Source organism: Episyrphus balteatus, chromosome 1, assembly GCF_945859705.1.
Source record: "Episyrphus balteatus chromosome 1, idEpiBalt1.1, whole genome shotgun sequence".
NCBI classification, from domain to species: Eukaryota; Metazoa; Arthropoda; class Insecta; order Diptera; family Syrphidae; genus Episyrphus; species Episyrphus balteatus.
The window spans coordinates 161,727,558-161,859,058 of NC_079134.1; the positions used below are offsets into that span (position 1 = coordinate 161,727,558).

Genomic DNA, 131,501 nt, shown 5'->3' on the forward strand with positions numbered 1-131,501 from the left:
CGACGATTTATGACTTGATAATAGCTGTGCTTTATTTTCCTCGTGATCCAGATCAGATCATTGTTTTTATTAGCTTTACAACAAAAGCAAGATTTTGTTTTGTTATTGTTTCGCAAATAAATTAATGATCTGATCCGGATCACGAGGAAAATAAAACACAGCTAATGATAAAAACTGAAATCTAATAACTCAAATCACTATTTGAAATTTCTTCCATCGAGAACTCATCAATGCATAATAAAATAAGTTTATGTACCTATCACTAGCATTGGTGAAAAAATAAGATATTGTACATATGTAGATATCATAAAATACGGTAAATAGGAAATCTTCAAGTGATTTATCCATCCAAATACATGCGCCTATAATAGTTTCATTCATCAGAACAATTGCATACTGTCCGCCTAGTTAAACTACATTTTTTGCTTTCGTTTGTAAGTCTTTCTAACTAACACCATGTTAACTTTATAAAAAATATGTTCACTTTATAAAAAAAAAAGAAATGAAATTAAAATTATAAACAATTCTTTTTTTTTTCAGTATTATTTTCAAATGAGAGAAGTTGTTGAAACTACATAGTGTTGATGTGAAATTATATAACAACAAAGTAAATTTTTAATTTCGTTTACTAAACATTATTATGGAGGTGTCCTGTTATTAGAGTAAATGTGCGCAACCACTTGGGGCGTTATCCTAGATACTATTTAAACTGCTGTTAAAAAATATGATTCATCCTTTGAATTAAATAATGGTAAAACGTCTGGCTAGTTTAATTAGAGTTTAAAATATAAGTACACTCCACTTAAAGAATCGTGTAACAAAGATAATAACTGCGCACCAGTAAGTATGCATCTTTAAAAAAAACATAAACCATAGTATTAAATGAGACATTATAGTATTTGAAAGTGATAAAAGTTCACGTAAAAAAAACCATTAAGTTAACTTTTAAACTAAGCGCAACCAAATAGAACGCTTTTCTAAACAACGTATTGCAACCAATGGATGTGTTAGTTACTCAGTTTTAGTATTTAAACAAGAAAATTCGTTAGAATTGTGTTTTTGATTGAAAAAATTGATATTCCACCCTAGCGAGGTATTTTTCGGAGCGGAAAATTTTCCGATTTTTTTACGAATCATGCTTGGAGGTGTGCTTCCGACAGGTAAAAACCCTCCGATTCGAATAAAATCGGACATCCGCTCCGACGAATACCTCGCTAGGGCCAATTATGTGAAAAGAATACAAAATGTGACTTATACCACTTTCAAATATAAGACTCAAATTATGACTGACCGTTAACTTTGACAATAAATTGATTTTCAATTTCTAGTATTTTAGACCAAAGGTTTAAATAAAGGAAGCTATCGGTTGCAAATATATCCCTAGGAATGTTTCCTTCTTTAAAATCCCTTAAACTTTTATGCATCTATTTTGATCATAGACATGGAATCAGAAAAAGCCGTTTGGATAAATAGAACACACCAAGTTGTATGACTCCCTTTAAAACAGTGTCCTGTTAGAACACATGTTTTATGGTAAAGTTTTTGATTTTCAAACATTCTTGCTCTTAACGAATTTTAAAATAAAATGTACATTTTATTGTGATTTTCAAGAATTTGAAAATGCAAGTTAAACTGAAATCTTAAAAAAAAAAATGTGTTGGTTTTCAATGTAATAAAAATCTTGATTTTGATAATTAGCTTATTCCATATCACTTCACATTAGTTTACCCGTATGTTGTAAAGAATACCCGTTCGTTCAACTATCCTAGGCGCATTCCTGAATCTTCAAAACGATAATGATTTGTTTCTTCTCCAAATAAATGTAAGTTCTGGTTCTCTTTTAAAAAATAGATAAAAACCAAACTTCTATAGCTTAAGAGATTTTTATTTTAATGTCTTTACGGTACATCATTTAAATAAAAAATAATTATTATTTTGTTTATCCATTTCTAATAGCTAAACGGTTAATATATAAGTTTTTTTTATTTGTTTACTTTATTTTTTAGCAACTACGATTAATATTATTCTTTTTTATATTCCTAAATTTAAATTTTGTTGGTAATTTTTGTATTTCCAATAAAATATATTATATATCCTGTCTGTATTTATAGGAAAACGATTCTTTTTTTCATGCGTTTTTGCATTTTATTCAATTTAACGAACAAAAAAATAATAAACTATCAATAAACAAATCGATTTGGAAAATAAAAAAAAGTATGGATGATAATCGAATAAATCAAATCTATGCCAAAATTTCGTTAATTTTTATTTTTCTTATAAAATAATACATTTTTATATACGTAGGCTCTATATATATTTTTTGTGTGTGTTGAAGGGAGACAAAAGACAATTATTATTATTCTTCATAAGGACGAATGTTTTGCGAGAGCTAATCTTCAACATCATCATTAATCGTTGTAGTTGTATAATGACCACCCTGCGGCGACGAATAATGTGTCTGATGAGACGAACTTGTTGCATGAATTTCTGTCGGTGCTCCATGACAATCTACCGACGATATAACAAAAGTTTGTGGCTGTTGTTGATGCTGCTGCTGACTACTTGTCGCAACTATTGTTGCCGCTTGACTACCACTATGTCTTATTGGATACATAGTTGAACGAGATACAACTGGCATTGAAGCCGCCGAACCATACGTCGCCGTCGGATAAGGATATTTGAGTTGTTTCATTTGGCCTTCAAAGAGAATGTCATAGATAATCTTTTCGGCGAACATCGCCTGCTGTGGATCCATATTACGCACTTTATGCGCCACAATCTTCCCAAACATCGAAAAGTTATCTTCTGGTTGAGTTTCTGGAGCATTCATTTTACTACACGCCAGCGTGAGCAACTTCTCAAAATCACTCGACGTGCAATCGATTTTAACCTTTTTCGCCGCCGGCGGTGGAGATGGATCTTGAGCGACTTCATAGTTTTCAGTGGCGGTGGTACTTAATTGCGATTGAGATTTGTTGGAACAAATCGAGATCGTTCTTCGTCGAATGGCAGAGTGTTGTTGTCCACCACCACTATTTCCACCCCCTCCCTCCGAAGTATCGCTACTTCCTTGCTTCGGAACAGGTTGAATTGTAATCGACGATGGCAAAGCAATCTGAGTTGCCGCCGACGAGTTGGAATTGTGAACTGAATTTGAGAGATCATGATGAATTATTGTCGTTGTCATCGGTGCCGATTGACCTGAACTACTAACAGACGTAATAATTGGTGTAGTCGTTGGCGGCGTCGATGGTGTCGACGACGAATGTGGAGGAGCCATACGAATATAATTCGTTTGAATCGTCTCTATTGGCTTGGACGATTGATTAACCGGCCAAATGATTTTGAATTGCTCCTCTTCTTCGTCACTGTGTTGGACATCAGTGTGGTAAACCACTCCGCCGGAATCCTTGACTGATTCCTCAGCCACGGATATGTCTTCCGAGTGGCAATTCTGAGACTCTTCTTGTTGTTGCAATTCATCATGTTCAATTTGATGGTGTTCGGTTTCTTCTTGGTCCAGTTCAATGATTTCTTCCTCCTGTTGATGATGGTGATGATGTTGTTGTTGTTGTTCATCATCGCCATTTGATGCTTCTATAGTTTCAATGGTTATATCCATTTGCTCAGGTTTAATAACTGGCAATTTGTTTTTAAAAACAACAGCAGTCGGTGGACTTTCTTTGCGAGTGGTAATTACTTTTGTCATTTTCATTTCTTTTAATTTTTCAGCCAATTTTATGCGATTGGCAGGTTTTTCTTCTTCCATCAGAAACATTAAACTCTCGAAATAACGTCGTTTGGGGCAATAGGATTCTTCTTTGCCAGATTTATTATTATTTTTACATTCGGTGTATTTTTTTAATTGGTGTCTGAAAGCGCACCGAAGGTTGTTGATCTTTTGTTTGGTACGTTCGATGTTGTATAGTTCGCCGTGTTTTGAGGCGACTTCAATTAATTTCATATAAGCTTCTTGGCGCCGAGCTCGATTTTTATAGTTTGTAGAATTGGCTTTCCATAGACATGGTTGGTTTTTGTATTCTTCGATGAAATCATCTATAAAATCATTTGTAGACATTCTGGCGGGTGTTTGCAAAGCAGTTTGATTTGCAGATTGGAAAATTCTTTTTAGGTTTAAAAAAAAAGAAACACTTATTTTGTGTTGAGTCGCTTTTGAGTTTTTGGTTGGTTAGTGGACTTTTCACTGAAAAAATACTGTGGAACACTTGAATTGTTTTTAATTGTATTTGGGGGACATTATTTTTTACTTTATTAAATGCAATTTTATGATTTTTTTTAAAGAAAAATTAAAACAAAACAATAAACAGATATACACCGACGGTGAAGTGAAGAGGAATTTTTTTTTTGATTCGCGGCCATATATAAAATGACATTTATGACAGTTGATGGGAAAAATTGACGCTCAGTAGTTTTTTGGTGGGTGAGAAGCCGCTGTACACAAAATGGGTTGTATTTAGTGTGGATGGTAAGTTGTTTTATATTTCTTTTTTAATTCTGATTATTTTTGTTTATTTTAGGAAATATTTATCAGTTTTCTCTTATTTTTTATCATATTTTATCTAAAAGAATTCTTTTGACGAAAAAGATATTTTTGTGGTAAAATTTATTTATTTTAAATATTATCTTTTAAAAAAAAGCTTTCTACGAATTCACACTGCTCAAAAAAATTAGTATATGAAGAAAGCGATAAGACGTGTTCATTTTCTTGAAATAGAGAGATGCAAAATCTAGGTAGGTAAACATTTTTTTTGTGTTCATAATTATGTTTTCAGATGGTTTATATTTTATCTAAAAATCAATTATGTAAAAGAGTTAATTTGGCTTAACAAATATTTCTTTCGAAGAACTTCTTTATTTTAAAATAGTTTATTTTGAAAAAAAGCTCTAAGAACTCACACTGTGCAAAATATATTAGTGGATGTATTAAGAAAGCAATAAGACATGTTCATTTTCTTGAAAAAGAGAGATACACAATCTAGGTAGATAAAATTAATTTTGTGTTCATAATTATATTTAATGAGAAGGTAGGTATACTCTTATTAAAGTTTGTTGATATTGTTTTTAACGCTTTTGCTGCGTTTTACTAGAAACAAAGATTTATAGAGAGAGGCAGCCCTTTCCTTTGAGAGATGGTAAACTAGTTGAGTTTATTAGCGATTTTCAATAGAACGCACTTTCAGCGAAATCAATGGAAATCATTTACTCGTGCAGAAGAGCATTTGTAGTTCTAGTATTTTTGTTTAAAAAAAATTTCACACCCTAACGTGCACGTTTCGGTCTGGAATTTTATTTTCATACAAAAATACATGCGCCCGAAATACTTGAAATTATAATGCGTTGTTCATAAAAATATATGCTGATAAGCAGGAAAAGGACTTTTGTGACCTCAAAAACTCGAAAAAGACAAATAAAATTTATTGAAAGACAAAAACAGGCATTATTTACTATAATGCAATGAACTTCCAACAGCTTTTTAATGTTTTCAGGTAACAACCTTCTACGATTACCTCTAAGAACCGTCTTAAATGAGCTGAAATCGACCCCTATGTTCGATCAGATATGAAACTGTTGACGTTATTTACTTCATTATATTCGGGAATTACAGAATTTATATTTGTTCAACTATTTTTAGGCCCTTGAGTAAAATATTTTTTACTATTTTGTGGGTTATAGGACACAGAAAAGTAAAATTTATTTTGTCCCTGATTTAAGTTAAAAGCAGTAGTGAATTTTTTATTTTTCTTCTTCCTGGATATTAACGTCGACCAAAATTCAAAAATTTATTTTAATATATGAGAAGAAGGAGAAAAATAAGAAATTTAATTTAGTGGCAGTTTTCCGATAGGCAGATAAACCTCAGTTAGAGCTTATTCCTAGGAATATCTATTTTTTTATATTGACAATATTCGATTGATAGGACTTGGTAAAGAAAAGAACTTACTCTATCTTTCTTATTTATTTTGTTCAGAGCAAGCACACTTGTTTTCTTAAGATTAGGTATGTTATGGCGATATTTTCAAGAGAAATAATCTCATCAGAGGTGAATGATATTTCATGCTATTAGGTACATATATTGTTTATAGAAATTAACAATGCAAAATGAGGCATAGTTAGGAAAATCCGTTCTCTGATGATAAGTGTTTTGTCCTTTTCGGAGTACTTTGATTTTTTTTCTATACAATGTCATGTTTGCGCTAGACACAGACAGTTTACGACTCCAACCTGGACTTCATCGAAGGTGGGTACACGCAAGTGGAAGGGGACCTCAATCAACTTGGCGTGCGAAATTGAAAGCAGTTAGCTAATGATAGAGCCAACTGGAGAAGCAAATTGGTCACCCTAACTAAGTAGACACGGAAACGAGTATTCAGACGTTTCCTTTTGAGTTTAGGGGGAATTTTTCGGTCACAGAAGATGGTAGAGTTTTCAGAGCACTTCATCTATATTATTAGTAAGATACAATTTTCAATTCAAAAGCGGAGGCAGCCAATGCTAGATAACTTCAACTTTCAAGAACTTCCAAATACGGCATCACATGATATATCTCGGGCCATCTCTGCAAAATAAAAAGCCACCTATAAATTCTTGGACTAGAAATTAGTCGAAAATACATTTTAGAAATTTTAAATCCATATTTTTTTCAACACAGACATTCAAATTCAAAACAACAATATTTATCTATATTTACAATTATCTTTTATTATACCAAAGTATGAGTATTTTCTCTATAAAGCGTTCATTAATTTAAAATTCAATATTAAATGGAAAATACTGATGATTTCTCATACCCGAGAACGGAATCATCCTCTCATTGGTATTATATTGGTCTATGATCTTGACATCCTCCTCACTCAACTTAAAATCGAAAGCCTGAAAATTCTCTTCGATTCTTTTTTTGCTAACCGACTTTGGAATAGGCACTGTTCCAATTTGTATCAAATATCTCAAACATATTTGAGCAGGTGTTTTATTATATTTTCTCGACAATGCTTCAGCAGTAGCATCGTATATAAATGGAGGCCATTTCAATTCTGGTTTTGGCCGCGCCAAAGGACAATATGCTGTTACAACAATATCCCTCTGTCGACAAAATTCAATCAATTTCTTTTGATTGAATGCCGGATGGCATTCAACTTGATTGACCAATGGCTTAATCCGACAGTTCTTCAAAACCCTCTCAATCTGTTCACTATTAAAATTAGATAACCCAATGCCACGAACCCAACCCAACTCGACTAACTTTTCCATTTCTTTCCAAGTATCTAAATAGTCAACATTCGATAGTTGACCACTGCCATGGACATTGCCATCGCCATTGTAAACTTGACCTACTGGAAAATGTAACAGGTACAAGTCGATATAGCCTAGGTCCAGGTTAGTCAGACTTAGCTGACATGCGTGTTGCACGAGTTTGGGTTCATGATGAATGCCACCTAATTTAGTGACGACAAATACGTCTTCACGACGAATTAACCCTTCGGCGATTTTAGCTTTAACAGCACGTCCGACTTCGGATTCGTTTTCGTAGACAAAAGCTGTATCAATATGACGATAGCCACAATCGAGGGCATCTTTGCAGGCTTGTTCAGCTTCGGATTCATAGGAACGCCAAGTACCGAGACCAAGAATTGGCATTTGTTGGCCGTTGCTTAGTGAAATTGTTGGTGCCATTGTCGGAGCCATTTTTAATAGGTTTTTTCTTACTCAAATATGAATAAAACACGTCCGTAAAATTGTGAAAGTGATTAGATAGATAGGAACTTGCACTTAAGAGTTATGAGTGTCGTTTTGTAACAGGTATCTGACTAACCAACAAAAACCCAGAACAACAAAGTTATAAATGATGCAAAACAATTTAACACCTGAGCTTTATTTATGATGTCATCAAGGTCATCGCCCGTCCCTTGCAAATAACAAAAGTAAGGGTAGTAAGAGGTATTGGTGGGAGCAGGTCAGCAATAGAAAATTAGATAGCCGCATATATCTGCATGTCAAATTTGTTTTGTTTGAGCTTTTGGAGCAAAGAGCTTTTTTAAACAATGCGTTTCAGGTTATAGCAAATATTTAATTATTAAGGTCTAAACAGAATTTATTAAATGTCAAAGCCTAGTACGCAGCTGAAGCAAATCGAAATTTTCCATACAAAATAACATTTTTTTTTTGATTTAAGGCTTGGTCACACCGAAGGGTACATGCGGTAGCGGTACAGGTAACTGTATAAAAAAAATTTCAAACTGGAACAACAAGGTTTAGGTGTGGTACCGCTTCCGCATCTTCGGTGTGGCCAAGCCTTTAAGGTTTGATCACATTGGAAGGTATGCTGTATACGTAGTGGTATAGGTAGTGGTACGGGTACTTGTATGTTAAAAATTCCGCATCTAAGTATTGATGTTCCAGTTTTCGTACAATTACCCGAACCACAACCGCATATTTTTGTTTTCATTTTCGTATGTAATTTGTTCTAAAGAAAGGACAAACATATACAAAAAACAATACCAGAGAACTCTTTGTGCGAAAAAAAAACTTTAAAGGCTTGGCCACACCGGAAGGTAAATGCGGTAGCGGTACGGGTAATTGTATGAACAAAATTCCAAACTGACACATCAACGTTCAGATGTGGAATTTTGTTCATACAATTTCCCGTACCGCTACCGCATGTACGAAGGGTATATGCGGTAGCGGTACGGGTACTTGTATTAAAAAAATTCCAAACTGACACATCAACGTTCAGATGTGGAATTTTTTAGTACAAGTACCGTCACCGCTAGCCGTACCGCAACCGCATACCCTCCGGTGTGGCCAAGCCTTTCAAAAATGTTACTATGCATGCAAATAGTATTTAACCGAATACTCCACTGACAAAAAAAAAGCAAATCGGCAATAAAACGAACAAGAGTCTCAAAATGTTTTACCGGAGAATCACAGGGTAGAAAATCTTCCTTTCATCTTACACATTTACAACTGTACCACGTTTATAGGGTTCACCCATAGTTTACACCGTTTCATGAATACCCCATTTATAAATAACCAACAAATTTTCTCTTTTTTTACTTTATTTTTATATTTAGTGTAACTATGCCCTAAGGTATTTAAAAAGTAATTACAGAAATAAAAATGTATCCCGAGGATTAGGATACAAAATCCGAACGCCCAATGAATATTTTCCAAACACCTGGAACACTTTCTCATTCTGTTTTAATTTTTTCGAACTGAAACGACAAGTTAGCTCAATCGCGAACTGAGCTCAAATAAAACAAAAACACACAAAACTGGAAAAAAACAACCGAGAAAGAAGTTTGTTTAAAGAAAATTTTATTTCCACAAAAATAATCAAAAGAAAAAATTAAACACCAAAATGTCCAACATCGAAGTGCAACAATCATTAACCGATAAAACAGCAGTAATCCGATGTGAAAATCGTCGAGAAACTTTAAGCAAAATGCAACTTTTCTTCGAACAGCAAAGATTCTGTGATGTCGAATTAATAGCTGCCAAAGATAATTTTCGTATATCTGCTCATCGGATTATACTTTCAGCTGCAAGTGAATACTTTTTGGGATTATTACAAAAACCCGAAATAACCGAATTAACCATTGACGATGTCGACGGTAATATATTAAAATTATTATTAAATTTTATTTACACAGCATCAATTGAGATATCAAGTGAGACAGTTTACGATATTATGCGTACATCGAGTTTGTTTAAACTTAACACGGTTGAAGCTGAATGCTCTGAGTTTCTATCGAGATCTCTCGACAAGACAAATTGCTTGGGAGTAGCCCTCAATTGCAAAGAGAACAACTATCGTGAACTCTTTGAAAAAGCTTTCATGTTTGCCGCACAGCATTTTATTCAAATAATTGACGAGGAAGAGTTCTTGACTCTGGAATTAGAGTTGCTTGTTCAACTATTAAAACGTAATGATCTCTGTGTTAGGTCAGAGGAAGATGTTTTTCGTGGAATCATCCGTTGGATTGAACACGACAAAACAAACCGAGAAAGTCATTCCATGGAATTGTTATCCTATTTGCGATTCCCTCTTTTGACCCCAGAGTTCATTGTAAATAAAGTTGGTGACGCTTTGCCAGCTCCTGAGTTTCAGGTTCTTATTATGAAGGCATTGAAATGGCACATGTCGCCAGCAAATCGAGCCTCGCTATTCAGCGAAGAGCTTTGCCGACCAAGAAACCAGAGAGGTCAGTTGATTCTGATCAAAAGTGGCACTGAACTGGAAATGCCTCTGAATGCCGAAGTATTTGATCCGATTACTGGCGCTTGGAGTAGCGAGGAATGGCCTGCAAAGCCAGAACCTTGTTGGTACACCAATGGTATTTTAATTAATGAAAAAGTCTATCTGGCTTGCACCACAGTTGTGGGTGGTAGGGAAACCAACTGTGTCCATTGCTACGATTTAGAAACCCAAGAGTGGACTGTATTGCCACCAATGATTGGACGTCGTTTTTCATTTGGAATGGCTGAATTGAATGGTCAGCTGTATGCTGTTGGTGGTCATAATGGAACTGATAACTTGTACTCTGTTGAAAAATGGGATCCTAATTCGCCACAAAGATGGCAAGAAGTTGCTCCAATGCAAAAGGAACGCAATCAACCTGGAGTGACTGTTTGCAATGGACTAATGTATGCCATTGGAAGTACTGGTGATTTTGATCATAATTCATTTGAATTCTATGATCCACAAACTAATACATGGGCTGAATTAACTCCACCAATACAAGCTCGCACTTCGGTAGGATTGTGTGTAGTTAAAGGGCTGCTGTATGCAGTTGGTGGGCGTACTGAGACTGGCATTTGTACAATGATTGAACGTTATGACTTTCAGAGTGATACTTGGTCTGAGATTTCACCATCGGGTAAATTCCAACAATACATTCAGTGTGTTACTTGGATGAATCGTTTGTTGGTTTTGGTCGAAATGAATGAGGGTGAATTTAAGCATATTGTTGAAGAATATAATCCAGAAACTGGCAAATGGAGGGTTATTAATTCGTTTGGAAAAGATCATGGCACAGCTATTTTGGTTTCAAATAGAATTTAAAAATTTTTAAATTTAAGAATGTACTGAATAAATAATGAAATTTCAAAAATATATGTATTAAATTTGATTTGTTTTTATTTTGTCAGTTTGATTGATTGGTTGGTAATTGGAACTGCAACCTATAAAATCTATTATGTCTCCTTTTTAAGTTAGCTGAGTTGGTTCTATTCTAACTTAATTCCTTTCAAGGAATTTGGGGTATTTTCATAGAATGAAATTGTTCCTTTTCGGCCTGGTAGTAACCCCTGTGTTTAAATTTTTGGTGTTTTAGCGAATTGCAACTGCCCAGAAATTGGTCTTCTTGTTCAATGCAGAATCTAGAAGGCCCAAAAAATTTAGGTGCCTTCTTAGCTTACAGTGGCCCGGAGAAAATTGATTATCCTGAGGTAGTTCCTACTTAGACTGATACACGATTTGAAACGCTCTTGGTTGTAGTTCCGAAAAAGTCTTTTCGCCTGTCTCAGTTTTGGTAGTTTTGCTCAGTCTGGTTCTATCCTGGCTTGATTTCGTAAAACTTAAGTGCTATTAGGGCAGCTACACTTTCAGACATAATGGCAATGTTTTTGTTCTGGTGATTTAATTCGAGGTTTATTTCTTGGTACGAAAAATCTAGGCCCAAAATCACCTGCACCTGAACCTTCCGCTGTTCTCCACCTGTCTGTATATCATTTGATGGTGTTTTCTTAAAAGTGTAGATAGATTCACCTACAAAATATACAGATGTGTAATTTGTTGTGTTTCACAAAATTATAGTTTATGACCATGTCAAGGAAGGTTTCTTCAAAGGATCTGGAGAGGAAGTCTCTTTCTCTGTTCATTATGCAATTTCCAGCCCCAGTTCATTTCTTGGCAATCTCATGATAGCTCGCTTAGCAGCACTTTCAAATGGACAGTGACTATCTTAACAACTTTTGACAATTGAAGCGAAATAATTAAGTTAGGTAGTTTAGTCGTGGACGTGACGTGACTAACGTACTATCTACCTACTTACCTTAAGAAAAATTATATGACTCATAATAGTTATCGGATGAAAAAGTAGATTAACTACATTAATTTTATTCTAGAAATGAATTAACAAAAGAAATGGGACTTAAAGCTAAGTTTTCTGTTAGTTCATGTGTTCCTTTCCGTTTGGTTGGACAAAATCTTGATAACAGTTTACGGGATCTTTTGCAGTATATACAGCACATGATTTCCTGCTGCCTTTAAAGTTCTTGAAAATGAGAAATTCGTATCAATAACTTAGGAACTGGGGTAGTGAATTAATTATTTTTTACCTTGAAATCACCGATTATAAGGGTCCATAGAAAAACAAATACAAGGGGAATAACACAGAAAATTGGTGTCAGTTCGTTAGGTACATAAGTTATTTGTACCATGGTGATGGATGGAATTTTTAAGTTGATTTTTGTTAAAAGTAGAGTTTGTTGTCTTTTTTTGTATGTTTTAAGTGGTTTTAGAAATTCTTGTATGATTTTGACATATAACTGTTGTTTTGACAGATAACTGTTGATGTTTTTTTACACTTTTTATATGACACCTGCGATTCCACAAGTAATGTCGAATTCCTTTCAATTTTTAGAATCGCCTCAAAAAAATGGAATTTTTGGTGTTAAAAAGGAACATGAAAACAAACCGAATTCTTTTTGCGATTGTGTGTGTGTCATTTGACAACAATTTTTACACGAACGTCAAGCTGAAATCAAAACAATTTCTGTAAAATAAAACCAAAAGTTCCTTTGATCAATAATTTTGTTTATTTGCTTCGGTAAAATAAATTTAATTTAATCCAAATCAATAGGAAATTGCAGATATTATTAAGATCTGAGTAAAGATGAAGTAAAAGGTTAATTATTTGGCCGTATGCTGTGGTTTTACGGAGAAAAAAATTTTCTGAAGATAATCACGAAAAGAAAAGTCACACTAATTTGACTTTTTCACAAGAACTATGCCAAGAAAAATTATATTTTGATCGCACATTGTTTTATTTTTATTTATTTCATATTTTTCCGCAATAAAAACACGATATTCAATTATAATTTACTCTTTATTTGAAGTTGGTATTCTCAAATAAACAAACAACACGAAGGAATCTTTCAGCTTGACGTTTGAGAAATGTCAAATGTTCCAAGTGTGTGTGCAAATCCGTGTAAATCTCTCAAAAAAGAGGGATTAAAAAAAATTCGAATTCTGCTTCGTTTGAGGCGAATTTTTTTTCTATGGAACATGATTTTCAGAAAAAATTCGCTTCGAGATCGCCGAAAATTCGATTTTTGCATTGAAAGGAATTCGACATAACATTTTTTTATTTCCAACCAAATGTCTGACATTATGGCAAGCCAACTAATTCGAAGATAAAATTTTTTGCTTATATTCGGTCTTATCACGATTCCATTCGTATCGGAAAATTTCTACGATTCCCGAAAAAAACAATCTCAAAATCCGATCGTTGAGTAGATTTGTATGAAATTTTTAATTACGAACGTACCTATGTCGTGATTGTTTTTAGGGAAGCGTTACAAATTTTCGATACGAATTTAATTCGTGATAAGTCGGATTGAATTATATCATATCGCCGAATTAAGAACAAACGTTTCTATGATCCACAAATACATAAGTTTAAAAATGCTCATATGTACTTTATAGGCTAATATTGTTAAGGCTTTTAAAAGCCTTTTTTTTTTAATATTTTCTATATAAATAATTTGTTGAAAAAAAAGTAAAAATTAAAGAAGACAAAATCCCATTTAGGCCTAATTTATTCTCCATTATATTTAAAGTCCCTATTAAAAATTATAAATCTTTCAAATCCTTTAAATGGCAGCTTTAAATTTAATGCAGTATTCACACTACATTGAGCCTCAGTAATAAGTAAAGTTAAATATGTACCTAAATGTGAAAAAAAAAAATCAATGTCCTGTTTTTTAAAAATTGATTTTTCATAACAAAAATTTTTACCAAAAAATATTTTTATATATTTTTAAAATAGTTTATTGAAGAGGGACAAAAGATATTGGATGTAATGTATCGTTAAAATTTAATTACACATTTAGGAAACGTTTCTTTGGCACCGTTAATAAAAATTTTCGAAAAAAAATGTATTTCATGTAAAGATAGACCTTCTTTGATAAAAAGCACTTGAATTTTTACTCAAATAGTTTTCGAAATTATTTTTTTTCCTTAAAAAATTATTCGAAAAACCCTTTGGAGGGTATCCAAAAAGTGTAACCTGCCAAATTTGAAGTGAATCGACCCATCCGTTTGGGATGACACAGATAGACAGAGGGCAGATCAAGATTTTTCAACTGTTCACTCTTCGGTTTTGTGACTGACATAACTTTAATAGATGAATTCAAATTTTCAAATTTTTTATAGATGACTTAATAGCCACGACACCCATAAGTGTGCGGGGCTATTATCATCATCTCGATGTCAAAGGGATCATAACTCTGTCACGTACATGTAACTAGTGATCCGCCTGCGGGGTTCGCCAGGTTGACCTCAGTAAGTGGGAGAAAACTTCCCTGTTTTGAATCACATACAAAGCGGATTTTAAAGGGGATGAATATCTATACTCTGTCCGATAAAAATTGGCAGTACAGGCCTTATGGGAGAGCTTTTTCAAAATCAGTGGGACCTAACGACTGCCAAAAAGGAATTCACGGAAAATATACCCCTGAAACACACAAGAAAACCACAGACGCGCCATGGCATTGTTGTTGTAATTTCTTTACTAAGCGAAGTACACCCTCCTATGACCGATCTGCCACACGATCTGTGGCAGAAGGAAACTCAATGATAAAACTTTTTTATTAAAAGTATTTACAATACATAAGAGTTACCATTGGTAAACTTCCTTCATAAACTACTCCTTTTTCTATTATTTTTCTGAAAGAGCTTTCAGGATTAATGCTTTTTCAAGCTTTTAAAATGAAAAAAAAGCATTATGTGTTGTCGTGGTGTTGGTGGCTGTTTGTTTTTTATTTTGTGTATGAAGGAAAACAGTTAATGTCAACATTTTGACCTTGCTTGGGGTCGGGCTGTGTTTTAAATGAGTGAATTTTTTGTTTTGTTATTTTGGTGTTAAACGAAAAATTAATTTTTTTTTCGTTTTTGTGAAATTTTACCGATAAAATGGTAACGCTGGTACCTTTTCGAAACATTTTTTTCGGATAATACGGCATCGCTGTGTGAGCTTTTTTATGTGATAGACATATCCAGAAGGCGTGAAGCAGAGTGAGATGCAAATGCCCTATCTTCCCTGTACTGCCAATTTTTATCGGACAGAGTATAGTCTTCTGTATAATTAAAAAACTTTACGTCATTATCCAATAGATTAATGAATTAGTTATCCATTTAAGCAAAGAAAGAATATATATTTTTTGGTTAATGATTTTTGTTTTATTTTTTTTTTTGTATATTTGTTTTTACTTTCGACAATTATTAAATTAAGATGCATTTTCGATGAACGCAATATACTACACATAGTTCTTCATACTCACTGCCCTTATTTTCCCCAACTTAAACTATATTTTTACAAAATAAGATCTTGAGCTAATAATTCGATACTTTTCATTGACAGAGAAGACAAAAAATAATAGATAAATCATTTTTAATTTAAGTTAAAAAGCACAGCCTATGGTTGATAGGATGTTTTCAGTTTTTTACTCCGACGCCTGAAATCGTGATCTTCACCATCCGAACTATCAGAGTGGACCTCTGGTTTAACGTGTAATTTCGATGCACTCGAAGGTGTATAGTTACCATCTCTGGCATTTTCCAGTAAACGAACTAAAAAAGATTAATCAATGTCAAATTAAGTGAAACTATTCCTAGTCCGGTCAAATTAGATTAGAAAAGACAAATAGCCAAATTAATTAGGTAAAAGCTGAAAATTGGTGGAGACCTAAATTAAGGCATACTATTGAACATAGTAAATAGAGATCGCATTGCAAATATCAGAGATATGATGAAAAAACTGTAAATATTGCCGTTCCGGCCCTGGAGGTAGAGGTCGCTACTTTTAGTATGTTCAATAGTATGCCTTAATTTAGGTTTCCACCGATTTTCAGCTTTTATCTAATTAATTTAGCTATTTTTGCTAATTTGACTGGACTATCTCTGAAGGAAAAAAAGGCTTATGTAGAACTTACTTTGCGCTTCTAATATTGCATTTTGTTTCTTGATATCTTCGACATCTTTTTGGTGGGAGTGAATTTTCCTTCGCATTATCTGAATGCATTCTGCAGTCTTTTTCAGAATCTGTGCTCTGCTAGCCTATATTTGGGATGTACAAAACAAAACTCTGGTTATTTTACATTTGTTCTGGATTTTTTAAAATAATTGTTGTTTGTTGGCTGACTACTTTTTCGCCTTGCAATGATGGAACTGCCTCACGGAGACAAGTAAAGCTATCTTTTATGTGATCTCTTCTTTTGCGTTCAAGGGCATTATGATGAGCTCTTTTTTCTGCCTATAAAATATGGATTGTTTGCAAATCAATCAATAATTCATTGAACCTTCGACATACCTGTGTGAAATTTTGTGCACCAGCATTTCTTTGTTGCATTCGTCCGCTATCGGAATCATTATCATCCTAAAAATAATCAATTTATATGATTTTTTTTTGTTTTCTTGAAGACAAAAATGAAAATAAAGAAAAAAATGCAAGATCAAGGGGAACAATTGCGTTTCACTTACGTCACTTTCTATATCAATTTCTCTATCGTCATCACTCATATTAATAAATAAATTTGTGAATTTTATTATTAAGTGGGATTTCTTGAAGATTTTTAAATAAAATTTATATTTATTTGTTTTTAATTTCAATGTTAAAAATGCAATTGACAGAAGAAAGAAATTAAAATGCAATTTTTATGAAAATTAATTATCTATCAACAAAACAACTACCAGTGTCGAATCGACGAATGACGACATGACATGTGCTCATTTTTGTTGTAACTTCAAATAAGTAATGCCAAGTTCATTTTTTTCTTGTCCCAAATTTGTATTTTCTTTAATGGTCGAATTCACAAAGAATTAACAGGAATGACAACTTGCAAGTAGTTTTTGCCATTTTGGTGCAAATTTTGTAATTTGGATGTTTCGTGGCAAATTTAACTGCAAGTTAATTTTAGGTGCCAAACCATACAATCCGTCGTATCCGTTAAGTTGCAGGATTCAACTAACAGCTCCATAAAATATACACGTTCTTATTAGAACTGCCCCTTCAAGACGGATTCGACGATGCGGTTCGATTCTCATAAGAAAGTAGTGTGTATTTTATAGAGCTGTTAGTGGAATCCTGCTACTTAATGGATGTGACGGAATCTATGGGTTGGTACATTTTGTCCACTGATCTCTATTAAACACTGGATATATATTGGGTATAGGGATTCATATAAAAAATTGAAGCAAATTGACGGATTTACTGTTGTTGAATTTAACATAAAAACATATAGAATTCACTGTCATCCTGATTATTTTTTTTTATAAGAGAAAGGGAGAAAAAAGTCTGTTTCATGTTACACACACAGGCCACACGAGAAAGGTATGCGGTGCGGGTAATTCTATGAAAGTTAAGGCTTGGCCACACCGAAGGGTACATGCGGTAGCGGTACGGGTTCTTGTATGAAAAAAATTCCAAACTGACACATCAACGTTCAAATGTGAAATTTTTTTCATACAATTACCCGTACCGCTACCGCATGTACCCTTCGGTGTGACCAAGCCTTTAACGTTCAGAAGTGGAACTTTTTTCATACAATTACTCATACCACCACCGCATACCCTTCCGATGTCATCAAGCCCTTAAGGTAAGGTATGGGAAGGGGTCAACGTTCCGGTTTGCAATTTTTTTCTATTGTTATTACTATTGAAAACCAAAACGTAGTCGTTCAGGTGACTTGTGTACATAAGCAATAAATCAACAAGTTTCATTTTAACTAATTTGCAGTCAACATTTTATGGAAAAAGTTGTTTAAATTCGTATGACCATCATTTAAACACGTTGTGAAGTTATACTCGCCAGGTGCAATCTCCCCCTTATAAAACCACCCAAAACTTGCAACGTGTAAATTCGATTTTCAATTTGACACTTTGTCCCAAAGAAAAAATAAAACCTCGCAACTTGTGACAAAAAATGACAACTGGCCACTGACATGAAAAAATAATCATCCCTCAAATAAAAACCACGACTTGTGTGAAAAAGTAAAAAGAAAAAAAAAATTAATGAATTGAAAATTATAAATTAATATAAAAATAATGATGAAATCAACAAAAACTGCATCATTGATTATATTCATTTCATTTGCATTATTTGTAAGAAGTGAAATACAAATTGGTGGTAATAATGAAGAAGATGAAATAAGTGGTCTCTATACGATTGAAGGTAGAGTATATTCGCCAGAACTCTATGCTCCAGACTCGAATTGGCAGCGTGAAACAACACTTTCAATAAATAGTGGAGAATATAAAGGCTTCCTACGTGAAGATGGTGCATTTATAATAAGTAGTGTTCCCTCTGGAAGTTATGTTCTAGAAATTCATAATCCTGACTATTTCTATGAACCAGTAAGTAATTATATTTTTTTTACTAGGGAATCAATTGATTTTTTTTTTTGTAAGGTTCGGGTTGAAATCAATCCAAAAGGAAAATTCCGAGCGAGAAAAGTTAACTACGTGCAACCATCACAGGTTATTCAAGTGCCTTATCCATTAAAATTGAAGGCACTGACACGATTCAAATATTTCCAAACAAGAGAACAATGGAAGGTGAGTAAAAAAAGATTTTGGAGATTTTTTTACAATTTGACTTAAATACTGCTTTTTTTCTATAGATTACAGATTTCTTATTCAGTCCAATGGTATTGATGATGTTGCTTCCATTATTGTTGATGTTAATTTTGCCAAAGATGATGAGTGACCCAGAGGCTAAAAAAGAAATGGAGAATATGAATTTCCCAAAGGTTTGTATTATTATATAAAATCAACTTAAATTATTTGATTTTGCAGTTTTGGCACTCTTTTCTGTATCAACTTTAATTAAAGCGCATTTTTACCCTTTTTTAAACTTGTAAACAAAAGTTCCTATATAATTTGATTTATATCTTACCTGAAAGTAGTGTTATGACCCCCTGCACTTGTGAGAGTGAAAAGTTTTATTGGAACCATCTTTTTTCATACTCGTGTATTGACAAGAGTTCTTAAAGATCGTGACATACACAAATCCGCTGGCCCAGGTAGTTTCCCTCTTATCAGCTCCGAAAGGTTTTCTTCCACGTTGGCAGAAGCACTGCGTAAGCTTTTTCATCAGTACTCTTAAACAGCATTTGTACAGTCTGTTCCTTAAATAAGCGAATCTTTCTCAGTCTCCAAATATCGTCCGATTACACTTCTTTCCAAAGTCATGGAGATTCTGATTCATTTCCAGCTAAATAAATATCTAGACCAGCCATACTCAACCTTAACAGTTTTGTACTGATGTTCCAGGCCACAAGAAAAATGTGTTTAGGGTAAATATAAACACTCATTTAAAATGTATGTCGAAAATTTTGAACGATTGAGTAAAATGGTAAAGCCATTTTAGTCAGTTACTAATTCGATTTTTTAAATGGAGAATTGGCTTGTTGCTGCATGCCAACCTTATGACATCATTCAGATGGGAGTCCGTTTGTTTGTTTTGGTACATTTTGTTTCTTTCATTCTTGAAAACAAAGATTCGCAAACAAATGTAGATGCAAATGTTAGAAAATTTTGAAGATATTTATTACTTGCCATTTACAATTACGATATTTTAGAAATTTATTTAACTACGCCGCGGGCCAAAGTTTTTAAGCTCCTGGGCCGCAGGTTGAGTATAGCTGATCTAGACGCTTTTAATGACAGCTATTACGGCTTTTGTAGCAATAGTTCTTCCACTGATGATTTGATGGTTTATCTCATTGATCAGTGGAAAATATCTTTACATCGTTTTAAAGAGAGTAGGATTATTGCGATTGATTCTACAAAAGCATTTGATAGAGTTTGAAATCAACCTCTCCTATCGGAAATTTTCGGTGTTGATGAATCTCTTATTCGTTGGATTAGATTGAAATTATCTTCCATTTTTGTTACAAGTTGTATTGGATGGGTTCAATTTCAATATCCACAAAATAAATGTTGGTGTCCCTCAGGGTTCAATTTTGTATCCCACTCTCTTCCTCAGTTTTATCAATGATTTACTGTCTGAAACCTACTGTTTCGCCGGTGACAGTACACTCAGCTTTTCATGTCTACAGATACATCAAAAAATTTACACATCAAACTGATATTGTTGCTTAAAATTAAATTTTCTAGGCCACAGTAAAAAAAATAAGCTAAGCTAGTCGTTCACCAGGTTTGGAGACGAAGATCCGTCGTCTTTGTGTATGTTCATATGCTCCCCGTGTCCCAGCGATTTTAACGACTGTATTTTCAACTTTCAGTTGTTAGTTGAAATTGTTCCTTCACTCCACCAATGCACACTTGATTGAACTTTACTAAATGAATCTTCCTCTCAAAACAATCTACAAGGTCAATCCGCTCCGGTCAATGTCCATGCCTCTGCCTCTGTAATACTAAAAAACAGAAAAACAAGCTGAAAACATCTGTACACGTTACTACCTTTAATTTAAAACAACTTTTATTCATTCTTTATGTATGCACCTACATCCAAATTATTATATATGTATTTTTTTTTTTTGTCTTTTAGATGACAAGTGATATGCCTGAAATCAGTGAAGTGATTACGTCATTCCTGAATGGCGGCAAGCCATCAGAAAAGGAAAAGAAACCTACAACTTCAAAACAAGCAAAAAAACGAAACTAAGAAGTGTGTGTGATTTTAGTTAATTTGTATCCCCTAGCTATACAAAATTTATATGTTCGTTATACATAGATCCATTGGTTGAAGTATTCCTTATAATATAGCTGTTTATTTTATTTCTTATTATTATAACTTTTTTTTGTAAAAACCAATATCCCTTAATTATCCAATAGCCTTTTTCTTCTTCCTTGCAAATTAAACTTTGCAGTGTTTCAAAATTATAAATCCAAATTTAAATAGTAAATTGAAATAAAACATTTTGTAAAAAACATACAAAGATGGTTTGAATTTTTTGTTTAATACTAATAAAATTTTTAAGTTAGCAAACTGGACAGGCCTTCGAGGAAATAGAGTTGCTATAGCAGGAATGAGGTTCATAAGTTTTACAAGAAGGTAAAAAAAACATCTCAAAAACTAAAACTGAAGCCTGCAAAGACGAACAATGGTGATTATCACAAATCATTATCGATCTGATGTTGCTGATTTGAACGAGAAATACACAAAGAAATGGATGGAACATCAATAAGGAAATATATTAGCAGAGCCACAAGCGATTGTATATGCGATCCTTAAGAAAGGAGACCCTCTTAAAAAAATTTAAAAAGGTATTGAAAGTTGTTTTTAAATTTTCGAAAATAACTTTTTAAAGATTTTAATTTCCAAATTGAGTATGCCATTGCATTTCCTCTATAATAAAGAATTTTTGGATTTTTTTTGGAAATTTGCGGGGTGCGTAATAAATATTTTTTTGTATAAATTTTCAAAAAAAAATTTGGTAGGTATGCTGTTCTGAAGAAAATAGTAATTCTTTTCGTTTGGTACAAAAATCAATTTATTTTTTTATTTGAATCTGTCAAAAAACTGATTTTGACAATTTTTACCTTCACTTGGCCAAAATAATTGATTTATTTTTTGATTTTAGATCAATTTTCCACGTCTGGGTACCGGTGTGTTGACTGTGGTGGCAATTGCATTTGAGATGTTGATTGTTGTTGTAATTGATCTGTTTGTTGTTGAGCGTTTATGTAAGCTTGAGAGCAGACAAAACTTACGGCATCAGCTTATTCGATTATGTGATTTTTGTTTTAATCTATGTAGCAAAGGATCCCACGCACCAGACAAATTTAAACTTTGTTCACGTTTGAAATTTGTGTGCAATTTTATTTCAATCGCTCCTTGTACCTCGTATCTTGGTACATAGAATCTCTTCGTGGCAATTGATTTTGACCTTTATCAAATCTGATAAAATGATCATTATTATACGCTAAATGCTCACATATTGCAGATTTGCTAAATATGGTTGTTTTGTATGGCCTTTATGAGTTCATTCAAACGAGTTTTTATACTTCGTTTTGTTTCTCCAATATAGAATGAGCCACAACAACAGAGCCAAGAATTTACTCCTGGATTCTGTAGAAGAATTTTATCTTTCGGCGAGCGCAGATTTTGCCGAATATTAGCTGGTGGCTTAAAGACGGATTTTATGCAATGTTTGGATAAAATTCTACCAATACCTTCTGAAACACCTTTTTTTATAAGGTAAGAAAGCTCTTTTTTCGTTGATTTCAACTACATTATTTGTTGACCTTATCTGTTTAAAAACATGCCTCTAAACAAGAAAATTCAGTTTTGCTCTAAGCTAAACTGTTGATTAGCAAAAAAAAAACAATATCCCTTTTATATCATTTTATTCCAGAAAATCATTTAAATTTAAAATACAAAAAAACGAAAGACTTAATTTCCAGCCATAATTGGAGCTCCATCTTCAGTATTGAAATAAACACTCCTCTCAATACCTGATTCTGTGATGACACCAATACGGCAAACACCTCCAGAGCTTCCATCATGATAGATTGCATGTTTAACAGCTAAAAAAAAGAAATACATTAAATTTTAGTTTTTTTAAAGAAGGAAAATTTATATACCTTTCTTGACAAATTCTACACAATCGGCTTTGGACATATTGGGTCTATAGAATTCCCTTACAAAACCATAAATATAACTACTACCAGATCCACCAATAGTTACACCCTGACGAACCAACATGCCTCCCAATGGAATCGAGTACACTTGACCGCCCTTCTTTTTGTCCCAACCAGCAACAATGATGCCAGCAACAAGGGAATCACGATAGTTGTAACAATAATTACGGAATTCTGAAGCAGCTTCAGAGACAAGTGGTTCTTCTCCAGTTTGGTTTCTTTATAAAATAATTAACTTAATAAAATTTCGAGAAGTGTTGTTTAACAAACTTACTCGTGATAATTTAAAGAATATGCAACAATATCAGCAATAGCTTGTGTATCAGCAGCTGATCCACTACGGCAGCAGTAAATCTTATCGGAGATTTTGGTTAATTTGTCGGTGACTCTGTTGGCTACATACACGCCGGTACTGGTGCGTGAATCGGCTCCGATCACAACTCCGCCATCAAATTCCACCGCCATGATTGTGGTCTACCAAAAAATGGTTATAGTTATCAATAGATTCTCTTTTTTTGAAATAAAATATTTAACTTACTCCAGTGCTTTCTGGAGCATCCATCCAATCGTTACCGAAAACCATTTTTATTTATTTAATTTAATTTAACAAAGAAGAAATTTGCAAATTTGATGTCGGAGACTTGAAATGACTCGATGCTTTTAAAATGTCAAATCATTTGACAGTTGTCAGTAGGGGCAACATACAGAAAAAAAAATAGAGAAAGTTTGGAAAATATGATATTTAAGTCCTTGCGCACACTATATTTTTTTTATAACAGATAAGGGAAATTTTAACAGATACTTTTTAACAGTGGGTGTCGCTGTTGTAAGATTTTTAAACCGTAAACTTCTTAAAATCCATGAAATTGATGGTTTTGCTCTGGTTCAAGATTCATAAATGATAAACTAGCGAAGAAAAATGTATGAGTCATAGCTGGGACCACAGCTAATTTACTCAGTTATTAATTATACATACAAAATAAACACAGCTATTTTTCATTAAAAATTACTTTTGAAATTGCTTTAAATAAATTATCTATGAAAGAGACTATTAAAATACGAACTTTGTTGAACTATGCTACATATTGATTAAAATTCACTGGCTGTCTCTGAATTTGTTTTTAACTTTGGTTTGTTGAAAAATATTTTTTGTTTCAATATTTTTTTTTCGTTTGTAAAACAGTGGTTCTGCACTTAAATTTGGTTTAACCCGTTTTCAGAACCTTGGTTTAAATTCTTTTGAACCACGCAAACTTTGTAAAATGTAAAATTTTGTTCAAATTTAAAGCTGAGATTCAAAACATGAATTAAAATCTTGGAGCAATATTTAAGACATATTTAAATTCTTTATTATTTAGAAATATTTAAGCCATTTTATCTCCTGAAATCAGCGTTTTAACTGAGGTTTAGCTCTGGTTCAATGGTCATAAATACAAAATAAAACCATGTACATTGAAACAGGATTGATTCACAGTAAAACCATCAAAAAAGGTTTGGTTAAAACTTGAGCCACGGCTTAGCCACGCTTGTCCATTTGGCTGTGAAAAATTCGGACCACGGCCGAAAAATGTTTGCACAGCAATTGGACCTTTTTAGCCTGTAACGAAAAGAGCCCGAATGAATTAATAGTCGAAACAGAGTGTTAAAAAACTAATTTTCGCTTAAAAAAAATAACCTCGAAATTATTTTGCCAGTTTTTTTTTAATAAAAAATCATAAATTTCCCACTTATATGACACTATTTTATGAACACACCCCATTTGTCGTATTTAACATTTGCCTACGTTTAACGTTACGTTACGTTTTCAAATGGCAAAAATCAGCTGCTGAAAAGTGCATGTGGATGCACTTGTATTATTTTTTTTTTTGTTCTTTTTTCATTACTCAATTAATTTAATAACAAAGAACTGAAAAGAGAGTATATCGGTGTTTTTAGTAACAAAAAAGATAATAAATTGATAAGAAACTGATAAATAAGTCTATCTTTAAACAGTCACACAACGTGAAAGTTTTTCACATATTTAATTGCAAAATAATATTTTAGTTTAATAAGTCCCAAGGCCAAGTGAGGAGAGAAACATTTTTTTATAAACTTGTTAAAACAGAAAAAACAATCCAAGTGCGTTTGGTTCTATACAAGGTTGTATTATTTCTGGGAATCCCATTTTATAATTTTCTTTATTATTTGTTACAGAAATGGATGTTTTGTCGGCTTTGCTTTTCTTTTTCATACCATTCTTCTTGGTTTGTTTGTGTAGCTTCTGTTGCCGATCGAAACAGAGAGGTGTTATCTTTTCAAGTAAGTTTTTCTTTTTTTGTTTTTAATCTTATTAGTAATCACATGAATCGAGAAAGAAACAATTGTAGATAATTAATAGATCGCAATTGCACATTTTATTAATATGCAAACCGTATTGCATTATTTTTGTTTACATTTGGTAAACTAACAAGGCAAGGCTTTATGCCTAATATAAAGAGAAGTGCAAGTATAGGCTGGTTTGGGGTTTCGCAATAAAAATGAATCATAATGTATTTTGAGACAAAAAAATACCTCAAGTTGAGGAAGTGATGAAATGAAATCATTACTTTTGCAGGGTAGAAGGTACTTTTAATTATTATAAATTACAGGAAAATCCAATAGGAAAAGTGGAATTGCTAAGATTCAAAATCATAAACTTGGCTTGGCAGTTATCATGATTATATTACAAAACATTCATGATGCAGGCAGTCTTTTTTTTATCACTGAGTCATTATGATTAAGCTTGAATACAATTAGCAGAAAATCGATAAGTTTAAGTAAACAACCAATAAATAAATCAGGTGGCAGAGAGATAATAGTCAATAGTTAGCATAGTAATCAATTTGTTATTTGTATTAATTTGGATTAAATTGTTAAACATTCTTTATAAAGAGAATAGATTTTACGAAGGTAAGGTGAAAAGTTCTCGGCTTGAAATGATCGATAATGATTTTCATTTGAAAAATGGTTTAATTTTTCCACATAATCACATAAAGTCAGAGGTTTATACAACTGTAGAACTCCTTCCCGGAAGTGAGAGCCTGGTAGGCTTTCAATATATACATTTACAGCTCTTCCACGGGGCCCGAATCGCTTCTGAAACACAATTGAAGCGTTGAGAATGAGAAGGGGTTAAGTGACATTTTCGAATTTTTTAATATTTACAGCGGTGTTATTGCCATTCATTTAGTGTCCTTAGTGTAGAAGTTAGCCTCTGATCATTTTTCTAAATCTCTCCCATTTTCATACAAAAAACCATAAACCAAAAACTTAAGACGACGATTACTAAAAACTTGAAATATGTCGCTTAACCCCTTCTCATTCTCAACGCTTCTTTTTATGTTCGAGAAAAGATGAAAGTCTGATGGTAACACATTGAGAGAATAAGGAGGATGGGCGAGTACATAATACTAGCAGAATCCCTTTCGCATTCTAAAAATCTCTGAAAATAACCTTTCTGGCAGACACGATAAACTTTGCTTTTTTGGGCAGACTTTGACTGTTGTTTTCCTTTGGTGGATCTAAGTCTCGTCCATGGCTACAAATCGCCGTAAAAAATCAATGGCCCGTTTAAAAAAGAAGCAAGCTTGTTTTTGTCAGAAATAATCAAATGTAAGGAATTACAAGATGCTGTTCTTTTTAGAGCAAATAGCCTCGAAACCAAAATATTGAGTTCTTAAAGCAAGCCCTTTGTCAATGAGGTCTGTGCTTAGAGTGATGGGTAACCCAATTTAGCGTACTCGAAGTTTGAATTCACTTTTTGACTTTTTGACGAAGACCCGAAAATACCCTTAAATTTTTAAATAATGCATTGAGAGACAAATTAGAGAAGATGTTGGGGTCAGCAGGATTGAGAATCACTTGACAATTTTGAAGGCTTTATTAAAACCACAAATCGAATACCGTAAGCGCTTTAAGATTGAATTAAGTGAAATACTACCAAATTTTCGAAATATTTTTCTATATTTCACTGGTATTATTTCAAGGCAATGTTAGAAGTGATAACAAATGAAGGTTTGTGTACTAAACACCTGTTTACAGCAACAAAAAATCTATACCAAAACGGGCAGTATTGGTTAAGCCTTACTGCGGTGGTTCTTTATTTTATTAAATCCTAATTTCTTGTATGCAGATTACAGAAGTTCTATTTATACTATGTATTTGACTCTACGACTTTACTCTCTGCTCTTTAATGAAAGCAACATTTATTGCATGTAAAAAAACATTTGGACAGTAATAGTCATTAGTCTACCTGTGGTCCCATCCGAAATCATAACAAACGTCAGAAAAAAAGAAAAATAAACAAAACAAACATTCAAATCTATGCTCAAAATTATCTTTACAAAAACTAAACATAGTTTAAACAAGTACATAGAATATTTTCACAAAATGTGTATTCTCATTGATAAAGTATTATTTACTTCCTCTCTCCTAATATACGAAAAAGATCACCCAAAAAAAACCGATAACAGCCAAAATAATACCTGATTACTAACCCCTTTACGTCTGAAACGATTCTTCTTATCTTCAAGTTTCCCATCTTATCAATAAATTCATGTACTTGATATATTTTTTTGTTTCTAAACCAATTCTATTAGAAATAAAGAATTTTCGTTAGTTGTGATTTAGATTACGTGAGAGATCGTTTGAAATATTAAAAAATAAAAAAAATGCATTTTTATATTTTCGATGCTACAACGTCTTTTTTAATTATTACAAGTTGTATTTTCAATTTAATCATTATAACGGGATTACTTATTAAAAAACGAACATCAAAACTAAGAAAAATGATATTAAATAAAAGTTAGTGGTAAAAAATGAGTAGCTTTGTTTAATCATACCATAAGAAAAGTCTGACAACTGAAATTCACAATTTCTGTTCTTTCTTTCGATTTTCTTAATAATGAATAAAAATGTTTATATCAGCTCTCAAATAAATTAATACATTTCTGGCACTACACCCTATAAAAGATCAGGCCTAGTAACTTACAACTCTCAATAATTCTTCTGTGCGTGTAATTAATTAGCAATATTGGAAGGTAATTTCAATTTACCGCCGATTCCGAAGGACAAGCTGAGATAAACTTTTTCAGGACAATGATTCTCTTAAAGGATTTGGCAATTCCTCTCAAAACTCTCAAAACAATATAGTCTGTATTAATAAATATTTTTGTTATTGATTTTGTTGGTAATAAAAAAGAAATGGACTGTCTTGAAGGTAGTGAAACCTTATCTGTCCGATTACCAAATCGTTCCCTCTCTGTGAAATTTAGATAATATTATTAACAATTAATTTCGATTTCATCAGATAAAATAATTTATCATTGTTTGTGCCTGTTCATATACATATCTATGGTTGGTAAATTTGTTTTATCCATTATTGTTGGGTCTTTTGAAAAAAAAAGCATGAATAAGACTGATTGCAAGAAAAATTAGTTTAAAATTTCAAAAATCAAATATCAATTTGAATGTCTTTCTACATGAATTTTTTTGAATATAAACTGCACTAAGCAGTATAAAAAAATGAAAATAAAATCATTTCAACTTTAAAAATAAAAAAAAAATATGAGAAACCAAGTTGCTCAACGCTTAGAGCGCAAAATTTTGTTGGTGCTTTACTTCTCAAATATCTTCTTTGACGTTTTGATTTTTTAACTTTCATATCTGATGTTCTACATAAAAGTGCTACTGTTGACTGTAAAATTGACAGCAAAATTCTAATATACTGAAATGGATTTTCAAACTAATCCAGAAACAGTCGACTTTGGGTTGTTTTTGTAAATAAATATACATACTTTCAAACTCAAGGCGCAATGCTTTACGCAATGGATTGTCACCTACCTACTTTATTGTAGGTCCTCTGCACTTTTGTACCATTGGTTGTGAGGCATGTTGCGCCATAAATGCTTGTATTTATTTTCATATGTACATGCTTTAAAACCTTAATCCAATGTGAATTTTATCTAAGGAAAAATAGCGTTTAGTATCTATTAAGCTTTTCGCTTATTTGAGGAAAAGGTTATTTCATCTTTTTATTTATTTTTTTTTTTTTACTGAAAATGCCTTTATTTTCCTTTTATCAAAACTAATGCATACAAACCTATATAATCATTAGTCATATCATCACCAACTTTAAATAAAAAACCGATGAATAAATGAATAATTTGCGACCCAGTCGAGCATTTTAATTTGTTTTAGATTCTAAGCGAGATGTTCTGTAAAAGCCCTTTGAAAAAAGAAATTCTAACTCATGATAATGATGAATGAGCTTCACATAGATTTACTTCTGTACGATTGTTCATTTTCAGTTGTTCATGAGTTTCCTACCCATCGGTTCTGAGTGTTTTCTGATCCAACTCAAGTTAATCTCGATAGTATTACTTTTTGTTGATCTCAGTGGTTTTTTTTCCTGCCAAAAATATCTACAAGATTGAATTCTTCTCTTCTTTTCTGTTGTTTTTTTTTTTTTTTAATTTTGAATTCTGTTGTTGATGTTTAATATTGCGACGAATAAAATAGCAAAGAAAATCGAAAATTAGTTAGTGTTTGTATTTGAAATCGACAGCAACAAGTATAATAAAAATGTCCGGCGAAGAATTTAGTGAGTTTGATCCAAGTGATAATATAGTTTAATATCTGAATTATATCTTTTGATATCTTCTAGCCTCACATTTCCCATGGGGATTGTTTTTGTTTATACTCATTGTAATTTTGTTTAGTATGTGCACCCATTGCTGCAAAACTGAACAAGGTGCAATTTATAGAAGTGAGTATATACATGCTTAGAGCATAATTTTTTTCTTTTTATCACATCTTAACTCTAAAAGTTCTATAATGAATGCAAAAATTGAGTCATATTCGACGAATACTAACCAAACTAGAGATAAAAAAAATAATACACATGCGGTATAGCTTGAAACAAAAGAATAAAAAATCCATCTGTATTTGGGTGTGCTGTCTACTCTGCTGTGTTGTTGGTTGGATGTGATATGAAAACTTCTTTTCAGCAAAAAATAAGCTTTAAAGAGAATTCATTAAATTAACATTTTGTGACCTATGGAAGAATAATTATAAACAAAGTCGACAATACGAGAGAGAAAAAAAAAATTATAAAATATTGTTTTTATTTTGTTGTTGTTTATAATTCGCATTACTTATCATTTGTATATTTATTTCAATTTTATAATTGTTCGAGTTTGCTGTTGGTTGTAAAAAAGTGGTCAATCATACAAAATAAATTAGATTGAAAAAATCCAACAATAATATTTTAGACCGACATAAAACCTAGTAATCATACTCTTTTTAATGTAGCTGGAGCTCAGACAACCGCTGAAGTCAAAGCCGTCATAACATTCCTCACTAGCAATGTGATTCACAATTTCGTGGAACTAATTACCCGCACACAGAAATGTTTACTAATTCAAGAACTCTTCGCTCCATAGATTTATTTATTTATTTATTTTTTCGGCAATGTCAGAATTTGGATAGAATGGGCACGTTCAGGAAATATTAGGGACTAGATTTTTAGGCAACGTCATTTTCTGAACGGAAATTTGAGGAAATTGACTAAATTAGTTTGGATATGATGCTGTTGTCAAATTTCAAAATTTACTTAAGTATTTTACCGATCGCATGGGGAAGACACCAAATTTCACTTAACTTTAATGAATAAATAATATTAAATGCACTTTTTACTTGTTTTTCAAACAAATAAATTTAATTTCACTAAATTAATTCTTTAATTCAAAACAATTTGCTGTCATGTTGACAAAAAAAACTTTCTTAAATTTTTAGGGAAAATTTTCTTGCCTAACTTTCCAGTTAGTTTTCCAATAAAATTACCTAAATTGGAAAGATTTTTTTTTGACAGCTGACCAATCAGAGACCGAGAAATTACCTAAATATTTAGTGCCTAACGTTTCTGAACCTGCCCAATTACTTGAATTCATTAAACAAATTTCAAGTTAAAAATTTGAAGCTACCTCAACTTTTACATCAGTTGAAGATTGGCATTGTAGTACTAGAACATTTACATATTTCAATGTTTGTTCAATGTTCGCACTTGGAATGGGACGCATTGAGTAAACACTTAGGTGTTTTATTTACTTTAGGTTATTCCACCAAGTTACGGGCGGGAGACTAATTACAAAACAGTATGTTCCTATTGGCAATGGTCACTACACCATTGTAGACTGCGCGCCCCTTCTTAGGCAGCATTCTTTAATTTATCCCCAGCTTTAGATGGGCGCCACCCGTGGAATTATATGAGATAATAAACATCTTATTTCTCGATTCAATGTACCTACGAAAATTCTTTCCTTACATTCTATTTCCTCCAACTAGTGCCGTGCAATTTTCATTTAAAAGACCTTAGGTCTTACGGGCATAGTTAAAAATTTTATAATTGTTATAATTGTAAGAATGGGCAGTCCCAATTTTGGGTGTATTACGGAATTTTTACATCAGTGCAACAGGCCATAAAAAACTTGGTGGGGGTCCACCAGCGTATATTTTGAGTTTAACACATGGTTATAGTAAAAAAATTATAACATAAATGCAAACATTTTTTAGTATGAGTTGTGATTTCCATTGGTACGGGTATTACTTACACAAATTTCCGAAGAGAGGGCCGTGAGCCTTAGGCAATACGTAAACTTAAAGGCTTGGCCACACCGGAGGGTACGCGGTAGCGGTAAGGGTAGCGGCAACGATATTTGTATTAAAAAAATTCCACACCCGAACGTTGATGTGTCAGTTTGGAATTTTTTCCATACAAATACCCGTACCGTTACCTGTACCTCTACCGCGTACCTTCCGGTGTGGCCAAGCCTTAATTTAATTAAAATTGAACGTTGTATTGTTGTTAAAAATTATTCCGAAAATATCAATATAAAAATTAGGTCATTGGATGTTAAGAGTTGTAAAAAAAATTGTATTGCAACTTTATTATTATTGTTTTTGCTTACGTTTTTTTAATTGATTGTATTTTTTTTACAGCACCCGTGGTCGTGACTTCAGCAACGCACACAGCACCTGGTGGTTATCCGAACGCTGTTCAAACAACGACGGTCTATCCGACGTCAAGTTCAGGCTATCAACAAGCCGCATATCCTCAACAAGCCGCATATCCTCAACAAGCACCATATCCAGTTATGGGGTATGTTCGGTAAATCATATTGATTGATTTTTTTCATAAATAGTACTTTTTTATTTTTTTTGATTAATTACCTAATAACTTTTGTCAAATTTGTCAAATCTTATAAGCAAGAAAAGCTTATTTATTGTATTTTCTGCTGTCTCACAATAGCCCGTACCCGTATGCATACTGTAAAAGCGAATTAATGTATAAACTAGTTTTGATATGCAAAAAAATTTTGATGGAAAAAGTTCATACTTTGCAATTTTTCAAGTAAAACAATTTACTATTTTTTACGCATATCACCCAATGACTCAAAAATTGATAGTATTTATTTTTTAATTCAACGGGTGTGAGAGAGATTAACTATGTTAAGCAAAATTTGTAATATAATTAGAAAAATACCCTATTGTATTAATTAAACATTATTATATTTTTTTTTGTAGAGTACCAACGGCGATGCCAATGCCAATGCAAAATGCTCAAATGCATCCTCATCCAATAGGGTAAGTTATTTATCTGCACAGAGAAAGAATGAGTAATTTATCTAACTGACATTATTATTTTTTTACAGAGTAAATCCACAAGTGATGCCACCCTATCCTCCAGCGGGAGCTGCTCCTTATGCAGCACCTTATCCACCAGCTACTAACTACAGTATGAATCCACCATCATATGACAGTGCAGTTGGTCCCAATCAAAATTCTTACGAAAAACAAATGCCATATAATCCAGGCTACACGTCGCAATATTAAATATTTATTACGAGTACTTCTACACAAATCACATTTTATTACCAAATTATTTCGTAATTGCATTCCTTATTGATGCAAGAAGTACCATGAATGTGGCATATTTTTATTTATCTATCGATTATTAAGTATCATTAGTATTTTTTCACTAGCTTCACAAACAAAATGAAATTTTCTTAAAAATATAATTCGTTCTTATATAGATTATTAGAAAAAAGAAAAATTATTTTTAAGACAAAAAAATGATCAAATGAAATTTATGTGTAATAAAATTTTACACAGCTTATTCACAAATATTTTTTTTACTATTTAAATATAGGATAATGCTTTTTTTTGTAAATAAAAATTTATAATAATACAAATCGTTTTTGTAAGACTGTTAAGTGGTTACCTCTTACCTGTAAAAGAAAAAAAAACAGAATTATAATATATGATGTAAAAATGCATAAATTTGCGTTTAATGAATTAAAAAAATATAAATTTCTTATAAAAAACTATAAATGTAAAGATAAGTGTATTTTTATTTTTATTGAAAATAAACTGGCGATAAAACTAAATTTAAACGAACCAAAAATATTTGAATGTATTTGAGTTTATATTTTCTGTTGATGCTGGTTAATCGAGCTAAATTTAAGCTTCCATGTAAAATTCTCTCCAAATTTTCGATCTTAAATTGATTTAAGAATTGTGAGCAGCGTCGAAACCAATTTTGCATAGACAAAATTAAGTTGTAACACTGTTTTGCATTTTTAATTCAAGATTTCCTAGGTGTCTTGACATTTCACAATTTGAGATTAAAAGCAAAGGTCATCTGCAAAGACGCAAACGTTTTCGGTTTTGACATCACGTAAAAAGTGTTGAATTCTAAATTTTTATCAATCTGAAAGAATTCAAAAGAATTTTTAAAAAATTCAAAAGAATGTAAAAATAGTTAAAAAAAAGAATGCAATCATTTTACGAAAAATTATTGGTGATTGCATAATTTAAAATCTAAGACTCAAAGATAAGTCAATGAATGCAATATTTTAATTCAATTGTGTTACTGAATTTTAGAGACTAAATTCACAAAAGATTGCATTCCTTTAAAAGCCTGCTTGAATCTCTTATTAATTTTTTTGTTGGTTAAATATTTCTTAAAATGTCCTTTACCAATTCCGATATGAAAAACTTCTGTAAATTCATCACCTGAATTTGTTTCATTGTTTGGTCAGTCATATACTTTTTATCTTTAAAGTTTTAAATAGAAAAAAAGTTATACATACGCCATAGTGAACGATAAAGTTTAAACTGCACAAAAAAAAAACTATGAAACTGTACTCTACCATAAGATTGTTTTATCGAAACAAAAAAATAAAGGGAAATATGAACCGTATTCAGATACTTACTTTACTAATGTGCTGATTTTAATTTAAACCACTAAAGAGGATTTTTTCAAAGAGCGACAAATAAGTTTAGAGGAATAAGAGAATGCTGATATCTCTTTAATTTCTTATCAACTAGATAACAATCTCATTGATAGTAGTACCTTTCTAAATTCCATTTTTTAATTAGAAGCTAAGTACATTCAGCTTTACTTAGTTTGCTTTGTGTAGTTCGTTTTTAGTACTACTAGTGTAATAACTATGGATTTTGGCACTATTGCGTGGATAGTGTTTGGTGTCTTCTTAGTTTTAATAATAATAGGAACATGTATATCACGGAGCATGAAAAAGAGGAGACCGATTTATCAAGGTAATGAACCTATCTACGAGTACTACTGTGCGTTTAATTAAATTTGTTATTTAAAAAAAGAGCATTGTGATGTGTGATTCATGTTATGATTTGTTGTTATTTTTGAGTTGATTTGTCGCAATGAGCCAATAAAATTGAGTTTTTTGTTTATTTGCTCTCAATTTTATTGGAAGGGAGAAAATAAACTCAGAGTCAGGACTTTTGATTTGAAACGACCTATAGTAAACAAAATAAATAGTATTTTGAGTGACTCATATTAGATTGAAGTTGATTCTATCGAAACATTTTGTTTGATTAAGGGCCAATTTTTCAATAGTCAGTTAAACAGTCAGTTAGTACTTATTCCTAAGGATAGAAAAAAAATCAATTTGTCAACAGGCAGATTAGCTTATTCCTAAGAATAAAACTATCTGTTTCTTTCAGAGACGAATAAAAATTATTCTAAGGAATAATCTTAACAAATATATTGTGTGAGTTGTCAAAGCTGCTTTGAAAGAATTTTGACAAAAAATACAGAGGAACACAAAAAAACAAAAACAATTATGAATAAAAATGACGTTTAATTTTGAATATTTTTGAATTTGACAATTTTTGTTTTGTTATTCTGTAGAATAAATGATTCTTGATTGAAAAATTCAATGTTGTTATCTGATTGTTTATGAGCCTAATAACTTTATTCGTCGAACAGTTAACTGACTGTTTATTAGAAGATTGAAAAATTGGCTCTAAAAGTTAAATTAATAATCATCTGATTGATTCTATAAAGTGTATTTTTTTTTAAATTTATTGATAAAGGCATAAATATGTAGATAATTTTGATCTTCTTAGTAGAGGCATAATAATAATATGCAAAATTGTTGATCATGAACATATAATTGTTAATCAGACTAAACGATGGCTTCGAAATTAAGGGTCCGGAAGGACCTACTAGGGGTAAAATGAAAATATTTTTGCGATCTGTTGAAGATTTGTGTGATTGATAGATTTTTTGACTCTTTAGTTGGTCCAAAGACCCTCAAAAAATCCCAATATCTTTTAAAGAGTGGCTAAAGGAAGTTGCAAATGAGGCCAGGGCTAACTTTGCAGAAATGTTATAAATAGAAAAAAAGATACACATACGCCATAGTGAACGATAAAGTTTAAACTGTAAAAATGACAAACAAACAATATCCCTTCTATAAAGCTTTACAGGAGCTACATTACAACCTGTACAGCTTTATGAATTTGTAGATACTGTGCCATAAGATCATTGCATTTGCTACATTACAACCTGTACAGCTTTATGAATTTGTAGATACTGTGCCATAAGATCATTGCATTTCCGTCATTCATATTTATTCAATTAAACAGAAATATAACAGAAGTAAAGTTATTACTCTCTGTACAGGTATAATATACTTTAATTTGCTTCGAAGTAAATTTAAATGTATAAAATCTAATTTTTCATTTCCTTCGAGAAAAACACACTTTTGAATGAATCCTTTGCCAAATGCAATACTTTAACCAATTTTATGTACCATTTTATGCGCAGGATTTTCGGTTTTAAATACTCAAGACAAAAAAAAAACATTTTAGTCTTATTTCTAACGGTTTTTTCGATTCATAGATGATTAAAATCATGAAATAGAACTTATATGGCTTTTAGAAGAAAGTATAAGTACCTTGTGATTAATTTTTTTCTTGTGTTTAGAGATTATAACTAATGTAAGCCTAAAAGTGTTTAATAAATTGTTTGTTTTTTCTTTTTCAGCACCCGTTTACGTCACTTCAGCTACACACACAACACCTGGTAGTTGCTCAAATGAAATGCAAACAGTTTCGGTCTACCCCGCTTCAAATTTCAGTAATCAACAGATTATACATGGACAACAAGCTTCAGTTTCTGTTATCGGGTTAATACTAACTTATTATATTAAATTAAAACATGGAATTATAATTATAATGTTACTTCTTTTTTCTTTTCAGAATTAATTCTCAGGTGGTTGCAAGTAATCCATTAAATGCACAACCCAATTATAGCATGAATCCACCATCATATGAGAATACAGTTGGAGCAAATCAAGCTTCCTACCAACAACAACCACCATACAATCCTAGTTACATGTAAAATAAAGAATCACCAAATAATGATCAGTATTTATAATATTATGTTAATAAACAACTATCGTACAAACATGAGTTTGTAAAGATTGATTTGAGAGATATACGTTCAAATCAAATAAAAAAATTGAACATTTTCATACTCATCCAACAAAATATAGGTTTAATTAGTTTTTTTTGTAATGTTTGTAGGTACTGTTATGTATATATTTTTTAATAAAATGTTAAATATTTAAATTGCTTAAATTGCTTTAACCTATTTTAATATTCATGTTTATTTGACAAAAATTGAAATATTTCTGTTTTAGGCAGCACCAGTACCCAAACAGACCTAATATAAGGTTTTTGAGCCAACAACTTCGAGATGTTGTTGAAGAGTTTTCAAACTATTCAAACTAATAAAAAATTGAAAATCCAAAAACTCAAAATATACTCGAAAGATTATTTTAAAAAGCTTTAAAATTTATACACATTAAAGTTATAACATTGAGACACAATCATTAAAAATGTAAATGTAAAAATTCATTTTATCCGTTTGTGAAGTACGTCACATAGGATGAAACTTCTGCACGATATAGTTGGCTTAAAGCCCTTTTGAATATTTATCAGGCTTTTACATCCTAAAATGACGTTTGTCCCATACAAAAAACGTCATTTAAAATTTTTAAAGCCTGTTAAATGTTTATGAAATCAGCCATAATAGGGGGGTTCACATTGACCAACTTACCGGACAGACCCGTTGTCATTTGGCCTGATGGCCGAATTATATTTTTCGTTCACACTCATCAGACAATTTTCATCAAAACCCACTTTTCAGCTTATTTTTAATATATCTTTACCCTATTCTGCTCTCAAATTAGAGACAATGGATTATCACTGTCTGCCGGACAGACATGTCGTTTAATTGACTAACATGTTCGTCCGACCACCAAAAAATCAAAATTTTTTGAAAACCATCCGGCAAACCGGACAGGCTGTCGGATGGGTGTTCACACTATCAAAACAGCATCAGATCAGACCAAATGGCGGCTGGTCTGTCCGGTAAGTTAGTCAATGTGAACCCCCCTAATTACATACAAAAATTGAAAATTCATTACTGACCGCGTAACGTCCACACGTTCTAAGGCTTGGCCACACCGGAGGGTATGCGGTAGAGGTACGGGTAGCGGTAACGATATTTGTATGAAAAAAAATCCACATCTGAACGTTGATATGTCAGTTTGGAATTTTTTTCATACAAGTACCGTTACCTCTACCCGTACCGCTACCGCATACCCTCCGGTGTGGCCAAGCCTCTATACAAATTTACCCATTGTCCTTTCGTTCAATATTTCGTTGTGCTATGGAAAATTTCGTTTCGCTTCAAGCCTGAAGGCTTGGCCACACCGGAGGGTATGCGGTAGAGGTACGGGTAGCGGTAACGATATTTGTATGAAAAAAATTCCACATCTGAACGTTGATATGTCAGTTTGGAATTTTTTTCATACAAGTACCGTTACCTCTACCCGTACCGTTACCGCATACCCTCCGGTGTGGCCAAGCCTTGATACGAAGAAATTATAGCTCCCAGACAAAAGCCTCTCCAAAATTTAGCCGAGCATATTTATACAAGAATTTCAGTAAAGTTGTGTGCAGCGACATGCTGTTGTACATTTTTATTTGTCAAAGTGTGGCGCACGGAAAAATAAAAACAATGAAGAAAAATTTCAATTCAATTTCAATTCAATTTTTATTGGCCAAGTTCAGTAAGACAAACCCTTTTATAAAATTTTTTAATGTTGGTTAGCTTAATAAATACAATTATTTTACATTTTAAAAAACCGGAGAAAAAAGTCAGCTAAAATTTATTGCGATCTACGTACTAGGATTAAGTAACAAATATTAAAAAGTGGCATCACTTTAATCGAATTTTGATGTAATCGTACCCTTAACTTTTTGACTGTTTTTTTTTTTTTGTATTTTGGCCAAACTGTCAAACGTCAAAATCCAAACATAACCTCAAATTACTTGTTGAATTTTGATTTTGGATTCTTTTTTTAAACCAAATAAAAACATCCTCCAAATCCTCCAAAGAAATATAAATAATGGCTAATATTGCCTTAAGTGAAGCTGAAAAAACATTCATTCTACATGGTGTTGAAGTAAATACATTCCCAATGTCAATATACAAAGTATTATTAAGTCAATTTCAAAAATTTCAGGAAGATTTCCGATGTGATGGTCGTTCACGCCGTGACTATCGTCCCATGGAGCTCGAAACCGACGTGGTTAGCAATGCAAGTGGTTCGGCTCGTCTCAGATTAGCAAACACTGATATTCTAGTTGGTGTTAAGACTGAAATAGATGTTCCATCATTCCGTACTCCTGACAAAGGAAAAATTGAATTTTTTGTTGATTGGTAAGAGTTTTACTTTTGTTTGTATTATTTAAAGTAGTGGAAGTTTTTGGAACATTCTTATAGTTCCGCAAATGCAACCCCCGAATTCGAGGGACGTGGTGGAGAAGATCTAGCTCTTGAATTGGCCTATACACTTGCCAATGCCTATGAATCCTCTTTAGCTTTTGATCTGAAAGCTTTATGTATTCTCCGAGGGCAACAATGTTGGAAACTTTATGTTGATATTTTGGTAGTTTTTTCTTTTCTCGTCAATCAGACAAAACAGATTGTTGATAGTTTAATTAGATTCTAGAATGTGGCGGGAATCTATTCGATGCTGTGTCATTGGCAGCAAAAGCTGCACTCAATAATACAAAAATTCCTCGTGTTACTGCCGCTCTAATGGACGCTGGTCAAGCTGATTTGATTATATCCGATGATCCTTATGATTGCACTAGAATTGATATAGATTGTGTTCCCATTTTAGTGACGGTGTGTAAAATTGGTGATTCGTGCATTGTCGATCCATCAGCTGAAGAGGAAGAATGTAGTTCAGCGAGTGTTGTGGTGGGAGTTTCGAGACGTGATGGAAAAAGTAAATCTTTACAAATCAGTTATTATTTATATTTTACTTATCAATCAATATTCTTAGGTTATATGTCTAATATTCATACAATTGGCAATGGTTCTTTACACAAAGATACCATGTTTGATTGCATTGAATTGGGTTTGTCAGCTGCTGAATCTTTGAATGATAAACTTATGAAGGCTCTTAAGTTGGAGGAAGAGCGATGCGGTAGTGGAAGAAAAGAAGCAGTTGGATTTTTGAAGTAAAATTATTAAAGGTTATCATTATTTTAAAATTTGTTTCTTTTTTTCATTTTACAAGAAAATGGAGTATAATCATCCACGACTTCTTTTGAACCTTTTGTAGGTTATAGATTTTTGCAGCTGCTAAACTATTTCGCGTACTTTTGTTTATAGAAAAAGAAATAATTATGAAAGGCAGTAATCTTTTTATTCTGTTATTGGTAAGATTTCTGAAGTAGGTAGGTTCAATTTAGTTATGAGCTTTCGCGATGTAACTACATAGTAAGAATGCCAAAAATTAATCTCCAAAATCAAGTAAAATCAAGGCGTTCTTTAGTTCCCTCAATTTTTTCTATTGATATTAGCCTTTTGCACAACGAATAGTCGTTTGCATAATAGCGGTTCAAGATTAAAAAGTCTTTGATTGGACAAATTTTTACACTACAACAGATCTTGGGAAACTGAACTAACTAAAAAATACGAGTGTTGAACAAACCAACATCAGAAAATGAAATTATATTGCCAGACAGTCTCCTTTCTATTCTAAATCAACTTCAAAAGCTCCCAACATCACCTTCCTCGCTTCCAGCTAGAACATATAGCTGTCTACTACACATCAGGATATTAAAAAGAGTTGATCTACCATCAACAAAACGGTCAGCACGTATTCTTTATCATATCAAAACCCAACGGTTCTATCAGGTCTGGAAAATGGCAATGGCTTAAACTTCAATCCTGGGTAAACGATCTAAATATGTCGTGTACATATTTAGCAGGGCAAGTGTCAATAGGAAAGATACTTACCTCAAAGAATTAGATACTTTCAGAGAAATTAAAAAAAAACGCAAAAATTGTTGTTAAGTACATTTTATCAAGAAAATAAATAAGCATTGAACCTCGTTTAGGAACAATTTCTAGATATTTGATTTAATATAGCTTTTTACGGCTTTCCGTAAAATCCGTTCTGTTATCTGAGAGTGATTATAAGAAAGACAGATTAGTATTCTTATTCTACCAGAAAAGGGATATTGAAGTCTAAAACAAAAAAAAATATTCATCAGTGTCCGAGGAGGCCGTACAGAAATAATCTACTAAGATACAAAATTTAAAACTTGCAAATGGATAAAAACGCTCCAGTGTGAAGATGGTCTTCAAAATTGACACAAATATATATCTGCGGTGTCTCCAGGGTACAACCGGATAAAACAACGTGAAACAAATAGATTATGTCATCAAAATATTGGTGCAAGCTAAGTATCGGCTTGCGCGGAATGGCTTGATGATTAAAACCGTTGGCCTATTTGATCTAAAATCTCCATCAAATATGAAATGTAAAAGCATTGAATAATTATATAGAGAAGTGACACCGATAGTTTCTAGCGCCACACAATTTTATTTTTTTCGGCAATCAGATGTACTAAAAAATCCCCAGAGAGAATGGGGCTTGTCCTAGAAAATTATGTTTCCAAAAATTTGTTTTTAAAAAAGGAAATTTCACTAATACAAACATTAGAAAACAAATATCAAATAAAAATAAAACGTATAGACACGTCGACATCCTATAACAGAAAAAAAAATAAGGAAATTTTACTCACACATAAAACATAAAACAAATATCAAACAAAAATAAATCTTATCGACACATCTACATTCTATAAATGAAAAAAGAAAATATGGAAATTTTACTCATACATACAAAATTACACAAATATCAAACAAAAATATTGAAAAGTTATTTGACATTATAAATGTATCCATAGTAACTCGAAACTAAAAACAAAAACTTTTTATTAACGACGAGAATTTGAACAAAATTAAATAATTATTGTTATATATCCTAGGCACGTTATAGCTTATAGGGCATGAAAGTTACCCGTATTTCAATAGTTCTATTAGCGTAGGTGACAAGGTGATTGCTCTTTACTTTTGCTCTTTGAGTTCGTATCCCTACAAAGATTGCTATTTTTTTATATTATATTTTTTTTTTGGCAATATTATGAAATGCGTAACAACTAGCGCCGTTTTTGCTGAATCGAAACTTAAGCAAAAGTTTTTGTTCAAAATAAATTACTTAAGGTTCGTTTCAGCAAATGGCCCTTAATGAAAAAGAAAAGCGTTAAGAAAAACTCAACGTAATATTGTAAATCAGGTAAGAGCTCAAACCAATAAGTCGATTTGGCTCAAACTTTTTGTTAATTTTTGATTCCAAGGAGAAGAAATTGAAATTTTTTAATGGTACCAACTAGAGATGCTGCGAATAATGATTCGGCCGAATACCGAACAATCGACCACGCTTATACATTTACTTACTATTAGGCTAACCTACACCTGATAACTTTACTTCATGACAAATAAATTTGCGCCAAAGAATTCTGAATAAGAAGCTTTATTCACCAAAACTTATAATTAGCAAATTTTATTTTCTACGGGCCTTACCAATAATCAAATTTAAGGCTGACTTAAATATTTAACTGAATTTATTTCACCCTACCAATAAACAATTTAATACTCAGGTACAAGGCAAACGCTCGGCTAAATTTAATAGTTGAGTTTCATAACGAGTGCAGCTTTTAACCTGAGTTGTTTTTATACACAAGTCCAAAAAGTTAAATGAACAAAGCAGAATTCGTGATAGCTCCAACAAGTACCTATTCAATTTGATTTCTTCTAAGATAGATTTGTAGAAAAAAAATTTCAAAATCGTTGGAACCTTATAAATAATTAAAAAAAAAATTATTCAAAAGTAAAATTGGTATGCAATTTCGTAGAAATCACTAATCAACATTCAAAACTAAAATGTCAAAAAAATTTAATTTCCGGTTTTTGAAAATTTGATTTTTCAAAAAAAAGTGTTCAATTTTTTTTTATCCAAAAACTATTTTTTTCCAAATTTTCTTACTGTTTTATATTTAAACTATATAAATGCTTTTGTATAAAAAATTTCCATGACTGCCCAAAAACTATTTTATAATTTTTTTAAACAAAATTCGTACCGTTTTCGAGAAAATTAAACATTTCCGAAATTGGTATATGACAGGTATCGTTATTTTTGGTAAACAAAATTAGTTCTAAAAACCCCTCTGGAGAGTTTCCAAAAAATGCTTCATACCAACTTTGATGTTAATCGGTAGATCCGTTTAAAAAAAATCTACTGTTAGTATCCTCCAATGGAACAGGGCTATATTAATGTCATGTCTGATTGTTATCTCAACTTTTTTTTGTGAGAATGCATATAGCTTGACTATATAGTATCATGACAAAATAAAAAACATGTAAAAGCTACATTCTTCTAGTTTTAGGATATTAGAACCAAATATTTTATTTCAAATGGTGCAATAGGATCATTGGAACTATCCAAAACCACATTTTCATACATTTGCGATCAAAATAGTCCTTTTTACAGTTTTTTTTTTCAAATAAACTCAAATTCTTGTGAGTTTATTTCAACATTTTATTAATTATTATCGTAATCCAAAAATGGTACGAAAAGATTTTTTTTCAAAATTTAACATTTTGTAAAAACTTTAAATTTTCATTTACAGCTGCAAATTTGAACAAAGCCGTAAATCCAAAGTTCTTGTTCGCATACATAAATCATTTTAAGCAAATAATCGAGGTAGTTTCGTATTGTATTAAAATACTTTGAAATATGTATTAAAATACTTTAAAATAATGTGTAATATGGCCATATTGTATGAACTTGATCCTTACCTACTCTTGCATTATGCGGTTTAAGAAAATAGCAAGTATATGCCACAGTGCATGTGGACAACATTTAAATAATGTGAACTACAACTTTGGCCTAGATGTTATTACAAAAAGCACCCTAATTAAAATTAAATAAACTCTCTATAGTTGAAGAAAAATCTTCTTGTCGTTAATAAAAACAGAAAAACAAAATCCTTTCAAATATACATAGAATCAAACATTCAAAAATAAATGTTCAATTCAAAATATTACAAAAATTAAAAATAAATTCAATTTGAATATTACAGAAACAAAAATAAACAAACACACTTCTAACACAAAACAAAACTAATACAAATACACCAAATATAAATAATATAGTAGTTGTGGTTACTTAGTAACCAAAAGTCCTTTTCAGGGATTTTTCGGCCATCGAATACACAATCCTAAAACGATTGTAGCGCCACTCCTGTAACGATTGTAGCGCCACCCCTCAAACAAAGCGGATGTTTTTTCCGGTGTCACTTCTATATATAATTATTCAATGGTAAAAGTAAGTTTAATTTCTTGAGTCAATTTATTTTCTTAAAATTATGTGTTTTTTCTTTTTAAAAATATCAGTTTGTAAATATTACAAATAAAAGGATATAAACTTACAATCTATTTAAGTTAAGAATGGCTTAAAACTATTACAAAAATAAATATCACACGTAAATGTACAAAAAAGCCATACAAAAATTTGGCACTCACTCTCTCAGTTGAAAGTATACAAAAATTATTCTTATTTTTAACAAACATTTTGTTCTTTAAATCTATCTTGTTCTCCATCCTCTGCATCATTGTTACTAGACTTTCTATGATTCTTCCAAGTTTTATATAAAATTTCTGGTGTCCATAATACTATAACAACAGCTAGAACTAAATTTTGTGAATGTAAACATGTCACATAACTTCCTGTATAATCTCGAACAAAACCAAATAATTGACCAACTGTTATCACCAGCATTCCTTTGGTAATCATACTAAGACCCAATCCCCCAGCTAATTTCTCTGGTCGACAATGACTGGATACTGTCAAGTTGTTATTCACAACAGTTGATGATTTTGTCATTCCAGTGAATGCAGACATAATGATGATAGATGTTAATGAAGTTGATTCTGCTAAAGCTGGAAAAATAATGGAATTTTTAAAATTTGATCTTTGGGAAGGTTAAGTTATAGAGATCTTACCAGCACGACTTATAAGCAAACCAATTGTTCCAAATAGAAAGATATTCCTATATGGAATCTTCAGTTTGTCAGTGATAAATGGCAGAAGAAGACGACAGCAAATATCAGCTCCAGCAACCACAGACATACACATTGCCGTGTCTGAGCGATTGAGACCAATTGAATTTTGAAGGAAATAGGGGAAGAGCATGGTGAAGTTTGTAGTTGAGGTATAAACTAATCCCATGCCAATAATGATGCTCCAAAAAACTGGATCTCTAAGGAGCTCCAAATCCATTGCTTCAACAAGGCGATTGATTATTTTATCGCATAGTTTTTTAGTTTTAGAATCTTGTTTAGAGTTTTCTACAAGTGGCTCATTAGTCTTTACAATTTTTACTTGATTGAGGCTTTTCTCATTTTTGTCTAGAAGCAATTTAACATCCTTGCGGTTGTTAAACTTATTTTGTGGTGGTTTACTAAGTGGCCTAAACATTGCTGCTCCAATCAGCCCATTGAATGTGAATGCAGCTAAAGCCAGTACAGCACTTTGGAAGCCATATTTGTCAAGAAAGATTCTCACAATGTGTGGTATCATCATTTGACCCAAACCAGATCCAGCTAATGATACTCCCACAGCTCGACCACGTTTGGTAGTGAAATATGAGTTAATTGCCATAAATGTTGATGGCGCTATTAAACCTTGACCAAGTCCACACTAAAAATGATAAAACAAAACAAACCTTTAGCATTGTAACAGTGGAAAATTGCACAATATAAGATTTTAAATTATGCTTCTCGCGGAAATTTTAATTAAATTTTTACGAAAACTCATTTATATAAGAATATTAAAATTATAAGAAATATTAAAATTATTTATTTGCCCCAACGTTTGGAGGAACTTTCAATGTTTTAAATATTGTTGTTTGGTCTCGATTGAAAACGCAAGTTGTAGATGATCGTAGTTGTTGGTGCATTTTCTATTGCAGTGGGTAATGACGGGTTTGGTACTTCTTGAATTGAACTTGTATACTCTACTTGTGTGTTCGTTCTTGTTGGTTTAAGATTGTTTATCAGTGGGTTCCATGTTGTTGATAGTTTGAAGCTAGAATAGCGGTTGAAGTTTTTGTGTTTTTTTTTTATTTCTATAGCTTCTCTTACTATCCTGGGGACATAAAGCCTTTCTGCGGCAATCGATTTAGCTTTATCAAACCTAATAAAATGATCATCGTTATAAGCAATGTATTCACATATTGCTGATTTTGTGACTGCATTGTTTTGAATTGCTTTTACTTGTTTATTTAATCTTGTTTTGATCGCTCTTTTGTTTCTCCGATCTACAGCTGCAAGGAACTAAATAAAGTCCTCCAGGATTTTGCAGTTCTTAATAACTGTCGAACTTTGGCTGGTGGTTTATAAATGGTTTTATACCAAATTTGCCTAAAATTCTTGTAATTCCACCCGAAGTCTCCTTAATGTAGGGAAGAAATGCTCGCTTTTCTAATTGGAATGGTGTGTTTTGTGTTTCATTTGATTTGGGCCTTCATGCTTTTTATTTTGAGCTGTAACCAAACTTTTTTAAAGTCATTTCTACATACTCTAATTCCCCTTGTAGGTGATCAAGATCACATATTTTTTGTCCACGGTTTACTAGTGGCAATACTACACAGGTGAAAGTATACAAAAACTTTTTGCTTAACAAACATTTTGTTCTTTAATTATATCTTGTTCGGTTTACTAGTGCCAATACTACACAAGTGAAAGTAGCATGTTTGTGTGAGTGTTTTTCTGTTTACTGTGTGTCCGGTAGAACCATCATGTCTTTTTATTAATTTCACATTCCAAACAATCTTCTTTTTTTTATTGTGAATTTAACCTTTTCATGTATCGAGTTCAGATGATTTAGAAAACTTCCTCTTCCTTTTCTCGGCGCTGTTATGATCTCGATGTCGAGGGGATCATAACTATTCCACGTATCTGCTTCACACAAGTGATCCGCCTGTGGGATTTGCCAGGTTGACCTCAGAAATCAGCAGCAAGCTTCCCGGTTTTGTATTGTTCCATTTCTGAGGCCAACTTAATCCTAGTGTTTTTTCATTTGCTTTAAACAGTTAAACAGGAGTTTTTAGGTCTACCCTTCTTTTTACTTCGTTAGAAAACTACATGAATTTCATTAATAATACAAAAAGTATCATCTAAATATTTTTTCTAAATTGTTGGCTTAGTTGGTTATTTGTCTAACGTAAGTTCCTCAAAATGCTGCATCCATATATGTGCCCATGATTATGAAAGTGGACTAAGTCACTTTTTGCATTGTTTAAAGAAAAACTTTCATAATAATTTTCTTATAACGATTTTATTATGTTTCTTTTATGAAATCACTAGAGGAGCAATAAAGAAGTTTATTTACTGCAATTTCGCTTTCAAATATACTTTACCCCTTAAATAATAATTATTTTAAGGCTAGATTTGAGGCCAATTTTAGGAGTGACTTAGTCCACTTTCATAATTAAGGGCACATATAAGCTACTAACGGGGTTATAGGAGCCCACCTATCAATTTGCAGGTAGTATTTTTCATTATAAAGAAAATAACCGGATATTACACACAAATCGATCTTTTCTAGCAGTTTGGTGTCATTTTGGGAACTTGGTAGTTTTGTTTTTATTACATCTAGACACTCTTTGATCGGGGCGTTTGTAAATAAAGACGTAACATCAAAACTCACCATGATTTCATCTTCTTTAATTTCGAAATCTTTAACTATCATTCGTACAAATTCTTCTGAGTTCTTTACCGATGAGATGGAGTTCGTCAACAATGATTTGAGTTTTATAGTTAATTTTTTAGCTAAAAGGTATGTCGATGAATCTATTTGGCTGACGATAGGTCTTAATGGAATATACTTTAGGTAGGCCATATAATTTGGTGATGGTTGAGGGCACGAAATTATGATGTTGGTACTAGGTAAGGCCGATTTATTTTGGTTTACTGTCTGCCAAACTTTCCTTAATACTCTCAAAGTCGGATCATATGAAGAAATAATTTGAATATTTCTAATAAATACGCGGTGAGTTTTCGTAAAATTTAATAAAAAATTAAAATAATTGCAAAATACTTACAAATAAACTATATCCAACAATAAATTGCCAGACTTGTGTGGAAAATGCCGAAAAAACTAGCCCCGATGTTGTGAATAGACATCCAATTGTTGCCACAATCCGAGGTGAATAATTCTTTATGGCAGGACCAATAAGTAATCCTGATAGATTCAATGTCAGGCTGTGTAGATTTGTTATTAGAGATGCTGTTGATGTCTCTTGTTTCATGACCAAGAGTTGACCACCGAAAAGAAGGCCAAAAACTGATGGAATTGATTGATTTGTCATCTAGAAAAAGATGAAACAAGTTTTTGTTCTTAATTTCTGATAGTTATTTATAGTTATTCAAGGACTTACATTAATAAATGCAACCGCAGCAACCACAATCCATCCCCAGCCACCATTTGGAACCGGAGTCTTTGTTATATTTTCCATTTTTTATAATTTGAATTAAACGAAGTTGTTTTGTATAGAAATTGGCCTATTTTTTATCATTCAGAAATTCTGCAATAGAAATATAATTTATTAGCTATTTAATTTTTTTATTAATTAAATGCAAATAGGCCGAGAAGAAGAAGATAAATTGTTATTGTTTTATCTTGATTTGCTTTTTACGTTGTTCGTTTTTGTGGTTGACAATAAATTTTTTTTGGAGAAATGTAGATATGAACTCTCCAAACATGTGTAAACAACATTTTAGTGTGACCATTCTTACATATGTATGTCTGGTTTGGTTTTTTTTTTTTTACAAAAATATGAAATCTTTTAAAATTGTTTAACAAAGAGTGGAGATTGAATCTCCTCACAGAAAGAAAAATTTTGGATTGTAATCAGTTCATCTCTTTTTTTTATTTTGAGAAAAGTGAGATAGAATTGTGCTAGGGTACCTACACTTCTCTGTGCAACATCTTTTGTGTGAAGAAAAAGTACAAAAGTGAACATTTTCAAACTGATTTTGCGATAATTTTCCGAAATGCAAAATTTCTGCTAGAAAAACTGTATACTTAACTTCAGGCTTAAGATAATTTTATTTTAGTCTGTCTCTATATTTCCTATGTATGGAGCGTGATTGAATTTTGCACAGGTACAGTCAAATATCATCTTCAATTTGAGCAGCAAAATTGTAATAATTTTTAGGGAACTCCTATCCAGTTTTTTAACTAGGTTTTAACTAGAGACAAATTTCTGATGTCAAATCGTATAGGAAATTATTTAATTTAATATTTGAACTGAGCTAATTTGCTCATTTGGGCTGTAGTGAAAATAGGCTATAACAAAACTGAGGAGGAATCGGCTAATGCGATAGTCGATAATTAATTATCGAAATCGAAGATTTATGGAGCAAAATTCGCGCTTTTTGACTATCGACTATCGCGTTATATGTAGCTTTGTTATTTCGAATGTCAAATTCTATAGAAATAAATTGAATTTGAAATTTAAACTGACCTCATTTGCGAAATTATCTTATTTGGGCTCTAGTGAAAAAAGGCTATTAGCCGATTCCACCCCTGATTTACTATTATGAATGCTATTAGTCAATCTCATTGAAATTTCATTTAAAAAAGTAAATTTTCATACCCCAACGCTGCGAAAGAAGTATGTATATTGTGTAACTTAAAAAATACTTCCGCTAGGGATACAAACACAAACAATTGAAATTTATACGCTTTAGACTTCTGAAGGACAAAATTTAGAGTTCAAGTTTCAAGAAAGTACTGGTTGAATAGAAATAAGCATTTAAAAACACACAAAGACAAAATTTCCAAAAGCTATCACAAGCGAACCATCCTCCTCCCCCCAGTAGAGGGATAAAGTCCAAAAAGTTATTTTTCAAAAATCCAGCCATCTTATTATGGCAATTAAAATAAAAAAGCACTATCATCTATACCCCCAAAGACATTATTTTTTTTTTCAAAATAAAAAAAAGTCCCATATGGCTCAAGAAATCAATTTATTTTGTTTATTATTATTTTTTTAATTTAAAAATAACATTAAAAAAATCACGGTTTATGCTGATAAAAATGTTAAACCGGTCATCTAAGTAGTTTAAACTAGTATTCAGATGGACTTTTATAATTAATTGAACCCTTGTTGTTTCACACAGACAAAAGTCTGACCTTATTTGCTGATAATAAATCAGCAACACATTAGGTTCTGATTTAAAATATACAATTTTACATATGTGTACATATATTTTTAATAAGTGAGATATTTTTTTTACAACTCACGCAGCCACCAAGAAAACATGTTATAAATCGGTTTTGACCAGTTTAAGAAATTGTTGTTTTGTCTGGAAGTAGGTTAACTGAGAAGCAACTTCGGGTCAATGAGAATGTTAAATTTTATTGAATAAAGCAGATTTTTCTATTGTTTTTGAAAAGATAAAAATACAAAAATGAGGAAGCATAATTAGAGACATTAAACATAAGTAATTTTATGATAAAAAAGATATCTGATAAATTAAGATCATCTACATGATAAATTATTAAGTCCTTAGAAACACTTTAAAACTGTGTTTTTTTTAATAAAAAATAGAACAAACAAAAATAAATGAAGAGATTGTTATAAAAATAATTTAAGTTAAAAAAAAATATAGATTTATTTTCTTATCGGTCAAAAATAACTTAAAAGATTAGTTCTGATTCACGATGGGGGCCTTTTTTGTGTGTCAAATACAAAGTAAAAAGTACATGGCAACAGTTGTTTTAGTTAACTTCCGATTGGTAAACTGAATTAAGTTAAGCTTTTGATCACCATATTGAAATTCCTTTAAAATTCATCTAGCAAAAATGTAATCCCAGTGCCACAATTAACTCTAAGCTTTCGCGAACCATTCCTGTTCCGAATTTTTTTTTAACGGGGGCTTGCTGCAAAACATTTTTGCAGAAAAAACGCATAACTTTGTCTTTATAAACGTCGTCTACATACAGAAAAATGAGGGCACAGTCGACGGAAAATTTATTTGTTGACTTCGATTTTTTTTTAATATCGATAGATAAGTACTTTGAAGTTAATTAATATTTTAACGTTCATCCCAAAGTGGCTCTCGAAAGTATCAAGGCGAAAATCTTATCAATATTTTTCTCTAAATAGAAATTTTTGGCACGACTTGAAACGGATAAGCTTTTTTTTAATTATTTAAATTTTTTCCTTTGTATTAAAGCGTCATAATGGTAGATTGAATTATTTAACTTAACTACACATTTTTACATTTACATTTTAATATAATCTGAAGATAAATCTTCGAGACTAGACACAGTGGAGATTCGGAAAATAAGTCCATTTTGCTGATACAGCACAAGACATTAATACACATCGGACATGAACACAAGGATAGGTTCACGACATTCACCACACCTCGCAGCTTGTAGGCAAACGTCAGTTGACCGCCGAGTTTCCTTGGTATTTTTTGTTTATGGGTGGAACCTTTGGTTCTGAAACCTACTGTAAATAAGGTCTTTGTTATAAATTTTTGAATACAGTATACATTAGGGCGTTCGTTATTTAGGTTTTTTTTCAAGAATCAAGTTTCTAAGTGGAAAAATTGTTTCTAAATAATAAAAAAAACTAAGGGTTAAGTTAGGTAATGCACGTTTTTTTGTGTTTATTAGAGCAAGCATGTTTTATTAAAACAAGCATATGAGTAGCACGAAAAATAAAATAAAACCAAAACAAACATGCGTGTCCTCACTAAACCTAGAAGAAGTCCTAGAAGATAAGAACCTCATCAACAAAATTTACTTTAAGGCTTTATCTAAAAATGTCTTCATAAGTCAACATATACCTATTTCACATGACTACAAACTTTAACCCTCTTGGGGCGTCATCAAGCGTCAAAATAAAAATCTGAAAAATTATGCGATTTTTTTATTATTTACAAACAGTTTTTACACTCAGGAGCTTGATTCAAAAGTAACGAAAGCCCTGTATACAAATAAATCACTTTCTATTTTAAGGTTAAATATAACCCATTAAGTTTTCACACGATCAAATTTCACTTACAAAATATATATAAAAAAAATTATCCGTTTATTTCTTTTCCTTAAAAAATTCCAGATTTACCTAAATTGCCATCCAAAGTTTTTCGGACTGGCAATACTGGTACTGTGTTAGGCCTTATGTCCCATTGAATCGAGCCGGTTTTTTAGGAATTGGTCAACTATAACGCAGTGACGCCAGAGGCTTGACAAAACTATTTTACAATTATGAAAAAGAACTAGATACCTAGTTAATCCTTTTCAATCTGAACAAAAGCCGCTGCCAAAAAAGAAGTATAACTTCAAAAATTGTGAAGAATTTATGCGACGAGAGAAGTTTTCACTCATTCAAATGGAGAAATTCCCTCACGTGCAAATGCTATTATAGAAGTAACCAATAGTGTACTAATTTAAAAATTTATATTCATATCTTTATTTATGTCGCAAGGCACTTTCCACCAATTTGATTGCACGTTCAAATTTTTACATGAATACCCTTATTATTAATGTTTTTTCAAACACACAAACTAGCCGTTGAACTTGCATGACATATTTCTAGCATAAGAGTAGTCCAAGAAAATATTGCAAGAAGCTTTGGGAAGCAAATTTATAAAAGGCACAATTCTGTACTTTTCAGTATGAAAAAGATTCATTCAATATACTCAATAAGTCATTTAAAAACAAATAAACAATTTTATTCATTCATTGTTTTAACTTATCACGCTTATAGATGTGCTGTTTAACTAATGTAAGCAATTTTCTGCAGATCATTTACTGCCTATTTATTGCACTAACTATACTTGACAACAAACACAAACAAAATTTTGAATTATAAAGATAAAAATGATAAGATACAAAATATAAATAAAATAGATAAAAAAAAACTTAAAATAAACAAATGCAAACAAACAAATTATGATCTTACCTCTGATAAATCAGATTTAATTCAATAAATTATTACACCACTTTAAAAAGAAATTAATAATATTTAAGCTCTAAGTATTATTTTTATTTTTTGTATACAATACAATGTAGAAGAGTTTAAATCTGCACTTCACTTTTGTTTATTTTATTAAAACAAAATCTTTTTTTAAATAATTTTATTAAATCTACTATAACTCGCAGTATTACACGCAGTAATCACATTAAATAGCCAGACAACCAGCACACAAAAAATTGTGATCACTCACTTGCCGTAATCAAAACAATTCTGAAATAATTTTGATAAAGTCATTGAATTTTATTAAACAAAAATGTGCAAATCTGCCGCGCAACGATGAAGCTCGCTCTCCGCTTGTTTTTATAGATGACTGATGTGTATGAACAAATTTCATTTGGTATTTGTAGTCAGTCTCACCAGTCACATAGACGAGATAGATAAAGCTTATAACTTTATGGTCAACAAAGAAATATATATTTCATTTTTTGATTAAATTTTGAATTAATTCATTATGAGAATGACGATAAACCCTATAATATGATTTTGATCAACCCTTGAAAGTGATCTTCTTCTAGATTATTATCAGCTAATTTGTTTTTTAAAAGAACTCTATGCCACGAGATTTATAAGTGTTTTGTATCTATGCATTAACCTAGATACTTCAGTTAAAAAAGAGATATAATTTCGTCGGTACAAAGGTAAGAGTCACAGAGTTCTACTTTTTGAACCTACGTAGGTAGAATTTGTTTTGACTTTCATGATTAAGTTTTTGAGGTTTTTAAAGATTCATTTTCTCTTTTAAAGATACCAAAATTGATAAAGTTAATTTTTCTAGAATTCTCTATCAAAATAAAAGATAAATAAAGGGAAAAAAGGGATACTTTAGAATGGAGTAAGTTTGAAAACTTTAGATATTTTTTAGCAACGTTTTCTTTTTTTAACGATTAATTCAAATTTTCAGCTGCCATTTCCCTCTATGGAGGCAAGGGAGGTATAACCACGACCCTTACTTTTTTTTTTGGAAAGTTCTAAGGTTTTTGTCTTAAAACCTTCTTTTCAATTTTCGTTTGCTACACTAACGACCAATTTCATAAAGCCCTTTTAAATATTTCAGGCTTTTATACCCTGAAAAGACGTTTGTTGCATACAAAAATTTTCATTAAAAAGTTTAAAACACTGATAAAAATGTTTATGAAAACAGCCATTAGGCCGATATTTTTCAGGCTAATAATTTAAGAACTTTCGTAAGTTAAAATTCGGAGTTTTTCGGAGTCATAACTAAAGAGTGATCGAGACGTCTCATAAGTTTTATGAATAGTGTAGCGAATATTTTTGTGTGAGAAACAACTGGCGCCCAATTCCGCAAGAGTGAGTTTTTCTCCATGAGTTTTTCTGTGCCTTGTTCGCAAGGCAATTTACACTTTTTTTCGTTTACACAGAAGAACTCACTCTTTCAGAATTTTGGCCCTAGTTACCCATCTTTACCCTATAAAATAAACGTATAGGCCACTTAAATTTCAACTTTCAAGTGTCCGGCCTTAGTTAATTAAGATAAAGAGTTCCAAAAAATAGGTAAACAACGATTAAATTAAGTAGATTTCTATAAATATACATTTTTTCTTAGCAAATAATAATAAAAAAATTTAATAAATAACATAAATATTTTTTTGAAAGAAATGACTGACCTTCCTGATTGTCAATATATTCTTTTGAAGTATGTACCTACGTAGCATTTTATCTTTATACCTATAATAAATTAAATGTCTACTTAATTGAATAAATGTAATTTAAGCTGATTTGTTTCTTATTAAAAGCTTAAACAAACAATGCAACAACATCTGGTGACTAATTAATTGTTATCCTCCCCTGCGCCATATTTCTGAACAGTTCAACGATTTATATTAAGCATATATGGGTTACACGGTTTATCTAGATTTTCCAAATTAGACTTGCCCTCTGTTATAGAAATTTAACCATCGCCAAATCATTTGAATGTTTAATAAAAAAAAAACATATTTCCATATTAAGATGAAATACATTAAAATAAATAGCTTAGGCTATCCTAGAGACAAATTTTGTATTAGTTATGTATATGATATGTACGTGAACTTTTGATACACCTAAACACATTTTCGCAAAATTTTAAACGATTTAGTAAAACGCTAAACCAATTTAGTAATTTACTAAGTTAAAAGTCAGTCTTCTTTTGACTTAGTAATAAATTACTAAATTTTCTGCTATTAAATTCACTTTGCATTAGTTACAATACAGACCTACAAAATTCACTTGAAAGTCAAGTGAAGTTTTTTGGTAAAAAAGTCGTATATTCGTCAATATGCACCTTTTTAGGGTCAAACTTTGCAAAATTCTGACTCCCATACAAATTTTAGTAAGTTTAATAAAAATAAAACCACGGAGACATTGTTTATAATCAATTATCTTCAGTAACGGTGTTTTTTTCATTAAGTTGATCAGAAATATGGGGGAAGAATTGTTTAGGGGAAATATTGCGAAAGTCAATATGAGACTGATTGTGTTACTGATCGATTGAGATTTTTGACCTCTTTCAAAGGGATTTTTAGTATTTATATTGGGATTTTTTCACAATCACATATACATCAATGGTGTTTATTAATAAACAATAAACCATACTTAGTACCGTTGACACCGGGAAAAAATCCACCATAAATGAGAAATAGCACAGTACACATAATAAGGTAATATATTCCGAACGTTGTCAAAATTTGTTTGTCAAAAATGGGCACAAATCTGTCCGGTCGGCCTTTAATTTTTATATTTCAATCGCAGTAAACAGGAAATTTGTTTTTGTTTCAATTTATAAAATGTCATTTAAAAACATTTTAAATTGAAAAATAAGCAAATTTTCTTCGTGTTTCGCCGCGGAAAATAGTCAAAAATTGTTAAAAAATTAGTGGTGTGCGTGGTTTTTCAGTTTTTGTGCGTTTTCGTCGGTAATTTTAAACAATTAAGAATTACGGAAGCTGACATTGGACGCCAATTTGTCATGTTTTGACAATTTGGCGGCCAATGTCAGTTCGGAAGATATTACCTTTTTATGTGTACTGTGAGAAATAGTACTTTTTGGCTACTAAGGCCGTGTGTGAATTGCGTTAAATAGTTGACACCGTGTAAAATTTTTGACACTATTGGGGTGAATAAAAAAATTTCAAATTGTTTAATATTTTTCTCTGCCTCTTTTCTGCCATGAAACTCCTTATTAATAAAAAAACAAAAAACCATCTGCAAAAAAAAATTAACTCAAATTTAACCAGGTCCCAGACCCCAATAAATTTTGAACAGCTGAAAATATTTTATTCACCTCAATAGTGTCAAAAATTTTACACGGTGTTAACTATTTAACGCAATTCCCACACACAGTACACATAAAAAGGTAATATATTCCGAACTGACATTGGTCGCCAGATTGTCAAAACATGACACTTTGGCGACCAATGTCAGCTACCGAATTCTTAATTGTTTAAAATACCGACGAAAAACGCACAAAAACCGATAAACCACGCATACCACTAATTTTTAAACAATTATTTACCATTTTCCGCGATGAAACACGAAGAAAATTTGTTATTTTTCAATTTATAATATTTTTAAATGACATTTTATAAATTAAAACAAAAACAAATTTCCTGTTTACTGCGATTGAAATATAAAAATTAAAGGGCGACCTGACAGATTGGTGCCCATTTTTGACAAACAAATTTTGACAACGTTCGGAATATATTACCTTATTATGTGTACTGTGATTCACACATGGCCTAAGTAATAAAAAGTACCTTTTATATTTTGTTTGTTTTTATTGATTTTGTTTTGTGTTAAGTTTGTATTTGTTTATTTTTTGTAATTTGTATTTTCAAAATAAGTTGAATTTACGAGGATGAAGAAATATCTAAAAAATTTTGATTCTATTGAAAGATAAGATAAGAGTGTATTAGTATTTGGATCAAAGTTGTAATTCGCATTATTTGCATGTTATCCACATGCACTGTGGCGTATACTTGCTTTATTTAAGTTTTTTTTTTTTAGAGAAAAAGGTTGATTAAGCTAGAATATTTAAGTTTATTCAATCTGGGCCATATGACACATTAAATTAAAGTATTTTATAATCCAACCACATTTAAAAAAGGTTTATAATTCTTTTTTATGAAAAGATGAATATTTTTTGGGGAGGAATGAGCGAAATTAGAAAAATGAAAAAATATTCGTATTTTCCAAAATAAGCGTTCATCTCCTTCAGTTGAAAATGAGACATACTAAAAGAATGCAGTTCCTTACCTTTTTTTTTTACTGTTTGTGCTCAAACTTAGATTATTTCAAAAATGTAAAAAAAAATTTGTATGCGTTTTTAAGAAATTTGCATGATGACAAATAATGTCACACTATGCGTGACAAAACATAACTTTAAAAAGATATTTTTTTTTAGCCTAGTTCAATTTCAAAGAATTATTTCATATAAACATCGGTTGAGAATCAACTGAGAAATAATATGGGGACTTTTCACGAGTCGATTTTAGCCCTACAATATGTCGGTCGACTAGGATTTTTCTATGGGGATTGTCACTTTAGTCGCCTGCGACTTACGTTCACACGAGTCAAAAAGCTTCGCCGCACGGCAAAAATCGACTCGTGAAAAGTCCCCAATACGCACGAATGGGTCGTGCCCGACTAACAAATTTGCTTCTATAAAGCTTTACAGGTGTTAATAAAGCTCCTATAAAGCTTTATAGAAGTGATATTGTTTGTTGGGTGCTCTTGTAGTAAAAAAAAAAACTTTATATTATTTAATATGTTAAATTAGGTAGAAATTCTTTTTTTCAACCTCGAAACTTTATTTTTAATACAATCCCAATACATGCCCTATAAATCAAGTAAAAATAGGTAAAACCACTAAAATCGGTTGAAAATTGATGGTGCTAGAATTTTGCAATGACTGAAATTCGAAAAGAATAATTTTCCCCGCTATATCTAGATTTTAGTTATATAGAGAAATTTTTGTACGAACCATTTCGTAATCAGTCGGACAAGCCTTTTAGATCGTAAGTGAATTGAGTTAAGTATTAGCCGAGGATACATTTTTGACACTATTTAGGTGAAAAGATAAATGTTAAGATGGCAAAAATTTAGCCTGTTCTTTAGCTGTGCGAATTGGAATACATTTTTTGCTAAATAATTTGTTTAAGGCCACAGGAATTGCGTTTAAATGTTGGCTAAAATTTGAGGTTTGGTTAAATTTTGACACTAGCGTGGTGAATAAAATGGGTTAGTATTTATCTAGCTGCGGAGCAGTTTAAAGTTTGACACTAGTGGCTAAAATTTGATTTGAAATAGAAAATGTATTTTGTTGGCTGCTGGTGAACTATGAATTAGTGTTCGAAGACTGAATAAAATATCTCTTTTTTAGAAAATTATCGATAAAAATAAAAAAAGTATGTGAAATTGAGAATTTCATACATTTTCATACTAAAATATTTAACTTTATATTTTTTCAGCTGGGTTTAAAAAAAAATTAATTGAATATAATATCTATTTTTGAGGGTAAATTTTATCTTGAGGGAATTTAAATCAAAGTAGTGCAAAAAAAATCCCATTTAACACAATTCGCACAGCAAAAAAATAAATTTGGTACCTTTTTTAACCAAACGTCAAAACAACAATAATAACAATAGTTTTTAATGAGTAGGGGTATTCACGATCCGATGCAACTGGTCTAGTATCATTGCAAAAGTGCAAAAGTGTAAAATCTTGCAACACTACAACAACAAAATATATGGATTGAAATTTTACAATGGTCTTGCACTTTTGCTATACCCTAACCCTATTGCAAAATAAAAATACAATGGTGTAAAATTTTTTTGACAGATGGCAGCTCGCCGTCGCGTGTCGCCCATGATGAACAGTTTATCTTTTTTATTCTTATTCTTTTTTATTTTGTTTCTTTTGATGTAATTTGTGAAAATAAATTAACCCGAACACAACAAAGAATGAAATTATAAAAAAATTTAAAAAAAAGAAGAAGCATCGGTGGAAAGACAACTCCGTAAAAGAAAAGAGTGAAGCCGATATAAATCATATCATGGATTCCATTCAATATTTACTATAGATAAGAAGAGGTGCGTTCACGATCTATTGTAAAAAAATAAAATTTTACACTTTTACTAGGCCTGTTGCACCAGATCGTGAATACCCCTAGTGATTAAAACATTCTACCACTATCTAATCTGTTTTAATTTCTTTTAGCTAAAACAAATTTCTGTTTCCACTTATCCATTCGTTAGTTTTAAGAAGTAACGAGTAGCTGACCGAAATCATTCAGCGAACCATTTACTTCACACACACCCTTTATACTCACCTTTCACCACACATTTATCGATAAAAATTTTTTTGACACAATAAATTCACCATTCCAATCAGATCCAACTTCACACAATCAGAGTAGAAAGAAAACTAGAAAAATCAAAACGCGAGAAATAAACATGGCGTACGTTTGATTCGATTCGATTCGCTCTTCTCTGTTTTTGTGCGTGAAAAAAAATAGAAAATCCTTTCTCAAGAAAAAAAAAAAGTTCCACCCCAAAATTGTATTTCAATATACCCTCAAATTTCTTAATAAATATAATAAATCTATAAGTGGAACATTAAAGTGTTGAAAAAAAAGGTGTAAAAAAAGCAAAGAAAAAAGTAGAAAAAAAAATGGGCACAAAAGAGCCACCAAATGATTTGGCCAACAACAGCCGCCGCGCCGCAATGCCCACCACCGCCACCACCGACACCATTTCAACTTCAACCTCAACCATTCCCAATAACGACGACGTCAGATCCAATTCAGCCGGCGGTAGTAGTAAATTGTGTAGTAGTAAATCGGCGGCGGTGGAAAATCTGAAAATCAATGCCGTCATTGTCGACGACGTCGCGGAAGACGACGACAATTCAATCGCCCAAAATAATATTCACAAAAAAGATACAGAAACAGAAGAAACAAAAGTGTGCCAATCTCTGCCACAGTCTCAACCACAATCACAACAACAACAGAATGTTAATAAATCGCTTAGTCTAACAACGGCTGCGGGAAAAAAGATTCGTCGTGCATTTTCAATGCCTCGTAATCCGTTTCGATGGTCGCGAAAATTCAAGACCAATAATAACAACAATTTACCATCATCATCGTCATCGGGAACGACGACGGGAGCGGGCAGCGGTAGGAATAGTTTAGGTTCTAATAGTGGCGTTGCCACTGCCACCGCCATTGACGGCAACACTAACGATATCGACCGCAAGCGACTAGGAGCCAACAAGAGCAAAACGTTAGATGGACGTGGTAATGGCGGTTGTGGCAATGTTGGAGGAGTCGGAAGCGGAGCAACACTCCCTCCACCCACAACATTAACAACATCAGCCGAATCAAATCAAAACAAAAACAGCGGAAACAATTCACAGCAGCGAGTTTTTAGGCGATCTTCGTTTCGAAAGTTTTTAAATCGTATTGCTCAGCATGTTTCCTCGGTGGGAAGCATTGGGGTAAGTAAAGAGTTCTTTTTTCTTGTTGTTCTTGTTGTAGATCTTTAGACAAAACTGGGAAGATGTTTTTTTTTTGTTATGTGAGTGATTGGAGTGTCATGGTGAGGGGAATGATGTGTGTGCTCCTTCTTGAGAGATTTCTGTAAATATTATTGTCGAAGTTGAAGAAAAAGAAGAAGAGATTATGTAATTTGGGAGAGGTGATGTTTTGTGACCTATAATGTGGTAAAGAGTTTTTGTTTATTTGGAAATTGGTATAAATGAGTGCCTGTTTCCGAAGAAAAAAAGAATTTACTAAACCCCATGATGACTTGTACAATAAATCAAACACAAGAAGTGCGCAAGAGACCAAGGAACATTCAATTTTTTTTACAATTTTAGGTTCAGACTGAGCAAGTTAAGGCAACAATCTTGTATACAAAGTACCTAACACTCCAATATTTTGACGGGATAAAAATCTCCAAAAGTTGACAGTAGAATCTAAGTCCAGTTGGAGCTGGTTTATAATAGAAACTAATGCCTCAGTTAGAATAGCATCAAGAGCCCACGACTTTATGACCCACTTATGGATGGGAAGGGGCCATTTTGATACCATAAATCTAATTTTACCGCCAGCAGTAGCAAAAGAAATTATTCTTTTACTAGCGAAATCTCTAATCATCGATCACGAATCCTTTGAATTAGAGTTGGGCACTTTAGTTCATTCGAGTGATCGATCACTTTAGTTCAAATCACGCTAATGAACTAGTTCTGAACTAGTTCATTTTAGTTCAATTTATTTTAATCACTCCGGTTTTGTTAGAATTAAAAACAAAATTAGTTTGTACAAACTGTATCCAAATTTATGTAAAGTTGACGCATTCTACATAATAAAAGAAATACAACCTTAAAATAACAGATATGTTAATCTTAATTTCGTTCAAAAGTCTAGAAGAAGTACGTTTTGCTTTCATTAAATGGAAATCGCATAGCAATGCAAGGACCAAGATGCGCTACTTGTTTTTTGTTCTTGCTCAGAAATAAGAGTAAGGGGTGCTTGAAGAAGCGACCTTTTGTTTTACATCTAAATCTTGAGGTAGAGCAGAAGAACTGATTTCGCTCAACAAAGAATTTGATACAATTTCATATGCACTTTGGTTTCTGCACCCCTTCTTTAAACGTCTGTCGGGTTAAAAGGGCGCTGTCGTCGTATAAAACAAGGAGACAAGGACCAAATTTGAAAATTCCCTATACAGATGGGACTTCCTTTCACCCAAAAAATATATAAAAAAAAAAATGATAATGTAAGGTGAGTGCAAGCTATTTTGTAATGTCTATTACGACAGCTTAATTCTGTTTAGTTTGTTGAAACAAATCTTTTTCGCTATTCGCGAACTAAATTGAACTAAGTTCACTAGTTCACCAAGATGAACTAGTTCATTGAACTAGTTCGTTCGCGAACTACACAAGCCTACTTTGAATAGAAATATATTTTGTTGTTGTTTTTTAAGTTTATATTGTATTAAGTTTTCGTTTCCTAATTTTTGTCATAATTTATTATTATAAGAATGTCCCTTGAATTTAAAACATTTAATTTTTAACGAGAATAAATATTATAAATTTGGATTTGTTCTAAACTTGCACTTGGAATTCAATCTACACTAAATACTTTCCAATAGACAATCCTATTTACAAAAAAAAGGATAAATATGAGCTATAGAAACAAAAGGTTTATAAATCTAAGGATGCTAAGCTAGTGAAAATATTAAACACGTCTAGGAATTGCTTGGAGATTTTTTTTGAAAACAAAATTTATAGCCGCATTAAGCAGAGGAGATCTTCAATTATGAAAATTCATCAAAGGTTTTACTAAGAAAACGGTTTCTTGTTTTTGCAAGACCTAGGCAGGTTGTAAATAAATGTTACCTAAAAGCCTGCAAATTAATGGTAATCTGACGGTGGCCTTACCAAAATGCAGAGTCGAATAACATTAGCTTGAAAAGCTTTTGTAACATCCGAATAAAAACTGCAATATGTTGGAATATGCGCTCAGTTCTTGTTGAAGAGCTAAGCCTACCTACACCTCTATCATCCAGAGAACCTTATTAAGGGCTCCTGAGTGCCATATCCTTCCCCAAGTGATTTATTTTGACAACCATAGCAACTGGGATGTTCCCAAATACCTTTCCTCAATGTATTTTACGTGCCAACCCAAACTGGTTCCAGGACTTCACGAACCCTACTTACACTGTATAATAGATAAAAAGCTATTGATTACTACCTAATTAGTTATCTGTTATCCAAGGGCTTCTAGTCCCCATCAAATGGATTGTTACCTTGTCACCTTGCCTCTTTGCCTGGTAAGAATGATATTGTATTTGGAATTCATACCGCCAAATTCAACTCGTCAATTTAGAGAACATCATAGCCGCTTGGCTGTCACTTATAATAACTATATTTCTATGGTCTAGATCAAATTTAAAAATCTAGAGCGCTTATCTGGTAGTCAGTAACTGCCAGTGAAGATATTTGTTTCTCTTTGGACTAAATTCATAGAGAGTAGTTTAACAGTACAAACTTTAACTAAGATCAAAGTAGGTGTGCACTTGTGCAGTAGTCAGTAGGAGTGAAAAAATAGACGTTGATAAATAGACGTGACCTTTAAGTTTGATTGTTTGTTTCCTTGATGTGCTGCTCTGGGCAGGAACGAAATTCGAAACAATATACATACACATTAAGGGTCAAAAGGAAAAACGGCATATGTCCACTTTTTGTCAAAAATAAACTAATGATGAGGTCTTATTAATTTGAGCCTTGCTGAAAAAATAAATAAATTGTGTGCTTTTAGTACAAAGTAGTATGGAGAACAAAATTTTAAAATGCCTTTTTCTCGAAATGAGTTGGAATGGACTAGTGCTGTTTTTCCCCTGGACCCTTCATATATTGTTGGCAATTCAACAAAATGTATGATGTGTAGAGTCAAGTAATTTTCAATGAGTAACATTCTTAAATCTCAATCAAATCCTCTCATAGGAAAAAGTGTCCGAGTTCATTAAGGGACACTTTGCTAGATGCAGATTGAATCGCATCTTGCAAAGTGAAAATGATAGATCTCACTGCAGAGTGGTTCGTTTAGGTTTAATGTTGATACTGGTACCTTAAACGTATCCAATAACTAGCTATTAGATTTTTTTTTGGGATCTCCCCTATTATAAAATTGAAAACTTTAAAAACCACGAGTGCCGCAATAATTGGCTCACCAAATGAGGTGATTTACCTTATCTTTTCCTATCTTTAGTGAAATGTTTAAAGTGTTTGAACTGAAAAGACATGACGTCACCTAGAGCTTGTTCGACACTTATTTGTTTTTGTATTGTCTTTCAGTTTTATTTGCTTTTTGTTAAGTGGAGAATTACAACAAATAAATTCCTAATAAATTTAAGTGCACATGCACTGAAGTCACTGAATTTATGATACAAAGCCAGAAACCAAATAAGGAATCATAATTGCCACTGTGCTTTTTTTGTCTAAAAACAAAGCCTATTGGCATTAATCTGGTTTTAAATACTGATTTAAACTTTTGTTTTAAAAGAATGCTTGACTGCTCTAGATCAAAAATCGCTTATTACTTCTTCCTTCTCTGCACTGGATTTTCTTTATCATAAGATTTTCCTCAAAATTTAACAAAATTAATTTGGGCCAACACAGCCAGTCGTCTATAATATTTTAATGTTCTATTAATTATTGATTCAGGTCATTTTCAAATTATATTCAAATGAAGGGTTGGTGTAAGCGTGTCCGTCAACAGAATTAGTCAATTTTTCCGATAAAATTGGTTTTATTAACCCAATATCAAATGTTCAAAAATGCCTAAAATCTTTCAATTTTTGTTTGTGCTTTATTAAGGACTTTGCACATGAGAGCGACCAACGAATGAACGAATGGACGAACAAACGAGATTTAACACATTTCTACGACTCAATTTCAAACAAAAAATGATTCAAATTGTAAGAAACCAATTGATACTAATGTTAGAACACTAAAATTTGCATTTTGTTTACTAAAATAAGAAAAATTTGTAAAAACAATTTGGTAGTTACGAATTGCAGTTTGGTTGCTACGAATTGTCAAACTCTATTCGCGTTCCACATACCATCCACACTACAACGAATAAATTGTTCGCGCGCGACTTAACCTTAAAATCATTCTTGTTTTGGTTTTGGTGGTGAACGGTATCGAATTCAAACTTCATTCGCGACGAATTAAAAACTCTCATGTGAAAGAAATGTCAAAATCAACGAATTTTCGTTCATTCGTTGGTCGTTGGTCGTGCTCATGTGAATAGTGCTTTACTTCTCAAATGTCCTCAATGAAATCCAATTTGAAATTTTTTTTTTAAATTCACCGCCTGAATTGCGTCCTGAAGGTTTAAAGTAATGCGAAATTTGGAACGACATTACTTCCTTGACCACAAAATACGCGACTTGCCATGGAATATGTGACCATAGTCTCAATACATACATATGTTTAAATGCAGTTACATTATCAGATATCCCAATGAGGAATAGAAAAACTAGGCCATAAACGGACTTAAATATATTTTACTTACATGACACGAAATTTTTGAAGTGTTTTTCATAAGCTAGATGTTTCTAAGTTCCGGTTTCGAGGAAGAACAAAAAGTAGTATATTTACTTATTCTAATTAAGCCTAAATTTTCACAGCTGGTTGTTGGGTCACAAATCGAACCCACAAGATAAAGAAGCGGAAGATGACTCATATTTCCTTACTAAATGCAATACTGAGCTCTAAATGAATTTTAGAATGAGTACCCTAGCAGTTTTTATTTGTATTTAGCAGCATATATCTCTCTTTCTGTTATCGTTCAAACCCAATAAATCCGAAAAACGCCAGAATATTTTTGCATACAAAGTGTGAAAAATCACAAAAAAAAATCTTGTGAATTTCGCTATCCAAGATAATTTTATGAGACGACTAGTTTTCAAACATTGTTAGTTGTTTCTTATTTTTTGTCGAGAACCTGCTAAAATTTTTCTTTTGAGCTTCCATTGTGTCTATTTATCAGAGTCATGTATACTTATGAGATTTAAGTAGTAAAGTTTCGCCTCGTGGGGATCTTTATCACCCACACGCCAACATTTCAAAAGCAGTTTTAGATCACGTTTTTTGTTTATTGTCCTACTTAACAAGTCACTTGATGATCTAAGAAATAACACGTTTATATCCCGTGTTCTTAAAATTATAGTACAACATGGTGAATACATATACATAATTATATATTTATTTCTTAGTCATCAATTGGTTATTAACAAACAAAGCTAAAACATGAATAGTTTACCTCATTTTAAAAATATCTGCATGTCTACAATAATACCTAGGCATCGGTACAGTCAAAATAAAACACCTCATTCCATAAGAGTTAGGAAATGATGAGACGAATCGCGAGATGAAACCCTCACTCACTCATCTTAAAGATCAAAATTAACCGACAGACAAACTTACCTGAAAATAAAATCTGTCTGAAAAGCGAAACCTCCAAAAAAATGTAGACAACCAAAAAAAAAAAAGAGCTAAAATGAATGGTTTAATTCAAATAATGCCGTCATCGGAAGTTATTGAACTAATCCCACGCTAAACGATTCGCAAAGCTTTCCGCTGTTTATTGTTGTTGTTGTTGTTGTTTTGGCTGGCTGGTGTGTTGTAGCTTGCTGTGGTTGTTGTTCCATCACACCACCTAGCTAGCTTCTCCTGCTGCTTCACCGCTGCTGCTGCTGTCGACGACAGCTGATCTAAATTTATCTCTTTCTCAGTAGGAAATGGAAATTTGCTATATCATTAGATTAGCATAAGAGATGTGTGTTTGTTTGCGCTTCACAAATTCAAACACACAAGGCAGGCAGGCAGGCAGGCAGGCAGGCAGGCAAGAACAGCAAATAGTCAAGTCTAATATAATCTGTTTTCGGTTTATACCTACTCGTAACTCGTAAGTATTCCAAGATCAGATTTGAAGAAGATAACCGCAAGCAGAGCAGCGCGTTTTAGCAAAAATAAAACAAAAAGTAATGACCAGCTAAAACCGACAAATTTCACACTCATACACAAAATAGATAGACAGACAGAATAGAATAGAAAATTAGGAAGGGAAAGTTTTTTATTTTTCATTTTGTAGCTCAAAATGAATTGACTAATGGCGATAATGACGACATAAGCAGCTTTTTTCTGACCACTAGAGCCCATCAAAATAGCAATAAACCAATAGAACTGCCACACGTTGTGTTTGGCGGCGACTAGCGACGACGACGAGGACGGTGATGATGACAACAGGCGTTTAGTTGGGTGTGTTTTAGCTTCGAATCGGACGTGGTGCAAATTGAGAAAATTCATCTCAAGGTAAAATCAATTTAGACCAATTGAACCAAACAAAACTTGCTAAGACTATTTTTTTGTTGTTGTTGTAACAACTAACGTCGGTCGCTGTTGGTCGGTTGTTTAGCGGCACACCATCATCATCGCACGAGAGTTGATGTACTTGTTCAAGTACACTACATACATAAATTAAGTTTGAAATAAAAAAAAAAAAAAAACTAAAATTTTGTTGCCATTCATTCATCAGAATCAGAGTGCATTAGCAGCAATAAAATTCACAAACCAACACAGGATGACGCGAATACATTGGATTTATAGATGAATACTTGATTAGAACAGCTTTTTACTGGTTTATAGAACTGGCATAGAAATTTTTTTTTATTTTTAAATGAGAACAAGAGCGATGGTATTTTTTTTTTTAAATTTGTTTTTATGAAATTGAAGTTAAAAGATGAGTCGATTTTTTTTTCTAGTTAGCGGTTATTACTGGATTTTGAGATGATAGTGTTGTTTTTCTAAAAGAGTCATAGATTATTTGGTTAGTTTAGAAGCAATTTTGAATTTCTTTCGCATAGTGGTGGAAACTTTTAACTTAATGTCTGTTCTGCTCCAAATTTGAATTGGAGAAAATTTTCTTTTACACATCCAAGTGAGTTCCTTCGAGACAGATCTTTGTAGTAAATTGAGATGTGACCATAGAACGGCAAAAAACAAGTGACATCTCAAATATTTATGTCACTAGTACATGAAAGCTACGCATTTCGGTAGTATATGATCGAGGGTTTCCTTAAGTTTGTACTGAATCTTCAGGTGGCACTTTTTGAACAGCTAATGTTGTTGTCCCTTAACTTGTAGTGGCACTTAACTTATTTTCTAATATTCGTTCGAATTTGAAAACGGAAACAAAAATTGAATTCCTACAGATTGAAAACGGTTGTTTTGATTTCCATTCGACTTTTTTGTTGGAAAATATTGCTTTCCAGTAGCAAATTGCTACCCGGATTGAAAATGGCAAAAATTTGTCGGATTGTAGGTCCGTTTGTTTTTCGAAACAACTATGGATTCGCAAAATGTGTTCGAATACAGAATTTGGAGCAGCTAAATTTGTAAACTGGAGAAAATAGAATTCGAACGGAAATCAGAACAGCCTTGAATAAGAGATTATTGGTTCGATTGCGCTTTGGTTTTTGAACCTGATGGCAATTTTTGGAAAAAAATGTCAAGATGGTATGGGTGGGTCAAAAAGGTCAAATCAAAATGGCCATTAAGATCGTGAAAATTGAGCATCGCACTTTGATTAAATTTATTACGAAGCAAGGAAAAAATTTAAAAAAATATTAATGAAGAGATAATAGCTGTTTACCAAGGTTCTGCCGCTTTGTTATCAACTGTGCAAGAATGGTGAAGAGAGTTTAAAAGAGGCAAGAAGAGCATAGAAAACGATCAACGCTCAGGCGCCAGCTTCATGGTTTTTCAAGTTTTTGGGATACGGAACAGTTTTTGCTCATCGATTATAAAGAATAGGTTTACAATATAACTGAATAACACTACAGAACAATTTCTGCATAGATAAAAAATAGGCCATCAAAGAAAAAAAAAGAGAAAAGTGGACAAAAGGCGATATAGTTTTCTTCAATTCTCAATAATCCTTTTTTGGCGACTGCTTTAAGGTTCTTTATATTCAATCACTCACCTAAGAACTCAGATTTGGCCCATCTGAGTATATTTCATTTTCAAAACTGAATAAAGAACTTAAAGAAAAAAAAAAAAAAACCGGTGAAGTTCGGGAATTTGCGCTTTTTTTCGAGGAGCTTGACCCAAAATTTTTTTTTACAAGGTATTTCTAAACTTTTCTACAAATGTTTAAAATGCATTAGGATTGAGAGAGAATATCATTGTAAAGAAAAATAAAAATATGTTAAATTTCCTCACTTTCCCTGCCATTCCGCGAACTTTTTGACCTACCCTCGTAGCAACCACTTGTAATATGTGACAGCAGGATTTAATAAAATTATATCAAGACAAATATTTTTTCATCAACATACTGTACCTTCTTCAGTATCATAAAATGATTGCTATCAAATCGAATACACAAAAGTAATTATAGCGCACAATATAAAAAAAAAATACATTTTGCACCACCAAATAAACAATAACAGATTTTGCGCCGATAAAAAAAGTTTGTCTTCCTTGGTGCTTCCATGCCGTTCGTTTGGTTTTGTAAAGACATTTCCAATGAAATTCTAGACAAAACAATACCTAATCACAAGTGCAATCATATATTGACCTAACCCACTACCTACCTACCCACCATAGTTGGTTTATATTATATCCAATCGAAATTCAAGACAATTCACCTAGTTCTGAGCGTTTTATGAATGGTAAATTAGTATCATTGTAGAGGGTGTTTCTTTTTTTATTTTGTTTATGAATTGATTTCAATCATTTGGTAACATTGGCTTACTGAATCAAAAATTATATCTGTCGGTTCAGTGATTGACCTTTATTTCTTTAAATTTGACTTTTTCGTATCATGATACTAGCCAAAAAGGTACCAATTTAAATCGAATATTATTTGCCCAATGATGGACAGAAAAAGTGAGATTTTGTGGCAGTTGTGGCATTAATATTATCTCATTGATTTGAACTTTCTTAACAGTCAAGATATCAATATAGTTTTATCAGAGGCTCCGTGAAGCCAGAACTGCGACCTCAAAATTTTTGAACCAAATTTGTCTAATTCGTTTGTCCACCGTTTGTCCATGTTTGTCCACCCAAAATTTTCGTTTGTCCACCCTTCAAAAAAATTTTAGAGCAAATTCTTTTTTTTTATAGGAAGTCTGAAAAATGAAAAATCGTCTAAAACGCTCAAATTTTGAGATAGGCGTATAAAACCAACTGCAATCGTTTGTCCACCTCGAGTTCTATATACATACCAAATATTATCGTTTTTCCACCCCCCGTTTAGGAGCAATTTAAAAAACAAATTTTGCACTGAAAAATTAAAACTCCCCTAAAATCCCCAAAAATCAATTTTCATCAAAAATTCAAACTGCTGTCGTTTGTCCACCTCGAGTTCTTTACGTATACCAAAAATCATCGTTTGTCCACCCTCTGTTTAGGAGATATTCCAAAAAAAATTTTTTATAGCAACTTAAAAAAAAGTACGCATACACCACAGTGTACCTCTACTGAAAATTAAAAAGTCCTCAAAAATTATTATTTTTCAAAAATTCAAACGGCAATCGTTTGTCCACCTCGAGAAATGTATACAAACAAAAAATCATCGTTTGTCCACCCTACGTTTAGGAGATATTCAAAAAACAAAATTTGTACTGAAAAATTCAAAGTCCCAAAAAATCTCCAAAAATTGACTTTTTTCAAAATTTCAAATTTCTGTCGTTTGTCCACCTCGAGTTCTATACGTATACCAAAAATCGTCGTTTGTCCACCCTACGTTTAAAAGATATTCAAAAAACAAATTTTGTACTGAAAATTTCAAAGTCCCAAAAAATCTCCAAAAATTGACTTTTTTCAAAATTTCAAATTTCTGTCGTTTGTCCACCTCGAGTTCTACACGTATGCCAAAAATCGTCGTTTATCCACCCTACGTTTAGAAGATATTCAAAACACAAAATTTGTACTGAAAATTTCAAAGTCCCATAAAATTTCCAAAATTTGACTTTTTTCAAAATTTCAAATTTCTGTCGTTTGTCCACCTCGAGTTCTATACGTATACCAAAAATCGTCGTTTGTCCACCCTACGTTTAAAAGATATTCAAAAAACAAAATTTGTACTGAAAATTTCAAAGTCCCATAAAATCTCCAAAATTTGACTTTTTTCAAAATTTTAAATTTCTGTCGTTTGTCCACCTCGAGTTCTACACGTATGCCAAAAATCGTCGTTTGTCCACCCTACGTTTAAAAGATATTCAAAAAACAAATTTTGTACTGAAAATTTCAAAGTCCCATAAAATCTCCAAAATTTGACTTTTTTCAAAATTTAAAAATTCTGTCGTTTGTCCACCTCGAGTTCTACACGTATGCCAAAAATCGTCGTTTGTCCACCCTACGTTTAAAAGATATTCAAAAAACAAATTTTGTACTGAAAATTTCAAAGTCCCATAAAATCTCCAAAATTTGACTTTTTTCAAAATTTTAAATTTCTGTCGTTTGTCCACCTCGAGTTCTATACGTATATCAAAAATCGTCGTTTGTCCACCCTACGTTTAAAAGATATTCAAAAAACAAAATTTGTACTGAAAATTTCAAAGTCCCATAAAATCTCCAAAATTTGACTTTTTTCAAAATTTTAAATTTCTGTCGTTTGTCCACCTCGAGTTCTATACGTATATCAAAAATCGTCGTTTGTCCACCCTACGTTTAAAAGATATTCAAAAAACAAAATTTGTACTGAAAATTTCAAAGTCCCATAAAATTTCCAAAATTTGACTTTTTTCAAAATTTAAAAATTCTGTCGTTTGTCCACCTCGAGTTCTACACGTATGCCAAAAATCGTCGTTTGTCCACCCTACGTTTAAAAGATATTCAAAAAACAAATTTTGTACTGAAAATTTCAAAGTCCCATAAAATCTCCAAAATTTGACTTTTTTCAAAATTTCAAATTTCTGTCGTTTGTCCACCTCGAGTTCTATACGTATATCAAAAATCGTCGTTTGTCCACCCTACGTTTAAAAGATATTCAAAAAACAAATTTTGTACTGAAAATTTCAAAGTCCCAAAAAATCTCCAAAAATTGACTTTTTTCAAAATTTCAAATTTCTGTCGTTTGTCCACCTCGAGTTCTACACGTATGCCAAAAATCGTCGTTTGTCCACCCTACGTTTAGAAGATATTCAAAAAACAAATTTTGTACTGAGAAATCGAAACAAAATATTACGCATACACCAGAGTGAAAATTTCAAAATCCTCAAAAATTACTTTTTTTCAAAAATTCAAACGGCAATCGTTTTAGGGGATTTTAGGGGAGTTTTAATTTTTCAGTGCAAAATTTGTTTTTTAAATTGCTCCTAAACGGGAGGTGGAAAAACGATAATATTTGGTATGTATATAGAACTCGAGGTGGACAAACGATTGCAGTTGGTTTTACACGCCTATCTCAAAATTTGAGCGTTTTAGACGATTTTTCATTTTTCAGACTTCCTATAAAAAAAAAGAATTTGCTCTAAAATTTTTTTGAAGGGTGGACAAACGAAAATTTTGGGTGGACAAACATGGACGAACGGTGGACAAACGAATTAGACAAATTTGGTTCAAAAATGTTGAGGTCGCAGTTCTGGCTTCACGGAGCCTTTATCAGAACTTAACCAAATAAACACCCTGTAGTCTATGTTATTTCAAATGGCCGTTATAATTTTTTCTCTGACTTATGTGGACTGAATTTTCTTTCTTCATTTAACTTTTGTTTTGTATAGTGTAAAGAATTACGAGGAAAAAGCATTGCTGTTTTTAATGCACTTTATTGTGACTGGCACGTGGTTTGTTCTTTTTCTCTTTTCGTCTATGAACTTTCACTTGATGTTTTTCTTTCCTGAAAATGATTAATTTATCAGCTATTTGGCGGAATGGTCTTCCACATCAAATTGAAGTACGGGTAAAATAGTCTTCTGCATCAGATTGCTTTTTTCAAATTTCTCAATTTTGGAGGTTTTACCGTAGATAAAGAAAAAAAAAATGTAATTAAAAAGCAATTTTAATTTCAATCCTAAACTGTCAGTTTTTCAAAATAAATTAATGTAGAGGAATTGAAAATAGAAGAAAATAAAACAAAATCAAGATAAAATTGATTTGATAGGTAGTTAGTTATTGTGCTGAGACAGAGACTTTCTAAGTGGTTTTGATTAATGATTCTTGGATTTCTTTTTTTCTAGATTATGCATTCTAGATTACTTAAGAAAATTTACTTAAGAAAATGAAAATAAAATGCACGACTAGGTCACACGAACTTGCTATTAAGTTAAAAATTGTTTAAAATACTAAAGGTTTTTAAAAAAATTCGCAAAAGAATATTTTTAGTTTAATTAAAACTTACAAAAATAATAAATAATAAAATAATTAAATTTTGAAACATTTTTGAAAAAAAAAATTTGTATGCCAACAAAATGAAAATAATAACCAACAATATTCACTGACCCGTTTTCAAAAAATTGATTTTTCATAAAAAAATTGAAAATAGAAATAATGTGAAAGTAAGACTTTTGGGATTTCCTTTCTAGTTGTTCAAAGTTTATTTGTTCAATGTTTATTTTTTTATTTTTTTTTTTAAATGTGTTCAGGGATTCTATTTTATTTAATCTTTTAATCTTACGAATTTTTAAGTCTTGATTTTTTGTTTTTTATAAATTTCTAATATTTTGAAATTATAAACATATTGCAAATCCTTGAAATTTCAAAATATGTAGGTTACACACTTTTCTCAAAATCGGATCTAACGATTATGTTCAAAATTTTTGTGCGTAGTATGGAACTTAAGGTCGTACTTTTAAAATCAAATAAATATTTTTGAACCTCTACCTGTCATAGAACCGTTTTTTTTTCATTTCTGATATTCTCAAAAACTTGATTTTAACGAAAATATTTCTTCAATGGCGTCTATCTTAGAAACCGTAACATTTTCGAAAAAAACATTTTTTTTTAAATTTAAATTAGTTTTTGAAACCTTTTTTTATGAAATTCTATAAAAAATAAAATTATAATAACTCTCAAAAGGTTAAACATTAGATCTATGTGCATACTTTTCAATTAAATTTACGCATTTACAGATTTAATTAATCTTCGTGCAAATTAAATTAATCCATTTGCAAATATTCACCTTATATACCGCGAGACATTTTGTTTGTGTATCTTCTGTTCTAAATTGCTCATTATTTTACATATGTATTTTTCTCATAGTAAATTTATGTTATGAAAAAATACATTAAATAATATGAAAATTTATGTAAGATCAATTTGATTTGCAAAGGTTTGCTTTTCAAAAAAAAAAAATAGGTAATTAAATTTGAAAATTTGAACTCAATGTAAAAAAAAACTGCGTACCTAAGTCACTATCGTCGACTTTTCCTCAGACAGATGGCGCTATACATTTTGTATACATCATACAATACAACAAGTTACGGAACCTTTTTTTAACAGACATTTAATTAATTTAAAAAAAAAATTATGGAATCATTTTTGTCCTTTGAGTGGAATAAAAAAAAAAGATGAGTTTTTCTGTGAATCATGTTTTTGTTGTTATCAAAAATTTTGCGATCTTGCGCCATATCATGATCAAAACTAATTTCATTAATGTTCGACAAGTACCAATTACCAAATGAGAACGTACAAACAGAAATACTTAAGTCTTGTCGAAAAATAATTTATTTGAAAATTGTTTTGTTGAAAAAAGATAACAGCTACAATGGCCATAGTACAAATATTTAATTATAATCAACGACATAATACCCTCGCTGCTGATTTCGTTAAACTTTTATTAGACACCTCAGCCCTTTCTGATTGGCGCGTAATATTAAAAAGGTTTCGATATTAATAACTTTGAACTTGTAGGTAACTTTCTGTTATCACAAGTATACACCTTGCTCTTGAAATCAAACTTACAAGACATGGTTATCATTTTACCTACAATTTCAACACAAAAAAAAACAGATTGATATCTTTTCGAACCAAAAAACAAAGTGCTAGATAAACACTACATGTAATAAAAAAAATAGTCATTACACTTTACGCACACAAATACACATATCCATATGTCGAATGTAAACAAAAGATTTGTTTACAAAAATAGAATGATTCATTACTTAAATTTGTGTAAATCGAAATAAATAAAAATACAACATTCCTGAAGAATATCGAAGAACTAACTTTAATGTATAGTATTTCCATTTCCAGATATTTTGAAAAACCTTTGTGTATGGAAATTTAAGTGTGACATAGTGAGATTGAAAATAGGCATATAGCTTTGAATGAGGATGCATAACAAGTAAATAAACAAATAAACAAAAAAACTTAAATGGAACTTTGTTCCAATCGCTTTTGTCTGTTGTATGCAGTATCGATGGCGAGTAAGTGTGATTAACAAATGATTCGATTCGAATTTGAATAAAAAAACAAACAAAACGACAAAACAAACAACAATGTAGGTGGCAATTAATTTGTTGATATCAAGGAAACACAATGCACAGCCCAGGCACACACACATTGATGATTAACGCTTAAAATTAGATGCGTTGATAAAGACTTATGAATAATTCCAATGAAATAGAGTTTTACTTAGACAATGAAGCTCCACTGTCTGCAATTGATGCCAAAACAATTAATAACAAGTTTTTTTTTTTTTTTGTCTTTCAATAAAAAATTAACAAATTCATTTAGTAATGGTATTCAAGTAAAAATGAAATCTAGTATATTGAAGAGCAAATAGGAAAAGGCAAAGAACATGAACATGTAAACTCTCTAGAAAGAGTTTTGAGAATATTATACTTTTTGTGTGTTCTGTTATGAATGTGTTTGTATTTCTATGGGGTTTTCTTTTTTAACTTGTTATCATCACAGTAGGAAAAGCTTTGAACACTCAAATCTCCGTACCAAGTTTTTTAATTCACAATAGCTTTAAGAGATACTCATAAGGGTGGGTCAAAAAAATCGAAATTCTTTTTTTTTGATTTGGTAGGTACTCGAATATCTTTAGAATGGTTAGATTAATGAAATTTGCTAAAAAGTCAATTAATAAAAAAATTATTTTTTTTTTAGTAGAAGCTTAATGTAAAAATGGAAAATTGCAAAGCGGAGGACCTTCCCGTTAATATAAAGAGCTCATATTTGGTGTGTATATTCTAGAGGGGTCTAGCAATCGATTTTTCGGAGTACCAAATCAAAAAAAAGAATTTCGATTTTTTTGACCCACCCTAATACTCATATCTAATTTTTGGTTTATACACTCAGAGAAAAATTAACTATTTTAGTAGTTAAAATCGGGATAGATATTTTAAATAGTCATTATTTACTATTTAAATAGTCATATATAACTATTTTAATAGTAAAACTGACTATTTGATAGTTAATTTGGAGAATACGAGTACTTCGATTGACTATTAAAACAGTCACAAATAATTATTTTTTTTTGACTATTTTAATAGTTATCCCGCTATTAACTATTTTGTTCTTTGAGTGAGAGTTTTTGAACAAAACTTGATTTTTCACGCTGTCTACATGCAGGAAAAAGACATGCAAAAAACAAATATAATCTTTATTAAGTTAAAAAGATTTCTGCATGGTTTTTTTTGAAAAGAAGATTTCCTTAGTAAATTAAGCGGACAAAGGACACTGGGCATTTTGGCCTAATGGTGTAACACATTGTACGAAAATTAGTCCTTTTGACAAGCCCCAATAAAATAAATTTAATTTGGAACTATGTTTTTAGATTTTTACTCCAAAATTCTTTAAAATATTATAAAAAATTGTTTTGCTGTTATTTTAGAAAATAAGGAAACATTGACTAGCTGTATCAGCCGTGTCTTTCGACCGATTTTAAAATTTCTTTCGGTTTTTGAAGTTTCCAATACTAGCTAAACCAGTAAATAAAGTCGTTTTGGATTTTAAGCACACCCGAAAATCTTTCATTCAAAATACCTATTGTGTTGACAATGGATGACCTCACACATAACATCACTATCTTCCATTCAGTGATTCAAAATTACTACTAATATTAAAAAAAAAACCCTCAATTTGTCACAAAAAAAAATAACATAACACAAACATTAATAATAAACATAAATAATAGGAGCAACAATACAATAAATTTTCATAATTGATAAAAATCACATAACTTAACGTTGATGACCTGTTTTGGTTGGAATGTAGCATTGTTGTGATCCGCTCCAGCGGTTGTATGATGTACTTCCACCAAAACCAAACCAAAACAACCACCCAAACATATATTTTATAGCCGACTGCCAACATAACAATACTGTACGCACATTCTATCCAATTACCGTAATACACCAACTTTAGGTCGGCCGTTCCATTACAGATAATGTTAATCATTTCCTGGGCTTGTTGTATAGTGTGTTGTCGACACCATGAGTCCATGATACAAACTTGATTCCACTATTTTAAGATTTTTTTTTTTATTTTTTTTTCATTCCTCTCCTGTGTATCTCTTTTCGGTGTGAATTATAATTCCTCCCTCAACTATATAATATGGACGTGGACGATAGGTATCAGAGACGAGATGGGAGACGACCGACAACGTGGTGTTGGTGGAGTAGGCTATTTAGTACAAGAGTGCTCTCTGGCAAAATAACTGAAGACACTTCTTGCTGTCGGTTTGCCCCTTCCCGTCCATATCGTCAATGTCCGTAAAATTACAAAATCGCTACTGTTTCGACTTTACTACTCTCGTACACCTACCATATAGCCATATCCATACTATTCCATGTCATTCACAATTTATCAAGTCCACTTAGCATTTGGCTTTGGCTCTCGAATCTCTCTTCGTCTATAGTTTGAGTTGAGTTGAGTTGGATGACTGACAGTCTAGGGCGAATTAATTATATGTTAACACGAATTTACTGCTTATTGCCGTATACTAGTTACTGGTTCTGAAGTATTGTAATTTGTAACCAATTTTTGACTCTTTTTTTTTCCTATTTTTTTTGTTTAACTTTTTTTGCTTATCGTTGCTCAAATGAACAAGGGTACTTAGGAAGCAGCCTAGCCTAAGGAGGGGTATTTTAGGTCAAGACCATAATTGTTGCCGTGCAAATTTCATTTTTTCATGACGACTGGAGGACAAAAACCGAATGATTTAATGACTGACTCTGTGTGTGGCTGTGCAAGACTATGGTGTGGTCATTGGACTTTGATGAAGTTAAGGAGTGTCGTTTTGAACATTAATTTCATACCCAAATTCAAAATAAAAGAGGTTTTAAACATAGACTTGAATTATGTTTGTTGGGTAATCAATAATTGTGTAATACTTCAACAATGAAGGAAGAAAAAAAAAACATCATTGGATGTGTTTGAGTTGTGATTCCTTAGTAGGAAAAGTTGTTTTTTTTTTTTAAATATTCTTTCACCACGAGGCTTTTTTTTTGAACGGTATTAAGCTTACAGTCGATGTTACATAATTTATGTGCAAGAAAAGTCCGAAAAAAGATAGAGGTTCTCTCATTTTGTTGATCTGGGGTCGAATTACGGCATACGCTCGTTAACGTATGGTTGCTATGTGTCCCTATCTTTTTCTACTAATTAAATAGAGACACAAATAGTAAAAACGATAACGAATGATCGTAATCGTATGCTGTAATTCGACCCCTGATTTCATCAGGTTATGCGATTTGTTCGTCATCATTAAAAAATTTTAATTATTCTAACATTGCTTTTGAAAAACTAAAATGTAGGTACTAAAACCCATTTATTATCAAAAAGCTTATCAGAATTCATAAAACAATCATAACAGTGAATTAGAAGGACTGAACGGGACTGCGATTTTATCAAACACCCTAATTTATGTTATTATTTCAAATGACTTATAACGAACACAACACCTTTCAATATGTCTAAAAAACGGAAGATTCTCAATGGATACGAATATCTTCTAAACGGTTAATGCAATCAATTTAATGCCAAGGACTTTTCTGTAGAACGTTTAAGCCCCTACAAGAATTGCTAATTTGATAATAATGACTTTTCAGTGAATTAGAAAATTTTGAAAAAGTAAAAAAATGTGTTTAAAATTTTTCTTAACTTTGACCTCGAATATCTTTCAAATGCATAAATTAATGAAAAAAGTTTATATGTTTCCTACAAGAAATTATCTTGCCCGTTTGATTTATTATAATTTTTCAATTTGTTACAAAATTAAAAAAAGAATTTTTAGAAATTTTCTCAATTTTTGGACCTCAAATATTTGTGAAACGGTTAGATAAACAAGAAAAGTGTATAAGGCCATTTTTTTTTACCCACCCTAATGTAATTGTTTCTTGGATAAGAAAGAAATTAGGCTTTTAAAATAATAGATGAAAAATCAATGACTGAGTAATATGCGTCCCTCGACCACGTCTCTCTTTGTTTTAATGCTATTTTTACAAACAATAAAAACGATAAAATAGCTAGTTGCATTCCTCCCCTAAAAAATTCTTCCGTAATATACTCGCCAAACTTCTGACGAGATTTTTTCTTTAGCCGCACCACACAAATGTGGAATACATTACTCTGCTCTGTTTTTCCCTACCATTTTAATGTCAAAATTTCAAAACCAATCGCATCGGTTTCTACTTTTAAATCCCACCTTATTTTCCTGGAGCTTGCACTCTGTTTATTATATTAATCCTCTTAATGCGCGTATAATATAAAAAACAAATCACAAAATTCCACATAGTAAGGTTTAAGCCATGAAATAGTCGTAGAATTGATTGCTTATCGTTCTGAGCTTCAACATGGTTAAAATGTTATTCTTACTGAATGGGCTACTTTTATATCGCTTGAAAATTCAGACTCTTTTGTTTCAGAAATTCGCCTTGGATAACCTCTGATTACAAGTAAAATTGTATCTTATAACCTCCCTATTGATACATATCCTCAAAGTGATATCGTTATATCGTAATCGTTTTACATGATTAGATTGGTATGACTAGTTTAATTTTGTTGTTTACTTTCAAGTCTAAATAAAAGAGATCCAATTGAAGCTTTACACATTGCAAATTATTCAAAATGCCATGCAGAATGTTTAAATTCCAAAGCAATGTTGTACGCGAGTATGTAGGACACCAGTTGAATACCATTAACGTTAAAAAATAAAAAACCATGACGCGCAGTGTAGGCATGTGTATATTACTCGTAAACACAAATAATATTTCCTTCGTAGAAGATTGATAAAACAGTCATTAAAGGTCGTTTCATTTGATCTATTAATTAGTTATATCGTGACCAATGCCGGCGACTTTATAGATCTGTTCCCACACATCACAACACAAAAATGTATGTTAAAATGCGGATCAACTTTCTTTCAAATAAAAACTAAACCTTTCTCATAGACATCACGCACGATCTGGTGTATTTTGACTTGAGTCTAAGAATGGTCAAGATGGTTTTAAATGACTTAATGATCAATTTAAAATTTCATTCACGTTTGTTTTGTTTGTTTTTAATCAAGAAAGAGCGTCAAAAACACATATTCAGCTAAAAATAACAAAATGCTTATAATACTAGCTCATAGGTCGTAGGAGTTGCATTGAGCTGTGCTAATGCGTGTTGTCCAATCAATGTTAAAAACATAAAAATTCGCCTAATTCGAGCCAGAAAAAAGATGACATACCTTCCTATACCCTCCCCCCTGGTATTAATTAAATAATTACCTCAGAGTGTTTCTCGTTTTCATTCATTGAGTACTTTCGCCAATTAAAGGTGGCGCAATGAGAGCTATAGAAGAGGAGGGTTATTTGGAAGTGCTTGTTCAGTTGACATTGGTAAACATCAAAAAGTTTATTGCCACCGCGAGTTTCACTTTGACATCATTTTTCAATTTTGTTTTAAGTGATATTTTTTTCGTGTTGTTGTTGTTTTAACATATGAATAACAAACACAAGTAACGAATGAGAAACTTTTTAGCTACAGCGACGACGCTTTATATTTGAAGAACTTGAAGAATGAAATGGATGAAAAAAAAAAACTTTGTTATTAGAGTTAAAGTTTGGAATAAAGTCGTTTTGTGCTCCGTACTACACACGTGACACCACTTAAAGTTGTCTGAATAATTAAAAACAAAGAAAAAAAGAGTTTTATTAAGTCGGAGGGCTTTAATCGTTCTTTTACTTTGAGTAAAAACCAAAAGACTATTAAATTACATTATTTGGGGGGTTTTATGTAGAGTACCTTACCTATATTTTAAAGAAATTTATTTGAGTGGAAAAATTAAAGTCCATATTAAGTAAACAGCTTAATAACCCTTTCATATTAACATTACGTAAAAAAGAATATTAATTGCTTCGTTTTTTATTTTCTCACAATGGTGTATTGAAAAGGGTTGCGTGTATGTGTTTTTAAGTCAGTACCAACTAGTCAACTACTAGAGGAAGTCAAAATATATCAATTATACTTGCAAGGTTTTCAATTTAGGGGAAATTTTGTATTGCAAGTTTTGATATACTACTTAGGATTCATTTAATAAATAAAATCGAATGATTGTAGTTATTGGTCAATTTATGAAAAATCAATAACATTTCAATATTTAACACAGCTCTCGATTAAGTTGAGATGCTTTAAACTAACCTTAAACCCTAACAATCACTTAAGGACGTTAAAAAGTAATCGTTTAATTTGGAACAAAAAACTGAGGGAAATTGAAATAAGACCTAGCTGACAAATTAAACATTTAAGACAAACCTAAATCATGTTTAATTTATTGTATAAATATTCACGCCAGGGTCAGTAACAGTTCTCACAAATTTTGCAAATTTTGTTTTTAATAATCCTATTAAAAAAAAAAAAAATATTACAATCCCCTCTACTTAAAAATGAAATACCTATTTTATGCTTTTTATCTTTTATCATTGCTTTATTAGGTTGGTGAGTACCTTGACAAGGAGGCACTCACCAACCTGGTATTCATTTAAACTTTGCATACTTTAACTGCATAAAAGTTCAACTCTGCATTTGATTCCAAATGGTTACTTTTTAAACTTCACGTCAGGAAAGGTTTAAAAAAATACTCTTCCAAATCTCTCTTAACTTATCACCAACAACAAGAATTTATTTCATAGTTCAAAAATTCATAAGAAACACACTTACATATAAACAATGGGCTATAGCAAAAATAGATGAGGCTCTTTGCTCAATTTGAAGTAATCTTTTGCAATACCTACTTTTCATCAAATATTTTAAATTTTTTTTTCTGCCAATATTCTTGCAGTTGTTTGAGAATCAAAATTTTTGAAATTGAAAGCTTTACTTTTATTAAGATAGAAAAAAAAAAACAAATCAAATCATTTCCACTCGTTCAAAAGTTATAAATTTTGCTCTGCTGTGTAAAAATCCATGTCTTTTACCACACGAAGAACATTATCATTTGATTTTAAATGTAGAAAAATATATTACGCATACGCCATAGTGACCCGAAAATCATTCGATTTCTTAGTTGATTTTTTTTTTCCAAAATGTTTGTTGTTAACCCTTTGTTTTCCGGTGGTTACAATAAGAAACCACCTTTTAAACTTTATTTTTTTACTTTTTATCCCAATTAAATATATCAGCAAATACCTAGCTCAGAAGTTTACAAATATAATGATATTTATTAGTGCAATGGATATATTTTTTGCTGGTGCAATATTCAAGAAATATTTAAAATTTTTTCAACGTTTTTTTTTAAATTTTTTTGAGAAAAAAATTGCTCCGGGCAACAAAGGGTTAAAAGTTTAACGACATGATAAAGGAAATTTCTGTTTATTACTTCCCCAAGTTAAAATGCCGCTAAATATTTTGTTTACTTCAGTTTACAGATTTCTACAACTTGGTAGAATTAAAAAAATTTTGTATTTGGTTTTCGGTTCACTTCTAATCCTTCGACATATAATGTAACTCTTTTAAAATACACTGAACAAATACACAGAGCTAGATATTTGTTGTGTTTCAATGGATATTCAGTTGCTCTTGTTCACTAAAATCAGATATCATAACTTCATTGATCCAATGTTGAAAAAAATGGTCAAGAACAACTTTGACAAAAAAAAAACATTTAAAGAATTCATTGAGATTCAGAATGATTCAATGTATATCTTAATCTTTCATTTCATGTCCTCAAGTCTCCTTTAAATTATCCCAACGTCCTCCAAAAACGCCATAAATCCATGAAGATTCGATTACCCCCTCCAACTTAACCTAAGCTAACTTGATAAATACACTGCCGGTCACTTGAATACGTCCACATTTTAGTTCATCTTATTTTTAGCCTGGCTTGGTATTTATTGCAATGGTACATCTTTTTTACATACGTAACGAGAGAACATCTTTATGCGCTTAGCTTAGGAGAAAAAAAATTGTTTTGGGACCTACCGTTCTTCTCACACGGTAGCTAGACCAAATCTATTCATAAAAACAAGTATATTTTTTGACTCATCTGAATAGGCTCAAAAGCAAAAATGTTAATAAATGATGAGTTGCATGGGTCAGTTGGACTCAAAATTGTGTCTGTCAATAAATCTGATTGTCTATAACCTGTAAGGACGAAAACGGGTCGGAAAAAATCTTTAGGCGCGGACAAAATGGCGAAAATAAAGGAAGTCTTTGAATTAGGCCGAAATCAACGATGCATTGGGACAAAAATTAACACAAGTTAAAATTTAGTATGCAGTTATTCGCGCAATATCCAAGGGTATAGAAACAACAATTACAGTCGAAGTTGCTAAGCCACAACATTGGCCGATAGATGTGCAATGATCTGAACAGCCTGACTTCGCGCTAAAAATTAGGCTGAAAACCGGTATAAAATGCAGTTTAACGACGGCAAAACGGGTTGTTACAAGTGGTAAGCATTTGAGAAGAACAAATCTTCGCAAAAATTACCACTTTATAAACCACGAAAAGAAACTCGCCTCCAATCGTAAAAAAAAACTGAGTTAGAAATTGCAGATCGAAAGTTTTGTAGAAGGAAACAGCTTTGCACTTAATGACACTGCCTTCAGAGTTATGCAGACAACTTAAAATAATCCTTCTCTCTACGAAAGTCATAAAAATAGGAATTGAGCCCTCAGGGTCAACTTAATTCATTTTTTTCCTTTGAAAAATCACCGGTTGCAAATTTGACTTTCACGACATGTTTTTTTTTTCTTTATTGGAGGCGAGTTTCCTTTCGTGGTTTGTAAAGTGTTAATTTTTGCTTAGATTTGTTGTTCTCAAATGCTTACCACTTGTAACAACCCGTTTTGCCGTCGTTAAACTGCATTTTATACCGGTTTTCAGCCTAATTTTTAGCGCGAAGTCAGGCTGTTCAGATCATTGCACATCTATCGGCCAATGTTGTGGCTTAGCAACTTCGACTGTAATTGTTGTTTCTATACCCTTGAATATTGCGCGAATAACTGCATACTAAATTTTAACTTGTGTTAATTTTTGTCCCAATGCATCGTTGATTTCGGCCTAATTCAAAGACTTCCTTTATTTTCGCCATTTTGTCCGCGCCTAAAGATTTTTTCCGACCCGTTTTCGTCCTTTCAGGTTATAGACAATCAGATTTATTGACAGACACAATTTTGAGTCCAACTGACCCATGCAACTCATCATTTATTAACATTTTTGCTTTTGAGCCTATTCAGATGAGTCAAAAAATATACTTGTTTTTATGAATAGATTTGGTCTAGCTACCGTGTGAGAAGAACGGTAGGTCCCAAGACAATTTTTTTTCTCCTAAGCTAAGCGCATAAAGATGTTCTCTCGTTACGTATGTAAAAAAGATGTACCATTGCAATAAATACCAAGCCAGGCTAAAAATAAGATGAACTAAAATGTGGACGTATTCAGATGACCGGCAGTGTATTATCTACTCAAACTCCCAACTACTATGGTATCTTCTGCGACGGAATAATCTGCTAATGTGTCCATCATTTGTAAAAATGAATTAATTTTTTTGTTTGGGTTCGTTGTCATGTGAACATCATCTCTTTCTTTTGCCAAAACCTATACAATAACCTACATAGTCTGTCTTGTCTCGTTTTTGTTTTTGTGTTTTTGTTGAACTTCTCACACCATTTCTTTTACTTTATCTTAGTTTCAAACAACAAATTCCCTCTAAATACAATTGTTTTTCTTTTCTTCTCAATTTTATTTTCCGATCCGAAAAAAAAAAAAAATAAAAACAACTACACAGCAATTTGAAAACAAAAAGCCTTTCGGTGTTTTGCCCATGTACACTGGATGTTGGAAAAGAAACGAGGTACAAACAACAAATCACATGAATTTTTGTTTCAACTTTATAATGTATTTTTGTTCCTTCCCTTTATTTGTTTGTTCTTTAAAAAACTTCATAATAACTTTTTTTTTTGTATCCATGACCTTAAATTTTATGGTTCACTTAAAAAAAAAAATATAGAACTCAAAATTCCATATTGATTTTCGATAGATCATTGTCTTGCACACTTGCTTGTTATTTAATTCAATTAAATACAAAAAAAAAAAAACAGCACAAATGCAAAACGCGTGCAATTTTTTCAAGTTTAAACCCTTTAGGCTTTATACATTATTGGCATTCATAGTTTTCATATATCGTGGGTAGTTTTTCCTTTTTGTTTAATTTTATTTTGTTGCTATAATGGTTTCACTTGTTGCTTTCACCTCCTCAAAAAGTATCTACCCATTTAATAATCACATAGAGATGATGATTTTTTTGTTAACACACTCTCGCAAAAGCATGATGCCGACACAAGTCACAAGTTAATTATAACCTCATTGTGATATATTACGTTCAGTTTTATATACTAATTAAATTGGCATAAACCAAATAAAAGTAGTTACATGTAATTTTAGTTAGATTATGTTAAATAAAAAAAATTTCTTATCTAATATTTTTTTAAATTTTTCTTCCAAACTTTTTAATAGGCAAATAAACATCCATCAACATCGAGTTCAGTGGCGGATAGAGTACCACCAATTGGAGGCTATCAATGGCCAGCGGATCAAACGCCCGGTGTGACGGGCTTAAAAAATCATGGCAACACGTGCTTTATGAATGCTGTACTGCAGTGCCTAAGTCATACGGACATCTTAGCAGAATATTTTGTATTAGATCAGTATAAGGTGAGTTATCTATTTTTATCTATCTGAAAATATGATATATCATTAATCTTTATTTTAAACTTTTAGTTAAATAAAATTCATAAGAAGTAACATAAATGCTGTTTATAGTTACTTACTCCTCTACATCATCATTGGGGAATTGTGGTTTCGTTTTGTTGTGCATGTCGTTTTATTAAATTTGCACCTTTTTGTATTGTTTCAACATTCAATTACAATCGTTTTGCTATACTCGTAACCAGAAGCATTAAATTGACTCTTGTCACGATTTGCAATTAAGTTTTGTAGTAGTTTATAGGGTTGCGGTAATTCAGCAAGTAGATCGGAACAAATAATAAATTTTATAGGTGTGGCAATTAATTACTCCCTATTCAAACTGTTTAAAAATAAACAAATAAGAAGGAGCTGCAATGGTAACCAAAAATGGAATTTTCAGCTGGATTAAAGTATCATTGCTTCATCAGATTACTTACCTGCCACTTGTTAACAGCTTGTTAAATACAAATTTGGGTTGATGTGGCTTCTTTAATTTTATCAACACAATAAAAAAGTCCAACGGACTTACTTCGACCTTTGTTTTCTCCAACTCCACTTCTTCCGACCACAAACAATATCTATGCATCCTTCTTCACTCAAATGTATAGCAAAAATCCGTCTGCCCCTAACAACACATTTAAGCTACTTAAGTGATTGTTCGCAAACTTCTTTTATGTCTGTTAAAATAACTACGGATTTAGTTATTGAAAAATTTAATAAACTTACTGATAATTCTTTGGCTTAAGGCAATAAATTCTTAAGTAAAAAATTGTAGTTTTTAGAAAAATGAGATTGAAGTTTGAGAAATGCATGCAAATCGATAACATTTTGAGTATTAATCTGTTTATTACTATATGAAGCAGTTGCCTCAGACTTTTGTTTTTGACACGAAATAAAAGTGAATAAAGAGTTTATTTTTATCAAGAAAAAACCTAAAAGTTAATTTGTGACTTAAAACTTTATTGCCTAATGAAAAACAATTATAATCACGGTCCCGATGGCGTACCTTTCATTCTCATGTATTCTCAAACTCTACTTTATTTTATGACTCAACTATAAATTTTTGTTATCAATGGTTATTAGACTAAGAGCCATTTTCTGAATCGAAACTTAAATAATTTACATATGTTGAACATAAACTCTTAAGCTCTACTTTTTCCTCTGCGGAAACTGTCACGTAAGGATTAATGTTGCACTTAAATACTTAAGTTTCGTATCAGCAAACGGCTCTAACAGCTTTACCTGTTGTACATCTATCGAGAATACATTTTGATTCTTGGTCTATGTTAAGTTTTCTTAAGCGATGTAAAAACATCCTTTAACCTTCCAATTAACTACTTACTTAGATCCTAAGACTAATGTTGGACATAGGGCTTCAATTACTCCTGCTATCGTGAACGCTTTTCGAAAATATATTCAGCTCTCTTCAGCTATTCCCTAGTTTCGTTGCCTATGTTTGAATTTCTACTCAATCAGTTTCTCGGTCTTCTTAAGTGAGCAGGTTCAACTACATTGTAAGATTGCAATGTAATCATTGTCTTGAAAGCGTCTAACCCAGGATCAAGTTTTCCTAAGAAGTTCTTCTTTGGATCTAAAATTGCAATTTTCTTGTGGTAGTTGATGTTATTTTTCTAGGCTGCATCCGTAAAATTGCAGCGGTGTTTGGGTTTCCTTTTTTTTTTTTAACATTTTTTTTGCCCTTCCAATATGCAACATTTTATAAAGCATTAATGCAAAGCTAGAGTTCAACTCTGATATTTGGTCTAAATAAACTGATAGATGATTATTTCTCTAGAATACTGAGAGGCTTAAGGCCAATTACAGATAGAATGTCGTAGAAATATTTCTTGGCTCTCATTGTTCCACGGATATTTTTTTTTGTATGCTCTAGTGATATTTCATAATTTTCAGAAATGCCCATCAATATACCCTTAACCCAAAACTTCGGACATACCATCAAGTAGAGTTTCATTTTTGGTCGAACTAAACGAATATCGAATTCACTACTCAGGCTTATTTTTCCTTTCAAGCTGCCTTTAAAGAATACTTGTTTACACTTACTGGTATTCATTAAGGATTTTGGGATACCTTAAGAGGCCTAATTCGGATTTTAATGGATACGGTTTGCAAGCTCCGCATCGTTATATTGAGAAACAGATTTTTCTTGCCAGGAAATAAATAAATGTATAGGATATTTTCTTATCGTACGAGAAGAATCCCCTCATCCATCTCTAACATTTTTAGAATGAAAACAACAAACTTCTTTTTTATCAACATTAATTTATTTATTTGCTTTCATTTATAGGTGGACTTGAAGAAACGAAACAAAATCAATTCACGAAAATTCGGAACAAAAGGCGAACTTACCGAACAGCTAGCGAACGTTTTGAAAGCTTTATGGACGTGTAAAAATGAAAGTGATCATAGTACAAGTTTTAAGGTTTGTTCTATTCCAAATTAACTTAAATAATATAAAACTAACAAAAAAATAATGCTTTCACTTTAATCAATAGGCTGTTGTAGATCGTTATGGATCGCAGTTTCGCAGTTCAACACAGCATGATGCTCAAGAATTTCTATTTTGGCTATTAGATAAAGTGCACGAAGATCTAAATACGGCAACTAAGAGAAGATACAAAAGTGTAAAGGTATGTGTAAGAAACTAGGTTTGGTTCAAGTCAGCTTTTCAAAAACTTATTTCAGACAAACCTTAGTTGTATTTCGTAAATGTTTAGAATAAGATATGAACAATTGAGCATACAAAGCAAACCAAAGGGTAAATAGTTTTTCTTTAAATTATCGACAAACAATAATTGTCTGACAAATTTTTCTTGGAATTGTCATCATTATATTATTATATTTTTTTATTAATTTAATGCAACCTTAATAATTACACTTAAAAAGTTGCACAAGCATACGATATGATGGGTAGACAAAAGTGGGTAAACACAGTGCCCTGACGCCAACAAGATAAAAACTGATAAAATTCGTTGCGTTATTATCATCTAAGTTCAAGTTAAATAGACACGTTTCTTCTTCATTTTTTTTGATTATTATTTTGCAAATAAATAAAATTGTGCACACAGATACTATACATTGATAATAATTTGATCTACTCTACTACCACTACTACTTGAGCCTTGATAATAGCTTACTTAAATAAGAACAAGAAGCTAAAAAAAAATATACTTTATATTGACTTTCAGTAGTCTCAAGGTTATTATACTTAAGTTTGTTTAGCGGAAGAGTTTTGTTCGAGTTTTTTTTTGTTGTTGTATTAAAAATATATTTAAATCAAAAATTTCAAGATGATGATAAGTTGAACCTTGAATAGATAGTTGAGAGTGCTTGGAAAAAAAAAATCTTGTAATTTTTTAGCATAGATTTTTATGAAAAAAAAATTGATTGAATTATTTTTCAATATTCAGATTTTTAACAATTTATCTTCAATATAAGATGACCTTTTAGTATTTGAATACAGAGTACAGGGACACGTACATAGTTCATTTATTAAATTTATTCTATAGCGGTCTTACAATAGCGACAAAAAACTTCACCTTTAGTCACATACTAAAAGTACTTAGTTTGAAACTTGTCTCTATGTAATTGAGGCTATGAGAACAATAGTGGCGTAACCCACTTTTTTTCAAAAATTAGTTTTTCATAAAAATGGGTCTCTGCATATATTTATTTTAATACAAAAATTGATTTATGCAGCCAGCTACACTTAAAACTAGATGGCACTCAAAACAGTGTTGTTTTAAGAAACCCTGTTTCTTAAATCTCTCGTAGCTAAAAACTGAATTTTATGGTTTAACTATTGTTCTCATAGCCTCAATTGAAGTCCCAAAATTGTAGCGTAGCCTGTACCAGTTTGGGGGTATCTACCAAATTGATCCTTCTACATATGCACTCCTTCTTTGCTTCTCTGAAAGTAATCATTGCTGGTCAGTGATTTTCTTCTCCTTCAGGTACCATCTCTAGGGAAGTCGATACTATTTTTTTGTGGCTAATAGCTTAAAGTTCTGTTTTTTTTTAAATTCTAAAAAATTATCCCATCTGAATGAAGAAAATTGGACTTGAAAGTAGATAGAATTCCTACATTACTTATTACGTTTTTTAAAATATCCATTCATAGAATTCTGAAATTCAAATTTTTTTAAGTTCAGGAATATTCCTTAGGGCACGGGTCACACCTAACCGTTTTCGGCCAATGATTAGTTGCCATTGTCTGCTGAAAAAGAATGATTTTAACTGCTGTGCAGCTCAAATTCTGTGCCGAGCTTGGAGAAACTTTTTCAATGCAAATGTTATCGTTAAGGCCCACAGGGACATTCCTTATATCGTCTGCAAAGGACACATTTTTTTTTTACGCATACTACATCCTTTGTAGCATCTAAGTGAGGCATCTAATTACATCAAATTTTCAAACAGTTATAATTTTTCTGTACAAAAGATAGTGGAAACTGGAGATTATCATGTGTGGGGTCCAAAGGTCCTGAAGACAAAACAATTAATTTTAAGACCACTTGTTTTTTTTAAAACATCCAGCGCAGCGGTGGGAGATTGAATAATATATCAAGTGTGGCAGAATTCGCTGATACATAGGCAGGCTGAAGGTTGGACGTCTGAGAAAATAAGTAGAAGATAATTAGTAGAGAGAGGATCTAGTTGTGGAGTTTTATAGAGAGGATAAGTTCTTTTTAAAGATTCACATTTCATCCGCAATTTTTTGCCCATCATTAACCACCAGGGGCCTATTTCTCGGACCTCAGGGATAAAATTTTAGTATTTTTGAATTATTCCGTCCACAAACAATATTTCCCAATATTAAATGGAGCTTTACTATTGGTTTTTAGGGTCGTCGATGTAGTAAATGTAGCTTGTTGAGAAACAGTCCCTAGGTTTCACAAGAGTGAAACCTCCAGATCTTCTTACTGAAAATTCACCTAAAGTTGAGTTTTACAATTCTGTTATTTCAACTCAAATAACTATCTTAATTAAATTCAAAATAAATGTTCGTTGATTTTTTTATCTTGAATCCTCTATGTTTTTTCCTAAATATCCGCAAAATAAGTTCTTAAATGAGGTTTAAATAAAAAAAATCAAAGTTAAACCTTAGATTTTTAAAACAAACTTGAAATAATTTTCATTCATAAATCTTCACTGAATAGTCTCTGATAAGTTAAGTTTAATTTTTTGAGTCCGAAATTTAAGATTTAAATTTAATAGCAGTAAAAAACTTAGCATGAAATTACAATTATATTGCCAAAAAACCTCTAGAACATCAAGATTTTTCAATTTGCTTGGATAAAAATCGCACACTCGTTACACATTTATCTTTGCTAACGAAATCAATTTTCACAAAATCCTCTTTTTTCAATTTAAGGTATACAATGTCGTCCATTTCATAACTATTTAAACAAAATCGATTGTCCTCAATGCTTGAGCAGCTCAATATAACGTTTCTTAACGAAAAACCCAAATTATGGGTATAAAAACCTACAGCTAGCTACACACACCTTCTTCTCTTTGCAAATCGATTTCCTTAAAAACTAGTCGCAAGAAAAATGAAAAAGAAAAAAAAAACCAAAAAAAAAAACATTAAATGACCTCAAGCCATGCACAAGAGCAACTAACCGGTCTACTTATGGTATATTAGTCCACTATCGATGAAAAGTCATCATCATCATCGTCATCGATTTATGTTCCTAAATACGTTTTACGATGACGTTCATTGTATTGCAACATAAAGTTTGTATGTGTGTAAGCATTAAGGAAGATGTATAATAGTCTACTACCAAATTGATTCATTCATATGTGAATTTAGTAGATAGACAAACGTACAGTTTATGAAAAAGAGATTGGGAATAGGGACTGGAGCCGCCTGGGGGTGATAATGGCGAATTCCTCCTCCTCCTTTTTATTTCAATGACACTTTATGTCTACTTTCATTGAAGAGTACATTGCTGCTTTGTCAGACACTACACTGCTCATAGTTTGTGTCTCTTGTTGTACTTAAATGTCGAAGACGAACAATAGCATTGACGGAAAGATTGCCTCCTCTTAATCTGTTTTTCTTTTTTTTTTTGTATTCTCTTTTTTTTTTTTGTAAGAGATTCGATGGACTTGTCGGGTCGGTTTCGTCAATATTCGTATGATGTTCATTTTAGTTTGACTTTTTTATATTTTGACACACATAAGAGGTCAGTAAGAAGATGCAATGAGTCATCATTAGCAGATATCTTTTGCGTCATTTAAAATTGAGAACTTTCTCTATTATGCAATTTTTGTAATTTCCGAATTGACTGCCAAATAAAATAGAATGTACAATAAATTAATGAAGATTGCGTGTGTGCGGCAATATAAAATAAAGTTCAAGGATCTGTGTCGGTTCTTTAAAGGTGAAACCGATTGAATGAACTAGATTGAAATGATGTATTGTATATATAAGTTAGAAAGGGGGAAATTGTTTTTGTCCGGAAGTAGGTACATATAAACTTGTTGCAAATGGACACACCACGTGGTCACGAATTGATTGTTATATATTTAATCCCCCTTGCAATCTTGTGTTATTATTGATGTAGTTATTGAAAAAGCGAATGAGGATGAGGAGTTGACTCATTCAAGGTAGACATCATTAATGGCTTGTGGTTGAAAGGGATATCTTATGTTGAGACTGGATGTGAATAATTTAGTTTCTTACTCTTCAGATCTGTTAAGTAAAAAAGGTTCCCTACCTATAGGGACGAAGAACCTTGAAAATATATTTCATTTGTAACCAACCATTTCTAAGTAGGACATTTTTACCTTTCTGTGTGAGATTTGGGTTATGAGATTGTGTCCAATCCATTGTAATCGTCCTTAGTAGCTCAACTTCCTCAAACTCTTTGAGCGGCATAACACATTATCGCTATAGCTGTGATTTCCAAAATACAGTATTTTGATTCGTAGTTAAAAGAGTACTTGGATCTAGTAAACTTATCCACCGTATGATTTTTCCTATTCAGGTTTCTAGATAACCGCATACCAAGATAGTTGTACTCATTATTTCCAAGTTTAAGAGTAATTTCAGCTTACACTTTTTCGAAAAATCATAATTTTTGCCTTGTATAGGTTCATCTGGAGCCTCCATTTGCTGCAGTACTTAAATGCTATTGATTATTATCAATTAGAGACTTCCAGGCGACTTCGCTAGCACTGCAATATTCCAATTTATGCAGCCCATGTTCCTCATTTGTTAAAAAAAACTTGTTCATCCCGGATTTGTTTGATGTGGTTTTACCGAATCTTCAATGGGTGCGTTCACGTACCGATCTAAAAGTATCTGGATACCTTTGTGTTGTTGTAATCCCTTATAAAATCTCAGCTGATTGGACATATGTGTTCTGGATTCTCGTGTATCTTATGGGAGACTTGATGAACAGCTGATCCGTGTTCACAAACGTATCGTATACTTAGGTATCTTGGTATGCGTACGTGAACGCACCCAACGCTTTTGCACAAGATTTACGATGAGAATAAAATTTGAGGATTTTTATTTTCTAGTTGAGTTCAAAAACATAAAATAAATAGTGTCAACTTCATCCGCTTCTTGCCACACCCACTTTGGTACATGATATATAGATTCCAAATGGCTTTCACGGCTTAAATAATATTAAAAAATTTGATTTTCTAGATGAGTTCAAAACACAAGGTAGTGTCGACTCTATCCGCCACTTGCCAAATTAACTTTCGTGTACTAGATTTTAAAATAACATTTTGTAAATCGTTTGTCGTTGAATTGGAGCCTTAAAAATTCCCAACTTTTCGTTGTTTCTTCTTTCTTTTAAAAAATGGTGTTTGGATTTTTCGCCTAAAAGCGATACATTTTTCAGATAGATTGAAATGCTACCAAAAAGTAAAAACTATTGTTAAGCTAAGATTCTTGGCACTTCTTGAAGAGAGCACGTTCTTGAAGAGAGCACACTTTTGTTGATATTTAAGGAACAATTATTTTTTGTAATAATGTTCAAATATCTTTAATTAGTGATTTTTTTTTATCTAAAGCAAGTCTCTCTTTGAACACATTCTGTACGATTCTTAGAATATTTTATCTGCATCTATTAACAAGCGCTTGAGTTTTCTTGGGGCAGCGAATGTGACTTTCCAGGAGTAACTTTCCACGTAACTTGTTCAATCGAACTTTCTCCATTAAAATCAATAGATTTAACCAAATTAGATGCTGTCAACAGTCGATTGCATCGACCAGATTCGATTTTATCCAGCAAGGTGCTGAGGCCCTAGGTTATCCATTCATATCTTTGAATGCATTTGAAACGCAAAAATTTTATTTTTAAAACGACTGTCTAATTTAATTCCGCCTTCAGAAGACAATAATTGCCGTAATTTGCCCGCTTCTGTCTACGCTCTAGTCCAAAACCTGGCCTTCAATAAATCAATCTTTTGAGTGCAATTTTGGAAAAGAGTAGTTCAACACTTGATTTTCGAAAGATTGAAAAATTTGTATTTTTATAGTGTAGCGTGTATTTGTTCACGCTACACGCCAACGCAATTAGACAAAACTAGTTTCCGACTATTACCTTTAGGAGATACAATATGCATGTTTGCTATCAGTCATTATATACCAGGTTTTTACAAGGCTCTCATCTGAGTAACCAGTATGAGAACGTTTGCTAATAAATATGTATTTACCTTGATTAGGCAACATCGAGCCTTTATATAAATGATAATTTTTTTATTCAAAATTTTATATAAACTGTGTTCATTGTAAATTGCAGAACAACTATGGTCGACCAGATGAAGTGATTGCCGCTGAAACATTAGCGAATCATATCCGATGCAACAATTCGTTTGTTCAAGCTGTCTTTCAAGCACAATTTCGATCCTCGCTGACATGTCCGCGATGCAAAAAACAAAGCAATACTTTCGATCCTTTTCACTGCATTTCAGTGCAACTACCACAACTAACACAACAAGCTGTATTTGTGACTGTTTCGTATGTGAAACAGCATCCTCGCCAAGTCAAGCTTGGACTAACCGTTCCAGCTGGTTCGCCCATAGTAGCACTTCGCGAACAACTTCAAAAAGACACCGGTATTCCTAGTAATCGAATGGTTTTGGCCGATATCAGCAATCAGGGCTTCTCGAGAGTATTTTTCGATACACAGCCAGTGTCAACACTTGATGGTCTAGATTCGGTATTTTGCATAGAAATTCCTGAAGTAGCTGGTGATGAGTCTTCAACAGAATTAATGCTTCTCATTGCAAATGTGCGCAAACTGAAAGATGGAACTGTCGAGAGATTTGGTAAGAAATTAAAAATAATTGATTTATGAAGAAAAATTTACTTATTCTTGATTTGCAGGTGTACCATTCTGTGTGCAAGCACCGAGAGATTGCTCATATGTAGAGCTACAAAAGAAACTAATGAAAGAAATGTCTTCAATTTTAAAACCTGAAGTATTCGCTTACAGTACAGCGCTGAGCAATATGTTCCAAATACGATTGCAGGATCCCTCCGCAGATCCCGACACTTATCTCGAGCAAGTGGAACATCCACTATTTACCGAAATGATTGATATGGCCTTATCTGTGCTCTCCAGTGAAGCTGGTCCAGCTCATATCAAACTCCTACTTGAATGGACCGACCCAGAAGAATTCTTTGCCGATTTAACCGATCCCGTAGTTGAACATGAAAGTGTGTCACGTTTGAAAGACAATAAAACCACTGATACTGCTTTGTCGTTGGAACAGTGTCTGGAACATTACACCAAAGCAGAAACGCTGAGCGCTGAAGATGCCTGGCGTTGTCCACATTGTCAACAATATCTACCGGTCGTTAAGACTCTTGGATTGTGGTCATTGCCAGATATTCTAGTGGTGCACTTTAAACGCTTCCGACAACATCACGACAAGGGTGCCGATGCTGCCAAACTTACAACCATGGTTAAGTTTCCCTTGAACTCGTTTGATATGGCGCCCCATTTGGCTCGTGGAATGGAGTCAAGTTCAGTGGATTCACTAAATAGTGAGACTACTCATAATTCATCACTTCGCAGTCCTTGGAAGAAGACTCGTGAACAACGCAATCGAGTTGAGAAAGACAACCGTGAGACGCGATATGATTTATATGCTGTTTGTTATCATCAAGGTGACACCCTAGAAACTGGTCACTATACGGCAGCTTGTAAGAATCCCTATGACCATCAATGGTATAAATTTGACGATCAGCGAGTATCTCGTGTGCCTTCAGACTCAATTCAAGAGGAAATCATTAACAACGAAGCTTATATGTTGTTCTATCAAAGGCGCTCCAGTGACAATGTCGAATGTTCGGGATCTAGTTCGACATCGGGAGATCATTGGGTGTCGAAAATTGCTTTACCTTCGGCTACTGCAGCTGCAGCGGTAACATCGAAAATTGAAGAAAAATCCGAAGAGGCTACATCACCGGAAAAGAGTAAATCCGATGAGAATCAACAAGAAAATGGTGCAAAACTTAAAGAAGTTCAAATTCCAGAGGTGCCCCAGGTAACAACAGCAACAGTAACAACAAATACTGTGGTTGTTGTTGAGAAAACTGATGAAAATGAAGTTGTGGATATCGAGAGTATTGAATATGCCGATGAGAATGTAGAAAAACCTTTGCTTGATGAGCCAAAGATCGATGAAGAGAAGATTATAGATGAATATATACATTTGAATGGTCATTCAGAAAAAGAGATAACAGAAGAGTCAGTTTCTGCAATGATATCTGATCCTCCTCCTCCTTCAAAATCTATTGCTTCCATATCGGCAAGTGTTTTACAAAAACTTCCACAAAAAACGACGACCACCACCAAATTGGTAACAACAACAACACCACCAACAACGCCAAAGGAACGAAAACCAACAGCTTCCCAACCAATAGATGTCAAAAGGAGTCCCAAAGCTCCACAAGCTTCCGCTTCATCACCTGTATCAGCATCATCTTCGGTGTCTTCAACACAATCTCACAAATTTAATGGCATTAGTAATACGAATTTCAAAGAAGCCCTATCGAGTAGTTTGAAGAGCAATAGTAGCAGTATAATGGTCTCGTTGGGACATGAATTCAATCGTGGAATCAATGGTAGTGGCAGTAGTATATGCTTGAATGGAGGAAGTAGCCATTGTGGCAACAACTTGAGGCACTCATACTCGAATAGTTCGAATTATAAGCTTAAAGAATGTACAGCAGATACGTTGTCGTCAATGTTGCGCAATTCGACGAATACATGTAGCAAAGATACGCTTATATTTATTGATCAACAGAGTCATAGTCTAATCGAAGACGATGATTCGTTTTTAAGCAGTCCATCGTTATGGGTAAGTTAAATATCATTTTTTTCAAAAAATTCAATAGGTCTTCTGACACGCCAATGTTCGTAGTCAGGAGTCATAGCAATATCTAGTCTCTAATAATTTGTTTACTTAAATCAGAGTTATTGCTTAGTATCGGAAACTTTTTTCAGCTTGTCTGGTTTAGACCCTTGATGTTAAAAAAGAGCCTTTGTTTGTAAGACTGAATAGTCGAAATTCACCTTGGCCGTAGTGCTCACACAAATTAACTATTTAGTCTGCTTAACTTAACAATATTTTTTAGTGGAGATGCTATGTTGGATCGTGACTACTTCATTTTTAATAAAAAAAATGTCAAACAGTGTAATAGCTTTGACAGTGTTAGAAATTTTTACTAATAGCGTTTTCGATTGGCAGTCCGGAAGCGTCCGGAATCATTCTGAAAAAATTTTATTCATACAAAACTGTCAGTTTTGTGCGAATAAAACGCTTTCAGAATGATTCCGGACTGCCAATCGAAATTACTATAACATTTAAATCTCCTGTGAAAAAAAATGCTAAACTTACACCACAGTTACCCATTTCAATAAAAGTGTTTTATACACTTTTCATCATCACTAAAATGATTTAATGGTTACATGTATTTATCCAAGTTTATATGCAAGTTTTTCTTTTTTAAATAACTCTCCAAACAGAATGAACAATCAATCTAGCTGAAGTTAGAGGTGGAAGTTTTTAAACTCATTTCCTTTATAACTCCATCCAATGAGTTGTATTGGATTATAAACAAAAAACACAGAAGCCCTGCAAGACTGCCTAGGCGATGTTCTGATGCATTTTTGTAAAGGGGGTCCAAAAGAATAAATAAAGTGTTTTGAGACAAAGAGACTTATTTTTATGGCTGACAAAGAATATTCTGGAGCATTTTCTTTCAGGGGCCCAAGAAAAAAATAAATAAATAAGATGTGTTGATGCCAAACAAATATTATTTCAAGGCTGCCAAAATCTCTCTTTTGTATAATTTCTGAACAAGGTATGCATATCGACTTGAACTGATAAATTTCAAACATTTGAAAAAGGTTTCCAGTGCTAGGCTAGTTTAAAACAATCCATACAATTTCACACGTATTTGCTCTTCTGATATATTAAATTGGTTTATGGTATGGTGAAATATGTATGTAGCATTCAGATAAATATTAAGGTGACCTTTAAATTTGATTATTATTAGTAGGGCCCTTTAACTTAGTTGTCATAAATAATCTAGCTTGCTACTTTGTATTGTCTTGGCATTTGGTTAGTTGACGATTTGAAGCGAATGACAATATCAAAGAAAAGTCCTTTCAAAATTCGCTATCATAAAACCTCTTTACTACCAGGAATAGTTGAATCGCTAATAAGTTTTTTCTCAAAGATCTATTAACAAGAGAACAGCTCTAGTATTAATTAATAGCTAGACTAAAACTAAGAAACAGATTTTTCAAAAGATACGTGAAAATGTTAATGAATAAATAAAAGTAAAGTTTATCTAAAAAAAAAAATTAATTATTAAAATTTGTTTTATTAACTTTATGATTGTATATTTCTAACATCTTCATCTTATTTTCGTTTTAGATATCCCCAGTGACGCCTCACAAACTGATAACAGTTTCACCAAAAAATTAAAAATGTCAACTTTTCCTTTTTCTTATACATAAAATGTAGATTATTTTAAAAAAACTAAATTAATTAACCCAAAATATTTATGCAATAGATGCATATATGCATGTGGTAGAAATTACGTATATAATTAAATATATACAAACAAAAATATTATTTTACAGTAGATCATTATATTACATAAAAAAACAAATGTTTATGTAAACTCATACATACAAAAAAATGATTAAAATATTTTTTTTTTTTTAAACAAATAAACAACAAATAAATGTATATAAATCGAAGTACCGAAAGTTGATTCAAATAGTTTGTAAAAATATTAATTTAAAATAAAAAATACGAAATAGAGATATTAAAGAAAACAAAAAAAAAATAAAACAAGAAAGATTGATTTAAAAAAAAAAAATCATTTTTATTAAATTATTACCAGAGAATTAAGAGACAAATATATAATATATATAAACAAAAATTTAATATATATAAAGTTTAAGCAAATATGTATGCTTAAATATATATAAAAAATAGTTTAGAAACCCCTCCAAAATCCAAAAATAAAAAGTCCATATTAAAAAAATAATAAATCGTTAGAGTTTCCAACGGAGTATCAATTAAACAAAAAAAAAATTATATATATATAATTATCCAAGTTGCAATTATTATTATTATAAATATAAAAACTACATATTATAAAAATTATTATATTATAATAGAAATTATTTAGAGAAATTGTATTTATTGCAATTTTGTTGTTAGTAATAATAAAAAAAAAAAATGATTATATTATATTATATAAACATAAAAAAATCTATTAATTGTAATTTTAATGAAAGTGTCTAAACCAGAAAAAGTGTAAAAAAAAGTTTAAGCAGGGTTCAAAACACGGGTGTGAAAACAAAAACAGAAGCAGATATTATTACTATAATTCTTTGAGTGATTCATAGTAAAAGTATTATGTATAGCTTGTCTTTAACAAAGGAAGATTAAAACATTTGGTTCTATTTTTAATAATTTTGAGAAGACTAAAAAAAAGACATGAATGTGTATCATTAATTTTTGTTCTTTCTCATTTAAATCTAACATTGTGAGAGGACTAAAAGAAAATACTTAGGAGCAGGCATTGAAGGATTTGGATATTTTGTTATATTGAATCGAATACGATGATCTTGCAATACACACCAAAATGTAATTTTTGGGCGAAAATCCTCCTTCCTTGTCCTTCATATATAAATTAATTTATACTTACTAACTGAGGCTGACCAGCAGCGCCTCAAGGCGGCGCTACAATTCGTTGTGGATTCGAGTCTTTACTAACAATCTTCTCCAGCCAGATCTTTTCTTACCAAGCTGCTTCCAGTTTTGCATGCAAAGTTGGTTCAGGTCCCATTCCAATTGCGTGCTGAGTTAGAGTCGAAAGCTTTTCGGGCCGGAGCATTGCTGTCCATGCGCTCCACATGCACTTTTTTCAAGCCACAGATGAGTTGGTGCATACTTCCAGCCAAGTCCAGTCCTGCTGTTTTAAACAACTTGACTAATTTACGATCCATATTTACAAATAAAAGCTCGGGTGTGCTCTAAAATAACTAATTTTGCAATTTTCCTTATTTTAAAAGCCCAAAACTTACGTCTCCGAAAAAAGTATTTTTCATTTTGATACAATTTAAATGTACAATTTTTAATTTTGTATGACCTAGTAGAAGAGCATGTTAAACTAGAGGGTTTGTTTAATGGTGTGGAAGATAAAAAGATCGGTATTCTTTTTTTAATTCTTCTTAACATCTGTTAAAAAATTGACGTAGGAAGAGACCCCAGATTTTTTTTATTTGAATTTGATTGATATTAATATTGTTACCTGTAAAATTTCAAAATGTATAAATAAGAAAGATGGTTTAAATAGCTACATTTTTTCTTTGTATTACTTTAAGCATTAAAATAATTTTTTTTCTAAATTTTAAATTAATAATACTTGCATTGTGTTTAAATTTTTAATTCTAAATGAATGTAAAAAAACAAAAACTTTTTAATAATTTTATTCCTCAAGCTGTATACTCAAACAAAAAATTATTCGAATTCAATTTGAAACCAAGTTTCATTTAAATTTAATTAAAGAAAAAAAAAAATTAATAAAAAAAATATGTAAAAAAAATCGACACGAAACGAATGTAGTATTTCTATTTTATCAATAATAATTAATTTTGTTTTTGTTTTATTTTAATATTATTTACTTTATTTATGTATTATGTATAAAGTTAATATTATTGTGTGGTATGTTTGATTATGATCAAAAACAAAAATTTATTTAAAAAAAAAAAACAAAAATGTCTTTAAAATTATTGAAAAGATAAATAAAAGAGATTAAAGGAATACTTCAGTGTTTTTATTATTTAGAAGCTTGGTAAAAATAGAAGGTTAAAGGATCTGTATACGGATAATTTAAAATTAATGTCCAAACAAATATTATTTTATTTTATTCCTTAAGTTTCTTCATTTGGCATGGGATCGGTTGACAATTTTAGAGAAAAGTAAAGGCTTATGAAAAAATTCAGTCCCGAAAACTGAAATATCAAATCAAGTATCTATGCCAATCTGTCGCAAACCATTCAATATTAACAATGATTGCTAAAGCATGTTCGAACTAGGGCAAATGAGATGATTTTCCTGAAATTTGCCAAATGTGTTTCGAAATGAAATAATTTTCACCTCATTTTCACAAAAGTAGCCAGCATTTCCTACGAACACACCCAATGCGTGTGTTCTCTCCTGTAAAGGAGAGAAGGTAACAAACAAGAACATGGGTACAAGGAAGTGTGTGAGAAAAAAAAAAAAAAACAGTAAAACAGAGAGAAAAAAAATAATTTTTCAAACGAAATGAGATAATTTGCAATAAAAAACTTTTTGGTGAATAGCCGAAATTATCTCATTTGGGCTCTAGTAGAAATAGCCTGTTTTGACCAGGGCAAATTAAATAATTTCTCATATTGGAATTTTCTATGTTGGAATTAAAACTAATTTTTTTTTTCAAAAACAGTACGTATACGCCATAGGGTACATTATTTCTTCGTGAGTTTCTTGCTCTATGTCTGTATGAAAATACAGTTAGAGAAATTTTTTCGACTTTAGAAACCAAATTAGATTTTAATTAGGTTAGATTAGAAAATAGATTTTATTACAATCATTAGTACATTTTTGAATTCGGTTAACAAATCTTTAAAGACATGAAGATTTACTTTTCCGTATTTTTAAAGTAAAGAAAATAAAACAATTTAACTTTAATGGGTATATCTTTTTGTTTTCATTCAACATAATTTTATAACAATTATTAACAACTTTTTTTTAATTTAATATCTCTCTCAGACTGAACACTACTTAAATACACTTCTTAGCCATAAATCCTTTTAAGCAATGTAAAATATGAGTATGATACATTTAAAAGTGACTGAAATGTTTCCAAATTCATTGGATGTACATTTCCAACCATCAACTGAAAATAAAATTTAAAACAGTTTTTTTTTTTTTTTGTTTATTACAAAAATATGTATTTTAAACTTACCGAACATGGTTTCTGAGCACGTAATATCAATAACATGACAAATTTTTGTGTAGGAATTTCAAATTCAAACCAATTTGTTTCATATGCAGCTGCAGCAATATTTAAAGTCTGTTGAAGTAATGCAATGTATAAATTTTTATGTTTGATTTTTTTTATTTAAAAAATAATACTTCCTGATATAATTCGTTAGCATACCAATAAAGTGCTAAAATTTGAGCAAAAATCATCGTTATATATGCACAAACTATTACCGCTTGAGCGAGTGAATCGACCTGAAAAAAACATAAAAGGTTAACATTTTTAAAAAGGATTGTATACTTACAATAATTAAAAGAAAAAGCAATGCGCATAGTAGTATTCCAAATGCCATAAACTCAAGGAAGAATATATAGGTTGTTAAATTGTTGACCGTTTGAATGTATCTGCAAAATAAACAAACAGTTTTTAATTGGCACCCAACGTCAGTCATACTAAAGTTCATTATTTATTGTTTTTTTTTTCTCTCACCTTATAATTGTCTTTTGGAACTTAATACACCAAATCAACTTATTGGTGATCACTTCGTTTGAATCGCCAGGATTTTTCAAATTCCTCAATCGATATTGCAAAACTTTACACATTAAAATCGCAAACATGATAAAAGCCACAATTAAGCTGGTAAATGGAATATACATGCAACATCCCATCGGAGTGACAATCATTTGATAAACATAGAGGATTTCATAAACTGGGGTCTTGTATTCGTTGACTCCTGGAACAATACTACCAAATGGAAGGACTAAAAGAAAAATATTAACAAATTAAAAGAAATAAAAGGAATGAAAGTTGATTCAAACCCTTTTCATTGGCAAACAAAGGATACGATCCAAATCCAATACAAGTCAATAATCCCAAAAACAGATTCAATCTTGACATATATTTTCCCATCAGGTTGGTTTCGTCCAATAGACTTTGAATATACTTCTCTCCATCTTTCTGCAAAGAGAAAGTTTTATGTTTTTTTTTGTGACACAAAAATATATTCAAGTCCTAACTTTAATTTCATAATAAATGTATTGCAAATCTGCTAAAAAATTCTCATATTTATCTTTTTGGTGGACCAAAAGATATGCCCGAAGAATTGTATTGCTCCAAAGGACAAGCATATAAGCATTTCGAATTTTAGCATCAACACTTTCATGAGTCAAAAACATATAAGTAAATTGAGTCATATTGAGAATTGATGTTAAAGATAAACACAAGTATCTTCGCCAATTGTGATCATAAATTAGAGACCAAAATTTTAAAATTCGAACACTCATATAAACTACTTGGATTTCTTCAAGCATTTTTGGTTAAGTACAAATTTATTGGTTTTCTTTGAAAGGAAATTGCTTTTATAAAATGACTACTGTCTTAGATTGACAATCCATATTTATAAGCTAGAGTTGTATAATTTATTCAATTTGCATTTCGAAGCGCTATAATTTTTATTTCTTATATTCGAAGGTAGCAATTTGTAAATTGAATAGGCATTGAGGTTTTTTGCTTAATTGAATGTAATGCCTACCTTTACAATTACTGAAGTCAAGTAGAGTAATAAGAAAGCAATTATTTTCTTGTCGACTTTAAACTGAGAGAATATGTACATAAGTGAATTTTCAGCATATTAATTAGGATACATCACCTAGCCTAATCATAAGGGTATAGGCTAAAATTGGTAACAAATGAAAGACAAGGGGGCAATGAGAATGAAAAAATAGAATTCACACTTTTAAAATTATAAATTTTATTCGCCAACAGTAAACAGTGACAAATAATATTAATAAAAAAATTGAAGGAATGAAAGAAAAGATAAACAAAAAACACTTCAAAATGTTTTTTTTTTGAGCAAAAAATGTATGATTTTCTATACAATATAAGGCTAAACTTATGCTATTTTCTTTTATTTGAATGAAAAATGTCGGATGCCAACTCTAAAATATGAGCAAGTCCTCGTCAATGTAACACATTTAGTTATGTGACAATTTTTCCTTTAGAATAAGGTGTTTTTGTGAAAGGGTATTCTTTCTGGCATACACTTTAATAATTTTTACTTGCGATATAGGTACTATAGGGCAAGTTTAGGATTCGTAAAAAAAATCAAACTCGAGATAACAATTTTACATGACATTACGATGATGGAGAATGCCAAAAATGCGGGTCCGGCAATTCTGTCTGTCTGTCCGTCTGTCTGTCTGTCTGTCTGTCTGTCTGTCTGTCTGTCTGTCTGTCTGTCTGTCCGTCTGTATGCACCTCGAGCTACAGCCTAAACGACTAGAGCGATTCTCTTCAAACTTGGTAGTTAACAATCTTAGGCGATTCCCTAGAGGGGAAATTGAAATTTTTTTTTAGGACCAAAACTAACGGTACCTGTCATATAACGGAAATAGAAAAGTTAATTTTTTTCAAAAACGGCTCTAACGATTTTGATTAAAATTTTTGTGTGTAGTATTACATATAAGAGCAAACTTTTGAAATAAAAAAAATATTTTTTGGACCATTATTAACGGTACCTGCCATGGAACTTTTTTTTTTGGTTTCCGAATATCTCGTACAAAACTAACCTGATTTCAACGAAAATTTTTGCACAAAAGCATTTTAGTAAAGGTTAAATTAAAATTTTAGAAAATTTTCAAAAAACATATTTTTGGATTTTTAAAAAATATTTCAAAATTTTTTTTTTGAAAAATCAATTTTTTGAAAACGGGTTAGTGACAAATTTTGAAATTTCGTTTTTATGTGTAAATTAATTATTTACCAATTTTTTTTTTTTTAAATGTTGGAAAATTTTTATAAATAAAAAAACTATTTAAAAAAAAAACGGCTCTAACGATTTTTGAATTTTTTTTTTCTAAAAATTCCTTTTAATACAAGAAAGAAAATGGCATACTTGATTTTTTGTAAATGATCATTTTAAACGGTGTTTAATTAGTTTTAAAAACAGATTTTATTTCTTTTTTAATTTCTTGAAAATATAAAATTTTAATTTTTTCTCTTATTTTCTTTTATAAAAAGCTTTAACATAAGAGTTACTTTTAGCATAAGAGCAAGTACGTGCAACCCCAGTCGCAATTATTTAAACTCGGTGTAGTGCCTCATTTGTTACACTGGTCAACAAGCTTTTTGTTACAGACACCACGATATACTTTTCTATATGTTTTTTGGGTGCTGAGCTCGAATCCGAAGTCAGGACAATTCTATCACATCACGTTTTTGAGATTTTTGAGGCAAAGAACTTTTCGAGAAGAAACATGAGATATACCAAACACGTTGATTTCAACATAAGATTTCTCAAAGAAGAAAAGAGATATTTAAAAGATTTAAACTGATTTAGAAAGACAAGATTGAGTTCTTTTAGAAACCGTTACAAATTTATTTATAACAAACAACCAAACGCTGAGCGGCATTTTCGATTTTCTAACGGGATTATCTCCAATACGTGATGTGATAGAATTTTTTTTTGGCTTCGGATTCGAGCTCAGTACACCAAAAACCTATAGAAAAGTATACCTTGGTTTCTGTAACAAAAAAAAGTTTAATTTTGTTGACCAGTGTTATAAGAACAAAGAGTGTACTGTTAGATGTATCAATATACACAAAGAATCATTGAAACAGAGCTAGAAGTGGTTCTACTTGAAGAACCTAAATACTTATTTTTAAATAAACAAAAAGAGTAATTTATAACTAAAATGTTTTAAAAAATTAAAAACTTATGATTATGATCGAATTGATAAAGGACATTATGAAGATCTGCTTTTTAAATTGTTTTTTTTTTTTTTTAAATAAAATATTTTTGAAAAGATTGAATCAAAAATATATATCGACGTTTAAACTGCAAAACCTCGTAAGTCTAAAAATTCGAAAAAATATTATTAATGCAAACAATTCAGAAAATTCAGAGCTATCTTTTGGTATATTCAGCTTAACAATGTTGTTCTGAACATTTTTCCGAAATGACAAAATTCAAACACTCGTATTGATAGATCCCATACAAAAACAAGAAACACAACATTTTGTTTTTTGATTTCTGAAAAACTTGCAAAAACGACTTACGAGGTTTTGCAGTTTAACCGTCGATATGTATAAATAAACTGACTAAAACAAACCATTTTGTATTATTGTAACTCTGTTTCTTACAGAAGGTACCAACTTATCTTGAGTGAAAAGGGTGTTCTTTTTAAAGAATTAAATAAAGTCCAGAATACTAAAAAAACTGCGACTAAAGTGGTAACTTAAATACCCGACTGGGTGGCACGTACTCGCACTTGTGATAGAAGTTGCTTCGGTCGTTTTCTTTTTAAAAAAATCATAAACGATTAATTTTAGTTAATTTAATAAGCAATGTTAAAATGATGGTTTAAAAAATATTAATTTTTTGATTTGAAAAAGTACTTTTATTTTATACTTATGATTTATGATCAGTATTTCTGACATTCATAAACCGTTTTTTTTTTTTTTTTTTGTAGAAATAGATCTTAAATACCTAACGAAAAAATCATGTGTATATACACATTCGATTCCCTCTTAATCAAACACCCTCTAAGTCGAATTTCCCTCTAAGTCGAAATTGTTCACCATTTCTAAGGTACAATATTAAAGAAAAAATATTAAATAAATCCCTTCTCCTGGCACGAAATAAATCACAAAAATGAAGAAGTTTTCCATTCATTTATTTATATATTTTATTATGTTTATTTGCATTTTTGAAATTTTTATCTAACCGCCTCCAATTTTGCATCTACTAGGTTGATGTCAATTGCCGAGTTGACACCTGTGTAGAAATTCTTTGACCTCAAAGTCGTCTTCTAAAGATTTATGACAATACCAATGTTTTCAATTGGGCAATGATACTGCATTTTGTAGCTCCAATGAGTGACCCGCAGTCCAGTCTCCCATGCTAAAACTGACATCCTAAAAATTTGACCACTTGTTGGTATTAAGAAGAGAAAAAAAAACTGTTGCATTAACTTAATACGAAGCTCAACTGAATAAATCAAATATTCTAAAGTATATGTAATTTTCGTTTACGTCGTCACATTTTTTTTGTAGCTACTCATCATTGCACCTATTCGCTCTATAACAGTTTTCATTAAACATGAACAACATCATAAATATTCATCCAATAAAATTGTCCTTTAGCAAGTAGACACAATATTAAATCGTGGGAAATTTGTGCAGTCCCACTTTTATCTTGATTTAATTTTTATATAAAAGAATGAACTCAATGGAATTCAAAAACAGTCAGTTTCAATAGTTTACTATGGAGAAGTTGAAACAAAATTCAAGGGATATAATATTACAAGAAATTGTATCAATTCCAATGGTTGGCATGAGTGTTCGAGTTTTGAAATTTTGGGGTTTTCTTTATGAACGAAATTGGCGGTTGTATTTTTCACTTTCTCTTACAACATTATTGAATGTTACTCAGTTCGTTTATATGACAGTTACAAGGGAAGCAGTTGATATTATTATTCGAAATGCTTATATGTTGGTTTTGTGGTTTAACACAGCTTTGAGAGGATATCTATTGGTCTTTCAGACGGCAAAGTATGAGAAATTTTTAAGTGATTTTAATGGATTGTATAAATCGCTAAAGGTGAGTTTTGAATTCAATTTAAATTATAGAATAAACTGATTTTTCTGAGACCTTAAAAACATTTAGTGAATTCCTAAAAGGTTTGTATTATAAACTTTATTTTCTAGAACAGCAACGACAAAGTTATAACTGAGATGTTAAAGGACACAAATACTTTGGGAAAAAATACTTCTATTATAAATATGGCACTTGGACTTATGACTGTATTAGGATTTTGTACTTATCCAATTTTTGCTGATACAAGAAGTATTATATAAAAATTAACACTTTTTTTCTAAACTTAATTCATTGTTTTGTCCAATCAAGTGTTACCTTATGGAAGTCATATTCCTGGAATTGATGAACTTGTTGATCCTTCATTTTACATATTTTACGTTTTCCAAGTTATCATCACACCAATTGGATGTTTTATGTACATTTCATTTGGAAGTTTGGTAGCATCATTGATAATGTTTGCAATTCTTATGTCCAAAGCATTACAACATCGTTTGAGAGGATTAAATGAAGACATTGATAGTTCTAATAAATTTTTGTTGATGAAAATAAAATGGTGCATTATTTATCAGAAGACTATTTATGAGTAAGTTCTGTTTGGTTTAATGCACAGTTAAAGTTGTTCTTTATTTCAAAAAGTTCAGAACAATTTTCTTGGATATTGAAAGAAATTAATAAATTTTGTACTCTATCCAAAAAATTTTAAGGTATGTCAGCATCAACAATAACCTATGTTTTCTTGGTTGAATTCCTTTGTTTTGGGACACTGTTGTGTGGGCTTTTGTTTTTAATCAATATTGTGAGTAGAAAGAAACACCCTTTATTTTGATTTAGTATTTTGTATTGTTTGAATTTTCGCACAATTTTAGGCAGAAACTACTGCTCAATTGACGATAGCAGCTATACAAATATCTATGATATTTTCACAGATATTGACTTTGTACTGGTATGCTAGCCAGCTCTCTGAAGAAGTAAGCCCAATTTCTCAAACTTAATCTAATAAAAAAAATTGCATACTAATTTAAGAAAAAAAAAAAATGCACACTATAATAATTGAACTAATTTCTTTAAAAACTTTTTTCCAGAGTGGAAAAGTAGCAAATGCTGCATACGATATAAATTGGTTTTCAATTGATAAGCCTATGCAGATGAATATTTTGATGTTAATAATGAGAGCTCAAAGTCCTTGCGTCGTGAGTAATAAACATTTTTTTAAATTTAAATTTTAGTTTTTTATTTAAATTTTGACTTATTATTTTAAATGACTCAATTTTACTAAAGCATCAATTATTTTTTATTTTCTCTTTTAGATGACGGTAGGAAATGTCTATCCAATGTCCTTGGAACTGTTTCAATCATTACTTAATGCATCGTATTCATATTTTACACTTTTGCGTCGTTTCTATGATTAATTTTTTAGCATAAATCATTTAGATTATTTGTTTTAATTTGTAAGCAAAATAAAGTGAAACTATCATAATTTTTATTAAAAAAAGCTTTTGTGGCTAAGCTATTTTTAAACAACTGTCGAAAATGATTTTAATCTTAATTAAATAATTAATTTTTCTTTCTAATTAAAGTATTTTATTCTATAGGGTTGCCAGATATATTTTGACGAAATTAGTAATCGATATGAAAAATCCCGGACTTTCACGGACAAATATGGACAAAAAAGAGTACAAAACTAGGACAAAACAAATGCAAAATTTTATCAAAAAAAAAGTGGTACAATCTTTTTAAAATTTAAGTAAAAACCACATTTTTTAACCCTTGTTCCCGTAGCAAAATTGTTTTTTCTTATTTTTTCCCAAACAAAAAATGTTTCTGTATAGTAATATTATAGTAAACTATTGAGTATTACAAAAGTTGCAATGCGTATCTGCAGTTAAAAAAAAAAAACAATTTAAAAAATTCCATTAAAAACCATTTGCGCAAAATTTTAAACGATTTAGTAAAATACTAAAGTCATTTTTTTCAGTATCTAAGTTGAAAACTAGACTGATTTTTATCTAAATATAATACTAAAATGGCTTTAGCATTCTAATAAATCGTTAAAAACTTGGCGCCAGTCTTTTGACTTTGATTTAGCCACTTTTACATAAATGGCTTACGCATTTTCCTTTATCGTTTAAAATTTTGCGCTTATGTGATTTACAATAGGTAAGGGTTTATTAAATTACTAATAAAACTGGAAAAGTAAATGTTTATTATAGATTGTAGAACCATTACAATCGTTTTCTTTCAGTATTAATTTTGTAGCTTTAAACTTAAAGTTACATGAACAAATCGGAAAGCCTCCTGAAATACTGTAATTTTAAACTAAGTATTAAAAAAAAGCAGTAGCTCATATGCTAATTTTTGAGTTTTGATTATATTGGAACAGAATTTAAAAGAAAATGACCAGATAACAAACCAAAACAAATACGTCTCGCTTTTAATGAATACGAATCTTTTTTTGAAAAAGCAATGAATTAAGAGTAGCATACAAGTAGTGTAGTGAGTAAAGAGTACAATCCCGGACAATTAATAGAATTTATCCCGGAAGTCCCCCATACAGCCAAAAAATATTATATGTCCGACGTATGGCATCGCTATTAATAATAACATCAAACGTTTTTTTTTTTTTTCATTTGAAAAGTTTGGCAAAGTTGTCCAAAGGATGGGGTTATTTTGCTCCACCCGTGAAACAACGGGCTATGGTTTCTGCGTTTGACAAACTTTTTATTTGTTATACATATCTACATCTACATGAGCGAAAGATTTTATACAATTTATAGAGGCCATAACGGAACGGTACTTTTGTTATCCAAAACGCATAATTCCTGAGCATTCCTCTACTCTTCCATATGCGGTTTAATTAAAAACCAAATACAAAATAACAGATAAAAATACAGAATAACAAAATCCTTTAAAATAAGAATAACATTTTTAAAAATATTTCTTCAGCACCGTCAATTTTACTTATTTTAAAAATCGTCGGCCTCATAAGGAAACCTCGTAACTCTCAAAATCAAAATTTTACATTAGAGACAAAAGAGTAGAGAAACAACAGAGTAGTTGGGGAATAAAGTGCTTTACAAAGTCTGTGTTCGCTTGGTCTAAAGTATCTACTGCTAAGTACTTCTGGTTGTATTCAACTCCATTTCTTCTATAGAAAAAAAAGTTAAGATAACATTTTTCCATGACATTACGATGGTAGACAATGCCAAAAAAGTGGGTCCCGGAAGTCCGTCTGTCTGTCTGTCTGTCTGTATAAGGATCTACAGCCTAAACGGATGGACCGATTAATGTCAAACTTGGTATGTAGCGTTATTTGGCGACTCTCCAGAGGTGTTTTTGGAATTAATTTTTTTGGACCAAAAATAACGGTACTTGCCATATACCGATTTTAGTAAAATTGCAATATCTCGAAAACGGCTAAAACGATTTTGTTTAAAAAACTAAAATGTTAGTTTTAAGCTAAATTCTATCTTTAAATGAAAAAAATTTTGTTTGAAAATCATTATTAACGGTACCTGCCATAGAACCATTTTTTAAAAATCCGATTATCTCCGAAACGGCTTTTTCGATTCCAACGAAACTTTTTGTGGAAAAGCATTTATATAATTTAAATAAAAACCAAAAATAAAATTTCGAAAAAAATAATTTTTGGATTTTTTTTTTGAAAAATCAAATTTTCGAATTTTTTTTTTATATGTTGATTAGTTATTTCTACAAAATGGCATTCCAATTTTATTTTAAAACTTTTTTTCCAACAAAATTATTTAAAAAAAATTAGTTTTTTTAAAAAACGGCTCTAACGATTTTGAAATTTTTTTCTAAAAATGCATCTTAATATATCAATCAAAACCGCTACTTGTTTTGGAGGGCAATCTGATTTCACATTTTATTTTATTTTTTTTTTAAACGAATTTAATTTGTTTTTCATTTTTTTTTTGTACCTACATTTTCTAAATTTCTATGTAAAAAGTCTTAAAAATTTAAGCAACTTGAACTCTAAGAGCAAGTTTCTTGCGACCCAGTCGTGCATTTTATTTATTAAAGATTTGGTTACTCATTAACCAAAAAGTCCTTTTCAGGTAATTTTTGGTTTTGGAAGTGCCACCTTCCATATAGCTACTTATACTTATTCAATGTTTAATGTAACTAAAATAACAATAACAAAAGATATTGAATTTTGTCGAAATCGAAAAATGTATTGTTCTTAAATGAGCTGTATGTCGCTTCTTTGACATTTGGGGTTAATCTTATTGATAGAAAAATTAGACCCACTTCTAAACCAAAACAAACTTTGTATGCAATTTGAACGTTTTGATGATGACACAAAACGCTTCAGCTTCATTATGGATTTTTGAAAATTTGATTTCTTAAAAATGATTCGGCACTTAAAAAATATTTTCCCATATTACACCTGACGTAATCGACCATCTTAGAACACTTTGATCAATGACTTTTGCTATTTCCAATTAAATATTATTAATGTAAAAATAGATAACTTCAAATTTCTGATCTCATCTGTGAAATAGCATGTAGAGACTTTTATCTTTCCGATTTTCTGTAACGCCTATAGTTTTCATAATTGGATCACCTACGAAGCTCATCTTCTTAATCTACTTATAAGTGACAATCTTCTCAAGTGCAAAAAAGACTTTGCGAAAGAAATAGTACATAATTCATGTGATTGACACGAACAATTTCCATTAGTTAGGACAAGATTTTCTCAACGATTAGAAATGATTGATCGTGTGTAGAGCCTAATACATGATCTCTATCCTGCTCAGTTGATTATGTGACAGTCTCTATCAATTTAATCGAATGTGTCAAGGATTACTATGTGTCCAAACGAAACATAGTATGGATTTCATTCACATGGGAACATAACCTAATGGGGACACATCCGCATGCACAGTGATGGCCATTAATCATCCCAAGCAAACATGTGTAGAATTTATTACTCTTCGCGAGACGATTTTAACTCCACAGGGTCTTCATTTTTTTCTTCTTATTATTTTTTTTTTGTCTTCATTGCAACCTTCAGTACATACTTTATATATGCCTGATTAATAGCCATTGATTGGCAAAGGACCAATCTGTGACCAACTCACTGGAATAGTGCTCCAATTAAAATACCAAATAACCAGAAACTAAAGTGGCCTATTCACAGTAAGAGAGAGAACGAGAGGGATCATGGTTAATATGAATGAATGCTGCAACTAAGTTCGATGGCTTGAAAAATCGCTCCATCTATGATTTATGCAGAGCGTCATAACATTAAAGTCTGGCTGGACCTCTTGCTATATTTATGCGTATTTTGTCATTGATATTGACTCCATGTGGGCTGATCCTATTAAGCCCAATCATGGTCGAAGCATCATCGACGGCGACCAACAACGCTAACTCTACAACCGCCGCCGGCCGCCGACGACGACGGATGGTCACTTTGCATACAAGACGCAGGTTAAGTTATACGATGCGAATATTTCGTCACGCATTCCTTTGGACTCTTCCGACTCTCTTATAACCAGAATTGACAAAAAAAAACAGTATACATCACACGGCCCTACACATTTCTCTTAAATTATATGTTTCTATTAACTTATGTGATCTAAATTTGCTGCAATTCGATAGTAATAATGTAAATTATAAATTGGATTTTATGAATGCTGATTATGAAGCAATGTGTAATTTTCTTAATGATTTCGATTGGCATATATGCCTTGGTTCTTCTAATTTGGAATCGGCCTTTGCGGTTTTTAGGAACATATTAGAAACTGCAGTTTCTAGGTATGTCCCAGTAAAGCCATTAAAACGCTTTAACAATAAACCCGTATGGTTTAATAAGAGCCTATCAAGACTCAAAAATGCAATGCTCAAAACGTATAAAAACACTAAACTAAATCCATCTCTACAGTGCCAATTTCGTCAACTAAGGTCTGAATATGAATTTTTAAAAAAATTTATATTCAGACAATATATGTGTACACTTGAGTCAAATATAAAACAAAATTCAAAATGTTTTTGGTCCTTTATCAATGATAAGAGGAAGTCTTTTGGAATTCCAGGCCATATGGTTCATGATGGTGTTACTGCTGATAATTTGCAGCAAATATGCAATATGTTTGCTTCTTATTTTCAATCTAACTTTTTAAATGATTCACTCGTTTATAATTCAACATTTTCAAATGCTTCATGTGTTGATTTGGGAAATCTTTCTGTATCTGAAGAAGAAATTTGTTCAATTTTATCGTCATTAGAAGCTAGTCCGAAAATCTCTCCTGATAATTTGGCACCAATATTTTTCAAATCATGTAAAGTAAGTTTAGTCAAACCATTATGCATAATTTTTAACAAGTCTTTGGCAAGCGGTGTGTTTTTGGATTGTTGGAAAACTTCATTAATAACTCCCATACATAAAGCCGGTTGTAAAACTCACGTAGAAAACTACAGACCTATAGCTAAGCTTCAACTGTTGCCAAAAATATTCGAAGCGGTTGTAAAAAACAAATTGTTTGAAATTATAAGGAGTCATATTTCTGAGTATCAACACGGCTTTATGAATGGGAGATCCACTGCTACAAATTTGGCTATTTTTACAAATTTTTGCATAAATAATATGGAGAGGCGTCACCAAGTTGACACAATCTTTACTGATTTTGAGAAAGCTTTTGATCGGGTCCAACACACAGTTTTGGTAAAAAAGCTTGAACAGTTTGGTTTACATTCGACCATTTTGAGCTGGATCCACAGCTATTTAACAAACCGTAAACAGTATGTTAAGATTGGTTTGTATAAGTCTCAAGCTATTTATAACTTTTCAGGAGTTCCTCAGGGCAGCCATCTCGGCCCTCTTCTGTTCTTGCTATTCATTAATGACTTACCTTCTTTTGTTAAATACTCAAACTGCCTCATGTTCGCAGATGATTTAAAATTGTTTAAGTCCATAACTTCAGACTCTGATGCTAAGGAACTTCAAGAAGATATTAATAATATAACATATTGGTGTTGTATTAATGGATTAAATTTTAATATTGGTAAGTGTTCGGTCTTAACGTTTGCTAAAATAACATCTCCAATTGTATTTCAATATGAAGTTAGAAACACCATCCTAAAAAGAGTCGAAAATAATAAAGATCTGGGAGTAATCTTTGATTATCAGTTAAATTTTGCTATGCACTATGACTACATAATTTCAAAGGCAAATTCTCTATTAGGTTTCATATATAGAAATACAAAAGATTTTCAAGATCCACACACACTCAAAGCATTATATAACTCGTTAATACGATCTAGATTAGAGTACTGCTGTATTATATGGAGTCCTTACTGCCAAAAGAGTTCTGTTCGCATTGAAAAGGTCCAGAAAAGGTTTACGAAATTTGCTCTGCGCAAGATGCATTGGAATGGTGACTTGCCAAATTATGATGCCAGATGTGGTTTACTAGGCCTTAAGCCATTAAGCAAAAGGCGGACTTATTATTCTGTTTTATTTGCGCAAGACGTTTTAACAAATCACCTTGATTGTCCTTATTTGCTTTCATTGTTTAATGTTTACGCTCCGTCTCGTACTTTACGTCCTAGAGATGAATATTTTTTATATGTTCCTAAACATCGCACAAACTATGGTCTTAATGAACCCGTAACTTCTGCATGTACAAATTTTAATTTATATTCAGATAAAATTGATTTCAATATGAATAGACCTTATTATAAAAATCTTATCATGAACTTAATGTAAAAATGTTATCTGTTATTGCTATGTGAAACTTTTGTAACTTATTTTTATTATTATTATTATTTTATATATGTATGTACTTTTTTAATTATAAATCTAGTCTATGAAAGTAACTCTTGTTAGACGTTAAATTAAATAAATAAGAATTGGAAATAGATTCGATCATTGCTCCGGATTTACACGCCATAATTGGTGCTGCAGTCCCCGATGAACTTTGAATATTAAATCCGTTTCGAATGGTTGCACACTGGATGAGTGTGCGCAAATCTTTTTGCATATCTAAATAAGAAATCAGAGCAAAACTCCAGAAAGTCTATGCCTCGAGTCTTTGGGTTTCTAAAGATTGGATGTGCATCTTCTACGACTCCTTCTCTCAATATGGAGGCAGAGAAGATTTAAAATAAATTTAAAGCGTGTCGGCGTATATTCACTTAGAAGGGAACCTTTCACAGCATGAATCGGTAATCGGTTCGTAGACGTGACTTCTTAAATGGTTTCAAGCTCTTTGACCATAAAACGATTAGAAGAGGATTTGAAAAGCCTGTATTTTTGAGAGAGTGCTACTCTTTGGTCTATATTCATTTGGAGAATGGAACTGTATAGCATGGAACTATCATAGTTGCCGATAACTATGCTGAAAGATTAAATTAAATGACAGGGCGAGTGCTGTTAAAAGATTGCTTTTCAATTAGCTTCAATATAATTGAATTCTTTTGTTCCAATTTGCGATTATTAGGTAGAATCTAAGAGATTACTTCCAACTTAATCTATGGCAGAGCCTGGATAAGTATTAAAACATGGTTAATTAATCTTGAAGTGTATTTAATTTTAAAGTCAGATAAGGTTTCTTATGATATGGATCGGTGTAGACTGTAGACCATTGTTCCAGCTGGTAAAGGTAGGTACATATATTCTAAAGCGACTTTCCTTTTTTGATATTTGGATTTCATAGTTGTCAAATGTAAATGTTTATTTTTCCTTCACACAATGTTTTATTTACATTCCTGTAAGTTCTTATATTGTTTTTAACAAGAAAAAAAATAATATTTGTCTGACTAGTAAATTTTTAGTATAACTACATATCTAATACGGTAACGCTTTGTTGTATCTCACCGTGTTTCACCAACTTCACCGATATAAAAACTTACGGGATTGTAAATGGAACGTTGTGTCACGATTTCAAAGTGGTTGGTAAAGAACTTTTCGAGATTTGCTATTAAAAGCAAACGAACATGAAATATACCATAAACAGGTTGATTTCAACTTGAGATTTCTCGTAGAACAAAATACATATTAAAAAATTCAAACGGATTTAAAAAGACAAAATTTTAGAAACTGTTCCAAACTTAGTTAAAACAAATACCTAATCAAACCTCGAAAATTGGTAAAAAGGGGCATTTTTGATTTTCTAACGGAAGTATCTCAAAAACGTGATCGGATTCAAGCTTACCACACCAAGATCCTTTAGAAAAGTATAGTTTAATTTCTGTAATAAAAAAAAGGTTAATATTATTGGCCAGTGTAATTTGTGTACTATATTTCATAGTTTGCAAGGAAGCGGGATTTTCTGAAAGACTTTCACAAAGAAAGACTAGCACAATTTCGTCTGGGTAAAGTAAGAACAACAAAAACATTACTGTTAAAAAAAAGAGCCAAGTTCTCCTATGTTGAAATTATGCTAGCACAAAAAGTACTGAAATGTAAAAGTGTACAAAGTTCTAAAGCTTGGCTTTAAATTTGTATAAATAAAATTTTGGTTGTTAACTTGGCAATTTAACTTTAAATTACCGATTTTTAAAGCTATTTGAAAAATTGCCAAGTAAACAATCAAAATTTTATTTATACAAATTTAAAGCCAAGCTTTAGAACTTTGTACACTTTTACATTTCAGTACTTTTTGTGCTAGCATAATTTCAACATAGGAGAACTTGGCTCTTTTTTTAACAGTAATGTTTTTGTTGTGATTTCACTTCTTTTTGCAAGGTTTTGCTGTAGAAATTAAAATCTCTATAATTGATGAAAATTCAGATAAAATGGGCGGTTACCACGCCCCTTGTCTAAAATTCTCAAATTTTAATTTTTTTCTTTTGTAATAACTACCAGATCTACCATTTTGCCAAGTTTCAAGAGTCTACAATAATCAGAAGTGCTCTAAAATATTTGATGTAAATTAAGTGAAAATGGGCGGTTACCACGCCCCCTATCTAAAATTCTCAAATTAAAAATTTTTTTCTTTGTATAAACTACCAGTTCTACCATTTTACTAAGTTTCAAGATTCTACGATAATCAGAAGTGCTCTAAAATATTTGATGTAAATTAAGCGAAAATGGGCGGTTACCACGCCCAATTCTCAGATTTTAAATTTTTTCCTTTGTATAAACTACCAGCTCTACCATTCTACTAAATTTCAAGATTCTACGATATTCAGAAGTGCTCTAAAATATTTGATGTAAATTAAGTGAAAATGGGCGGCGTGGTAACCGCCCATTTTCACTTAATTGGCGAAAATTCTCAAATTAAAAATTTTTTTCTTTGTATAAACTACCAGTTCTACCATTCTACTAAATTTCAAGATTCTACGATAGTCAGAAGTGCTCTATAATAATTGATGAAAATTCGGCGAAAATGGGCGGTTACCACGCCCCCCCTGAATTGAAAATCCCAAATTTTCGATTTTTCCTTTGTATACACCACAAGTCCTATCACCATGTAAAATTTCAAGTTTCTACGATAGCGGGAAGTTCTCCATAATTTTGATGATCTGTCAGTGAGTCAGTGAGTCAATGAGTCAGTTACGGTTTTCGCGATTTTTGAAGTCCTATATCTCAGAAACTACTCATCGTAAAAAGTTGAAATTTTGTGAGGAATTTGGGTTCAACAAATGTAGCAAGTTTGAGATTTCTGGCATATTTGGTGTGGAAGTTAGAGGGGGGTCGAAAATGGCCTGAGTTGTTTCCTGTAAATAAGGGTGTAGTGCCAAAGTTGCTAGAGAACTTGGCTGGGCACTACCGTGCCCCTTGATTTTTACAGATATGCCCTTAATAGTTACTCCACCCTGTTGATCCAATTCTAGGTCGTTCAAGAACAGGATAAATAGCGGAGCACTGAGGACGCAATAGTGAAATATAAATCTTGTTTTTTAATTCAAAACCCATCTTTAATGGTCCTTCTTTTCTTAGTTTATGCTGCAAAAGTTAACCCACTTGTAAGACAATTCGCTACCCCAACTCCTGAGTTTTTGAACATCGAAGTCAGTTAAAGTTTAACACAGCTTTCTTTCAGTAAAAATAAGTTGGAATAAATGATTTAGAACAACAATTTGAAAGAGAAAATCCATATAAAAAGAGATTTAAAAATAAAGTTGGCTTTGAAGCGTTTTCATGGAAAAAAGTTTAGCTAACCTATTTTAAATAATTCTCATCCAAACGCCTAAATGATAACATTGGTTTTCTCCTTTCAAGCTGATATAGTGGCAAGAGTTCTAAATAAATAAATAAATAAATTTAAAATACAAGAAATGTTCTCCCACGCTGAAAAAAACATTTGTATAATCTTTACAGAATATTCCTTCTGAAAGCTCGAATCCGTTAAACTGCATTGCCGACGGCAAACAACTACTAGGGTTCCCAACCGTACTATATTATGTTATTATGCATGTATATAGTATTGTACATACTATATTCGTTTTCTATAAAAATGAAATTGTTAATTGAAAAATTTAATGTGAGAACCTTATGATAAACAATTTTTTAAATAATACAAGAAGTTGAAAAAAAAAATACAGAGTCTATACAAATTAATATTCAACAGCTGACACAAAAGATTCTTAACTTTTTTACTTTTCTTATAAATACTATATTTGTTTGAAAAGTAATATATTTTTTAACAGTGGCCGTCGCGTCGGCAACATCAATTTTTTTTGAGAGTTTAAAATAAGATTTAAAAAATAGTTAAATAATGCTAGTTTGTTTAAGATTTGTGAGGAATTCAGAAAAAAATTACTTTTATCTTTAACTTTATTAAAGTTCTTAATGATCTCGTTGCTGCAACAACATTTGCATTTTAACATTTTATACGCACACTCAACCTTTATCACAAGTCATCATCATAACACATTTAACAACTTAACATGGCAAACCATGGACCACTTCTCCGTAGCTTCTAAGTCGACAATAAAATACATATAGAAGTATAGACCCACCCTATCACCTATAACATAAAAATAGTCTTCTGCAAAATATCATTGCACTCCTTTGAGCAGTTTCTAACATGACGGTTCAATTTCTGCAGCATTAGTGATATCGCAGCAGTTTCTACAACTGTCAGTGATAATTTATGTCAACCAATGTTAGGTACCTAAAAATGGAAAACGGGTCTTCTCGTCGTTTCGTTACACAATATCTGAATCAGCGAAGAAGCGACATCCTTTACAAGAGACTCTCTAACGAACAGCCAGAAGAAATTTATGTTTACGTTTATTGAAGTCCGCAAGCTTATGGATCCATTATAGAACAGAGCAGATGCTCCAGAAAGGTGAACTGGACACAAACTTATACAATTGACAAAAACAACATAGGTACTCTTCTGCTGCCACATTGAGATTTGCCAACAACTTAGCCGACGGCGCACAGTGTGGCCAATCACGAATCTAGCTGGACAAAATTAATAACTCGCTTTAAATCGACTTTTTTTCTAAAGAGTTTTAAACAAATGAATGTGAATAAATAAAATTCTATAAAAAAGAAAGATTTTTTAAATAGAAATCTATAATTTCTGCAAAAAGTGGGTCAAAATAGTGATGAAGAAAATGCGTTTTTGAATTTATGTTTCCGTAAACATATTCTATGATTGGATATACTTAATTATTTTAAAAAACGCTTGAAAAATCTCAATAAATAAAAACTCTATTGCTATTCACGAAAAAAGAGAGGCAGAATAATTAGTTTTTATTAAGAAATAGAACTTTTACACACGTTTTTGACAGGTGACATACATGATTTATTTTCTCAATATCATGCTTTAAATTAAAATTTTAGCAATGATTTTAATTAAATATGCTTCACAATCATAAAAAATGGCATCACCTTTAAAAATATCTGCAGATAATTTAAAAAAATAAGTAACTCCTTTTTGTGCGATGCAAACTTGAAACATAAGGGCCTATTAAAAACAGCTGTGTTTATATTACCTTCGATGTTTTTCAAGCTAATAATTCTCTAAATTTCTTCGTGACCCTATTTCTGGCCTTTTACACTTGCTTGCTTTTTGCATTGAACTTCTTTAAAATGTTCCGAAAGAAAAGCATCATTCATCAATGATAATGCCTGATTAGTTGAAAATTCCAGTGGTTTAGTGGTTCCAGAGGATCAGAACTTAATCTTTTATACATTTTGACCCTTCACTCAAAGAATATTTCAATAAATCCTTTCCGGTATTATTGGAATATGCTTTTTCAATTTTGCGGAGAGCGATTCTACTGATTTTAACTATTATCTAATGGATAGGTGCACTTAGGAGACTTTTAACCTTCCGTTTGTTATATTTTCCCCGTTTTTTTAGTTTTTAAAAATTCTTTTCTACTTTTGTTTCCCTATCTACTGTTTTTGTTTATTTAGTTATCAATCACATACCTAATATTGGTCAAGCAAAATGAAATTTATGTTTAAAGAGCGGTCCAAAGTGTCTTCCACCTTTTTTGTCTTTTTTTCGCTTAAAGGCTTGGCCACACCGAAGGGTACATACGGTAGCGGTACGGGTAATTGTATGAAAAAATTTCCACAGCTGAATTTTGATGTTCCAGTTTGGAATTTTTTTCATACAATTACCCGTACCGCTACCGTATGTACCCTTCGGTGTGGCCAAGCCTTAACTTGAAGCACAAAACTTTTATATATGTTTTTAATTTTTATTTATTGTCAAAAATGTTCCAAAGATGATACCTGCTCATTAAAAGATCAAAAAAACTGTCTTTTCGATCTTATTTGGCAGTTTTGACACATTTTTCGAAAATTTGTTTTTTTGAAAATCTTGACTTCATTTTGAAAAGTGAAAAAAGTTGTATGGCGGTCGAGAAAACGCGAGACATGTAAATAGCTAATCTTAATGACAACACTCCACAATACATTAATTAATTAATTTCAGACCGGAAAAATGCGGAAAAATTAACTTTACCTCTAATTGAAAAACAAAGATATTTTTGTTTGCACTTCCTAGCCTTCTTACAGAATTTATATTTTTTTAAATAGTTGCAATGGTAATTAATAAATAAAAATTATAATACTTTACCTCCAAATGTAGGTTAACAATTAAAAAAAACAATTACAACAAAAAAACTACCACAGCGTTTTTAATCGTCAACCAAACTCAAGCGAAAAATAGAATACTTTGTATTATCTCCATCCAACTGTTGACAAAAACCAACTTTCAAGCTTAGCTTACGCTAATCCGAGATTAAAACAAAAAAACCAAACATGAATTACAGTTACCCATTGTATTGAGAAGCTCAACTCATGATTTAAAATCATGTGGCTAAACTTTTTTTTTTTCTATTTTGTCCAGTCAGATTGGCGAATTACCACACTGTGCGGCGGCTTCGGAAATACACACAAACTATTTGGGATGTGTCCAATGTCCAACAGATGGCTTGAGACATATAGAAATAAATTTACTGCACGAGAATGACATAGTTTGTGTAATTATAACCGACGCGACATCAGACCGTCTTCCCAATAAATTATATAACCGACGACAGGTCAGGTGTTTCAATTCCTAACATAAGCTAAGAGTGAGGACTTAACTTCTCTACTAGCTGCTCTCTGTCGATTGATGTCACCCAGTAACGAGCTTAAGTGCTATTAGAGTCTTCCTTGGATCTCACAATTATATAGCTTCAATCTGAAGCAGACTTTCAGTAGAAGTGTTTTCCCCAGTTAATAGCTCATGAATTACAATTCGAGATCGTGTGATGTGCACGTGGTTGTGCTGCCGCCGACGATAATATTCGCCTCCAGCGCAAGATCAAAAGTTCAAACTATATTTTTAAAATACAAAAAAGGCAATGCGGTAGATGCGATCATTATGCAAATGCAATTCGAGGAATAAAATCGATATTGGTACTGATAAATTATATCTTATGTTTAGATATGCTAATGAAGCTTCATTTACGTGAAAGTCTTGGCTAGAACTTGTGTAAAAGGTACGAGTTTATTAAGTGATGGTAGTCAAAAATATGTTAGGTTAAAGAAAGAGAATTCCTGTTGTATTGATATATTCTATTTGCATGTAGGTACCTCAGGGTGGTAAACTTGCACCGTAACTAGTTTTTCATCTTAATTTACATTTTTTGAAAAAAGAAAATAAAGTCGCAATAACTATATTGACAACTGCGTCGGTGAGCATAAATATTTTATTAGTCAACAAGGTACAAGAATCTCATATACTCAAGCTCGTTAATTAAAATTGCTAGGCAATTTTTAACAGTTGGTTTTTCCGTAAGGAGTGAGTCCTTGCCCGTATTTTTCTTCTTTTCTGTATTATTTTTTTTTCTGTCTGAATGACTTCGGTGGTAAGTTACTATAAGACTGTAATTTAACCAATCGAAGAACGCCCATTTCAGTCCATTAAATAGTTAAAGTTATGCTCGCAGGACATATCCACAGACCCACACGCTCATATTTATTGCAATGAGATTGAAAATCGATTTGTAGATTTGCAATTACATATTTCTGACATGAAATGTTAGAGTTTATTTGCAGTGAAGCAGTTAAAGAGAGTAAAAATAGGAAAAAAAAAACGGAAATATACAATTTTAATTGAAATTTATTGTTATGGTTGAACTTTAATCGATTTTTTCATTTTAATTTAAACCGAGAATATGTTAATGTAACATGTTGTGGTTTTTCTTAAAATTCAAAGCAATTTAATAGATAAACAAATGATGTTTAAGAGACTTTTTTTTTTATAATTTGTATTTTAAGTACTAAGCCTACACCCACTTGAGACTGGTGGATATCAAAGAGGCATATAGAAGGCTTAACAAGCCTTAGACCAGAATAAAATTTGAATCAAAAAAATATGAAAAAACAAAGCTTATAGTAGTTAACCATAAGTGTAGGATGCGATAAATACATGCAAGTTGAATAATTACATACATATAGTTCATCATATTTCATCAAATCTTTCAGCTTCTATAAGGTATTACGGAAGCTATACCTTTAATCTTCGAATATTAAGGTCTTAATGAAGCTTAAAAGAAGCTTAACTAAAGTTGTGACTTTTTAAAGATTTTCTATTTTGCATTTAATTTCATTTGATTTAATGGTTTCTTTTCATTAAATTAACATTTCAGCATAAATATCTTAAATAGACTTTTTAAAAAATTCAGAATTGTTGTAGATCGAATAGCTCGTAGCCCTTTCAGGAAAGGAAAAAAAAAGAGGTTGTCTGTAAAGCCGGTTTACGGACGATGATTTTACGTGATAACGTCGTAAGAAAACAGGTTGTGTGCTTTTAAAATGAGTCAATTGAAACGTTTATTTATTTCAAACAATCATAATTTACAAGAAAAAGCTTAAACAAAAAATTACCTCTTTTCTTTTCTCATTATATTAATTTTTTTTATTTTAAAAGCTTACAAAAAAAATTATACCATTAAAAAGCCAAATATTTCTTCTAAATAATAAAACAATTTTTTAAATTTTTACAATGCGCAAAAAGTATTAAAATAATTTATTAAAAACAATCATTTCTTATGAAAAAAGTGAAAAAATCATTTCCATCACACAAAAAATCATTTTTTTGATATAACAACCTATAATAAATTTTATACTACCTGAAAGCTTATTGCTTCAGCTCAATATATATATAAAGATCATGTTTATTAGGCATCTACAAAAAGAGCTAGAATTTTTTGAACTCGATCAATTTTTATCAAAAAAGTAAAAAAAAAACATATCATTTTATGTTCTCACGCTATTGAATCAATTTTTTTTAGACAACCTACAAATTTTATATCATGTAAAAGCTTATAATTTTACCTTTCATATGACGTTTAAATCTTATTTCTGCGATGCCTAGAAAAAAAGTTAGAATTTTTTAAAGCCAACCATGTCTACATTTCAAACTGAGAATACGGTTCTTCCCACACTGGTGGCTGTTCATGATCTCCACAGGTGTTTTGAAGTATTTCGCAAGTTTTTTAATTTAACATTGTGTAGCTTGTAGTAAATGTACAGTTATGTGTGATATAACAAATGAAAGGTAACATCATCAGGATGCTCAATAAAGTTAAATCAAATTTGTATTTGCTTAAGATCAAAAGATAGAACCTGTTGAATAATAAAACTTTATTTTACCGTTATCTCAAAATTGTGACCACAAAATTGATTGAAATTGCGCAGATATAGTCCTGTCTATTATCTATCTACAATATAAATTTCATTTATTTATCTGTTTAAGAAAAAAAGATAAAAATAAAAAACGGTTAAAAAAGGTCAAACAACTTGGGACAAAAAAAACTTGTTTTTCCCGTTATTCGGTCAAAAACCATTTTGAAATACCTACTAATTTTTTGCACATATATGAGCACAGTCATAGACTACATGTTCTATAAGCTTGAGATTTTTTGAATGCTGTAAAAAATTTAAAAAAAATAAAAAACTCACCCAAAAATATACCAAAATAAGTAGTTGTTTTTCAAAAATTCATATTTTGAAATGCAGAGATATAAAAAAAAATCGAATGACGTTTTTCAAATTGTCAAAAAAAAAAATTCCCCTACTTATAATCACTACTTTGTCAAAGGTCTACCTTGTGTTTAAGTTTTAGAAAACCATTAATAGCTTGGTTTTGAAATTTTTTAGAATTTTTTCAATACCATTGTCAATTTTGCAATAAATGTATCTATTGATTAAAAAAAATCATCTATTTACATTGTCGTGTTTAGAAAATATCCCATTTTTTGAATTTTGGTTTTGCCCCTATTTACCCTATTAAAAGATGGAATTTTTTAAAATCCTTCAAATGTATTTAACTTTAGGTTATTATCTTTCAAATAAGCTATAAAAGATTTTTGTATCTCTAATAGTTTATTTTAAATTTTTAATTGAAATTTTTGCCGTGCGAAAGTGCGAGAGTGGAACGGCAGAAAATGGCGTCACTTTGGTGGCTGCCATGGGTCATCGATTTATAAGATCATAAGTATGAAATTTATGAGGGTCAATACAAATGATCTGGTTTTGATTACGCGAAAATCTGAAAATATCGGAACTTTCTCTACAATATAAAAGCATCATTACCTCAGTGATCTGGGTTACAAGGCATTCGATCTACAGCAAAGATTTTATTGGTTGTTTTGGCTAAGTGATTTCAGTATTGGATCATAGAAAATTAAAATAAATTTTCATAGTTAACATCGGGATAACTATTTTAAATATCGAAGTATTTTCCAAATTAGCTATTCAATAGTCAATTTGTTTAAAATACATAGTTAGAAATGACTTAGTGACGTAATTACTACGGAATAGTCAATTTTAACTATTTTAATCGTTATATTTAACTATATTGTTTCGGCATGTGACTATTATAATAGTCATTTTTAACTATTTTTTAACTATTTTCTTTTCAAAAACAGTTATTCACAAAATTTCATTGATAAATTTGATTCTATACAAAAGGGTTATAAAATAACTTTTTTTTTCTCTGATTGTAAACATCTTCAATTTGAGACATGGGAATTATTTAATAACTTAAAATGAAATACATAACTTATTTCATTCGATGTGGAGTACAAAAGTTCACATTTTTAAAACTTTATAATGAAGGTTTATCAAGAGGTAAAAAAAAAAATTGGTTGAAAATCATTAAAAAACAATCGCGTCGTCTTTATTGTCAAGTTATTTAGAACAAGTACGAGCGACCAAATCTTGCACTTAATCATAAAAAAATAAAATGCACGACAGGGTCGCACGTACTTGCTCTTGTAGTTACAGTATCCTTATCTTAAATATTTATTGGAAATTTAAGATTTTGTTTAGTGTCGAGAAAAAAAAATAAAAAAAAAAAAATAAAAAGTTAAAAGTTTAAATTAAAAAGTTTTTTTTTTTCAAAAATGTTTAAAAATTTTTTTACATTTTATACTTCAAAGTGATGTACAGACATCAGTTTTTAATAAAATTGACTTATGCTTTGATGAAATATATGAACTTAAAAAATATGTCAATTTTTGAAAAACGGCAACGCCATATTTCCGTTCTCCGCATTTTTTGAGAAAAACTAAAAACGCAGGTTTGTTAGAATCAATAAGTCTTTTACGTATACCAAATTTAATCAAAATCGTTAGAGCCGTTTTCAAGAAAATTGCAATACCTGGAAAACGTTATATGGGAGATATGCGTTAAAAAGGAGATATTAAAAAAATAAAAAAAACAGACCTAGGAAATTACCCAAAAATCATCTGTACCAAGTTTCAAGCAAATCCATCCATCCATTTAGGCCCTAGCTCGATGTACAGATGGACGCACAGACGCACAGACGCACAGACCGACGGACGGCATGACGAAAACTACTTTTTTGATCTTCTCCATCATCGTAATGTTGGTTTTGATTAAAACCTCAAATTTTTTTTTCTACACGAAACCAATACTTGCCCTATAGAGCAAGTAAAAAATATATCATGTTTTTCTCTCAATTCTGCTAAGTGCGTTTTTTTCTTGTTAAGTTCTAAAAATTACCATAAAAACTATTCATTTACCTAACCTTACCTATAAAAAAGAAACAACAAAAAAGATAAAATCTTGTAGTCAAGAAACTGTTTACCATTGATCTGGGATCCAATTAAGGATTCATATAGCAAAATGTTGTTAAGTGAATGCCGACACTTAACATTTTTTCCAGTCTTTTGAATCTGGTTTATCGATCATTTGTATAGGCAAAGTCTTTGAATAGAGATCAATGTGCATCCAATTGAAATGATTATAAATTCACTCTCGAAGCAAAAGATCTCGGCGGGATGATGGCAAAAGTATCAGCGTGCGAATAGAATATATAGGATCAAATAGAAAATCTCCGCATGGGTCTTTCATATCTCTTATGGGAAAATTTATTCATTCGGATCTGTTGATGTTGGTATATTCTATAACTATAACTGAAAAATTACGTGCGAAGAAACATCTCACATCTGCCAGGTTGTGTTGTATTGAGCTTGTTTTTTTGAGATTTTATGCAAATCACAATGATGTTAGGTAAAGGAAAAGGCGGCATCAAAAGAACTAGCCCACATGAATTCAATTTCCACGACATAATACGCATATTTATGTTAAATTTTATTTAAAACACTTTGGTTCGATTCTTTCCAGATCTCACGGGTATAGATGCGAATAAATCATAAAGCTGTTAAAAGATAGATGCAAACTGAACTACCAACGACGCAGATGTTCTTTGGTCTAGACACAATTTTGTTTTTGCTAGTATGTAAAATATCTGGTTATTTAATTGGTGCACAGTATTGTTCGGGAGAAATTTCAAAATTCTTCAGATCGATTCAAGTTGAACCAAAAAGTTAAAATTAAAACATTTAATTTGACTAATAGTGTCAGAAGACCTTTAAAACGGAATAGGGGACAAAATGGGGAGTTAGGGAATTCCTGCAATCGATATACATTATGTAACATTATGTAATAAGCAGTATAACGAGCCACTAAGCAAAATGCTTTCTTTGAGATATATTTTTCAGTTGATACACCGAAAAAAAAACCAATATCAATTTAACATTTTTTAAATATCAAATTAACATTTTTTAAATATCAGCCAAAAATGCTCTATAAAATGTGTTTTATGATATTTAAAATGTTAAAACAATATTTTTATTATCAGGATGATATTTAAATGTCACATTTTGGAATTTTTTTTGATATTTTATTATCATTTTTTCATATCAATTTCTCATTCCAAATTATTGAAAAATATTAATTAAAAAATTCTTAATGTGTACTAATTTAAAGGCGCTTTGTGTTTTTTCGAAGTAAAATGTATGATTTACTGAGAAAATTTGATCGGCACTAAGATTTTACTTCACATAGTTTGGGAGAAAATAACAAAACAATTATATCACCTATAATAGAAAAAATAATATCACCATTAATTTGTAAAGAATATTCCCTTTCAGTAATGTTTTGAAAAAAAGAAAGAAAATTCTTAAAATAATAAAAATAATAAAAATGAAAAGGAAAAAAATAGGTTTCATTATAATAAACTAAAACGTAAAATCTAGTCAACATTGATATTTTAATTGTCAAAGTGAAATTTTCACTATCCCACCTGAAATTAAAAAATGTCAAAATGATATGATAAAATATCAAGATTGATATTTAATTGTTGGACGACTTTTGTCGTTATTATCAAATTTTTTTTTCCGTGTAGTATAGTTTATCATCATTTTCAAGACTTTGAATACTGAGCAATATTGAGCAGTTTCAAGGCTTTCGAAGTTAAAAACACTTTCATTCAAAATAAAAAAAAAAAAATAGGTTCTGGCTTCAATAAAGTTTTCCTCTTAGGTCTAAAAGTTTTAACTTTTTAAACAGCTATACTTTAAAGAAGCTTAGAAGTGTTTCAAGAAGTTTTAGCAAACTTAGATAGACTTCGATAAGTGAGCTTAGAGAAATTAGATGCCTCAGGAATTTCTGAAAGAATTTTTCAAGAGCTTCTTAGAAGCTTAAAAACATAAATTAAAGAGAAGCAAAGAGGTCAGACATTTCAAACACTTTGTTTTTGTTATTCTAGTCAAAAATATGCACCTCAAAAGCTACTTATTTGATAATAAGTCTTATTATGAGAGTTTTTTGAAATACAGGGCTTGAAAAATAAGACAAACCGTAACTGACTTGGCTTTTTTTTTAAATAGGGCTCGTGGTATCTTCACACTGTACCTGCATGAAAAACTTTTAATCAAAAAATCCTACCTAAGCCCAGCTTAAGATAAACCCATTTGCCTATACTTACCTGAACTTTAAAACTAACTTCATCTTCTATTTCTATCCTGTTTTCATCCCACTTAATAATTATGACAGGAGAACAAATTAATATATTAATTTATCATACCCACTAGCTTATGCGGAAAAATAAATTGACATTTTTTGATTCGGAAATGAAGTATTAAGTTATTAATAAGATGAAACTGAAGGCTTTGTCATGTTAGCAATCATCTTGAATTGTATTCAATGTGGATGACAACACACACACACACAACACAACAATCTGTCGAAAAATTACTTTCAAGTTCGTTAATTAAATTGATTCAGATTGTAAATCATTTACAGTAGTTGCCTTGTAAAAGCGTGGTAACTGGCAAAAAAACACCAGCAGCAGCAACAGCAGCTGTAAATGCAGCAGCTTCAACAAGCAGGCGTTTTACAATGATACACGATCAACTACTGGGAGTTTGGACAACTTTAGGGGCAGTGCTGATGGAAATGTTACTTGCAAGGATTATTTTTCTTTTGCCAGCATAATTTATAATAGAATTGTTGAACGTGGGCTATTAGTTTTAAGTCGAGTCTCGAGTCATATCTAATGTGGGACTTAAAATATGCATTCAAACAGGAGGACATGGAATATGAACTAGTTTTTTCTTTATACGATGGACCTTTTTGAACAAGTGGAATAACAAGTGATTTAAGTTTAGGTTGCGTGTGTATAAATGTATATCTGCCTACGCAGATTGCTTTTTCTCATGGCATGAATATTAAAATTTATGATCAACAACATGCATGGAAGTTGGAAGATGAAACTGGCTTAAGTTTTGAAAGATTGAAGAGACAAATATGTAGGATACATTTTCATTATGTATTAGGAACTGGAACATCTTTTTTCTAGCAAAGAACTGAGTGTTATGATTTCGTGTCACAAGACTAGAAACTGGTAATCTGGTTTTTACGTTTAGGAGGACAATGAGGTCTACATTTGTTTTTTTCCACAAATTTAGCTTGTTAATTGCTTTTGAGTGAAAATAAATCCCAGGAAGATACAAGGACAATTGAGCAAAGTTATTTTATGAGTTTGGTTTACGTGTACAAGTAACGTATTAAAGTTGCAGATAACAAAAATTTATGTTTCTTCCAGTACACGACATTTGTACTCATTTATTTTCCTTTAAAGAATATCTTATTAAACACAACATTTTTATTTATAACAAAAATTTATGTTTCTTTCAGTACACGACATTTGTACTCATTTATTTTCTTTTAAGGAAGAAAACTCAGACATTTTTGCTAATACAAGACCTTAGTTATGTTTTGAAAAAGAAGTCTCGCTTGAAAAGTACAGGTCGGTAGATATTGTATGAAGTGACTGACTACTGTCTGGCTGGCATCTACATAGAGTTACTTAGTACACTACCACACAGTACTATATGATTTCATTTGGACTGGAAACAGAATATGTTATGAAAATATCGTTCAAATGCCTAAATCTTAATTATTTGTGTGTATTACTTAATAGATAAAAAGTCAATCGATGTACTCTAACTTTATGAGTACATTCTGAGAAAATTGGTGTATATACTTAAAACATCGAAATGTTCTAAATAAAGTATATGTGCACCTACACGTTGCGATTTAAATTAATTGTCAACACATTGAAGTCACAAAGTACTCTAGTTATGTTTAAGATTACGATTTTGTACTGATTGCATTATACATTGATCATTAAAATTTGCAGTTTTTTAAAACTGTTTAAGTTTTAACTGAGTACATACAAAAATACAAATCATTGAAAAATTCATTAAGTCTGAACTCAAACCTAATTTTTTAATGAGTAGAAATTCTCTGTACCGTATACATTAAAGTCGGTACTCAGTACACTACAGTCTGTACCTAAAACATAAAAGTCCATACCTTCATTGTTATCTTATAATTATCTGATTATCTCAGTACAGTACATAACAATATGTACAGTCTGTATGCACTCATTAATTATGTAATTGTAGCTTTAAGGTAATTAACAGGAAAGTACACTACAGGAAAAGCCATCATAAAACTATATCCGCCACTATTTTATTAAATTTAAAGATCACTTAGGTATTTTAAGTGACAAGTGGTAAAAAAAACGTCAAAGATTGGTATCCTTGTCAAGTCAGTCCAT

General features: G+C 31.4%; 14 protein-coding genes across 19 annotated transcripts; 7 read left to right on the top strand and 7 right to left on the bottom strand.

The window, feature by feature from the left end:
- Window positions 1–2,190: 2,190 nt before the first annotated feature.
- On the bottom strand, window positions 2,191–4,392 carry LOC129906349 (uncharacterized). The gene has a single exon (XM_055982082.1). It carries the CDS (start codon window positions 4,076–4,078, stop codon window positions 2,390–2,392), a length of 1,689 nt encoding a protein of 562 aa, XP_055838057.1. The 5' UTR covers window positions 4,079–4,392; the 3' UTR covers window positions 2,191–2,389.
- A 2,302-nt stretch (window positions 4,393–6,694) lies between these two features.
- Window positions 6,695–7,889, bottom strand: LOC129906659 (1,5-anhydro-D-fructose reductase-like). Its single transcript, XM_055982494.1, has one exon. It carries the CDS (start codon window positions 7,702–7,704, stop codon window positions 6,766–6,768), a length of 939 nt encoding a protein of 312 aa, XP_055838469.1. The 5' UTR covers window positions 7,705–7,889; the 3' UTR covers window positions 6,695–6,765.
- Window positions 7,890–9,197: 1,308 nt separating this feature from the next.
- LOC129905627 (kelch-like protein diablo) lies at window positions 9,198–11,147 on the top strand. The gene has a single exon (XM_055981155.1). It carries the CDS (start codon window positions 9,377–9,379, stop codon window positions 11,078–11,080), a length of 1,704 nt encoding a protein of 567 aa, XP_055837130.1. The 5' UTR covers window positions 9,198–9,376; the 3' UTR covers window positions 11,081–11,147.
- Window positions 11,148–12,100: 953 nt separating this feature from the next.
- On the bottom strand, window positions 12,101–12,579 carry LOC129905628 (uncharacterized). The gene is made up of 2 exons (XM_055981156.1): window positions 12,358–12,579; window positions 12,101–12,293 (listed from the first exon to the last, which is right to left on the bottom strand). Exons 1-2 carry the CDS (start codon window positions 12,457–12,459, stop codon window positions 12,189–12,191), a joined length of 207 nt encoding a protein of 68 aa, XP_055837131.1. The 5' UTR covers window positions 12,460–12,579; the 3' UTR covers window positions 12,101–12,188.
- A 3,096-nt stretch (window positions 12,580–15,675) lies between these two features.
- LOC129906607 (protein max) lies at window positions 15,676–17,023 on the bottom strand. Of its 2 annotated transcripts, none has more exons than XM_055982423.1 (5): window positions 16,781–17,023; window positions 16,611–16,676; window positions 16,446–16,553; window positions 16,234–16,357; window positions 15,676–15,871 (listed from the first exon to the last, which is right to left on the bottom strand). In XM_055982423.1, the coding sequence occupies exons 1-5, from the start codon at window positions 16,817–16,819 to the stop codon at window positions 15,717–15,719; spliced, it is 492 nt and encodes a 163-aa protein (XP_055838398.1). In that variant the 5' UTR covers window positions 16,820–17,023; the 3' UTR covers window positions 15,676–15,716. The 2 variants fall into 2 exon arrangements, with proteins under 2 accessions (XP_055838398.1, XP_055838397.1); XM_055982422.1 differs by having other exon boundaries at window positions 16,443–16,553; window positions 16,781–17,022.
- A 962-nt stretch (window positions 17,024–17,985) lies between these two features.
- LOC129906459 (ER membrane protein complex subunit 7 homolog) lies at window positions 17,986–21,047 on the top strand. The gene is made up of 4 exons (XM_055982249.1): window positions 17,986–18,652; window positions 18,707–18,853; window positions 18,919–19,047; window positions 20,811–21,047. Exons 1-4 carry the CDS (start codon window positions 18,344–18,346, stop codon window positions 20,925–20,927), a joined length of 702 nt encoding a protein of 233 aa, XP_055838224.1. The 5' UTR covers window positions 17,986–18,343; the 3' UTR covers window positions 20,928–21,047.
- A 1,548-nt stretch (window positions 21,048–22,595) lies between these two features.
- On the bottom strand, window positions 22,596–23,578 carry LOC129921434 (proteasome subunit beta type-6). Its single transcript, XM_056003255.1, has 4 exons — window positions 23,445–23,578; window positions 23,181–23,380; window positions 22,850–23,124; window positions 22,596–22,792 (listed from the first exon to the last, which is right to left on the bottom strand). Exons 1-4 carry the CDS (start codon window positions 23,487–23,489, stop codon window positions 22,659–22,661), a joined length of 654 nt encoding a protein of 217 aa, XP_055859230.1. The 5' UTR covers window positions 23,490–23,578; the 3' UTR covers window positions 22,596–22,658.
- A 1,206-nt stretch (window positions 23,579–24,784) lies between these two features.
- On the top strand, window positions 24,785–32,993 carry LOC129906715 (nematocyst expressed protein 4-like). Of its 3 annotated transcripts, none has more exons than XM_055982603.1 (5): window positions 24,785–25,045; window positions 25,100–25,204; window positions 31,922–32,081; window positions 32,507–32,566; window positions 32,635–32,992. In XM_055982603.1, the coding sequence occupies exons 2-5, from the start codon at window positions 25,102–25,104 to the stop codon at window positions 32,813–32,815; spliced, it is 504 nt and encodes a 167-aa protein (XP_055838578.1). In that variant the 5' UTR covers window positions 24,785–25,045; window positions 25,100–25,101; the 3' UTR covers window positions 32,816–32,992. The 3 variants fall into 3 exon arrangements, with proteins under 3 accessions (XP_055838578.1, XP_055838577.1, XP_055838576.1); XM_055982602.1 differs by having other exon boundaries at window positions 24,786–25,024; XM_055982601.1 differs by lacking the exons at window positions 24,785–25,045; window positions 25,100–25,204 and adding exons at window positions 29,392–29,525; window positions 29,589–29,690 and having other exon boundaries at window positions 32,635–32,993.
- A 1,388-nt stretch (window positions 32,994–34,381) lies between these two features.
- LOC129907064 (uncharacterized) lies at window positions 34,382–36,666 on the top strand. 2 transcript variants are annotated; one of them, XM_055983105.1, is made up of 3 exons: window positions 34,382–34,543; window positions 36,294–36,435; window positions 36,506–36,666. In XM_055983105.1, the coding sequence occupies exons 1-3, from the start codon at window positions 34,435–34,437 to the stop codon at window positions 36,648–36,650; spliced, it is 396 nt and encodes a 131-aa protein (XP_055839080.1). In that variant the 5' UTR covers window positions 34,382–34,434; the 3' UTR covers window positions 36,651–36,666. The 2 variants fall into 2 exon arrangements, with proteins under 2 accessions (XP_055839080.1, XP_055839081.1); XM_055983106.1 differs by having other exon boundaries at window positions 34,387–34,543; window positions 36,509–36,666.
- A 1,988-nt stretch (window positions 36,667–38,654) lies between these two features.
- LOC129905572 (exosome complex component RRP42) lies at window positions 38,655–39,854 on the top strand. The gene is made up of 5 exons (XM_055981070.1): window positions 38,655–38,784; window positions 38,845–39,041; window positions 39,105–39,270; window positions 39,327–39,615; window positions 39,673–39,854. Exons 1-5 carry the CDS (start codon window positions 38,728–38,730, stop codon window positions 39,852–39,854), a joined length of 891 nt encoding a protein of 296 aa, XP_055837045.1. The 5' UTR covers window positions 38,655–38,727.
- Window positions 39,855–44,289: 4,435 nt separating this feature from the next.
- On the bottom strand, window positions 44,290–53,117 carry LOC129906097 (monocarboxylate transporter 12). Its single transcript, XM_055981733.1, has 5 exons — window positions 52,730–53,117; window positions 48,185–48,331; window positions 47,849–48,115; window positions 44,748–45,444; window positions 44,290–44,684 (listed from the first exon to the last, which is right to left on the bottom strand). The coding sequence occupies exons 2-5, from the start codon at window positions 48,260–48,262 to the stop codon at window positions 44,305–44,307; spliced, it is 1,422 nt and encodes a 473-aa protein (XP_055837708.1). The 5' UTR covers window positions 48,263–48,331; window positions 52,730–53,117; the 3' UTR covers window positions 44,290–44,304.
- A 6,091-nt stretch (window positions 53,118–59,208) lies between these two features.
- Window positions 59,209–98,810, top strand: LOC129913477 (ubiquitin carboxyl-terminal hydrolase 43). Of its 2 annotated transcripts, XM_055992178.1 has the most exons (8): window positions 59,209–60,295; window positions 84,537–84,602; window positions 85,265–85,462; window positions 87,801–87,935; window positions 88,009–88,143; window positions 94,276–94,804; window positions 94,863–96,844; window positions 98,429–98,810. In XM_055992178.1, exons 1-8 carry the CDS (start codon window positions 59,471–59,473, stop codon window positions 98,477–98,479), a joined length of 3,921 nt encoding a protein of 1,306 aa, XP_055848153.1. In that variant the 5' UTR covers window positions 59,209–59,470; the 3' UTR covers window positions 98,480–98,810. The 2 variants fall into 2 exon arrangements, with proteins under 2 accessions (XP_055848153.1, XP_055848161.1); XM_055992186.1 differs by lacking the exon at window positions 84,537–84,602 and having other exon boundaries at window positions 98,429–98,808.
- Window positions 98,811–101,748: 2,938 nt separating this feature from the next.
- LOC129905854 (odorant receptor 49b) lies at window positions 101,749–103,370 on the bottom strand. Its single transcript, XM_055981476.1, has 7 exons — window positions 103,055–103,370; window positions 102,857–102,995; window positions 102,528–102,798; window positions 102,343–102,442; window positions 102,191–102,292; window positions 102,021–102,128; window positions 101,749–101,951 (listed from the first exon to the last, which is right to left on the bottom strand). Exons 1-7 carry the CDS (start codon window positions 103,346–103,348, stop codon window positions 101,850–101,852), a joined length of 1,116 nt encoding a protein of 371 aa, XP_055837451.1. The 5' UTR covers window positions 103,349–103,370; the 3' UTR covers window positions 101,749–101,849.
- Window positions 103,371–107,301: 3,931 nt separating this feature from the next.
- On the top strand, window positions 107,302–109,091 carry LOC129911701 (odorant receptor 49b-like). Its single transcript, XM_055989577.1, has 7 exons — window positions 107,302–107,637; window positions 107,745–107,883; window positions 107,944–108,219; window positions 108,339–108,430; window positions 108,501–108,602; window positions 108,717–108,824; window positions 108,942–109,091. The coding sequence occupies exons 1-7, from the start codon at window positions 107,302–107,304 to the stop codon at window positions 109,041–109,043; spliced, it is 1,155 nt and encodes a 384-aa protein (XP_055845552.1). The 3' UTR covers window positions 109,044–109,091.
- Window positions 109,092–131,501: the final 22,410 nt, after the last annotated feature.

Coding starts and splice junctions, on each gene's coding strand:
- LOC129906459 (XM_055982249.1), top strand. CDS start 18,344: ATGATGAAATCAACAAAAACTGCATCATTGATTATATTCATTTCATTT. Junction 18,653..18,706: donor CTGACTATTTCTATGAACCA/GTAAGTAATTAT, acceptor TTTTTTTGTAAG/GTTCGGGTTGAAATCAATCC. Junction 18,854..18,918: donor AAACAAGAGAACAATGGAAG/GTGAGTAAAAAA, acceptor TTTTTTCTATAG/ATTACAGATTTCTTATTCAG.
- LOC129906607 (XM_055982422.1), bottom strand. CDS start 16,819: ATGAGTGATGACGATAGAGAAATTGATATAGAAAGTGAC. Junction 16,358..16,442: donor CATTGCAAGGCGAAAAAGTA/GTCAGCCAACAA, acceptor TCCCAAATATAG/GCTAGCAGAGCACAGATTCT. Junction 15,872..16,233: donor TGCAATATTAGAAGCGCAAA/GTAAGTTCTACA, acceptor AATCTTTTTTAG/TTCGTTTACTGGAAAATGCC.
- LOC129906659 (XM_055982494.1), bottom strand. CDS start 7,704: ATGGCTCCGACAATGGCACCAACAATTTCACTAAGCAACGGCCAACAA.
- LOC129905854 (XM_055981476.1), bottom strand. CDS start 103,348: ATGCTTGAAGAAATCCAAGTAGTTTATATGAGTGTTCGAATTTTAAAA. Junction 102,996..103,054: donor ACATTTATTATGAAATTAAA/GTTAGGACTTGA, acceptor TTCTCTTTGCAG/AAAGATGGAGAGAAGTATAT. Junction 101,952..102,020: donor GTGCTCAGAAACCATGTTCG/GTAAGTTTAAAA, acceptor TTTTATTTTCAG/TTGATGGTTGGAAATGTACA.
- LOC129913477 (XM_055992178.1), top strand. CDS start 59,471: ATGGGCACAAAAGAGCCACCAAATGATTTGGCCAACAACAGCCGCCGC. Junction 85,463..87,800: donor TTGTATTAGATCAGTATAAG/GTGAGTTATCTA, acceptor TTTCATTTATAG/GTGGACTTGAAGAAACGAAA. Junction 88,144..94,275: donor GAAGATACAAAAGTGTAAAG/GTATGTGTAAGA, acceptor TGTAAATTGCAG/AACAACTATGGTCGACCAGA.
- LOC129907064 (XM_055983105.1), top strand. CDS start 34,435: ATGGATTTTGGCACTATTGCGTGGATAGTGTTTGGTGTCTTCTTAGTT. Junction 34,544..36,293: donor GAGGAGACCGATTTATCAAG/GTAATGAACCTA, acceptor TTTCTTTTTCAG/CACCCGTTTACGTCACTTCA. Junction 36,436..36,505: donor GCTTCAGTTTCTGTTATCGG/GTTAATACTAAC, acceptor CTTTTTTCTTTT/CAGAATTAATTCTCAGGTGG.
- LOC129905572 (XM_055981070.1), top strand. CDS start 38,728: ATGGCTAATATTGCCTTAAGTGAAGCTGAAAAAACATTCATTCTACAT. Junction 38,785..38,844: donor TCATTCTACATGGTGTTGAA/GTAAATACATTC, acceptor CAAAAATTTCAG/GAAGATTTCCGATGTGATGG. Junction 39,271..39,326: donor AACTTTATGTTGATATTTTG/GTAGTTTTTTCT, acceptor TAGTTTAATTAG/ATTCTAGAATGTGGCGGGAA.
- LOC129911701 (XM_055989577.1), top strand. CDS start 107,302: ATGGAGAAGTTGAAACAAAATTCAAGGGATATAATATTACAAGAAATT. Junction 107,638..107,744: donor GATTGTATAAATCGCTAAAG/GTGAGTTTTGAA, acceptor TTTATTTTCTAG/AACAGCAACGACAAAGTTAT. Junction 107,884..107,943: donor AATTTTTGCTGATACAAGAA/GTATTATATAAA, acceptor TGTCCAATCAAG/TGTTACCTTATGGAAGTCAT.
- LOC129906097 (XM_055981733.1), bottom strand. CDS start 48,262: ATGGAAAATATAACAAAGACTCCGGTTCCAAATGGTGGCTGGGGATGG. Junction 48,116..48,184: donor CTGCGGTTGCATTTATTAAT/GTAAGTCCTTGA, acceptor ATCTTTTTCTAG/ATGACAAATCAATCAATTCC. Junction 45,445..47,848: donor TTGTTGGATATAGTTTATTT/GTAAGTATTTTG, acceptor TATCATTTTTAG/TGTGGACTTGGTCAAGGTTT.
- LOC129921434 (XM_056003255.1), bottom strand. CDS start 23,489: ATGGTTTTCGGTAACGATTGGATGGATGCTCCAGAAAGCACTGGA. Junction 23,381..23,444: donor ATGCTCCAGAAAGCACTGGA/GTAAGTTAAATA, acceptor ATTTTTTGGTAG/ACCACAATCATGGCGGTGGA. Junction 22,793..22,849: donor TGTAGAATTTGTCAAGAAAG/GTATATAAATTT, acceptor TCTTTTTTTTAG/CTGTTAAACATGCAATCTAT.
- LOC129906349 (XM_055982082.1), bottom strand. CDS start 4,078: ATGTCTACAAATGATTTTATAGATGATTTCATCGAAGAATACAAAAAC.
- LOC129906715 (XM_055982601.1), top strand. Junction 32,082..32,506: donor GCACCATATCCAGTTATGGG/GTATGTTCGGTA, acceptor TTTTTTTTGTAG/AGTACCAACGGCGATGCCAA. Junction 32,567..32,634: donor ATGCATCCTCATCCAATAGG/GTAAGTTATTTA, acceptor ATTTTTTTACAG/AGTAAATCCACAAGTGATGC.
- LOC129905627 (XM_055981155.1), top strand. CDS start 9,377: ATGTCCAACATCGAAGTGCAACAATCATTAACCGATAAAACAGCAGTA.
- LOC129905628 (XM_055981156.1), bottom strand. CDS start 12,459: ATGGTACAAATAACTTATGTACCTAACGAACTGACACCAATTTTCTGT. Junction 12,294..12,357: donor TTATAATCGGTGATTTCAAG/GTAAAAAATAAT, acceptor CTCATTTTCAAG/AACTTTAAAGGCAGCAGGAA.